This window comes from Chlorocebus sabaeus, chromosome 3 (assembly GCF_047675955.1).
Source record: "Chlorocebus sabaeus isolate Y175 chromosome 3, mChlSab1.0.hap1, whole genome shotgun sequence".
In the NCBI taxonomy this organism is placed as follows: domain Eukaryota; kingdom Metazoa; phylum Chordata; class Mammalia; order Primates; family Cercopithecidae; genus Chlorocebus; species Chlorocebus sabaeus.
The window spans coordinates 24,049,457-24,193,635 of NC_132906.1; the positions used below are offsets into that span (position 1 = coordinate 24,049,457).

The 144,179-nt window shown below is 43.8% G+C and overlaps 1 protein-coding gene across 1 annotated transcript; it reads right to left on the reverse strand.

The window, feature by feature from the left end:
* Positions 1–42,518: 42,518 nt before the first annotated feature.
* On the reverse strand, positions 42,519–116,128 carry SIAH3 (siah E3 ubiquitin protein ligase family member 3). Its single transcript, XM_007960335.3, has 2 exons — positions 115,856–116,128; positions 42,519–49,323 (listed from the first exon to the last, which is right to left on the reverse strand). The coding sequence occupies exons 1-2, from the start codon at positions 115,988–115,990 to the stop codon at positions 48,649–48,651; spliced, it is 810 nt and encodes a 269-aa protein (XP_007958526.2). The 5' UTR covers positions 115,991–116,128; the 3' UTR covers positions 42,519–48,648.
* Between the last annotated feature and the right edge of the window lie 28,051 nt (positions 116,129–144,179).

Consider the following 144,179-nt stretch of genomic DNA (forward strand, 5'->3'; position numbering starts at 1 on the left):
TGAGATCCCAGTTATGTACATTGCTTGCTCTCCACAGGGCATGGATTTGATCTCTCCATTATACTTAACTATAGCTGCCTGGAATAAGCCACTCTGTAATGAATACATGAACGTAAGAATGAATACATAATTTAGATCAGCTTTCCCTTTAAGGATTTTATGTATTTGCCCAATCTTCAAGGTTAAATAAATATAGCCCTAAGGAATAGAAGTCTCATTTTAAGCACCCTTTTGTTTCTATTTGTAAATGGGAACACCAGGTCTACGAATAGGACAGCCCATGCTGTTTGCTCTGTGAGGTTCCGTGCAGCATAGCAGGTAAGCGCTTTGTGTTCTGGAGCCAGACAAACCAGATTCAAATCCTGGTTGTTCCATTTAATTAGCTCAGGGACTTTGGGCTAATTACTTAACTTCTCTAGAACTCAGTTTTCTCATCAGTAAAAAGGGCAGGTGAGGGAAAGCAATGATAGTTGCTATCTCTTAAGGCTGGAGGGAGGATTAAACAAAGCAAATTTAAAAAGCTTGAATTTTTAGGTAGTGTTTATTATTATTTCTCTTAGAAGAAATACTGTTCACTGGTGAGTTGGTCAGGATCAGATGGGTTAGAAGGATAAAAGGTGTTTGATCAATGCACTACCCTATACGCTGAGGTAGGGATAAAATGTAACAGTTTTTTTTTTTTTTTTTACTTTAAAGAGATAGGATCTTGCTATGTTGTCCAGGCTGGAGTGCAGTAGCTATTCACAGGCCACATCTCACTACTGGTCATCACAGGAGTTTTGACCTGCTCCGGTTCACCCCTCCTTAGGCAATCTGGTAGTCTCCCACTCCTGGGAGGTCACCATATTGATGCTGAACACTCAGTTAGTGGGAACACCTAATTGGCATAGCACACTGTGAACCAGAATCCATAGGCTCAAGTGATACTCCCACCTCAATGTTTAAAAAAATTATTTTTATTTTTATTTTTATTTTGAGACAGAGACTCACTCTGTACTCAGGCTGGAGTACAATGGCATGATCTCGGCTCACTGCAACCTCCGCCTCCCGAGTTCAAGCAATTCTCCTGCCTCAGTCCCCCAAGTAGCTGGGATTACAGGCACCCACCACCGCACCTGGCTAATGGTTGTATTTTTAGTAGAGATGGGATTTTGTCATGTTGGCCAGGCTGGTTTTGAACTCCTGACTCAGGTGATCCGTCCGCCTTGGCCTCCTAAAGTCCTGGGAATATAGGCGTAAGCCACCGTGCCCGGCCCACCTCAGACTTTTGAGTATCTGGGATTACAAGTGGCTGTCACCACACCTGGCAAGGTTACAGTTTTTAAAATTAAGGATCCAGTTTTCGTAACTCGGTTCCACTTAGCCCCCACCCCAGCCTTTACTCCATCTACCCCTCCAGGCTCTACATTCATCTTACCTATGACCTGCTCTACTTGCAGACCAGCTTTATGTATTACATAGGTATGATGAAATTCATCATTAGAAAGGTTTCATCCAGGCTCACGAAGCACACTGTGGGGCACATTGGTAATTATGTGTGTTGTTTGGAGTACGAGGCGTTAAAAAAATAGAAATGCCATGCATTTTATGAAGCGAGGGTGAGTGTGGAGATTATCCAAGACTGTGATGGTTTCCAAATGCAAATTGAACATCTTTCTTTTGATCCCAAACTGTGGCAAGAAACTAACATGAATCTTTGATCCTATACCAGTGTCTAGAGAAATTATGAGGTCTCCAGAATGGGATAATAGATCCTCATCGAGACTTCCAGTTTTAGGAAATTGTTTAATCTCCATTCTCAGTGGCTACTGCTTTGAGGCAGCTGTGACAGAAAGGTCCCAAGTGCTATTGAAAACAGCTCATCAGTTCAGAACAAAGCTGATTATGTAAATTGTGCATTAAGATGCAGCTCCAATTTAATTTTACTAAGTAAATAAATACCCCATTAACATCCATCTGTTGAAAGTCAGGTAAGGCATTCTCTAAGACTAGAGCCCTAATGAATGTACCTGACAGGGGAAGGATTAGGACACCCAAATTCACTATGTAGAACTTTATTTTTTTTTTTTCTTTAAATGGCAAGTCAGCTATAAAATCAATTTAGAGCAAAAAGAAGCTATGATTGGCCGAGAAAGACACTGCATCTATTTGTGGCCCTGCTTGTTGTAGGGTACGTGAAAGCTTTCTCTGATTGCTGTCACAGAGATCGATAATAATTACAGCTCGCCAATTCCCTCCAAAAATAAAAACATTTCAGCTGATGAGAAGTGAACACTAAATTAGCACCAGCTCTTTTTGCTGCAGGGCAATTTACCCAGCCAGAAATGCCACTTGTGAGAGCAGTCTTTGCCTAACGGGCACAGCTTCCCTCTCCAGAGTTGGCAGTGGTGGAAAATTTCACCCAGCCTCTGGACTGGCAGAGGCCGGAAGTGAGACAGGCTGCCTCCAGCGCTACCCTCTCTCAGTTTCAGGCCCATAACTACCAATGGCCCTTGAGCTCTAGGAAAGCTCTTGATACTTCTAGAGTAGCCTATTAATATGAGGTGCATCCACGAACATCTGCTTTGTCATTATCTGCCCGGTTTTTGGTAGGGGTGAATTGTCAGTCAGCCGCAGTAGGATCGCTAAGAACCTGTTGTGTTTCTGGATGGCACAGCTGCTGGTGTGAGGAAGTGAGGAAGAGATGAGGAATGGGATTAGCATGGGGCTGGGGACAGGCTGAGGATGACCCATCCTGGACTGTGCGTTCTAACCCTTAAGGCACTGTTTTCCAAACTGTTGATCACTCACATGATAAAAGTGACCATTACAACTGACTACAGACATCCCTGGAAGGGTATGAAGCAGAGGCCATTCAGCCAAGGCTATTAGACCAGATGCCACTAGCACAAGCTTTTATTAGTGCTTTTATTGCAAAAGGGAGAACCCCTGGGCAGAAAAACCTCAAAAAATGCCTCTTTTTCTCAAGTGATGAAGCCCTGAGTCAAGGCCCATGGATTTAGGAGAAGAAGGTACATCTCTCCTCTGCCCTATCCCCCTTTCTCCAAACTATGCCCCCTCCCCAAGTGTGAGGTCAGAAGCTTGCTCCTCCTTTTCTCCTCTTCTTCCTGTGTTGAAGTTGGGTAATGCCTGGAGCTAAAGCAGCCATTTCACAACCATGAGACAACACAGCAACCTGCTTAGGAGGGTAAGAGGAATGATGAGTGGGGCTTGGGTCCTTCATGATATTGCTGAATTACTACACTAGCCCTGGGTTGACTATCTCTAAACCTCTTATGCAAGAAAGAGAAATCTCTATTTGAAACCAATGTAAAGAATTACAGCCAAAAGACCTCTAATCAAAACAGAGAATAAAAGAAGTAGCAGAGCTGTGATAGGCAAAGGGTAGAGAAGGCTAGATTTCTGATTCTTGGCAAACTCACCTTCAGAGACACCACTCACACTTCTTTCACAGGTGGACTTTAGGATCTCCCTTCCTTGATATTTGTTGAAGACCAAATGACTAAGTCCATCCCTGCATTGTGCCCTTTTACAGAATTTCCTTCAGCTGTTCACTTCCAGGATTGCCTTTTTCTGCACTGTCACCATGAGTCCTGAGTGAATCAAGGATGTAGGTTGAATGAGGCATCACTGTGACTGTCAGCCCTAAAACTAAAATATCAGAAATGGCTTCATGGGCAGGAATGAAATGAAAACATGGCAGCATGTGCAGGAACGACATAGCCAAGCTAAAACCCCCAGTATCAACTATCCCTGTAAGCCAAGTTCTCTATGAGACCTGTGCCACCTCATCTAACACTGGTGGTCTGAGGTGTCACTGGAGTGAAAAAGAGCATTTCAGGTTCTATCTCTTCCTCTCTAGGACACAAACAGGGTATGTGTGTATGTACACTCGTGTGCATGTGTGTGCAGGAATGATCATAGGCAGGATCATGATACAGGTAATGTCTACTCCTCTGTGTCCTTTTCCCATTGTATGTCTTACCCGGCTCCCCCCAAGACTGGCTCGTTGTGTCTTCATTCTTGTATCAGGTTAGCTTGGGTCATGCTGTGGTAATGAACCAAACCAACTCTCATTTGCTTAGACAAATCAAAGGTGTTTTGTGCTTGTGCTGCATGTCCTTTGAGGATAGCTGAGGGTCTCTCTCCACATCATTGTCATCCTCACCCCAGGACTCTGGCTGTCAGAAGTGACCTTATCTGGCACATTCCCAGTTGTTACAGCAGAGGGAAAAAATACTGTAGGGCAGCTCTGTGTGATAGAAATGTAATGTGAGCCACAAATGTAAGTTCAAGTTTTCTAGTAGCCACATTAAAAAGGTAAAATTAATTTTAATAAAGTATTTTATTTAACCTAATATTATGGTTTTAACATATAATCAATCTAAAAATTTGAATTTGTCTCTACATGCACACACACACACACACAAATGCAAACCACATATGTGCACACACATTTTTTAGCACTAAGTTTCTGTGATCCAGTATGAGTATTTTGTGCTTACAGTGCATCTTGATTTGCATCAGCCACATGTGGACTGCCATATTGGATAGTGCATCTCTAGGGTTTCACTTCAACAATTATGTGTTCAATCTAGCAATGGCCAACACATACGTCTTCTGCTTACAACTCATTGGATAAAATTGATCACATAGCTCCACCCAACCCCAGCAAGGGCAATTCTTCCTTGTGCCTTAACATGGAGAGGCAGGAACAGTTGGTGTACAGCAGTCATGACCCCTAAACCCTACTCAGCCGATACTGCCCTTCACTGGGACATCCCATTTCATGCCAGAGAGGGTGGTCCCTCCTCTGGTATGAAAACCTCCTGGACTAGCAGTCAGTGTTGGCTTGACTTCATTCTTGCTTGGCCATGAGGAGGGGAAGACAAATATGCCAAATCTTGTAGTCAATGACCCAGAAGATGCTAGTGCCACATTCTTTTTTAAAAAGTAAGAAATCCCTGGAATTGTGAGGTAAATACTAACAAATGGAGGTAACTGGGTGGCCCAAAGGCTGGAGGTTCAGGCTGCAAGGGGAGGAATACCTTCTGCTTGGAATACCAAGCAGAAGGATTTTCCATTAATCATTTACATTTGCTGACACGTTTAGCTTCCTTTTTGGCTGCCTTATTGCTGAGTCTTTTGAGCTCTTCTCCCCCACTGCTTGTGACATCATCACTGGGAAGCAAGTAGCACAATAACTGCCCACCACTCTCTATAGACCATAAGGTGATGCACAGGTACTTTTTTTTTTGTAGTAGTAGAAGCTCTTAGAGGTCTTGATCATGACTTCTTCTTCTTTGAATACCTGTGAACCAGATAGGTACTACCTGGTACATGGTAGATAGCTCAGTAGCCATCTAAAGGAATGAATTCACATTAACTTTCACAAAACTATTCCTAAGTTGTTTATATTTTTAGTGATGCTGTGACTGAGAGTCAGAATTGGCCCATGCGTCTGCTGTTATTGAAGAAAATGAGGATAGTCACTGATGTGCCTCTTGATGAGAGTCCTCCAAGTAGCTAGTTGGACTTGTACATTGTAAAATGTGCATAATATGTGAATGTGCATTGTTTTAGAATGTAGATTTTATTATTCAAGTATGGTGAAGCCAACAGATCAGGAGATGAACAAACTGATAAGGAGACAGTTTGTTGCTCACAGTTCCCAAGAGGAGGGGGCATGTCATACCACACCAGGCCACCTTGGGAGGCACCAGGGTCCAACAGGAGGCAGAGAAGTGGGAAAGCATGGCCATGAGCTTTCATTGTGGTTTCTGCGGGGAGGAACAGGTGAGGCAGGGTAAGCAGGCTTAGGATTGGCTATTTTGAATAATTTCATAGCAGGCTCTGTGGTATAAGGTATTATCTGGTACCTGGCTCTGGGGTCATTAGGGCAGAGCGATAGTGGCTCAGAGTGTGAAAGTCCTGTTTAAGCCCAATAGAGGAGGTGGTGAAGATGTAGGCTTTGGATTGGTTAGTTTGCATATGAAAGGTACACTTGCAGCTGTTCTTTGTAATCTCTAGAAATTGCTATCTCTATAGCTGTCTCTCCAGGGTCAGCAAGGCCCCAGATGTCAAAGCATCAGAAAGACAGTAAATTAAAAGGCATGATTAATCCATATATAAATGACTCCACTGAGTTGAAAGGTGCCATTTCAGTCTCTTAGGGCCTAGAAAACTGGGGCTTATGTGCCCTTTACTGATAAGTGTTCAAAGTGGTTTTTGTCACTTGTCATTGGGGTATTAAATAGTGAGAATGCAAGTCTAGAAGTCAGAGGCCTGAGCTGCCTTTTTGGTCCTAAGCAGATTCCCTGGTGTCCCCACATGGACCCCATGAGAAGAAGTTCCTGAATCTTTGGATTAAAAAAACAACACAGCCATAATAACTATGTGCTTTGTGAAAGCTTACTATGCCTAAGACAGATATTGCACTATAGAAATTTCAGCTCAGTAAATTGAACTTAAAAATAAGTAACAGAGCTGTCCCAAACTTTCTAAGGATGAAATAAAGGTTAATTTGTTCTCTTCCCTTTTCCCTGGAGCAGACTCACACTTGGGTGAGAGACCAAAGCTGGGGGCAGCCGAGTGGGACCAGGGATGCAGGGATGACTGACTGCCAAAGCTTCCTAGCACGGCTCAGACTGTCAGTGCTCCATGTTTTAAGTGCCATGCGACAGGTCTCTAGCACATTGGAGAGCAGCTGGAGGGCCAGCAAGAGACGCTTGATGTTCTCGATGCATGCTGGTGTCTGGTGTCTATGAATTCACTGAACTCCAGGAGTCCCTCCAGAGTGTATTATATACTTTAGCAACAGACACTTGGAAAGTCAAGTGGGACCCGGGGTTACGTAAAAAATGTTGACGCACCATTTGGTTGCCCCCTGAGCTTCCCTACAAGTCTTAAACTTATGGTTCATTCAACAAAATGGAGCAGAGTTCAACAAGGAGTTAAAAATCAAGTATCTGTCTCAGAAGGTCTGCAAGTCTCAATACATCCTATAGACCTGGGGATCTGTGGGTATTGTGCAGCAGGGAGACCTCTTAAAATTCTGGCATCTAGAGCCAAGAACAATGGCCATTTTATTGCTTCCTGAATCACAGAGCACCAGGGCTCAATGCACATGTGCCATGGGTAGCAGCAGCATGGTGCTCTACAGGGAGGTCTGCCAAGGGATTGTCATCTGAATATTAGCAGCAGAATGGCCACCAAATTTCTTTGGACTGGAAAAAATATATCCAAACTTCACATTTTCACTTGAAAATATTTTTTATGGTTTAGAAAAAAAAATGTATATGCATACTCAGATTTACCAATCTAATTGAAAAAAGATACTCACTGATGAAGGAAAAGTGAACTAATGATAATATTACCAAAAAGTAATGATAGCTGATACTTACATGGTACTTTCTATGTGCCAGGCATTGGTCCAAGCTCTTTATTTAACAACTTGTTTAATCCTTACAACAATCCAATGAGGTAGGTAGTAGTACTATTTCCTCTTCACTGATGGAAGCAATGGAGACTAAGCAATTTGCCCATAGAGCGTGCAGCTAGTAAATAATGGAGCTGGGATTTGAACCTAATCAGTCTAGCTCCAGAATGCATGTTCATAATCCCAAACCATGTTAAAGGAGGGAGCACAGTTGGAAGGGCAGCATTATCTCTGCTCCAGTTTGCTTTTCAGTCTGCATTGATGTCTATTGAGTATCTCTGCAGGGAGTCGTGGCATTTGTCAGGTCCTGAAAGTCATACCCTTCAGAACTGTGAGATGACCCTTAAAGTCAAAAGGGCTTTAGTGGGGCTTTAGGATCTTCATATTGCAGTTCTCCAGAAATGGTGGTCCTCAGGAAACACCCAGAGTCTTAGGGTTTCCGTAATTCCTTAAAGGTGATGGTTGGCAAAGGCTCCTTGCAATCTCAAATCTCCCACTTTCCTTACTTAACAACTTGTTTAATCCTTACAACAATCCAATGAGGCAGGTAGTAGTACTATTTCCTCTTTACTGATGGAAGCAACGGAGACTAAGCAATTTGCCCATAGAGCGTGCAGCTAGTAAATAATGGAGCTGGGATTAAGCTTGTTTGCGGAATCAGTTAGGATAGGCTGGAGTATGTTGCAGTAACACAAACTGCCAAATCTTAGCGGCTTAAAACAACAAAGGTTTATTTGTCATGCATGTTACATGCCCACAGCTTGTGAGTGTGTAGACAGACAGTGACATATTACAGGCCTATTCCAAGTTGCCAAGGGGTCTCAACTTATAGCAATCATTCAAAGGCCCAGGATGACAGAACAGCCTTCAAGCTATCATCTTGAAGTGGGCAGCTGCCATGCCAGAGGAAAAGTGCTCTGGAAATTCTTGCATCTGCAATTAAAGGTACACCCTAAAGTAGCACAAAATCCATAGGTCCAAACTGGTGACCCAGTTTGCCCACTCAACCACAGGAGAACAGAAAGTATAATTCTAACATGTGCCCAAAGAGAGCAAAAGCAAGTAATCGCTGGTAAACCATAAGCATCAATCTTTACCTTGCCCAGTCTGAACAACTGTGAGAAAGAGGATTTCAGACAGCACCCAAGGCCGATGCGATGGCTTTCATGCCTATAATCCCAGCACTTTGGGAGGCCGAGGCAGATGGATCAGCAGTTTGAGACCAGCCTGGCCAACATGGTGAAACCCTGTCTCTACTAAAAATACAAAAATTATCCGGGCATAGTGGCAGGCACCTGTAATCCCAGCTACTTGAGAGGCTAAGGCAGGAGAATCGCTTGAACCTGGGAGGTGGACGTTGCAGTGAGCAGAGATTGCGCCAGTGCACTCCAGCTTGGATAACAGAGAGAGAGTCTATCTCAAAAACAAAAACAAAAACAAAAAAAGAAAAGAAAAGCAAGAAAGCACTCTGCTAATCTGAATCTGCTGAGATCCTGGTAGCACAGTGAATAGGGATCAGTGTCAAGCTTTACTGAGTCTGACTTAAATGCATTAGATTAGAAAATCCTCAATTTAGCTGGTTGTTTTCCTGATTTCAGTGACTGCTCCATCCATTTCTCTCTGCTTGCCTCCTTCCCTTATCCCCCATCCACTTGTCAGGTCCTGGGATTGTAATGCTATTATGTTGGCATGAGGCAATTTTTATTTGTAGTAATTTAAAGGGTTGAATGAAGCCGTGATTGCAAAGGGTGAAGAACAAGAATATATTTGTAAACATTTTATGTACCATCTCCTGACTCTGCTTTTACAGAAGGGAGCTCTGTGGGACTCCTTTCCTCCCTGTTATGCAATAGAATCACTTGGTTTTGTCTGTACTACTTTTGGTGTGTACAAGATGCAGTTCTTCACCAAACAGGGACTTCCCATCAAATTAGATTCTGGATGACCTAGGGAAGAGGAGGCAAGAGACCTGTCAATACTTCTTGGTCTGACTGATTGTGGGGAAAAGGCTGAATTGAAAACATGGTTGATCGTGGTCTGCTCTCTACAAGGAAAAAGAGGAAAGGGAGTTGATTCTGGAGTCACACAGACCTGGGTTCAAATTCTGGAGGCACCACTTATTAGCCCGTGATCTTGGGTAGATCCATTTCTTCACCCTTTGTAAACTCACTGTCAACAAGTGCTCAAGAGGTTGGTCTCTTTAAACAGACATCAAATAAGGAAAGCAGTAGTCTTTGATTCTGACGTGCCAGAGACTGTACAAAGGTTTCGATAGCGATGAACTCATTTCAGTGGCAATGAGCTCTGCTTAGGTTCAATCATGGAGTCCGCATGCATACATAGATTTGTCATCTCAGTCTTCAGAGAACCATAATTAACATATTTCTACATGTGGTTCATATCTAGGGGGACCAATAAATACGTGGAGATCACCAAGGAAAAGGATGTCAAAATAGTCCGTGATGGAGACAGACATTGTCATCTTATGTGTAGTAAGCAGCCTGATTTTTAAAATGACAACATCCAAAGGCATCAAAAGCAGGAAGGGAAGGGAGTCTGACCCAGGTGGTTACATTTATTTCTTCATTATTGAAGAGAAACACGCCTCAGTGCTGGGTGAGTACACTCCATTGCGTTTTCCAGAAAATGGATGTAAGCCATATTTCTTGTTTTCTATTTCATTCGAGTGAAAGCAAGATAATGATATGTGGTTGAAATAGAGGCCCATGAGTTCTGAGAAAATCAACACCAAGAATAAGATTGCTACCAAAGCAAAGGCCTCTTAAATTCTGTTGACTGCCGTCTCCCTAACTCTAATCCTCAGGGACCTGGCAGCCTCCTGCTTATTCCCATTTGTGGCTGCAGTGACTTATTATTAGGGTAACACCTCCCTGGAGGGTGTTTACTCTCAACAGAGACTGGATTCTAGTCTATCAGGCTTTTTTATTAACCACCATAGGAATGCTGACCATAATGCCTAGAGAAAGGTTTCTCAAAAATCACTTAATTAAGAAGATTCCTGGAGATGTGGTTTAAGAGCCTGAATTTTTACAAGGTCTAAAACACTGATGTTTGAAAACCAGTGACTTACTGTCCATGTATGAAATGATTCCTAAAATCCATTATCAGCAAAGAGGAGCATCACATCTTTTTTTTTTTTTTGAGACAGAGTCTCGCTTTGTCACCCAGGCTGCAGTGCAGTGGTGCTCACTACAACCTCCGCCTCCTGGGTTTAAGTTCAAGCAATTCTCCTGCCTCAGTCTCCCGAGTAGCTGGAACTGCAGGTGCACACCACCGTGCCGGGTTAATTTTAGTACTTTTGGTAGAGATGGGGTTTCACCATGTTGGCCAGTCTGGTTTCAAACTCCTGACCTCAGGTGATCCGCCTGCCTCAGTCTCCCAAAGTGCTGGGATCACAGGTGCAAGCCACTGCGCCTGGCCTGAGCATTACATCTTGGAAGGCTTACAAAAACCAGAGATGGATGGTTCTGGAGCTGGACCACGGACAGAGAGCATCCTAAAATCCAAAGAATTACCCATTTCTGAGATTTTATACTCACATCCCCAATAAGCATCCTCAACAAGTCATTTGCCTGGGATTTTCTCACTTTTATATTACCTTAGTTCTTTGCCTTTCGAGTGATTTTTCATGGATTTCTCCTTACATTTTTATAAGTCTCTGTCTTTCCCCTCTAACTATAGACGACTCCTGGCTGTCTTGGCACTTCTTTGCATTTCCTCTATAGCCCAGCGCATAGGTTGTACTGTAAGGATATCTATGAATGTGTTGATATGTGTACAGCTCAAGGGTCAGTTCAGCCAGGAATTTAAAGATATCTTGAAGGAGATGTGCCTGCCTGAGTCTCCTGCTTCATCCCTTGTGTGTTTGGAACTGTGATGCCACATGTAGGTGCCCAGAAAACACTTGCTCATTGATTGCTGATCTTTGACTCCCTATCTCATTTTGATGAATGTCCTTATATCCTTAGGGAAAGCTGCTCCTACTGGCAGTTACCAGACATGACTCCAGAATGGCTGCATCTTAGATGGTTTCTGCAATAGATAATGCCCACTGCCTAACTGCCTCCCAGATGTCTAGTGGAAGTCTCCAACTCAACATGCCCTGAACAAAACTTCTCATCCTCCCCCTCCTTTCTGATCTGCCCACCACCTTCTCTATCTTGGGAAGTGACACTTCCAGGCTTCCAGGTGCTTAGGTTCAAAAGTTTGGAGCAGCCTATTATGCCACTCTTCCTCTTGCACCCCATATCCAATCTGCAGCAAATTCTGCTCAATCCATCTTAAATATAGATTCAGAATCTGACTGCATGTCAACCCCTGCGCTGATACCACCTTGGTCTTGGCCACCATTATTCCACTTCTGCAGTTCTGAAATGGCCTTGTAAGTGGTCTCCTTGACTTCACCCTTGCCTCACTCTAGTCTATTCTCGATACAGCAGCCCAGGGAATCCTTTGAATCAAGTTAGATCATGTCACTCTGTTGCTAAACATGCTAGAATCCTTCTCCACCCCTCTATCCCTCAATTTCTCCCAGAATGAAAGCTGAAATCCATAATCAGACCCTTCCGTATCTCTGTGACCTCATCCACTATTCCTCTTGCTTACTCTGCCCCAGAGACATTTGCCTCCTGACTATTCAATGGTCATAGCAGGCACTCCCTTCCCAGGATGTCTGTTCTCTGTATTTTTCTTAAAGAGTCCAGTGAATAACTCCTTTGATTCCTTCTCATCTTTGCTCAAATGCCATCTTCATAGCAATTGCATCCCTCACCACTAAGTTTAAAACTTCACCGTTTCACCAGTGCTTGTAATCTTCTTACCCAGTCCTCATTTTCCCTCAGTTTTTTACCACGTTTTAGCATATTGTGTACATTTCTTGTTTATTATGCTTATTGGTCTTGTTTTTTCACAACCGGAATGAAAGTGGGGTTGGGATTTTTTTTGTCTGTTTTGTTTATTATTTCTCTAGTACCTAAACTACTAAGTCAATGTTGGGAAGGAAGGCAGGGAGGAAAGAAAGAAGGAGGGAAGGGAATCCATTTTTAGGAAGTCCTAAATATTGGAATAGAGGTTGTTAAACTGAAATTAACATTAATTCATGCTGAGTAGAGGAAAGAGAACCAAATTTTTGAGAACTGGTACAGGAAGCATTTCTCACACACTGATTGTTTCTGATTGAAATCTATATGAGTGGTCTGCAGCACCTGCACAGATTGATTAAATGGCTTCCTGCCTAATCAGCTCTCCATCAGTTATTATCTGTGTTCTCACTTGTCAGCCATATTGAATGGGGGATGGCTTCCTCCAGCTCTGTTCAGGCTTTCAGAGCTATGGGGTATGTGACATGAAGTTTCGGGGTGAGGCAGAAGGAAATTCTAACCTAAATACAGGTTGAGAGAGCCTTTTTATTGGAGACTAACTGTCCTTACTGAAGGCGTCCCCTAGAAAGCAGGCCTTCCTGGGGGTAGTGGCTTGTGTGAGCCTGATGTGGAAGCTTTCATTCCATTCTTCCTGATCCCGTGGCCTGGAGATGGATCCAAGAAAGATGTAGATAGGTCAGAAGCTATTTCTGCTCATCAGCAATATCTTCTTATTAGCATTGCCAGCAGGGCTGGGTATTAATGGGGGAGACCTGGGTCAGTGCTGGTTCCGTGATTCGCTGTAAACACAGTTCTTGCAGCTCTCCCCAAGGGCGGGTTAGAGGGGAGCTCACTCTGTTGATATCTTTCAGCCGCTCAGTAACTCACTCTCTTGGATGGGGTCCAAGTAGACCCATGTTGGACTGTGGATGTCCTCTGACTGTTATTAAAAGGGCTGAATTATTGAAAGGCTTCCATGTGGTTCTAAGAGGCAGGAACTACATATTAGGTTGGTTCTTGTGAAAGTGACGTGGTGGTTTTAAAATGTGGTCACAAGTTCCTTGGCACATCTCTTATCAAGAGATGGGGGCTGCATTCTGCCCTTGCACCTGGTATGCTCTGTGACCAGTGAATGGACCACAGAGAAAAGCACAGTAATGTTACATGACTTCCAAGGGTGGAATGCATCTTCCATCTTCTTTATTGGAAAACTCACTCTAGGAGCCCTGAGCCACCATGAGAAGAGCCTGACTTTCCTGAGACTGCTTTGCTGCAGAGGCCACATGGAAGCACTCCAAGTGACAATTCCAGGTGAATACACATATCCCTAAGCCTTCCCAACCCAGGTACCAGACGGTGAGTAAGCAAGCCTCCTTGGAAGTGGATTCTCCAGCCTCACCTGTCTCTCTCTACCTTCTGCCCACCTTTGAGTCACCCCAGCTGAGGCCCCAGATATCTTGGAGCAGAAAATCTTCCCAGTTTCCACACCTCACTAACTCTCTAGAAACTAGTACTACAAGCAAGAGAGTCTTAGAGCAAATTCTGGGAAAACATCAGGAAATCAGTGGATCCTGCATTAGGGGTCCTTGGGTTCCTGTGCTGTCATTCTGCTGAATACCTGATCTACAGAATCTTTGCATATAATGAAACAGATGTTATAGACCACTTAGTTTTGGGATAGTTTTGCAGTAATAGATTATTAGAACAGTGATGTATTTGGAAAATACCAGCTTTGGAGTCAGTTAGACATCAATTCAAATGCCAACTCCCACTTGGCTATCTCTGTGATCTTGGAGAGTGTCTGATACACCTTTATAAAGGGGCGCTAATATAACCTGTATTTCAGGTTGATGTGAGGGTTAAATGAGGTAATATGTCCAAAGCCTATTATGTAAGAGTTTTAAAAAAATCTTAACTTTCCTTTTCTTCTCTTTCCTTCCACTTAAGGAAGAATAAAACAATAGCCTAGTTATGACCATGTTGGAAATGCAAGTATATCTGATGCATTTTGTGACTCCCATGTGGGTCAGCCTGCGTTAGAGCTGTTGGTTTACTTCTCCCTCCACCCTGCCTGTTTCCCCTGACCTGTGAGCTCCATTTGGCACAGGTCTGCTCTTTATAAACTTAGAGTTTAGCCCAGGGCTGGTTCGAAGTAGTCGCATGATCAACATTGTTAAAGAAATGTGTGAAGAAATGCCTACGAGTAGAAAGCTGGGCCTGCATGGATGACTTCACGGTGGGATAGGGGAGTATGAGAAATTGTATCTGTAAGAATTAAATCTGATGTTTTAAAAGTCAGCCATCAAAGAGACCCAGACTTTGGCACTCACTGCCTGGGGTCAAATCCTAGTTCTGTTCCTTATTGGCTATGTGACCTTAGGTGAGTTACATAACCTCTCCATGTCTATCTTTTTCCATCCACAAAAGGGGAGAAAAATAATGGTACTTACCTAAGAAGTGTATTGTGATGAGTAAATACTATACAAAAGCCCTCATAACAGTGCCTGGCTCATGGTAATGCTATGTAACACTGCTCCTCCTCGTTCATGGACCAGGAGCATCTACAACACCTACGAACTAGTGAGAAATGCAGGAATCTCAGGCTCCAACACAGAGTGACCAAAACAATCAGCATTTTAATAAGATCCTCAGATGATTCATATGCCTATTAAGACTGGAGAAAGCCTGCTTTTCTAGTAAGCCTTAACTAGTATGACGATGTGGAAGAACATTGTCATACATTTGGAAAACATGTTCCTAAAAAATTGGTGCAGTCCCAACATGCAGGGTTTTTAAAATGTCATGGACTTAGGAGTTAGGCCAAGTGAAGGACAATGCCGGGGGCCACGCCACTGTACACTTGTCCAGCAACATCCTCTTCTCTTCCCTTTGCATTATACTCCATCCTTTAGCACTTCCTCTCTTGTGACTTGCAGGCAAACACCCACATGTTACCACATGGCTCCTGGTTTATTCCTGGGCCTGAATGCTCTCTGCAGTTAAGTGTTGTTCATCGCCCAGTGCTTAGTCCAGGTAAAGGGAAATGGTATTATCTGCAGTATTCTGGAAAGTTGCTTTGCATTTGTCAGAGGCATTCTCCTTTGTTTTTGTTTTTGTTTTTGTTTTGGAGATAGAGTCTCGCTTCGTCATCCAGGCTGGAGTGCAGTGGCACGATCTTGGCTCACTGCAGCCTCTGCCTCCCAGGTTCAAATGATTCTCCTGCCTCAGCCTCCCATGTAGCTGGAATTATAGGTGCCCACCACCATGCCCGTATTTTTTTTTTTTTTTTTTTTTGTATTTTTAGTGGAGACGGGGTTTCACCATGTTGGCCAGGCTGGTCTCGAACTCCTGACCTCAAGTGACCCACCTCAACCTCCCAAAGTGCTGGGATTACAGGCATAAGCCACTGTGCCCCGGCCCATTCTCCTTTGTTAACACCTGTAAAATCCACCTGCAATTTTATCCCAAACTAGGAACCCATTTAAAAAATGCATTCCTTTGTGTAAAGCCTTAGACAGATTCACCAGTTAACACTTCTGCTACTCTTAAGCAGAAATAACCATTGTGGTCTATTTGTGGACTGGTTTTCTTAGTAATGCATACTTTTGTTAACTACATGCATCAATGTGGTGACAGTTAATCAGACGGTTTTTGGAATTAAGATAATCATTACTTGTAAAATTACAGCAAGCTGACTTCTCATTAAAATTTCATTAATGTCTTCTCTGAGTGTTTTAAATTTGATACTTTAGAAAGCATATCACTCTATTAAGCTTCCTTTCATGTTGTCCCTTGTTTTAATAGCTTCAGAATGTTTTAATATCTTTTTGCAATTAATGCGAGAAAAAGCAATGTAGAATGGTTGAACTAAAGTAAACATTCTGATGCAGTGTTTTACATACCCTGTCCCATTCCCACACCTTGCTAACTCTCTAGAAACCAGTACTACAAGCAAGAGAGCTTTAGAGCAAGTTCTGGGAAAACATCAGGAAATCAATGGATCCTGCATTAGGGGTCCTTGGATTCCTGTGCTGTCATTCTGCTGAGAAGGACCCCCCAGAACTGGGACTGTACAGTATCTCTTTCCTTTCCTGCAAGAATTGCCTGAATGGCAATTTCCTCAGTGGCTTGTAGTGGGTGGTGGCTGGGTCTTCCCCAGGTGCAGTAGGCAGACTAAGGCTACAGAGCTCTCTGGACCTTGTGACCACGGGGACAGGGAGGCAGTGCCTGGGTGGTGGTAGTCAGGCTCCACATCATCTATTCTGCGGAAGCGCTCCAATCTCTCCCACCCCCAGGTACTCTGCCTCCTCTGCCCCACACAGACATAGCTTCCTAAGACATTGCAGACTCCAGATGTAAAATGGTTTGGAACAAAAGGGAGGAAGAAGTGACAGCCTCACCAAGGCACCTGTGTTCGTGCTGCCTCCTTCTCCTGCTGTGGTTTAGTAATTCAGTTGTGGGCAAAGAAAGCTGGATGGCTTTATGTCCCCAAAGGGAGTCATTCAAATTTGCAAAGCCTCTGTCCCAACCCGTGGGAGTCTAAAGGTTTTCTGGAACCAAATGATCTCCCTCAATTCAGATGTCATTGTTTTAATATAATGAAAAATGCAGTGACATCAGCAGCTTACAATAGCCCCCATCATTCATCCTTTCAAGCTATGCAAATATATTTAGTAATCAGGGAGCACAAGGCAGGCTGCTCTTTATCCAGGTTATTACAGAAACGGCAATGTTTGCTTTCTTATTACAATTTTCCAATTAGTGGGAGAGCAATGGCGATAGGCCAGCTTGGGATCTCCAGGGAGATGCCTGAAATTTTACACGCAACTTAAAGAGATAGGAGTTATCAGGGCTTCGACTCGTGCTAATCTCCCCTTTTCACCAAGGGATTAGGTGGAGAGATGCGGATTTGTGGTTTTTAATCAGAGGAGCTGCTGGAACTTTCATCGCAGCCTTTGAATTGTACCCGTGGCTCCTTCCATCCTCTGATGGAACAGGTCACTGGATCCTTCTCATAGGATTTGAGATTACCAGGGCTTTCTGGAATTGGCAGTTGTGTGGTCGGCTGTTTCCCGCTTTGAGCCCAATGAAACTTTCCTCCACTCCTGCACCCCTGTGTCCCCTTGGCCCCCCCACTCTGCCTGTGCTCATCACCTTCTCTGGAAAGCTCTCCTTACCTCCCTCTTCAGCTACCACACTTGGCCAGCTCTTCCACTTCAAGGACAGCATCCTACACTAACCTCCTTCCTCTCAGGACTCTAGAGCATAAGCAGTCTATAAATAGGAACTTGCTTCTTAAAAAAAATTGTATGTTAAGATTTGATCAGAAGAGCAATTCATTTGAGAAAATATTAATACAAAATATAATATATACTACTAGGTAATCATTTTTAGCCCTTTAGTGACAGTTTTCATAGATACATATTAAGTTACTTTCCTCACTTGGCAGTGTGCCATGAGCTTTTTCTCACATCATTAACAATTTTTCTACAGCATAATTTTAAATGGCAGAATAATATTTTATTATATGGATATCTTGTTATTCTTTTTAAAACTATTCTTTATTATTGGCCGTTTAGGGGGCTTTTAATATCTCATATAAACTGTGCAATCTTTTTACATATCTGTTATTATTTCCTTAAGTAACATTCTGGAAGTGGAATTGCTGAGTTAAAAAGCATTTGTGTAGTGTCAGGATGGTCAAGTGGTCTAAAAACCATTTGTGTTATAGGAGAGAAAAAGTACTATCTTTTCCTTACTCATTGCAAGGTTCATGGCTAACACCTATAGGACCAAAAGGGAAAAGCTTCCCCTCCACCCTCTGAAGGTTCACTGAAAATAAACTTACAATAGGCAGACTAACAAGAGAAAAAGACATATGAAATGTATTTATGTGCATGGCCCAGAGGAATCACAGGAGAGTGATTACCCATTAGGGTCCTGATGCTTATGTAACCTTCTTCAGAGGGGAATGGTAGTTGGGGATGTAGGAATAAATAATTTTAGGAGGGAAAAACGAATTCAGGAGGCAGACATTTGTTTGTGAATGATTCTCTTTGGAAATAGAAGGGACCCAAGAACAAACAATCATTTGGGACAAAGTGCAAAGTTCCTCTGAGTTCTAGGTGTGGTGTTTCATTTGTAGTCACTTTCTCTGTGGTTTGAGTTTTAATCTCCTCTGGTTAGTAAAACTGAAGGGAAAGAATTAAAGGAAGTCTAATGGTATTAAACTAGGGGGTCTGGTTTCTAGGTAGATAAGGGCACTCAGAGAACAGCTCCATCCTGTGCTTGGGGAGAGACAGAGGATTGAGAGACAGGCGGCAGGGGTGGGAGAGTCTGAGAGACCTTGAAGCTGCTTCTCTACTTTAGCTGTCAAGTCACCATGTATTGCGGGATCATTTTCTGAGCCCTAACACACCCCTATAAGAAAAGGCAGATTAACAAGAGAAAAGCATAACATGTTTATTTAACCAAAGTTTTATGTGATGCAGGAGGTCTTCAGAAATGAAAACCCAAAGACCCAGGATACGCTGCGTATTTTTATTTTAAGTCTGATAAAAGAAGTAGAGTCGTGGAGATACATGATTGGACAAAAAGGGGTACGATCTAATGGTATTAAACTAGGGGGAAGTCAGCAAAGCCTGCTTGTTCAGGGTCTTCTTGGCTTTCAGGTGTAGAGCAGGACAATGTTATATGAGGGTCTTAGCACCTACTTTCAGGGGAGGAAAATCAGACAGTTCCTCTAGGGCCATGTTTCAGGGGAGAAAGGTGAAAGAAAGTCAGAGAGTGGACTTCTTTTTCTACAGTTCCCTCCATTTCCTTCAGCTTAAAATACTGAGTATGCCAAGGTGCCATATTTTGGGATATTATATTCAGAGCTCTGACAATATTCTGAGAGGTTTTGACCAATACTACCATTTTAACCTCCTTAAATATTGCTCCAACCTCCTTAGGCCTGGCAAGCAATTATATTCTTATAGCTCCTCCCTAGCTTCACCTGGGTAAACCTGTGAGTTCCTGAAGGGCGGGACCCGCATGCCGTCTTTTTGTCCCTACACTGCATATCAGGGACTAGGTCTCCTGTCCATGTGCAGCTAATCAAGGTTGGGACAAGAAGTGAATGAGAAACTCACTGTCAAGATTATGCAAAGTACAGGATCAGGTTTATTCTTATTTACAATTTCGATACCTTTTCATCATGGATTTTTTAGGGATCAATTTTGATTTTTTAAAAAATACTGTGTCTTCATCCAGTCAGGCTCTGATAACAAAATATTGTAGACTGGTGACTTATAGACAATAAAGGTGTATTTGTTAGAGTTCTGGAGGCTGAGAAGTGCAAGAGCAAGGCGCTTGTGGATTCGGTATCTGGCGGGGGCCTGCTTCCTCACAGGTCACTGTTTTATCACTGTATCCTCACATAGCAGAGTGGGCAAAGAAACTCTTTTGGTCTCTTTTACAAGGACACTAATCCCATTCATGAGGGCTCTGCCTCCTAACCACCTCTCCATTTCCTCTGATCCTTGGGGGTTAGGATTTCAACACACACGTTTGGGAAGGGGGAATATAAACATTCATCCATTGCATATTCCATTGAAATATTATTTATCTCAATTTATCTTGATGACAAGTCTTTGACATCCCCTTAAATTTTGTGCCTGAAGCAAGTGACTCACTTTTCTTATAGTATTCCTGGCCCTATGCCAGCTTGCAAGGCTTTCTCTAGTTCACTGCCACCTGAAATCCATTATTTTGCCTGTTTTGTCCTGCATGAGCTGAGCAGTTGGCCACTGAGACCACTGAGCAGTTGGCCATGTGTATCTGGTCTTCTTCTGGAGGCCACTGAGCAGTTGGCCATGTGTCTCTGGTCCTCTTTCAGTAAATGTGTCCCAACCCTCATAGATGCATGTCACGAAAATGATGACTCTGAGGTTGAGCTCAACTTTTACCCCACATGTCACTCCCCTACTGAGTGTCTGATGCCTCTGGGAAGGGAATGACTGATTTAGGGCAAATAGTTGGGACAACACTTCTTGGTTTAGGGCTTTGTGTGAACAGGGTTAAATTTGAACTGGAGATTCAGTAGCATCCCAGCAACCATCTCTTCTTCCTCCTCCTTTTTTCTTTTTTTAATTTAATTTAATTTTATTTTTGAGATGGAGTCTTGCTCTGTCGCCCAGCCTGAAGTGCAGTGGTATGGTCTCTGCTCACTGCAAGCTCTGCCTCTCGGGTTCTCACCATTCTCCTGCCTCAGCCTCCTGAGTAGCTGGAACTATAGGCGCCCGCCACCACGCCCGGCTAATTTTTGTATTTTTAGTAGGGTTTCACCGTGTTAGCCAGGATGGTCTCGATCTCCTGACCTCGTGATCCCCCCGCCTTGGCCTCCCAAAGTGCTGGGATTACAGGCGTGAGCCACCACACCTGGCTTTTCCTCCTCCTCCTTTCTAAATCCCACAGGCAACCTCCCTCATGGTCTCAATAACTTTGAAGCTTTCATTTCATTATTATTTCATTTAACAATAATCACCGCTGTTACTGAGCACTTAACATATGCTCAAAAGAACACAACCAGGAAGGGATGAAATCTACATTTAAGCTCAAGACACCTGGCCATGGCAAAATGATTACAAACCCTGACCCACAGTTCAGCCTACTGCATTCAGACTGCATTCAAAATCTAATTTGGCCATTTTCAAACTAGGTGACTTTGGGGAAATTGCTTAAGCCTCCCTAAGTCTCACTTCCTGTATTACTCCAATTTCATACTTCTATAAAGAACTGTCTGAAACTGGGTAGTTTATACAGGAAAGAGGTTTAATTGACCCAGTTCTGCATGGCTGGGGAGTCCTCAGGAAACTTACAATCATGGAAGAAGGCAAAAAGGAAGCAAGGCACCTTCTTCACAAGATGGCAGGAAGGAGTAAGTGCCAATCAAAGGGGGAAGAGCCCCTTATAAAATCACCAGATCTTGTGGAAACTCACTATCACAAGAACAGCATGGGGAAAACCACTCCCAAGATTCAATTATCTCCATCTGGTCTCTCCTTTAACATGAGGAGAATATAAGGATTATGGGAATTACAATTCAAGATGAGATTAGGGTGGGGACACAAAGCCTAACCCTCTCTCTCCCCCCTCCCCTCCCCTCCCCCTCCCTCCCCCTCCCTCCCTCCCTCCCCTCCCTCCCTCTCTCTCTCCCTCCCTCTCTTTCTCTCTCTCCCTCCCTCTCTTTCTCTCTCTCTCTTTCTTTCTTTCTTTCTCTTTCTTTCTTTCTTTCTTTCTTTCTTTCTTTCTTTCTTTCTTTCTTTCTTTCTTTCTTTTCTTTCTTTCTAGACAGGGTCTATATTAGTCAGGGTTTTCTACAGGGACAGAACTAATGGGATATCTAGATATATATCTATATAGCTATATTTGAGTTTATTAAGTATTAACTCACATTATCACAAGGTCCCATAATAGGCCGTCTGCAGGCTGAGGAGCAAGAAGAGCCAGCCTGAGTTTGAAAACTGAAGGACTTGGAGTCCGATGTTCAAGGGCAGGAAGCATCCAGCGCAGGAGAAAGATGTAGGCTGGGAGGCTAGGCCAGCTTCTCTCTTTTTTCATTTTTCTGCCTGCTTATATTCTAGCCATGCTGGCAGCTGATTAGATTGTGCCCACCCAGATTAAAGGTGGGTCTGCCTTTCCCAGCCCACTGACTCAAATGTTAATCTCCTTTGGCAACACCCTCACAAACCCACCCAGGGAATACTTTGTATCCTTCAATCCAATCAAGTTGACACTCTGTATTAACCATCACAAGTCCACCCCTTGTCAACTTGAACCCATACACATCTTCTGAGATCATACATAATCTTCAAATAAAGACAATAATAAGGTCATAATTACACCTAACATAATACAACTATCCTTTGTACAACCAGAAACACACCAATCCCCAAACCAAATCCTATTGCATAAAGTCAACAATACTTAAATGCTGATGTGAAGTCAATAAATCTATGTCACTTGATAAAGGAGAAAGGAAATAAAATGAAGATATTTTCTTAGTACAAGTGTATACATGTACAAACATGTTTTTAACAAAAGAAGGAGGAAATACTCATATGACAACTACAGTTCTCATTTCTGCAGCTGGTTGCGTGGTTGTAGCTGCTGTTGATGACTACCTTCTTCTACTACCCATTCTGTATTCCCTTTGCCTTCAGCAAGCACCTCAGCAGGTCATGGTTTTTTTCCAGGTGGAGTGACCCAAACCTTCATTCCTGAAGGGTCTGGGTCATTTGTAGTCCTGCCTGGATTGGGCTGTTGTAGTTTCCCATTGACCTTAATCACAGGGCATAGTAATACTAAGAGATGCCCTAATGGATCTCCTGTATTCCAAGCGTACTGTTCCTTACCTCTGCTGTGGAGTGGTAGACTGATTTCATCTTGACAGTCTGGGTCGATCACCCCAGTCAACACTGTAACTCCCTTCTTAGCCTGTTGACTTAAAGGTAGGAGGAGCCCAAAGTGTCCATGTGGCAATCTTAACTTCCAGTTTAATGGAATTGTTGTCGTGTGTGTCTCCTGATGGCAGTGTTCCTGCCTCTGGAACTAAGAGCTCTAGGCCAGTAGAATGAAATGTTGTGGGAACAGGAAGCAAAAATTTTGCTAGTGGGTCTCTAGGAGTGATAGTGAGTGGTGCCATCTTTACTTCCACTCCTTGATTCCTAGAACCATGAATCCTGGCTATGGGAGAAACAGTACCATATATTGGACACTGATTCAGAGCATATATGGCCTTCTGGAGGACTTTGCCCCAGCCCTGCCAAGTATTGTCACCTAGTTGGCATTGTAATTGTGACTTCAATAGGCCATTCCACTGTTCTAACAATCCAGCTGCTTCAGGATGATGGGGAACATGGTAAGACAAGTGAATTCCATAAGCACGAGCCCACTGATGCACTTCTTTAAATGTGAAGTAAGTGCCTTGGTCAGAGGCAACGCTGTGTGGAATACCATGACAGTGGATAAAGCATTCCGTGAGTCCGTGGGTGGTAGTCTTGGCAGAAGCATTATATGCAGCATAGGCAAACACATAACCAGAGTAAGCATCTATTCCAGTGAGGACAAACTCTGCCCTTTCCATGATGGAAGAGGTCCAATATAATCGACCTACCACCAGGTAGCTAGCTGATCACTCCAAGGAATGGTGCCATATCGAGGGCTCAGTGTTAGTCTCTGCTGCTGGCAAACTGGGCACTCAGCAGTGGCTCTAGCCAGGTCAGCCTTGATAAGTGGAAGTCCATGTTGCTGAGCCCATGCATAACCTCCATCCCTGCCACCATGGCCACTTTGTTCACAGGACCATTGAGCAATGACAGGGGTGGCTGGGGAAAGAGGCTGACTGGTGTCCACAGAATGGGTCGTCCTATCCACTTGATTATTAAAATCCTCCTCTGCTGAGGTCACCTGTTGGTGGGCACTCACATGGGATGCAAATATCTTTACAGTTTTTGACTACTCAGAGAGGTCCATCCACATACCTCTTCCCCAAATTCCTTTGTCACCGATTTTCCAATCATGCTTCTTCCAAGTCCCTGACCATCCAGCCAAACTATTGGCTACAGCTCATGAATCAGTATATAATCGTGCATCTGGTCATTTCTCGTTCCATGCAAAGTGCACAACCAGGTGCACTGCTCGAAGTTCTGCCCACTGGGAAGATGTCACATCACCGCTGTCCTTTAGAAATGTCCTAGAAAGGGACTGTAGTGCTGCAGCTGTCCACTTTTGGGTGGTGCCTGCATAATGTGCAGAAACATCTGTGAACTAGGCCCTAGTCTTCTCTTCCTCTGTCAACTAATCATAGGGAACTCCCCATGAGGCCATAGGTGCAGGCTGGGGGAGAGAAGGCAGGGTGGCAGGAGTGAAGACCATGGACATTTGAGCCACTTCCTCATGTAACTCACTTGTGCCTTCAGGACTTGCTCAAGCCCGATCACATATATACCACTTCCATTTGATGATGGAATGCTGCTGTGCGCAACCCACTTTGTGGCTAGATGGGTCAGAAAGCACCCAGTTCATGACGGGCAGTTCAGGTCGCCTGGTGACTTGATGATCCATAGTCAAACATTCAGTTTCCACCAAAGCCCAGTAACAGGACAAGAGCTATCTCTCAAAAGGAGAGTAGTTATCTGCAGAAGATGGCAGGGCCTTGCTCCAAAATCCTAGAGGCTTCTGCGTGATTCACCTATGAGGGCCTGCCAAAGGCTCCAAACAGCATCCCTATCTGCCACTGACACTCAAGCACCATTGGATCTGCTGGGTCATATGCCCTAAGTGGCAAAGCAGCTTGCACAGCAGCCTGGACTTCTAGAGCCTTCTCCTGTTCTGGAACCCACTTAAAACTGGTAGCCTTTCAGGTTACTTGATAAATGGGGCAGAGTAGGTGACCCTTCAGAGAATCAGACTCAACCCCAGAACAGAAAGGGCCTTAAAGATCATTTCATTCTTTATTATACAGTGTGTGATCTGAGGCCCAAAAGCATGAATATTACCTGGGAGCTTGTCAGATATGCAGAATCTGAGACTCTACCCAGCCCTATAGAATCAGAATCTGCATTTTAGCAAGATTCCAGTCGGTCAAAGTGGCTCATGCCTATAATTTCAGCACTTTGGGAGGCCGAGCAGGAGGATCACTTGAGGCCAGGAGTTCAAGACCAGCCTGGGCAACATAGAGAGGTCCTCTCTCTCTCTCTCTCCACCCCCCCATATATATAAATAAAATTAGCTGGGCCTAGTGTTGCACACCTGTAGCCCTACCTAGTTGGGAGGCTAAGGTGAGAGGTTCGCTTGAGACTAGCAGTTCAAGCCACAGTGAGTTATGATTGCGCCACTGTACTCCAGCCTGGATGACAGTGGGAGATCCTATCTCTAAAAATAAATCAATAAAATAAAACAAACAAGCTCTCCAGGTGGTTTGGGGCACCCTTACAGCATAGAAGCACTGATCTGGTCTGATTCTCTCCTTGTCTCCCCTCCCAAGTTCAACACCTCCCTCGCCTCTGTTGTTGCGCTGCTCCTTCCCTTGGTGCCACCATCTTGCCTCTCTCATTGTGCTGCCCCTTCCCTTGGTGCCACCATCTCGCCTCTCTCATTGCGCTGCTCCTTCCCTTGGTGCCACCATCTTGCCTCTCTCATTGCGCTGCTCCTTCCCTTGGTGCCACCATCTTGCCTCTCTCATTGTGCTGCCCCTTCCCTTGGTGCCACCATCTCGCCTCTCTTTTCGCACTGCCCCTTCCCTTCGATGCCACCAGCTAGCACTCTTTTTCCTCTCACTCTCCCTCTGACACCCTCATGGGACAGAGGGATGGGACAATTCAATGCCACCCTTTTGAAAAGTTACTCACCCTCCAATCCAGGCTCTCAAGACACTCCTGCCTCGCCTCACATTCTGGATGTCCCCAGTCCATTGGGCTTGGCCCTGACTTGGACGGAGACAGTGAGAACTTTTGTGGAACTGTATTTGCCAACTTCCACATGAGTAGGGGCCTGTTCCTGCTGAGCCCCAGAGGAAGCTGTTATTGACATAGGTGATGGGTAGTCTGGGGCTAGGCATAGAGAGGAAGCTCGGTGAACCAAACTGCTGGGATAGCTGAGTGACAACAGAACAGGGCCTTTGACCAATGTCACATCAGCCAATCCCCAAATCTGTCAACAGGGACCCAGTGGATACTATCAGAAAGACCAAGAGGTGAATCATGTAGAATGGTTATTTCAGAGTTTGCAAAACTCAAGTTGCTGTTTGCTCTATTTCTCTGTACATAAGTTAAAGTTCAACTTCATTGAAAGTAGTGAATGTTTTTTGAGCTCCTACTGCATGCTGGGCTGTGTGCAGGGTTGAAGAAGTGATGGTCCCTGCCTTCTTGTTCACAAATGGAGAGGGAGACATTTGCCAATAACTGAAACTGAAGAGGGCCTGAACTGGAGCTGTGGAGTAGACACAGAGATGGTGGGAGTGATGGATCCAGCATGAGGGAGGGTGGCAGATGCCCCGGCTGTCAACCCAAAAGCCATGGGTCTTGCTTCTTTCTCATTAACATTCTAATTTTGTCCAGGTATTGGGTTATCATGGGTTTCAAGGGAGTTGGAGCTTATGTAATTTTGGCAAGCTTAACAGGTCAATGTAGAAGGGGAGGATTTTAACTTTTTTCAAAACATATCACTACTGGACGTAATTATATTCTTTTGTCATCTCTTTATGTCTTTTTAAAATCTGTCTCCTCCCATTGGAACAGAAGACCCTTGACAGCAGGAATTCTGCCTGCTTTGTTCAGGGCTGTTCCCCTAACACTTGGGGAACAACTTCTGGCATGTGGTCTGACATTCACATGAAATATGCAGACCAACCCAGTCAGGCAACTCATTTCAATTCAGCAAATAGTTATTGATTTTCTTTTGTGTGCCAGACCTTGTGTTGGGCCATGGGGACCTGGTGAACAGATACAGATATGAGAAAGCAAATGTAAAACTAGCAAAAATGCAAAGGTAAACAGAAAGTAAAGTAAAGTAAACAAAGTAAAATTTCTGGCCTTTCTGCTATAGAGTGAAGAAAAATGACTAAAATCAAGTAAAACCAACCCATATGATTTGACTGACAATAAAATGTTTACCATCACATGGTGCAGCTGTTCTTTTCAGGAACATAATGTCACTCATTCATATGAGTGACACATGCCGTGGAAATGTGTTACCTCTACCTAGTGGATCACAATTGCCTGTAGTCTGTTTGTTTTGTAATAATTGTAGCCAAGTCAATCCCCAATTAAGTTATGGTAGGTTCAAACAAACAAACAAAACAAACAAACAAAACACAAGCTTCTATAAGAGTGATGAGTGTTACAGGGTGACAGGATTCAGGGAGCTCAAACCAGAAGGATTTAACCCAGTGCACACTTTAGACTTCAAGGTGTCAGGAAAGATCTCCTTGAGGCATGAAGAAGGAGTAGAAGTTATCCAGAAAAACGGAGGTGGAATTGGCAGGAGGAAGAGCATTGCAAGCAGAGGAGACAACATGCAGACACCGAAGAAAGAGGACACAGAGTAAATTCCAGGGCACGAGAGATGGTCAGAGGTGCAGGAGAACAGAGAGTGAGGGAAGGTGGGTGAAATGAGAATGATGTAGAAAGTAGAGTCAAAGTGGGTCACATGGGTAGAGCTGGCAGAGACAGAAGGGAAAGTAGACTGGGGGCATGAACTGGGCAGAGTCCAAACAGGGTCAGATGACTATGGAGGCTGCAAAGAGGTGAAGGGCAGTGCTGAGTGCTGGGCACTGCAGTCCCTTGTGCATGACCAGTACCTGCAGGGATGATGACCCCCATGGGCGTCCTGGCCCCAGACCCACTGCTGAATGAGTGGTGTGAATCCACTCTAAGCGAAAGAACATTGGCAGTAGCATCTCACTGACCCCAGTAGTACCACTGGCAGGAAGCTCTGGGGCTGAACTCATGGTGGTGGGCAGAGAAGAGGTACTTTGAAGCAGAGCTCTAGGAACTGAGTCAGCATCACTGTGTGGCATTAAAAAAAAGTGCTGCATTTATTTCTCATTGTTTTATTGATGTGTGCTCTTAATTTTAATTAAAATACTAAGAGGGAAATGTCTGAGACCTTTCCTGGGGGAGCCCTGAATTTAGCTCCATTGATAGGGCTATGGAGACAGCAACTCTGTCTTCCTTTCCTCAGTCTCACCAGACCCATATTTCTCCAGAAATACTTTGAGCTTGTCAACTTAAATAACAAACGCAGAGAGGCTTTCTAAAAGAAAATGATATTTATTTTGGAATACAGCATTGCGATGGGAATATGCATGCACAATTAACTATATGCGTATTCAGGGAGGTAAAGGAAAACAAGGGTTTTTAAAGGAATAAATAAGGAGGATTCCATAATTGTTTTGAAATAATTATCCTTGGCTACAAAGATCAATAACAAGGATGATGCCAGCTCAAGGTTGGACAGGCAGTTGCTGGGCAGATGTCCTTGTAGAAGTATTTTTTTGTGTGTGTAAGGTTGAGATGGCCTTCGTGCAAGGTTGTGGTTCTTGTAGTCTCTTTTGTCATCAGGCATATAAGCATGAGAACCTGCTCTTCACGGCCTTCCTGGAGTCTATATGTCAAGGTTTTCTTAACATTGGTGACTCCATTTTGATTCTGACAACTTTAACTCTAGCAGGATTTGCCATTTTAACTCAACTCAGTAAATATTTCTTGAGGCCCCACTATGTCAAAGTGCTAGATACTGAGGGGATTATGAAGATGAATGAGACCGTCTTGGCTCAAGAGACTGGCACCTTAGTTAGGGAGAAGTATGGAAACAACAAATCTGGTACAGGGAGGAATAAGTGGATGCTCTCTCTCATGGAGTTCAAATGAAGTGTCCAGGATAAATGGGGGAAATAGAAACTGGGGCAGGAAAAGTTTCACTGAGGGGTGACCCTTGTACTGAGCTTTGCAGGCTCATGTTGTCATGATAGGAGGGAAAGAGAGTTCCAGCAGAGGGAACAGTTTACACAAGGGTCTAGAGGAGTAAACCCCAGTTACTGAAGCGTGGGGGATGGAAAATAATTTTTTCTTCAGCTGTCTCAAGTTATTAGTTGGAATGGAAAGTGTAACAACAGACAGATCAGTAAGAGAAAAAAAGGAGCTTATTAACATACATATCCCATATATATGGGAGACATAGAGATGAGCAATTCTCAAAAAGGTGAGAATCCCAGCTTATATAACATCTTCAACCAAGAATAGTACATTTTTAGAGAAGTGACAAGATGAAGGAAAAGAAATTTGAGTCTCTGGGGGCAGTAAATTGTGGCAAGGCAAATAAATGTGGGAAAAACTAGTTGGGAAAGCTTGCGAATGTAAATTTCTCTGGTACCATCTCTGGGCTGATAAGGGTCTGTGATACTGTGAAATATATATTTGGTCTTGCCCTGTCATACAACTTCTAAAACCCTTGGAATCTCCAAAGTACGCTAATGAGCTGACTGTTGGCTAGTCACTGGAAAGACAAAGGGAGGATGAGACGGTTGGAATCTTCAGCCCCACTCTCAACCTCTAAGGAGGGAACAAGGGCTGAAGGTTAAGTTGACTACCAATGGCCAATGATGCAATCAATCAATCATGCCTACATAATGAAGCTCCTGTCAAAACCCAAAAAGACTGGGTTCAGTGAACTTCCAGAGGTTCCCGAATGGTGGCATGCCTGGAGCTTCCCCCATACCTCATCTTACACATCCATCTCTTCATCTGAGTCCTTTTTCTATGATCAACCAGTAAATGTAACTCTTCCCTTGATTTCTGTGAGCTGCTCTAGCAAATTCATCATACCCAAGGTGGGGGTCTTAGGATCCCCAATTTATAGCTGGTTGCTCAAAAGCACAGTCAAAACAACCTGGTGCTTGCAGTCAGCACTGGAAGTGGGCAGATGTCTTGTGGTACTGAGTCCTCAACCAGTGTGATGTGATGCTATCTCTAGGTAGATAGTGTCAGAGTTGAAGTGAATTAAAGGATACCCAGCTGCAGCTTGCTGCAGAATTGATTGTTTACTTGGTATGTGAGTAGAAATCCCCACTTATCTAGTGTCAGAAGTCACTCATCTAGTGAAAATAAAGTGGGAGAAACAAAGCTTGTTTTTTCTACTCAGGGTCCAAAGTTGTCTTTAGTGGTTAATGTTTATTCTCCCTGGTGGGGTTGCGGGGGAGTTAGCTTTTGTCTTCAAAAATCTATGTTCTGCTTTTAGGCAAATAGAGGAAGGGTAGAGAGCTTTCCTACATTTTCTTCTTAATTGCCTTCAGCTCAACAATCCTTCATATTTTGGGATGGCATATTCCAGTCTCCCATAGAAGCATAGGATATGGAGTGGACACTTGGGGGGATGCAGCTTGAGAAGTAGCAGAGGCCCCATGGCAATGGCTTTACATGCCAGCCTCAAGAGTTAAAATCCCCTCAGGAAGCACTAGGGATCCATGGTGGACTTCGTAGGAGGAGAGTGACATGGTCTGATATGTGCTACATAATGATAATCTTTCCGGCAGTGCAAAGGGAGAATTGCAGAGGCAAGAATTTGGAAATGTAAGGATTAGGGTGGGGGCTGGCAAATAATAATTTTGGAATCTAGGCAAGACTTTAGAAAGGAGGAGTGGGTCTGGAAAAGAAAGATTAGCACAAGGTGTAAAAGAGAGCAGTATTATCAACCCATCTGAAATAAATTTTACAAATAGTGTAATGAAACTACTCTTATAATTTCAGAAATTGTAAGTGTAATATTCAGAAATTATAAGTGTAATATACAGAAGAAGAAAGAAAGCTATTTACAATAACAAAGTATGCATTTCAATGTGAAGTAGTCAGATATTTTCACCCACACTAAAATCATCATAAGGGTGACAACTGCAAATACAACGTGATATAATTAGGATATTTTATGTGGCATTTTGAATACCTTGAGAGACATCACCATGTACGATGTGGTTTTTCTGAAATGTTGACAAGTCTGAAATGTGGAGAAGCAAAGATGGAGAGAATGAAGGGGACACCAGGTGCCCTGAAGGCGAGGTGAGAAAGCAGGAGGGGTTTAAGATGCAGAGAGGAAAGCGTGGCCTCCCCAGAGCAGGGAACTCGAGAGTGGAGGGTTAGGTGGGGAGGCCCTAATGCCAGTGAGAGCATGCAGGTAAACGTTGGTTCAGGTTATTGGGTTCAAGCTGCCCAGTGGGTCTCTCTGTGTAGCGCTCAGGAACTTCCTGGAAACCCATGAGCTCCCACAGCATCCAATGTGGCAGAGAGCTTGAGGAAAACGAAGACTGAGATGAGGCCACTGACATTTAACAACAAAGAAATATGGTAGCTCAGGACTTTGAAAAAGCTGAGAAAGCGGAGTTGTGAGGAATGAAGCTAGAACACACAAAAAGAAAACCTTACATTAATGAAGTACAAGCAGCAGGTTTTTACAACCAGGATTGCAGTAACAGACTTTCTCCTTGACCTAACCTGTGTTAGGCTCTCTAAGGTCTTGTCTCAACAAGGCTTCAACTGCAGGCTTCAGTGACTGTCCTTGTGGGGCCTGCATCACCCAGTTTTAGCAAGAATCCTCCTAAGTCAGTTTAGGGAGAACTCTTCACCCTTGATATCTGATCACCTCAATATCTGGTCAAATTCCTCATCCCCTAGGGATGCACCTGATCCACCTGGCCTGCCTTGAGCAAGAATCCTGTTAGGTAAGTTTATTTATCTTTTGAGACAAGATCTTGCTCTGTCACCCAGGCTGGAATACAGTGGTCCAATCACTGCTCACTGCAGCCTCCACCTCCCAGGCTCAAATGATCCTTCCTCTCACATCAGCCTCCCAAGCAGCTAGGACTACAGGCACACACCACCACAACTGGCTAAGTTGTGAATTTTTGTAGAGACATGGTTTTGCCATGTTGCCCAGGCTGGTCTCAAATTCCTGGTCCCAAATGATCCACCTGCCTTGACCTCCCAAAGTGCTGGGATTACAGGAGCGAGCCACCGCGCCTGGCCCCTGTTAGGTCAGTTTGGCAAGAATTCCCCTGCCTTGCTGTCTCCTCTTAGTAATTTTCTATCTACCACCCCCCTCCCCACTCTGCTCCTTGGCTGTAAATTCCCACGTGCCATGGCTGTATTCAGAATTGAGACCAGTTCTATACTGAGGTCTTTTTTCTTCTACTGTAATTGTTCTTCAGTAAAATCTATTTTCACTGCTTTAACTACCATCAGGCTCTGGATTTCCTTAGCAGTTATAAGGACTGGAGAGTAGAAAATGAGTGGGTACTGTGTGCGTGTGGTAGGGGCGGGAGGAGGGAGACTAATGGGGATATACAGTAGGGTAGATGAGGATAAATTACAATGCATTTGACATGAGTTCTAGTTACAAAATCTGTTGAATTAGTAGAAAACCATATCAAGGTTTTGTTGTTGTTTTCTTAGGAAGTTTAAGAGGCACCTAGCCAAGCGCTCCTGGATCACGCCACAGGCACTTTGTCACTTGTCAGTTGAATCCAGGCGTTGGGTTGGCCTTTCAGTAAAACAAGAGGTAACTTACTTAGAGAACGTGTTGGAAATGTGATTATTGTTTTTCATTGACCAGGCCAAAGGATCACCTGTGGTCATTGCGAAAGCTAGGACTAGCTGGATTTCCTAGGCCGACTAAGAATCCCTAAGCCTAGCTGGGAAGGTGACCACTTCCACCTTTAAACATGGAGTTTGCAACTTAGCTCATACCCGCCAATCAGATAGTAAAGAGAGCTCACTGAAATGCTAATTAGTGAAAAACAGCAGATAAAGAAATAGCCAATTATCTATTGCCTGAGAGCACAGCGGGAGGGACAATGATTGGGATTTACACCCAGGCACTCGATCAGGATATAAACCCAAAGTGCCGGCAACCCCTTTGGGTCCCCTCCCTTTGTATGGGAGCTCTGTTTTCACTCTATTTCACTCTACTAAATCTTGCAACTGCACTCTTCTGGTCCATGCTTGTTATGGCTGGAACTGAGCTTTCACTTGCGGTCCACCACTGCTGTATGCGGCAGTTGCAGACCTGCCTCTGACTTCCATCCCTCCAGATCCGGCAGGGTGTCTGCTGTGCTCCTGATCCAGTGAGGCGCCCATTGCCACTCCCGATCGGGGTAAAGGCTTGCCATTGTTCCTGCACGGCTAAGTGCCTGGGTTCATCCTAATCGAGCTGAACACTGGTCACTGGGTTCCATGGTTCTTTTCTGTGACCCACGACTTCTAATAGAGCTGTAACACTCACTGCATGGCCCAAGATTCCATTCCTTGGAATATGTGAGGCCAAGAACCCCAAGTCAGAGAACACGAGGCTTGCCACCATCTTGGAAGCGGCAGCCGCCATCTTGGGAGCTCTGGGAGCAAGGACCCTCTGGTAACAATTGGAGTTTTCTGTTGGGCTAAATCTCCTTGAGGAGGCGAGGGACAAATCACAGGTTGCCATTTCTCCATTTAGACATGGGAAAAGGACAATGTGATTTTTAAAAAAGATTACTCATGGGCACCAGACAGCAATGCATGTAGGTTTTAGTTGTGAAATTAGAATATTTAGAGCCTGATCCCCAGACTTCACTCAGGCGGCACAGCCCCTCTGCCCCTTTTTCCCAGCCCGCAGCAGAAAAATTCACCTAATTCCATTTTACCTCCCTGACTTGCTGTGCTTATTATGTTACCTTTCTCCTATTCACCAAATTGTTTAGCACAACTGAATCAGGCTGACATTTTGATAATAAACTCCAGGACTAGTGGAGTTTTCAAATTTGGTGTCTCTTTCCCTAATACGGTTTTCATTGATCCCGAGAGTTGCTGGAGCAGTCGAGGCTTTTTTATAATTCCCAGGCAGAGACTCAGACATTCTTCTGAGTGGGTGTGCAAGATCACTCTCTTTGTGCAAAGATGGCTTAGATTTATTCACAGCTTCCTCTCCTGCAATAGCTCAGGAAGCATAAATGGGTTGGGGGTTGGGGCGTGTGTTGAATGAAAATGTTTTGTAATTTCAAAGCAACCAAACAGAATAGATCCTTCAGAATGGTTTTATTTTCTGTGGCAACATAGTTGTGGGCATGAAATCTCTTTCTCTTCCTTAACCTGCATTTGTAGCCTTTTGCATTACCTCGTCACTAGCAGAAAATAGGATTTTTCACCTGCAGATGGTGAAGAGAGAAGAGGCTAGCCTAAACGTTAGGTAGAAATTACTTGTCAAGTTTGATCACTTCACAGAAAATCCAAATCCCCTTTGAAAAGGCACAGTTGATACTCAGAGATTAGCGGGGATGTCCTTATAGATCCATTGTTTGGCTAAATTGTCTGCATATGCAGCATGTTTGCTAAATGAGTGATACATTTGCATCTAAATGGTCCATAAATAATTTGATTCTGCTCCAGACAGTGCAATAAACAAGCCCCCTCCTCCTGTTGGGCTTGTGAGATGTGCGAGTGTGGACTCTGCTATGACTTTGACTGTGCTGTTATTTGACGACGAACTGGGGAAGGAGTACATGAATCTATTAACGAGAACCAACTTCCATTATGAGCTGAGATTTGAGTGAGCAGGCAGAGAAATCTTTCATAATGTGCTGCTTTGGCCTCCAGCTCTCTGGGCAAAAAAAAAAAAAAAATTTAAGGTAATAAATAAGAGCAAAAGCTTGGCCATGAAGCCCAACACCCCTCTCTGTGCTGCTGCCACTGTAACAATTTCCATGTTGGGGAAGGAAGGTGTGAGGTGTTAATTACCATCTGCCTGCTGCTTTTTATAAGTGCATTGATTACCCATTCCTCCCAACCAGTGGCACCATGGTGAGTATTTATAGTACACATGTGAATGTGGGGCCCACGATCTACATTTGAGTTGATCCTTTGAGGGCTTTAGCTAATCTGCAGGCATGGCCAAGTATGAGGATCACGCAGCTCTCTCCTTCTATGTCCAAACAGATGAGTTCCAGCTCTTAATTTGGAAGGCTGGAAATTGAACAATGGCATCGACAGTTGTCAGTTTCCATGTGCAGTTATGTGATACCTGTTATGTCAAAACTGTGAGTTTATAGCCTCCTTTCATGAGATTTGTGATGTTCTGTTCTTTTAAAAGGCTCCAGTGGGACAGTATACCTTGATTTAAGAAAGTTCAATATATTAAATCCAGTTTCACAGGAAAGAAATATAGGAGAATGGTTATTCACTTTGCCAAAGAATTCACAATAGGATTCTTAAAGTGATAAATATTATATGTGGCACTTAGCATGTGATTTAGTTCATTGTTTTGGGAATGTGTCTATGGGCAAAAGGCTGTCTACTTACGGAGTTCAGGTGCTTCTTACTTCAGGTGCTTCAGCCTTTGTTCCCCAGCTCATGCTGGCATGGGGACAGTCAAGTACTCAGGTAAAACTCCCAGTGGTAGTTGCCTCTAATCCCCAGTTTTATTCCTGAAACTCCAAGTTTCTAATATTTCACTGTGGCAGATAGCATAAATTGGCTCACTTAACCCAGGTTCCAGTGCCCTTTTAATTTGCCTGCCTGAGCTAGAGTGCCTAAAGGCTGACATCCATATTCCCCAGTTTCCCTGGCATTTAGAAATCCTCATATGATTTAGAGACTTAATCTTCTGGCAGGCGTAGCTGGTTCTTCTGGGGCAGCTGGGGTAGAGTTTCAGCCCCTAGAGTTCAGTCTCTCGCCTCAAGGTGCCAAGCAGCAGAAAGCAGCAGCAGTGGCATTTCTGCTAGAATAGCTCTGTGCTATAGCTGGGTGTTTCCTCTGGCTGCTTTGCCCCTGGCTGTCACTCTCTAGCCTTTCTGTGGTCACAGCAAAGGGAACTTTCTCTCCACCCTCTGAAGGTTGGATAATTGAGTCTGTTGACATAAACTGACAATAGGCAGATTAACAGGAGAAAAGTCATACAAATTTATTAATATGCAAACACATGGGAGTCACACAAAATATGAAACTCAAAGAAGGGCCAGATTAAAGCTTACATGCCTGCTTCCTAGGGGAGAGGGAAGTGGGGAGCGTAGGCAATTTTAGAGGAAGAGTGAATAGTCTCCAGGGGATAAAATAGGCCTGAAAAACAAATAACAGCCTGGGACAAAGTTCTTCTGGGCTAGTGGGGAAGTGGTGACAAGTTGTGGGAAGGTGAGGGGCAGAACCGCACTGGGAACAAAGGTTGTCTTACAATGAAGATAAAATCAGGTACTATCCCTCACAAGAATAGATTAAAAGTCTGTCTGGGCAGGGGTGTGGTGATGACCTTTGTTTTCATCTTTGGAGATTAATTCTCCCTGGTTAATAAGATTTCAGGCAGGGATTAAAGACAATTGTATTTCTTTTGGAAAAACTTCCATCAGTCAAATAACAAAACTTCAGAGAAAGACAGACAGAGAGAGAGAGAGATCCCTTCCCTACCCTTAGGGAAAAAACAAGATAAGAGACTAATTCAGAAGCAGCTTCTAAGACCTTCCAATTTTCTTTAATTCAGAGTGCTTTAGTCAGAGCACCATATATTGGGGTACTGTTTTCTGAGCCCCAATGCTATAAATGACCTAATATTTTCTGATTGAACTAGCTAAAGTAGATTTTGTTGTTTGTAACTAAAAACCTTGACTGATATAACCTCCCTTTCTTGTGTGTCCTGGGCACTCAGACTCAGGACTACTGTACACAGTTGTGCAGATAGTGCACTGTACAATCCAGAGGCACCATTCACATATGCTTACCAACATTGCCTTATGAACTGCTGTCCTCTTGAAAGGCTGCTTTCTTTCTTTAAGTTCTTTTTTTGCTCCTACTACCTTAGTTTGGGCCTCTATTTCCACCTGAGTGTGAAGGAAGAGATTTCTACAAAGGTCACAATTCTTTCAACCCACAAGACCTCCAAGAGATTAAGCTCTTTTGGGATATTGCTTCTTTTGTTCACATTCTTAGAACAAAATTTTTGAGGGGTTGGATATATTAATCATTTATTTTATTTTCCATATTTTATGAGGCTTTGACATCTTGGGGCCTTGTAGACCTAGGGAGCATACTGCCCATCCCAGGGTTAGCTGATTGCTAGAGTGAGCAAACAGTTTACCTGAGAGCATGTGTTTAGTATGCAAACCAACCAATTCTGAGTTCACACCCTCACCATCTTTACTTTATCTGCTCCTGCAGGCTGTCCCCCTGCCCTAAATCGCCTCAGGGCCAGGAACCAGAAAAATAGAGCTCACCCCATAGCTTAGAGCCTGCCAAAGTTATTGAAACTATCCAATCCTCAGCCTACTCGGCTGCTAACTCTGTTTCACCCATGCCTTCTGTGAAAACAACAGTAAAGGTTTCACCCATGCTTTTTCCTCATCCTTCTGCTTCCTGATTGGCCTCGTTCTTCCCTGTGTGGCCCCACATGGTGTGACATGCCCCTTCCTCTGGGAAACTGTAAGTCATAAACTTTTCTTTTAAAAGAGGACATCTCCATGCCTGTCATCTCACCACATAGTATCATATTCCAAAGTGTTTATCTCTTATCATGAATTGGATTTCCTGAGACAGAGCCCTGACATTTTGACTGTCTTCTGTCTCAGGAAATTTACTTGCAGGATTCCCCAGCAATGCCTTCCTCCTCATTGCTATGATGCCTTCCTCCTCGTTGCTATGATAACTTCATCTGGATGTTAGGGACAGGTCCTGGGCCATCAGACCCAAAGCCTCTTTCATCATTGATTTCAGGGAACCTACATGCTACCATATGAGCAAGATTCTGTAGCCTGCTCTGCTCTTGTAGAATCTTGAATACAAATATATAGGTTAAGTTTCCACAGTACTCTGACTTTATTCTTATATTTGGGAAAAAGCCCAGAATGCCTTTATAGTTTGTAGTTACTTCACCCAATCCTTAAACCTTTAGGGAATTTCAGAGTGAAAAAGAACCCTAGGAATAACCTCATGAAGGTATTTTCTCTATTACTTATTTTGTTATTCAGTGCTTTTCTATCCAATCTTCCCCTTGAATAAATTCCTTCTACCATTTCCTACAATTGATTATCCTGTTGCATCTGTTTGAACATTAATTGCTGTAAGTTCTAATGTACAGTTGACAAACCATAGCCCATGGGACAAATCCAGACTATGCCTGTTTTTGTAAATAAAGTTTTATTGGAACATAGCCACCTTCATTCATTTACATATTGTCTATGACTGCTTTCACACTATAATAGCGGAGTTGAATAGTTGTGATAGAGGCTATATAGTCTGCAAAACCTAAAATATTTATTATCTGGCCCTTTACAGAAAACAGTTGCTGACCCCTGTTTTAGTGGATAAAATAGGCTGGTAATATTGGACATTATTTACAAGGTCTTCAGGGACAACCTCAAGTTCTTCCTTGATAAAGCATTCTTTAACTGTAATAGCTGCCATCAAGCTCCTTCTCAAACCACATCAGTTAGAATCTTAATCATTTCATTAACTCTTCGTTATATAAGGCTGTGTGTTGCTGTTGGGAGACAATTGTCCATGAATCTCGTGTTTCTACGTGTCTAGACGTGAGCAATCAATTGCACCAGAGCTATCTTTTCAGGAATGTTTGTATAAGCACGGAAACAGTGATTCACTGAGGAGCAAATTTATTTATCTGAGAATAGTAAAGATAGAAATATTCCCTCCTCAGAGAGATTTGCTTATATTCCAGGGTAATAAAAATAGTTTCTTTCTGCACAGGATAAGATGCAGGCTTGCTTGCAGCCCCATATAAGATCAGGGTTTCTTTCGTGGTCTCAGGATTTTTGTGCTGTCTGTAATGCCCATCCACTGCACGTGCAGGCAGCACCCAGTCCTTGTTGTGTTGTCTTGTTGGAACTGGAGCTCTGGGAACCTGCACCAAAATGTTTCTGTTGCTAAATCAATAAGCTGTTTAAATACATTTGTGCTCATTTTCTGCTTACTGGCCTAATCTATGGAAGTGTGCAAACCAGCCCAACTATTGCTACTCGGCTGCTGCTCAGGAACTGATGGACCACTTGATAGTTGCTTGATGCAGGTATAAATGTGTTTTGTCTCCTCAAGTGCACTGAGAAGCTCCTTTAGGGAAGGGACCAATCTTCTCTTTTCTTTGGATCCTCCAGCAAGCCCAACATCCAGTAGGCGTTCAGTAATGTTTTGTTGCTCAAGGATACATCCTGTCCTGAAATTCTCTTCTTAATGGTGCACAAAGACTTGGAACTACTTTCTAAATTTCCATGGCTTCCCTCTGCACAAGTGTCCGTGTTATCCGAAATTCTGGGATCTAAAGCTATCCTGGCCTTGTTAAGATTCAGAGTCAAGTTCCACCTCACCAGTGATCACACAGAAAACAGGCTTATAGCATTTCAGTCTTGTGGCTAGAGGTAATTGGCCACACACTTAGCTCCCCAGGTTAGGGGCAGAGTTGGCAAGCAGGGGGAACTCTCCCTTTTGCTGCTTGCTTCAGATAGCGACTTGTGCCCACAATGAAACCAATGCATTTTGTGGACATTTTTCTCCTAGGTTGGCCACATTCCACAAATAAAAATAGAGGACGTCCAGTTAAATTTGAATTTCAGATAAATATTGAATGCTTTTTTAATATAAATATGTCCCAAATATTTAATGGGCTGTATTTATACTAAGTTTTGTTATCATTGTTTATCTAAAATTTAATTTTAACTAGGTGTCCTTTATTTTACCATGGAAGCTTATTCTCTGCCCTCTTTCCTCTAGAGCTCATTCCTCAACTGTGCCTCATCCTCAGATCTGGCCACTTCTCTAAACTCTCTCCTGTGATCATGGGTTTTTTGTTTGTTTTGAGATGGAGTCTCGCCCTGTCACCCAGGCTGGAGTGCAGTGGCGCGATCTTGGCTGACAGCAACGTCTGCCTCCAAGGGTCAAGCGATTCTCCTGCCTTAGCCTCCATGCCCAGCTAATTTTTGTATTTTTAGTAGAGACGGGGTTTCACCATATTGGCCAGGCTGGTCTTGAACTCCTGACCTCAGGTTATCTGTCTGCTTCGGCTTCCCAAAGGGCTGAGATTACAGGTGTGAGCCACCGCGCCTGGCCATGGTCATGGGTTTTTTATTCTTTTTTTTCAATAGAGCACCTTTCCTGGTTGGTGAAGGTGCAGAGCTGGATGTTTAGGAAATACGCACAGCCTTTCAGGAGAGCTTTCTTGAGTTTTGCTGATTGGCCTAGATTTTGTCACTGTTTGTAGGACCGTGAGGTGGATGGTGAGCTCACCTTGGAATGGCCTGGAAGCATTTCAGTGTTTTGGGGTGATTGCTTTTCTGTTTGTGTTTCATTTTTTAAATCTGTAATTCCCAGAGTTGTTTGCAAAGTCAGATCTAAAAATCAAGAAATGTCTACCTCCTGTGTACTAATGGAAGTTGATTTGGAATCAAGGAAGAGGCAGAGAGAATGGAAGATTCAATTACTTCCTAAATGGGTGGTAATCAAAGCCCCCAACTTTGATACTTAATATACGCTTTTCCCATTGGCCCCCTTGCAGAGCGTGCACAGAGTGTATCTTGTCTACCTCTAGGCTAATAAGGAACTAGTTCAGGGATTTCCTTCTCCCTCACCCTGTAGGCAAGGCTTACGTGGGGCTTAGCTCTGAGCTGCCAGAGAAAGAGGTCTGAAAATTCCCACTCCCCTCGGAGGGCCCTGAAATGGTAGCCCCCTGCTCAGGCGGCCTGGGGAGATTTGCAGGATGAATAAATGCCTCCCCAGGGATTTGCTAGGTAACTCCCTGTCAAGGCTGGGGGCAGAGATTTAAATATGAATTACCATCCCAACCAGGCAGGGATTTATCGAATGAGCCCCTTTTGTGCTCACAGGAAGATTTACACAGCCACTTCATCAGCACCAAGCTGTGGGGACTGTGACTGTGTGACACTCAGCAGTGGGACTGCACCACATTGGCCTCACAGCCAGCTCCAGTCCATCTGTCACGCTGGTGAGGTCCTGTGTCTGGATCTGCCAGGACGACCTCCCCTTGCTCCTCTGTCCCTTCCGACTTCCCCTCCTATGTCCAAATGACAGAAGTCTAGTGTTCCTTCTAGCACTGGGTGACAGGGACCTCCTACCTAATACTACTATGCTATCTTCTCTGGACTCTATTTAAGATTTACTTGCTTCGGCTGGGCACGGTGGCTCACGCCTGTAATCCCAGCACTTTGGGAAGCTGAGGCGGGCGAATCACGAGGTCAGGAGATCTAGATCATCCTGGCTGACACGGTGAAACCCCGTCTCTACTAAAAATACAAAAAATTAGTAGGGCAAGGTGGCGGGCACCTGTAATCCCAGCTACTCGGAGGCTGAGGCAGGAGAATGGCGGGAACCTGGGAGGCGGAGCTTGCAGTGAGCCAAGATCATGCCACTGCACTCCAGCCTGGGCGACTGAGCAAGACTCTGTCTCAAAAAAAAAAAAAAAAAAAAAGATTTACTTGCTTCTCCATTAGAATGCAACTGTGGCCATTTCCAGTCAGTTTCCTGCCTTCCTGTCTCTTGCAGAAGCACCAGCTCTCTTCTTCAGGTGACTTTACCTACTTCTTTGATCCTTGTGGACACTTGTCTCACCAGACGCCTGGCTCTAAATTTAAGAACCTAACGTTCATCCAAATACCCCCAGCAGAATCTCTCAAGAGAGGCTATTAAAAATCAGAATGCTGGCCTCCGCTTGAACCTCCTGAATCAGAATCTCTAGTTCTGGGGCTTAGAAATCAAGTTCTCCAAGTAATTCTCAAGCACACTGACATTTGAGAACCAAAACCCTGGATCCCAGGGTTGCAGTTGGGCTGAGTTTCTCTTCCCCTGCTTAGTTTCAGGAGGGCCACTTTCTCCCTTCTTTCAGGGAAATCTCTCTCTCCAGCACTCAGCAATCATGATGCAGGTCTTTGAGGGTATTTTGAGGGAAGAGGTAAATATCTAAGACACTATAGGGGTGCAGAATGGCCCCAAGAAAGGACTTGGCCTGAATAGTATGCTGCCTCATGAATATTCATGCTGGCCATGCGGTCAGTTTTGATCACTCAGATCAATTCAAGGCATTTGCTATAAGCCTTTGTGAGAGCAGGAAACAGGTCTTGGGAGTAAGGAGGCAGGGAAGAAGATTGAGGTTAAAGTGAATTGACAGGCAATAGGATTAGAACTCTGCTCAATCCTGATCTTGCCAGTAACTAACAGTGGCCTGAAATTAAAGAATTAAACCATGAAGGCTGCCTTGACAACTGATCTGATAGGCCCAGAAGTAAATTTCAGGGGCAGCGTTGTCAGGCAGAGGCAGGGAAGAGCAAAGATAAGGGACCCTGGGGTGCTTGGAGAGGGAAGCCCTGTCTCTTTCTTTACAATCCAGCAAGAGGCTTTGGTGTCTCCACTCAGGGCAGTGCCATATGCTGGAATAGTTCCGGGGGCAGGTTAGTTGCCAGGGCTTCAATTCACCTCTGGTAGCACTTTCTTCCTTACATTCAATTATGACTTTAAAATGGAGGCAGAAAAGAACAGGGGAGGAAGATAATGAAGCACAAGTCAAATGTGGCAGCTGGCAACTTCCTGATAATTGCACTTTCCTTCGTAGCATTTCATTTCTATTCCTTCATGCTGCACAGTAGCTTGTGGAAGGAAAAGAAACCGTCACAGAAACAACTCCAAAGGGTCAAAGGAAACAATATCAAATGCAATTTAATGACATTTTCTATGAGAGACAGGGCAGAGATGAAGTAGCAGTTTGAGTTTGTTCAAATTATTGTCTTTAACATTATAAGAAAGCCTAGAAAATTATATCTACACTAATTCAGGGCAAGTAAAATGCTTCTCAATTTCCTTTCTCTTTCTTATCTCAATACCCTAAGAGAAAAGATTGAAAAAGAGGAGTATTTATAGTATAGCAGCCAAGGTGAAATACTTTCAGAAAATATTGGAAAAGACTAATTCTAACCCAGGTGGGTAGTTCATGTGATGACCTGATTTGGGGGGAATTAATGTTTGCCTACATTCGATCTCTTGGATCTCCTTTCAGTGAAGGTTTTCTTCAGCTGACTATTTTCCAGGTGAACACAATGGGGAACTCACAAACTCTTGAGGAAAATCTTATGAACAAAAAAAAAAACTCTGAAAGTTAACAATCTGACTAGGAGACGCCACTCATGATGCTATTTGCAGCTGAACTCAATCAAAATCTAACTCTTTGGGGTCCCACCCAGGATCCCTTCCCCTTTCCCTTAGAAATGCATCCAAGTAGGAACTTAGCAGCCCTCACTTCTCCATCCCTTCCACTGAAACCACTGGGATCAGAGTAACCGATGCACTATTGACCTTGAAGATTCTGCCTGCTTCAAGGGACTTAGCTGGGAGTTTCCAGTGACTCTTGTCCTGGTGGAAACTGTGCCCTGGATTTAGAAAGAGTATTGGTCTGGGTAGGCTATGGATTGTGAACAGGGTCCTCACTGGATTGCAATAAAGTGAAGTAGCCAAGTAGGAAAGTAAGGCCCTGGGCCCTGTTCTTCATGTGACGTTCCTTGGCTCGTTACGTTTTCTGTCCCTCAGCGTCATGCTTTACGGGGTTCCCACTTTTGTGGTAATGCATCTTATGTGGTGTTTGACATCACTGCTTACTATGTCTCTTGAATGGTGGATTTTTCCAATTTCTAATTTCAAAGTAAAACGTTTCTTTAGATTAGGTTTTGGCCAGCATGTAAGAAAGAGGTAGGGAGGCTGACCTGTAAGAACAAGTAACAAGAAATTTGAGCTTTATAGGGCTGGTTTTCCTTTTTGGATTGGGATAGCCAATAGGCTGAGTTTGCAGAGCCCAATTTTTCCATGAAAGCCACCAAATAGAACTTTCCACACTAACAGCAATAGGGAAGTGTCCGGCGGGAGAGCAGAGAATGCTCTTGAAGCTGCTTAAGCCTCAGTCTCTTCTCCAGAAGATCTTGTTCATGTTTTCCCAACAATTTGCTGTTCCGCTGACTTGGCTATCATTTATGCCCTTGTCAGTATGGCCTTCCAGGGCGTTGCTTCTCTTTCCAAAGTCCCCTCTCCCACCCGGCTGTGCTCATCAGTAATGTCTAGGCAGTGGTATTAAGTCAACCCTCTGTATCCACAGGTTCCACACCTGTGGATTCCACCAACTGTGAATCAAAAATGTTCAGGAAAATAAAAAGAAATAATACAACAATAAGAAATAATGCAGTATGAAAACTATTGACATAGTGTTTACATTGTATTAGGTATTGTAAGTACTCTAGAGGTGATTTAAAGTATATGGGAGGATTGCGTAGGTTATATGCAAATACTATGCTGTTTTATATAAGGGACTTGAGCATCTTCAGATTTTGGTGTCCACGAGATTCCTGGAACCAATTCCCCAAGGATACTGAGGGATGATTGTACTGTTCAGTGCTTAACAACTGGGTTTCTAGGGAGAAAAATCCCTATCTAGTTGCATTTGCTAATTTCCATGGTGTGAATACTTCCACCATGGCTAATTTCAAGCAATCACCATGACGTCACTCAATGTGGAGCTGGAAGATGCAGTGCAGCATATTATTATATCGTATGTTCATCATACAGATGTGATAGATGTAAATAACTCCCGGAGCATAGAGGATAAGAAGAGTAGTGAAATAATTAGGAAGTGATCAGTTTTAAGTACTTTCAACTTTTGCTTTAAATATAATTTATTTAATTGTAAATGTATATCATTTTAAATACTGACTGTACTTAAATAACAATCAGCTTACAAAATTCCTGAAAGATTAACAACCAGAATACAAGCCAACTCTAGTACTCCACTAGGTCTTGGGCTGAAAAAAGAGGGCGAAAAAGGAGAGCTGAAAGGCCATATCGAGTATGAAAGCACTAAAAGGCCTCTATGCCATTCACACTTTATGACTCGGTCCTTCTGAGCCTTGGGTCCATATGTTCATAGAAATGACATGGTTGCTGTTGGTCAGAAGCCATATGTGCCCAGTCCCAGGCCCAGCTCTGCCATTTGCTAGCTGGGTGACCTTAAGCAAGTTGGCTAAATTCTCTTAGCTTACGTTTCCCACCCGTAACATGAGTACATAAAGAGCACCTGCTTGCTAAGGTTGTTATGGGGATTACACGAGCTACTATATTCAAAGTACGTAGCCTACTGGATCATATAGAAAAGCCTCAATAAGTGGTAGCCATGAGTACTATTATGATTACTATGCTGATCTATTCCTAAAATGTCCAGAGTAGCCACAGCTAGTGATGGGGTACACCAGGTACAGATTCATGCAGATACTGATTGTTAAAGACAATCTTCATGTGGCCTGACCTCCATTTCGGCATCAACCATGTATGTAGGTTCAGCCTCAAGGGGAGGAATGCTCCTCTCTCCACACCTCCTCAAAAAACCTCTGGCAGATGCCTGAAGTTCAGATACTGGTAACTGTTAAGTGCTGCTGTCTCTCTAGGCCTTCTTTTAAAAGGCAATTACTCCTTAGAGAGTGAGTCATTAACTCTAGCACCTTGGTGTGAATGAGGCAACCAGATCCCAGGGTCCTGGGCAGGGACTCCTGGGACTCTAAGATGAGAAACCTGGGTGTGGGCAAAGGGATTCAGAAAGGGCTTGGCACACTGAAGCCTCCATATGCAGCCCACCCACTTCCTGGGCCCCCTGCTTCCAGGTGGACTAGTGCTTTTTTTTTTTCTAAAGAGATAGGGTCTCACTCTATTGCCCAGGCTGGAGTTACAAGTGGTGCAGTCACAGCTCAGTGTGTCCTCAACCTCCTGGGCTCAAGCCATCCCCCTGCCTTGGCCTCCAGAGTAGTTAAGACTACAGGCTTGTGTCACCATGCCCAGCTGATTTTTTTATTTTTTGTAGAAATGAAGACTTGCTATATTGCCCAGGCTGGTCTCAAACTCCTGAGCTCAAACAATCCTCCTGCCTTGGCCTCCCAAAGTACTGGGATTATGGATGTGAGCCACCATGCCTGGCCTAGTTCTTAAAGCAGAGATGCTTCTAAAAGCAAATCCACTCCAGTCTTTCTCTCCCTGCTCCCTCAACCATCCCAGGACCAAGACTCAGTTGATTCTCAGGTCCTCAGTCCACTGGTGAGCTGGCAAGATTGCTGAGCATTTCGGGTCAGTCTTGAAGTAAGCTTTAAGAACACCAAGTTTGCAGTCAGTTGATCTGGGTTTTGGTTGTGGTCTAACCACTTGATGTGTGAGCTTGAAAAGATCACTTCATGTCTTAGAACCTCTATTCTGTTACTATATTGAGGATGCTAATGAGGGTTAACCCGAGACTCAGATGAAAGAGCCGTTCAGGAACTATGAAGCTCAAATACAAACTGCTGTTACCATTTTCTATTCCCGATTCTTGGTTGCTAGTTTGCTCCTTCTTCTCCAATTCTTCACATATGGACATGGAAAGGCCTTTGGGGGAGCACCGTAGCTGGAAGAGAATAATACATTTCCCATGCTTTGTCCTAAAGGTTTCTAGGAACCAACATAAAAGTTCCCATCTGGGATCACTTATTCATAATACAGTTTTGTGTGCAGTGAAAATAACCTGAAGTCATTCCCAGTGTGGCTCAGGTAACTTGGCACAACCAGAAGGCAAAGGTGATGTCTGCCGGAGCCCTAAGGCCCTGTGAATGTTAGTTATATGCTTAGTGAGGTTTTGTTTGTTGATCTGGAGCACCTGTGATGCTACACAAATGCTTTCAAAGTGGTTGAGTCTCAAAACCCAGGAGAGGACCAGTGGCTTCTAAAGGCATCAGACTTACAGCCAAGGGGGTCTTAGGTTCTGGGAAGGGGATTGGGGATGCAGTGAGAAGGAAGATAGCCAGTCTCTCCACGCGCAGACGGACCAGCCGCAGGTGTTCTTGAGCATCTGTGTGATTGGAGGGGAGTGGCTGGTGCCCTGGCAGGGCATCTGAGAGCTCAAAGAACGAGCAGGCCCCAATCCTTTCCTTGTGACTGCAGCATCTGACATGTGCCTCCATCTGTGGTGTTTTTTACCCCTCTCAGGGCTCTGAGGGAATGCAGTCTCGGCCCCAGGGGCCCAGCGATTACTGCATGACCAGAGCAGCCTCTGTTATTAAATCTCCTATTGACTGGCACCTCCCTTCTGGGGCGTGGGGTGTAAGTTGGCAGCAAAAGTGGCTGCCGTTAACCCAGTTGTTGGGGGAAGGGTGTTCTGTTTCAGGATCAATTATTTTTGGTGGAGAAAAGATTGTAGATGGCCAGCCAGGGCAATCTGCCTGAAACTTAAGAAGTCACTTGGAGGCCCGCCAGGACCCAGCTGAGGGGCTGAGGTGCAGGAACAGGGCATGGAGAGTAATGTCTGGTTGGCCAGAGCCCCATTGGGCGGTCATGAGGATGTGCTGGGGATGGGTGCCTGGCTTCTGCAGTGTCTGGAGAGCAGCCAGAGGGAGGGACAAATGCGATAAAAAGGAGCTAGAAGAGGTCCTACTGGGAAGGCTTAAAGGTGTCCAACTTAGAAAAGACAAAGTTGACTAAATATGCTGACTTTCTTCAAATACACGAGAGACTTCTACAAGAAGATGTTGATGACTTGTTCTGACAACCAAATAAGAGAAAGCAGCCTGCGCAGAGGCAATATGGATTTCCGACACTGTGTCATTCACACTGCGACAGGTGCTGAACACAGACTTGAGCCGTGGTCACATCTATGTGCTGAATGGGACGGTAGGAGCATTTTAGAAAGTGAGGAAAGGGAAGAGAGCCTCTCAGGTTTGTAAGTGATGGCCAGCCTGCCAGGTCAGAGATCCTGGGTGCCGCCCTCTGAGTTCTTTGCATTTGAGGCTGAGTCCTGGTTCTGCTTTTTGCATGATATGAAAGAACTGCACCCTAGGGAGGAACTGATGGATTTTATAACGTGATAATAAAACCCTCTGAGGAGGGAGGGCCCTCTCAGAGATGGGAGATTAATTTTATATTCTCTTTTTCCTGTTACTTTTCCTCCCCACCCCCTCTTGCCTATTCTTTTCTACTACTTGCTCAACAGAGGGCAAAGGGGTTTTTAAGAAAGCACCAAAAATCTGAGGACTTTGATTCCAGAGCAGGAGAAGATGGCACAGCCTGGGAACAAGGTGACAAGAGCCCGTCACAGGAAGGTGGGCCTCTGACCACTCTTCGGAACCCCAGCATCAACCTGAGCACTCAGCACACAATGACACCTCTAACCCAGTCTCCAGCCCTGCGGTGGAGACACGATCTCCTCATGCCCAGGTAGCTCAGCTTTGACCTTGAGATTCCTGGGAAGGTGTCAGAGTCATGTCTGGTTGGTCTGAAATGTGATCCATCTCTGAGCTGGGCCCATTCCCCAACCTGCTGAATGCACAGGTTCAGATTTAGCTTGCTCTGAAATAGACTGAAAAGAGAAACAAGAAATGATTCTCACACTAAGCCTCCTTTCAACCCCAACAGTCTGCTTGATGGTGTTTTGATCCTTTTGAATGCAGCGGAGAAAGGAATTGGAGGTGACAGGAAAAAACTATTCTGATTAAATCTTACAAACGTTCCATAAAACAACACCAACAAGACAGGACAAACGTCACACCAAGATCTTAAATTACAGGATGTTTACATAATATAATGCCCATAGCAGACAAAAACTAAATCCCACAAAGTACCTGAGACAAAATAAAATAAAATAAAATAAAATAAAAATAAAATAAAATAAAAATAGAAAAGAAAGGAAGGAGAAGAATAAGAAGGAGTCTGGAGTCCTGGCATTGGGAGGTCCGAGTGTTTCCTAGGCAGGCTGTGTGGGGAGCATCCGTGGCTCCTGGCCTCACATTTCAGCTTCTGAGGGTCGGACCTCTGTCGCGGTGATGGCAATCCCAATGGCAAGGCTGCCATTGTCAGAGAAGAGCTGTGCCAGCGAGGTGTTGAGGACGAGGCAGTCCCCGTCCGTAATCACTGAGTCCACGCACTCAAGGACAGACCGGGGGGTGGCCTCCCACTTGAGGCGCCGATGGTTTCTGTTGAGCTCCAGGCGATAGGTGAAGCAGTCGGCCTGGGTGGGGGTTCCAATCAGCATCATGGTGGCAAAGAACTGGGGGTGACCTTCATGCCTCTCCTGTTTCCTCAGCACTAACAGAAAGTGGTGGCCGAGGCAGGAGTGCATGATTATCCAATCAGCCGGCGCGGGGAGGTGCATGTCCGTGGCCAGGAAGACGATCTCAGCTCCCTGGAGGATGTCAACACTATGGATCTGCCGCAGGTGGGGCACCACCACCTCCAGGTGGCCTTCCCACTGGCAGGAGAACAAGGGACACATGCACAGGCAGGGCGTCACCGGGGCGGCGTGCAGCCCCACCTCCTGGTGGTGAAGGTGGTGGGGGTGGGCGTGGTGGCGGAGGTGGTGGTGGTGGCGGTGGTGGCAGTGGTGGTGGGAGAGATGGTGAGGGTGGAAGCTACCTTGCTCTGGAACGTTCTGAGTGACGGCGCGCCGACTGGACACATACTGTAAGGAAAGAGAAGAACGTCAGTGCGGGGGTGAGGCCCATTTCTCCCTGGCCGCCACTCCCCTGATGTTCAAAGTGTTAAAAGCAGATCCTCCAGTGCAGGCTGAGAAAGATTCAGTTCTTAAACAAACAAACAAACAAAAAAAAAACAAAGGCAGAGTGGGCACCTTGGGGTTGGGGGGTGTTGAGATTCTGAAAACTCAGTCCAAGAAAATGCAGTATTTATGCCTTTCTGGTTCTTTAATAAGATACACAAGCAAATGGGCAATTTCCTCCTCAAGTAACATGCGGTAGGATGGTCATCAATCATAAAGAACAAAGACAGCTTTTTTTTTTTTTTCCTTTTTTGATATTGTTGATATTTTTGTGCAGGCAATGGAGGTCAATATATTTTTTTCTATTTTGTCATAGTTATTAATTTTAGAACAAAATTTACATAATGCCCATTTGTCCTTCTAGCGTAGCCAGGGATTGATCTGTCTTGGGCGCCCTTCTCCTGCGTCCTGAGGCATCTGGTGGGATGCAGAGCTGACTGTGTGCAATGGGACTGCCGTCCCTAAGGAGAGAGTCCCCGCTGTGACTCCTGAGACTGCCGCACCAGGCACACATCTACCCTATTTCCAGCTCTCTGCCCCGGAGCAGCTTCCCAGAGCCTCATCACCAGGCAGCCTCCACCTGGAGAATCCCCCCACCTTCTGTTCCTCATGGCGGTGTGCCCACAAGTGCCCCCCAAAACACCAAGAGCTGTGAGGACACCTTCTGATCAGGTGTCTGTGAACATTTATTGAGCATCTGCTGTGGCCAGGCCCTTGCAGAGATATAGCTATGAGCACAATAGATACTGTGTCTCTTGGTGTGGGTGGCACAGACATTATCACACTTATAATTAATTACAGTTTTGACAGAGGTCCTCCATGTGACATGAAGACCGTGATTCGTATTTTTCAGTTGAAGAAACCGGCTTCAGTAATAAGGTGACAGAGCCTGCAAAACTGGTAAGTGAAAGACTGGGATTCATTTTCACGCCCCCTGACTCTGAGCACAGGAGCACACCCCCATCCAGTGAGGCCTGCCTTCAGCTCCCTCCTCCGTTTCCCGAGTCCTTCTTTTCTGTAATTAACCTGCATGATCTAGGTCGCACAGGGGAGGTGGCAGCTCTGCAGTGTGCTCCAGGCACGAGTCGCTCACCTTGCAGCTGTTTCCTAGGCTGTCCTCAGCTCTCCAAATGCTTTCTGGACTTCAGATGCCTTTGGGCATTTGCTTCCTCACCCTGCTTCAGTTCATTCCCGAAGAACAGAGGACCGGGGTGAAGGTTCCCAGCCACTGCTGCCGCCAGAGTTTCTGTCTCCGCTGACTCCCTGTGGCTCATAGTGAGCCAGCTAGCTTCCTTTCTTTAGGGCATTTAGGACACACATACACGTACATACATGCACAGTCATGCACGAAATACACATGCATGCATGCACACACATGCTCAGGACACATGTGCACACACACACCACACGGTGCACCGGGATTGTCACCCTAGTGATGGAGGTGACCTGGAGGAGGCGGGGGCAAGATCAGCTGTCCTCTTCGGTTGTTAGTTCCATCTGCTGGCTTCTGCATTTTTCCCCCAGAAGTGTGTTCTACAGGGGCTCTTCCGGTAGCGCCTGTCCTGCCCTGGATGGGAGCTGCTGGGCAGTCTGCTGTCCTCCATCCTGCGACTCTACCTGGTTCCCCTTCCCCAAGGGGAACAGTGTGTCTTCAGCTATGAAGGAACAAGCTGTGTTCCAAAATCCTGCTAGCGATGAGTCTGGCTTAGCCCTCAGTGTTAAGTATGGGAAAGGAAACTAACTAGCATGTAGCATCTCTAAGTGTCAGCTGCTATGGAAAGGAGGTATTTTTAAAATAATTATTTCATTTACTTTTTCACAGATCAATTTCCTTATTAAAAAATAAAAATCTGGCTTTGTCCCCACCTGCCTGCTGGTGGCATGGACCATTTAGTGACTGGGTTGGGGGAGTTTCTCCCCTCTCCTGGGATCATGCAGGAAGTCCAGGACCCAGACCTCCCATCAGCCAGGATCAGGACCCTCCCATGGACCTTCCCACGGTCTGCAGGCCCAGTAGGCAGGCAACTTCTCCTGTACTCAAGAGGACCTGGTCTTGGGCTCTCATGAAAAACCCAGATGGTGTCCCTCTTCCAGTCTCCGAGAAGGCCCCTCTCTCCCAGTCTTTACAACAATCAAGAGAGAAACATTTTATGTGTGTCTTACAGATGAACAAACAGAGACACAGAAAGACTGAGTCACTGGCCCAAGTCACACAGCTCATAAGGGCTGCAGCTTGGAATGGGGCCCAGATCAGTTAACGGTGACAGATCATAGACTGGGAAGATCACAGGCTGGAGGTCAAAAGACTAATCTGTTTCACTGTTTACGTGGCCAGCAGCCTTCAGTCAGTTCTCTTATTGGCAAAATATTTATCTCAAGGGCATGTTAGAAGATCAAATGAGAGCATTCCTGTAAAACAGCGTTACAACTTTATCAAGTGTTACCTCGAGAGGGCATTTCCATTTAGATGTGGTTTTGGGTGAAGACTTGACAGCCTTCCACTGCAGTCTGTGCCTGCCTGTCTCCATTCTGATCAACTCACTTTCACACATGAGCAGCAATCTGGGCTGAGCACAGGCCACCATAAAACCTGGAGAACCCGGTCTCACACTTGGCCTGGCACCGCCAGTCCCAGCCCTGACCTGTGAGGACAGATAGAATGTCCCGAAATCCCCATTTACAAATAACCTCTGGGCTTTCCCCTAATCTTTCCCATTTCTCCATATTCTTCCTCAGATCTATTTTCCATCTTCTCTGTCCTGACCTGGTCAGCTAATGTCAGAGATGGGAGGTCAAAGTAGTAGGGAGGGAGTGGGAAGAAATACCTGGATTTTCCTCTCTCCCCCTGCCAGTGCCTTCCACTGGTGAAACCCAAGCAGAAACCTACCAGCAAAGGGAGTCCAGCAGGTGCAAAGGTTGGCTCCCTTTGAAAGTGGTACTGGGTCAGGCAGATGGGTGAAGATGGGTGAATGGAGATATTTGCACTTGCAATATCTTGCAGCATCTTATGTGATGCTGCTGGTTTGAACAGGCTGGGGCTCCTGGGCTGAGTTCTGATGGGGCTTATGGCAGGGGGAGAGACAGAGATGTCTTATAATTCATTAAGCCATTCAGCATACACGTACGCACCACCCATCATGTGCAAGGGGCTGAGAATACTGAACAGAATAAGCTCCTTGTTCTTGCCTCACTAGCTCACTGTGATTGTGTGAAAGCAATGCAAAAATGCCGGGTACGCCAGGGGCTCTGAGAGCACCAAGTCGGGGAGGCAGCTGTTCTAGCCAGTGTGAGGTGACATTTAAACTAATTGAAGCGTGAAGGGTGAATTCTCTAGCAGAATAGGCAAAGGGCTCGCCGACAGGGAAAACAGCAGGTTTGAAGGAGCTGGGTATGAAAGAACATGGATGTTCAAGAAGTGACAAGAAGTCCCAAGTGGCTGATAGGGAATCCGGTGGAGATGGAGAGGAGATGTTGGGTCATCATACCCAGGCCTTGTAAGCCAAGCTGAGGCTCTGAGATGGCACCCAGTGCACGGTGGATATTAGCAGGGATATCCAAGAGACCCAGCTATGTGCATTAGGGAGCTCCTGTGGGTAGCACGATGCCCCCTACGCCCAGCAGCAGAGCCTGCTCTAAGCTGCTGCTCAGAATGGGGCCAGCAGCAAGACCCAACCCTTGTCTAACCAGCAGACCCCAGCAACAGTCATTCCCCTGGACTCTCCCAATGCTTCCTTATGGCTTCATCTTCCACTAGCTTTTTGTTTTTTAATTGCTGCCATGTTACAAAGCAGCCAAGGGTATAATCCAAAGAGTCTGAAGTGAATAACTATGCAAATAGAGTGGAACGTGATACACTTACTGAGACCCGTGTACTTGCTGTGCTCTGGGAAGGCGCTTAGAATAAACACAGCCTTAATTTTTTGTTTCTTCCTGCTCCATCTTCTGATACAAAATATGTTTCATTTAAACGATCCTTGGGTGAGTGAGGTCACAGGGCTGCTGGCAGGGAGAAGGGATTCTTTTAATTGGCAAAATGCTAATTGTTTCAGAAAATGAATTCCAGTCTTCCCATCTAATACAGTGGATGTGTGAGTAATTACTTTCCTTCACTAAACTGTTAATGCAACATTAGTGATTACACTAATTAAAACTAATGAACTGTTACAGACTGATAAACCCCTCAGTCAGTCAGTGGATGCCTTTCTTCCATTGGCTGTGTTTAACTTCCCATTTGGAAGAGAGATCTTGAATTAACCTTTAGAATAATGCGCAAAATTGGGTTTAGCAATGTTAGGCTTTATAGGCTGGGGATAATACTTTCTGTATGCATTAGTGAGGCCATTTCCACTGAGGGTGTAATTGAATTTAAAAACACATTCCTTAATTTGATCAGCCACACTCCCATGGTTGGTAATGGCTCTCCAAATCCTGGCTTCTGAAGGCGAAAACTGCCTCTGGAATACCCCATGACCCTTTCTCTGGCCTCTGCTCCCTGGGGTCAGCAAACTCACTTAGAGGATTGCTTTTCCTTTCCACTTGCTTCCAGAAACACTGCCATGCATTTTAGCTGAAAGAGACTTTTGCCCCCAATTCTATGTGGCAGGCACTTGCTTCGAGTTTGCTCATGCCCTTATTTGTGAATATTAATTAAGTGAAGTTTTTAGTCCTGGGTGAAGTGGGGAAGGCAGCAATGCTATCGATGCATTTCACACAAAGGGAGAATGAGCAGGTTGGGGTGGAGGGTAGGCATCAGGGTACTGAGGTAAAGTCCACGTCTGAGCCAAGTTGGGGAGTCAGGTCTGCTAGGAAGGGAGAAGAACTGACTGCTCCAGGACTGTGCCCTGCACGCACAACTCAGGAGGACTCTAGATGCTTCCAAACAGGTAAGAAATAAGTTAAGCCAAGAGAGAAAACAACAGTAAGACTTTTACCACATGGGACAGGAACATCTTAATTAGAAAATGTATCTTATACTCCTTCTCCTCCATACCAGATTCAGCTCTTGCTATGTAGATGGAGGAGATCTTCATGTGGACAGTATGAGCATCTCTGCAATTTCCTTTAAAATACTTTAGTATAGAGAATGTGATATAAATCTTCCTTCCTTCCTTCCTTCCTTCCTTCCCTCCTTCCCTCCTTCCTTCCCTCCTTCCCTCCTTCCTTCCTTCCCTCCCTCCCTTCTTTCTTTCTCTCTTTCCTTCCTTCCTTCCCCTTCCTTCCTTCCCCCCTTCCCCCCTTCCCCCCTTCCTTCCTTCCTTCCTTCCTTCCTTCCTTCCTCCCTCCCTCCCTCCCTCCCTCCCTCCCTCCCTCTTTCTTTTTCTTTCTTTCTATATTTTGAGAAAGAGTCTCACTCTGTCACCCAGGCTGGAATGCAGCGACGTGATCTCGGGTCACTGTAACCTCCACCTCCTAGGTTCAAGTGATTCTCCTGCCCCAGTTTCCTGAGTAGCTGGGGTTACAGGTGCCTGCCACCATACCTGGCTAATTTTTGTATTTTTAGTAGAGATGGGGTTTCACCATGTTGGCCAGGCTGCTCTCGAAGTCTTGACTTCAAGTGATCTGCCTGTCTCAACTTCACAAAGTGTTGGGATTACAGGCATAAGCCACCACACCCGGCCTAAATGTATGCATTTTTAAACTATACTCTAGGGCCTGTCAATTCCTGAATCGGGAATTCAAACATCAAGGTAATCACCTAACATTGTATTGAAAAAGTCCATATCTGAGATAATGACTGCAATGGCCTCAATTAGTATCCATATTTCAGATTCACATCAGATGCTGCTAGTTAACACTTCCACAAATGTTTTGGTTGGTGAAATTAGTAGTTTGTTAATCAGCATAATAGATGCTAGAAATGGGCTCTAGTTGAGGAAATTGGTGGTTTTCGAGCTGTAAAGATTAGTTAAAATAGTGCAGAGAGATTTCTCACTTTATGAATGGGTCTTGAAAGCTGGTTCCCTAAATATCCTGTGTCCAGCTGCTGAGTCAGGACTTCTGGTGCTCTGATGCCACTTCTTAACTGTATTGGAATCTTGCCTCTGAAATACCACTGCACACAAATTTTCATTACTGGTGATCAAAATTATGTAACTTGAGTGTGGAGACATTGCTTAATACACACAGAAGCCTTGAGTCTTGACCTATCTATGCCATTGTTTAGCTGGAAAAGAGGCTAATAGGCTGTGGCTTTGAAAAGATGACAACTTTGTGAACAAAATTATTTAAAACCAAGACCTATGGGTCCATGCAGATGAAAAGGGTCCATACAGATGTCTTCATAGACACCGGTCCTATGATCTCAAAAGCCTCCTGACCAAGCTGGTCTTCTTATAAACACATTTGCCAGTCACATGGGAAGGAATAAGTGGATGACACTGGAAAAAAAAAAATACATCTCTGAGATCCCAGGGCCCTTTAGTTTCCAGATCCTTAACCTTGGCTGGCAAGCATTAGCTGATTTATCCATGAATATTTTCCTGCTTGCTGAGTGCCTTCAGGACAGGGACTAATTGTTTGTGTGTCCTTACTGCTAGTACAGTGCCCGACATGCGATGTATGCTTGCCACATATTCATAGCACAGATCAATGCATTAGTAACAGCTTCCAATATGAAGATCACACTGGTTCTGTCCTTTATATTATTCAGGTGTGCCAGCCACTGTCCCACCTGGCATTGTCTGAGACAATCAGGTGCCGTAAGACAGGAATGCTGCCTCCCTACCTGACTTGTGAAGTAGTTAAGTAGCAGTTAAGATCTGTCCACACAACTCACTACTTATTTCAACTTGCATTGAAAATCACTAGTTGTGGCCAGGCGCAGAGGCTCATGTCTGTAGTCCCAGCACTTTGGGAGGCTGAGATGGGTGGATCACTTGAGCCCAGGAATTTGAGATCAGCCTGAGCAACATGACCTCGTCTCTACAAAAAATACAAACATTAGCCAGGCAGCTGTGGTCCCAGCTACTCAGAGACTGAGGTGGGAGGATCAGGTTAGCCCAGAAGGTTGAGGCTGCAGTGAGCTGAGATCATGCTACTGCGCTCCAGCCTGAGCATGGAGTGAGACCCTGTCTCAAAAAAAAAAAAACAAAAACAAAAACAAAAAAAGAAAATCACTAATTGGTAGCCTTTTCTCCTCAACTAGATTGGAAGTCATTGAGGGCAGAGGTTGTATTAAGTCTGCCCAGTGTTTAGTACAGTGATGGACTTGCATTGTCTGACATGTAGTAGACTCTCAATAAATGTTAGTGCAAAAGTAATTGCGGTCTTTGCTATTACTTTTAATACATGCTGCTTGAATGAATGAATGATTCATAAACAGATCCCTGTTTTGGACCATATCAGTGGAAAGGCTGTTTGTCTTCAGTCAGAGGCTCTGTCCCCTACCCTTCCATTTCAGGTGCTATAGAAATACAGTGTGTGTGTGTCTGTGTGGCCAAGTGTCCATGACTGTGAGCTCCTCAGGAAGGTGCCCTGGCAGCTCCTCACCCAGAATCCAACAGTGATGGGACACAGAAGCTGCATTTGACCCTAACCAAGAGGAGGGTACTGACATGTGCCCAGCTGCCAGTGTGAGAAGTATGATAAAAACTTTGAAGAAGAAATTTCTCCTGCCAGAGAGGTACTTGCTTTGCTTTTACTTTTTACTGAGATTACTTGATGCTTCAGGCATTCTCTTTTTCAGTAATGAATTGCTTCTCCCGGACAGATTGCTGGGTTAACTCAGCAAATCAATCTGGCCACCTCCCAGATTGCTCTAGGCCCATGTTCCCCTCCTGCCCCTCGGCAGGACCCCTGAGCTAAAAAGGCTGGATGCCTTCTCACTTCCTTATCCATTTTCTGTTAATAATCACCAGGAGGTAACTTTAACCCAACCAAAGATTACCGTAGCTCCTCCAGCTGTCCCTACCCATGAGATGAGGAGCTAATGGGTTGTACCCACACAGAACCCCAGAGCCCACCATTTAGACCACACTCCACATAAGTGGGATGCTGGAATTCCCTACCCAGTGTCTCTAAGTCAGCTGCCTGCAGCCCGTGTTCTTTCTGGGATCCATCTTCTGGAAGGCAGACCATTAGATGTGAGAGATATGGCCAATGGGTGATGATTTCGGGGGTGGGGGTATAAGCAGAGCTTGAATGTGTGGGCTGGGGTGTTTACTTGCCTTTGTAAGAGACTCATCAAAACCCAGGATGAAGCCAGGTTAGGAAGAAAGTGAGACAGGTTGCTACCTGGGAGCTGCCACCATGCGACTCATTGTGAAGGTATAATTTTTTTTTTTTTTTTTTTTGAGATGGAGTTTCGCTCTTGTCACCCAGGCTGGAGTGCAATGGCATCATCTTGGCTCCTTGCAACCTTCGCCTCCTAGGTTCATGCAATTCTCCTGCCTCAGCCTCCCAAGTAGCTGGGATTACAGACAGGTGCCACCATGCCCGGCTAAGTTTTGTATTTTTAGTAGAGACGGGTTTTCACCATGTTAGCCAGGCTGGTCTCGAACTACTGGCCTCAAGTGATCCTCCTGCCTCAGCCTCCCAAAGCACTATGATTATAGGCATGAGCCACCATGCCTGGCCATGAAGGTATAATTATTAAGGTAGGAGGACAGAATGTATTTTGAGAGTCTCATACCTTGTTTTTTTCTTTTTGAGTATTTATATAGACAGTATGTGGACCACCATGTGTACTTTTGCCTCCCGTCTTGCAAATCTTGGGGGCAGGCTTACAGTCAAACCACAAAGAGGAATGTTGCCCTGTCTCTATTCTTTGGCTCTGCTTTTCATCTGTGGGGTTTTGAGTATGCTAATGAATCTAATCAATCTTGTAGATAAAAGACTTTTTCGTCAAAGCAACTTTTTGTGTAGTTAGACTTTCATATCCGTAATTGGCAAGTGAAACCTGGGGCCTGCGTGAGCAGTTTAAAGGTTAACCTTTTTATTACCCAAAGCCACATTAACTATGAGCCTTTCTTTAGGATGACTTTAGAACTACAGCGGTGACTGGACACCATGTCCAGAGATTGTCCCGCCAATCTGGATACCCTCAGATTGTGGGCAAGACTGTTGCTCACACTGTTGTGGCTGGAGTCAGTGCCGTGACCTTTGAGAGGAGGCAGGTTGCTGCACATGGTTACACATGCAAACGTAAACTGCAGAAGCAGATGTGTTAGCAAGTTACAAGTGGGCAGAGGTGTGTCCTGGGTGGCCCGAAACAATCTGATACCTCCAGGCCACATGCCATCCTTGTTTCTCTGAGTTCTACAAAAATGTCATGACCAGGAACTCCACAGTTTCAGCTCTCTCTGCCAGAACTCTCTGTCCTCTGTGTTCCCTATCCCCAGATTAAGTTGTGTTCATCCTTCAGGGATTCCTTATTCTGACTAGGACAGGTCTGTATGTTGCATGCTCCCTTAAAACATGCAACAAACTTGTTCAACATCTAGTCTTCCTGCTGGACCACAACAAGGGCTCCAGGTGGGTGAGTACTGTATTTCTTCCCCACTGTATCTGAAGTATCAGCACAGTGATTGGAACATGGTAGGTACCCAGTATGTGGGGAGAGCATGAATAAATGACTCCTCCTCGTTGACCTGTTACCCTAACACAATTCAACCACTTCTCACCATCTGACAGCACTCACCCTCATTGCTTCTCTGGGCTACACAATAGCCTTCTAACTAGTTATGATAGGTTAGAAGACTGCCCTCAAAAGATGTGTTCACATCCTAATCCCCAGAACCTGTGAATGTGACCTTATTTGCAAAAATTGTCTTTATAGATGGAACTAAGTTAAAGACTTTGAGATGAGATCATTGTGGATTGTTCAGCTGGGCCCTAAATCCAAGGACAGTGTTCTTAGAAAAGACAGAAGAGAAGAAGACACAGACGAAGAGGAGAAGGCCATGTGAAGACGGAGGTAGAGATTGGAGTGATGTGGCTGCAAGCCAAGAAACACCTGGACCCACCGGAACTGGAAGAAGCAAGGAGGAATTCTTCCCTAGCACCTTCAGAAGCTGTGTGGCCCTCCTGACACTTTTTTTTTCTGAGATACAGTCTACTCTGTCGCCCAGGCTGGAGTGCAGTGGTGTGACCTCGGCTCACTGCATCCTCCACCTCCTGGGTTCAAGTGATTCTCCCTGCCTTAGCCTCCCGAGTAGCTGGGACTACAGGCACTGTAGACTGGGAATGGCCTTGCTATCAGGAAATACTGAGTCTACACACAAATGGATGTAGCCTATAGGTCCTTCCAAGGATGATTATCAACTCTATACCCATGTGCTAATACCAGAGATACAAAGGACATTGTACAGTGCTTAGTCCAGAGCAAGAAGGCATAAGCAGTAGATGTTATTATCATTGTCATTGTCGTCATTATTGCACAGTGATGTGGTTTGGCTGTGTCCCCACCCCACCCCCGCCGCCAAATCTCATCTTGAATTGTAGCTCCCATAATCCCCACATGTTGTGAGACGGACCTGGTGGGAGGTAATTGAATCATGGGAATGGGTTTTTACCATGCTATTCTTGTGATAGCGAATAAGTCTCATGAGATCTGATAGTTTTATAAAGGGCAGTTCCCCTCCACACACTCTCTTGCCTGCCACCATGTAAGACGTGCCTCTGCTCCTCCTTCACCTACTGCCTTGATTGTGAGGCCTCCCCAGTCATGTGAAACTGAGTCCATTAAACCTCTTTTTCTTTATAAATTACCCAGTGTCAGGTGTGTCTTTATTAGCAGTGAGAGAATGAACTAATATACACATCTAGCTGATTGAGGTGTAAGCTAAAGAAATGCACTCTCCATAATTTCTAGGATCGTGTATGAATAAGATTAAATCATAAAAACACTAATGTCCTTCCATGTCTCCCTTAAGGCTTTCTAGCAATTCTCACCAGCACCATGTTTATTTTTGTTTTTTGGTTTTTAAAAAATCTTGCTAAGCAAGTTTCTAAGATTAGTCATTATAGGTCACTGTGTCTCTCCTTTTTAAAAAAATGTTATTTGATCTTTCCATAGATAACCAGTAGTTGTTTAGAATGAGAGCTCGTCTTAAAAAATCTTCCTTTTGAATATAGCTAATTTATTTATTCCAAACATGACTCAAACGAATAAGCCTTTCATGGAGAGACCCAGAGGTCATTTTCCTGTTGAAAACACTATGGCATTCCCAGAGTGGGTACAGAAGATGTGAGCCCCATGATCCAAGAAGCTCACTCCCAGAGATACACAAAGAAACCCAGAGACCCTTGTTGCCACAAGCATTTAAAGATGATGTTTATGGGAACAGCATCTCAGTCACCCACATTCCTCATGGCACCATGTGGGATGCCTCCAGTCACAGACCTGCTAATGTGTGACACCAAGCAGGTGATACTAGTATGAGAGTTTCCTGGCACTCAGCAGGCAACAGAGGTTGAGATAACAAATGCCTCTGTATAGACTGGGGCCTGTTTATTAAGATAAACTCCCCTGACAGCTTGGCATAGTCACATAAAGAGTATACTGCTTGTACATTTGTGCCTTGAGTTCCTAGCCTGTCAGGGCTAGCTGCTTGGCACAAGCTGACACTTTGTACCCCTTCATCTCTGATGCAGGAGTCTCATATCTTCTACCAGCATCCATGAAACTGTGGCAGGTCACCTTGTGAGCTTGCAAGTAGGGGGGTAAGATCTGAGCCCCCTCACAGTTGTAATCAATACCTGATAGATATGAGCATTATGTGATCAGAAAATATGCACACGAATGTTTACAGCAGCACTAATTCATAATAACCAAAATCTAACAGTCACCTAAATGTTCTTCTGATGGGTAAATTGTGATATATCTACACAATGGAATATCATGCTACTATAAAAAAAGAATGAGCTACTGCTATACCCAACAACATGGATCTCAAAAACATGTTGAATTTTTTAAAAAGCTAGACACAGAAGAGTACATGTTTAAGAATTTTGTTCGAAGTTCAAAAATGTAAAACTGATCTATAGTGACAGAGCTTGAACAGTGGTTATCTTTGTGCGTGGACATATTGACTTGGTGGGACCTGAGGGAGCCCCTGAGGGCTGCATATATTATAACTTGTGGTGTGGGTGGGTGATGGCTCTGTGGATATGTATATATATATTTATATATATATGTGTAAAAATCCATCGAGGAATACACTTAAGATCTGTGTACTTCACTGCATGCTATACATCGAAAAACAGAATGAAAGAAAGAGAACGGATGTATGTGGCCATTGTCTTCAGGTCAGTGTTAAATGGACATATTTCATGGGACTCAAGAACCCTAGGGGGTCTTTTCTTTCATTATTTCACTTGTTCATTTGGCCTGTTTGTAGGTCTGGTTGCATCAGGTTGCCTGTGATACCAGTAGCTAGGGGGATTGGAGGATGGGGATGAGAGTCAGATCAGGGACGGACCCAGGGAGCATGAGCTCCCTGGCTTAGAAAGGCAGGGTCATGGCTGACACTCCCAGGGAGACACAGGACCTGGAAACCAGATGATAAGGTGCTGAAGGTGTTCACGCCATGCCTGGAGTGGCACAGGCCTTGCCCTTTGGTCCTAGAGGCAGAAAGCTCCTCTCTTAGACTCGGGGGCTATGGACCGACACTAGTGCCATGGCCTGGTTGTAGTGTCACAGGAGGTGCACGCTGACTTTGTGTAAATGCCTCGCTGAATGAATGGGTCCTCCTCTCTGCAATGTGGCTCTCCTCACCCCAAACTGAGGGACAGAGCAGCCACAAAAAGCTGCTGACAAGCTCCAAGTAAATCCCCTTAAGCGAGGTGGGGGCAGGTGTTTTATTGATTCTCAATCTTTGCCAGTAGCTGGGTACATATTTAATAAAAATCTTAGGCTTGGGGGGCAGGGATGGGAAGGCAGAAGGGAGAATTCCTGCCCCCAGGGCTTGGGAGGCTGGCAGGCTGGCCAGTCCCTAATAATTCATTCATCCAATATTCATCTTTGGGTTATTATAGTCACTGAGTATCTCTAAGGAACAAGTTTATTAGTGTCTGCTAAGATAATTAGCCTAATCTACTTCAAGGCAATTCTAATAGTCTCCATGTAGGATTTTTTTTTTTTTTTTTTTTAACACAATTCACCATGACTACATTTCAACATTGGTTCTATTTTGTTCATATTTCCCCCATTGGAGGTATTCAGTTGCTACAAGAGTGTCATGCTCTCCAATTAGCCCAAGGGGAAGGAGATTAAGTCCCCAGGCTCTAGCTCAGCCTTCTCCCAGACCAGGTTTGCTCCAGCCTGCATAATGCCTGCAGCTTGGGTGACCTCTAGGATCATCCTGAAGGCTGGACTTTCTTCCTCTCTGTCTGCACTTCCCCATCCTCTAAGGGGATGTTGTAGAAGGGAAGGTACATGCACAGCTTCGACGGATCCAAAGCACTTGATTTTCTGTTCTGCACTTGGAGAAATCTCTCATAACTTCCCTTGCACCTACACAGGCCACGAAACTCTCCATTCATGAGTCTGCGGAGAGGGTTAGACCAACAATTCTCAAACGCCGTGCAGGGTGCACACAAATCACCTGGGCATCCTGTTAAAATGCACACTCTGATGCAGCAGGTCTGGCATGGGGTTGAGATTCTGCATTTCTAACCAGCCCTCAAGGATGTCAGAGCTGCTGGGTCACAGACCTCACTGTGAAGGGCAAGCAGCTAGACCCACTCGTCCTTGCCCACTGCCATTATGCCGGGCATCCTTCTTCCTTCACAAAAGTCCTAACATCCCTTTAGGAATCCAATAGCATATTCTTAATAACCTCAGACATCTCTTTCTAACACTGATCCCTTAACAACAAGTCCCTGCAGGGTCCATAGTTACTTTCATGATGGCGGTAATAGGGCTGCCCTATTCCGGGGAGGGAACACCTTGATTTGTTAGTCATGCAGTGTCACCTTGCAGACAGCTTGGTAACACAGGACTTCACTGGGGGCAGAGGGGAAGCAGAGGGGAAGCAGAGCTGCGAGGAAATTCTTAAGCAGAAAATATTTGTTAAGACAGAGCTTCACTTTAATTAATAAATTCTCCATTTTTATGGCTACTCGTAATTCCCTACGATTTAGTTTAATTGGGTTTTCATGTTCAGAATTTAGAAGCAGCTTCCTCTTTTTAGTTTTAAATAGTAATACATAAACAAATAAATATCACGCTTTTCAGCAGGGCCCATTGATTTCCATCTCATTCTGCTGTTACACAGTAAATCCATTCATTCAATCAATCACACAACAAATACAAATTCATCACTCACTATGTGCAATGGGAGATGATGGGTATAAAATGGTGAACAGAGCACATGGTGAGTGATGAATTTGTATTTGTTGTGTGATTTGTTGCGTCCCTATCCTCAGAGAGCTTCCTTTTCTAGGAGGGGGAGGAATTGCTTCCGGGAGTCAGGACAGGCTTTGTAGGGGAACGTTCAGGATGGTATCCTGTCCAGTATCTTGGAGAGGTCTTTTAATGTAATCAAATGTGAGGTAATTTAGACCACCAATCACATGGAGCCAACTGGTATTTAGTTAAATTGTCTTGAACTTCCCACTGGAACTGTCCAGATGAGGCAATGCTCTAACTGTAACCAGTCTAATCATGGCTTTGCTCACTTCGGCACTGGCCCTATGGAAGCTCTCCCTGCAGTCACTTCCAGCAGAGCCCTGAACCACTTCTGGTTTGGAGCTTCCTGATTCAGGAATTGCTGTGCGCACAAATACATTTTGGAAAATTATGATGTACCAAAGTTTATCTTTTAACTGGTCCAAGTGCAAATTGTCCTATCTTCTTCCATGATTCTAATATTGGTGACTAATTCTTCTGGAAGACAAATTGGTGATGGCACTAAAGCCTTCCTCTGTAAACACGGAAATGACAAGTCCTCCATCCCAGATCTACCAATGTACCAGCCTCACGACAAGCAGTCAGAATGAACCAGGGCCTCTTCAGTTCCTCCCCACTGCCAGAACTCTGAGTTTCCACAGCACTAGATCCTGGCCAAGCACTTAAGAGTAATTCCCTGGGTAATCTTCACAAGTCTTTATAGACAGGCCTCAGGATGAAACTTTAATTTCCCTGCATTGACTAAGACAGCGAATTGAGGCATAAAGAGACAGATGGGGTTGGGGCAGGGGCACGTGGCATGAAGGTGCATGACAAATGGAGATATGGGTCCAGGTCTTCCACTCCTTACATGACCAAGGATAGTTCCTTTCACTTTTTTCAGACCTTAATTTCCATGTCGATAGAATAAGAATGACGATATCTGCCTCCCTCCTGGATAATAGGAGGAATGCGTTAAAATGTGTTTTAAATGGTGAGATCCATTTGGAAGAAAGTATCATATGGATGCAAATCATGGAAGAGCATGCTTGAAATACGGAATGGTTCTGACAGACACCTGCTGAGTGTCTGTTCTAAGCACATCACATGCCTCATCTCACTTAATCCTCACGTGACCTCCAGGAGGTGGGCATCATTATCACAAGCAGTATATACCCAGGGACACTGGAGTGCAGGATGGAGGAAGGTCTTTCCCAAGGCCTGGGGGTTGGTGGTAGGGGAGGTGGGCTTTGATTCTCCAGATTCTGGCTGCAGAGTGTGGGCGCTGTGCCCCAGGCTTCCCGCTCCTTTCCCTGCAAGCAGCGAGCACTCAATTATCCCCATGTGGATTATCTGCAGCTCATATTTCATTTCATTCCAAGCTGACTTTTCCCTGCCAACCAGCTCAGCTCATTTAGTTGGCAGGGGAGCTCAGGGAGTTAGAACTAATCCTAATATTAAGTAAAGAGCAAAGCATAATTAGGAAGATAAATCTTCTAGGGGGAAAATGTATGTAACATATTCCAAAGTCAAGCATGGGTGATTTTTTCCATCTTCTAGATGATCCACATCACTGTTCTCTTTTTCTCTTTCTAGCACAGATAACTATGGGTTGATGATATATTGTTTTTAAACTTAATTTTTTCTGATTAGGCGATCATGTATTCTCACAAAATATTTAGAATATTCTGCATAGTATAAAGAAGAGAATAGAAAACTCTCAGAATAGCACCATCCTGATAGTACCACTGTTAACATTTTGGCGTGTTCTTTTTTCAATGCTATTTTTGACATAAATGACTAAATATTGCACTTGTAGTCTTGTAAACTGTTTTTTTTTTTTTTTTTTTTTTTTCTACTTGATATCTTGTGGAACAATACGCATCAAGAGATGTAGCTGAACACCATTATTTTTAGTGGCTCCATTGGCCTTGGAGAACTCATATGAATGTAGCATAATTGGTTTTATTCAAACCTAGCTAAGAGAGACACAAGTGCTTCATGCATCCAATTATTTATTTGTTCATTGATTCAGCAAACCTGCCAGATATTGTGGATGAAAAGAAAAATAAAATGTAGTTCAGAGCCTCAAAGAATTTGCTGTCTTTTCTCAGAGTCACTACATCAATTTCTTTTGGGCCCAATCTTTTGACCTCTGCTGCCCGCCCCCGACCTTCCTTGTTCGCATGGCCCAAAAAGCAGCTTGCTTTGTTGTTAGAAGCAGCCAGGCCTTATTCGCTGACCCTCCCCCACTTCCAATCCCTTCCTTTTTTGCCTCTGGGTTTAACAGTGGCATAAAACTAATTTATAGCTCTTGCTAGGAAGAGGACAAATTTTCATCCCAGCCCATCATGAGAAAAGCACTAGTACAAATGAATAATTGTTGACCCATGCTACCTATTAGAGATTGTGCTTGGGCCACCTCGTTTGTTGTTTTAACACAAGAAATTAAGGGCCCTGGCAAGGGCTTCCATGGGAACTGAATTGGTAATGAGATAGAACATCGTCTTTGTGGGTGACCTCTCCTAGCGCCATGTTCACAAGAGAGACAGGGATGAAACCTCACTTCCACAATGATCCCATGAGAAGGGTAGACTCTGCCTGTGTCCACCTTTGATTTTAGGCTCAGGGTCATGTTCTACCAGGATCCTTATCCATCAGCATATGTCTGTGAAGCAACTAGAATATACTGGACACTGTGTGAAGTGATGGGGGGTGCATGGCTGTAGACGTTGCTATTTTGGCCTCCGGGAGCTCGCCAGCGCCTGACATCTGTGAAGCCATATGCTTTTGCAATATACGCGTGCATGGAGTGATGCAGCGTACGTTCTCCCTCTGTACCAAATGGTTTGAGTTGCAGGGAAAGGTTTGGGTTGGGAGTGACACTTGAAATGGGTCAGAAACAATGGAGGAACTCTGGATAGTGGAGGGTTGAGAGGCAAGCACTCCTGGAAGAAGGAGGACATCCCCAAATGCAGGGAGGACCTGTGCTTTCCATGGACTGATGAGGCCTTGACAGAACAAGGAGAAATGAGGCTAAGTAAGGAAGGTGCAATCAGATCACAGAGAGCTTTGAAAGCAAGATGAGAGTAAGAAGGACAGAAGGTGTTTCACAACACTTGATTGGTTCCATGTCCTGGATATGTGACCATGACTTGCAGGCTGTATTGAATATGATATGTTTTACAATATTAGGGACTAAAAATTACAGTGAAAATGTGTGTGTATACAGCCTTTCACACAGCTGGGTGTCAACATATATTTAATAACATGTTGCATTATTCCTATGCCATCTCTCTGGTCAAGAACTATTACCTTGAACCATCATTTCAGCATTTTACAAAGTGTTTTCATACCTAGTACCTCATGTAAATTTGAATATAGGTAAGGTCAAGAGCTTTGGTTACCTGGGCAATAACATCTGCTGGCTGATATTCTGCTTGCTCCAGGCATTGGTCTAGGCAAGCGGATGAAGTGATCAAGGGGCAGCAGGGCTGGGTTTTGATGGAAATCCTGCCTGTCCACACTTATTCACTGGAGGACATGGGTAGCAGGAAGGGAAAATGCCCTTTCTGGAAACCGTGATATTACACAGGAGAATCAACTGGAAGACTGTTACAGAGTAAGAAAGTTGGGGGCCGGGCATGGTGGCTCACTCCTGTGAAATCCCAGCACTTTGGGAGGCCAAGGCAGCGGATCACTCGAGGTCAGGATTTTGAGACCAGCCTGGCCAACATGGTGAAACCCCATCTCTACTAAAAATACAAAAATTAGCTGGGCATGGTTGCGGGTGCCTATAATCCCAGCTAGTCAGGAAGTTGAGGCAGGAGAATTGCTTGAACCTGGGAGAAGGAGGTTGCGGTGAGCCGAGATCACGCCATTGCACTCCAGCTTGGGTGACAAGAGCAAAACTCTGTCTCAAAAAAAAAAAAAAAAAAGCAACTGCAGGCTTGAAAGCCTGCTTGTCAGGGTGTGGGCAGGAGTGCCTTAATCTTTTCAGCAGTTTGAAAGGGAGTCCTGCATTTTGTATAGCTCTGTCTTAGGTCACAGGTGCATGCACAGCAAGTGATCAGGTAGTCCCTATTCAAATGCCTAAAGCTGGAGTATATGGATTTAGTTTTATTCATTCATTCATTCATTCATTCATTCATTCATTCATTCATTTGTCAAACTTTATCAGCCCTCTTTCATGTGCCAGATCCTGGTGACAAAATGATAAATAATACCCAGTGTCTGTCCCCAAAAGAAAGTACAGTCTAATGGGGGTTGGCTGGAAAATAGACAACTACAAGAAATGTGTGATAAATGCTATGATAGAAATAAGCCCAGGGAGCTGTGGGACCACAGAGGAAAGACAATGAGAAAACTCTGGCCAAGGAAGGTCTCACGGAGGAGGTGGTAAGTGAGCTGGGTTTTGAAGGATGAATGGGAATTATCTTGGGAAACGACCATTTATAGGGAAAAGGAAGGAACATTCAGGTAGACAAAAAGCAAGGACATGTACAATTCAGCAGCCCTGAAAGCTACAAATAGTTCGGTAATCCTGGAAGGTCAAAGTAGTTGAGGTCTAGGTAGGTGGGAATGATGAGAAATTACACAGAAGAGGCCCCTGAGCTGTGTATAAGGAGTTTGAGTCCTGTTATCAAGGCCGCTAAGGAGTTTGAGTCTTGTCATCAAAGCTTTGGTGAGCCACTCAAGGATTCTGAGGGGGATATGGACAAGAAAACCCCTAATAAAAAATTCCAGGTAGGTGGGCTAAGATGTAAAAAATGATATAAGGATAGTAGCAGTTACAAAATCCATATTCTGGGCTGGGCGCGATGGCTCAAGCCTGTAATCCCAGCACTTTGGGAGGCCGAGACGGGTGGATCACGAGGTCAGGAGATCGAGACCATCCTAGCTAACACGGTGAAACCCTGTGTCTACTAAAAAATACAAAAAAACTAGCTGGGCGAGGTGGCAGGCGCCTGTCCCAGCTACTTGGGAGGCTGAGGCAGGAGAATGACGTGAACCCGGGAGGCGGAGCTTGCAGTGAGCTGAGATCTGGCCACTGCACTCCAGCCTGGGCAACAGAGCGAGACTCCGTCTCAAAAAGAAAAAAACCAAAATTCATATTTTTATCCAATTACCTACAATCAATTTGTAGAGATACATACAATTGTACACTGAAAGCACATTGATTTCTAAAAAGTAAACTGTGATTGGAATTTTTTAAAAAATAATTATTTTACATATTATATTTTTAAAAATAAAAGCTATAAATTATTTAGGCAAGTTTGTTGTTACTGTTAATTCTGTCAATATATTTCATATTAACATATTGTTATTACTACATGCTACAACATAGATAAACCTTGAGAACATTACGTTAAGTCAAAGGAGTTAGTGGCGAAAGACCACATATTTTATAATTCTATTTATATGAAATGCACAGAATAGGGAAATCCATAGATACAGAAAGAAGATGGGTTGCCAAGGGTTGGAGGGAGGGGAGAGTGGGAGTGGTTGCTAACAAATATGGGATTTCTTTTGGGGTGATGAAAATATTCTAAAATTAGATAGTGGTAATGGTAGTGCAACTCCATGAATATACTAAAATCAATTGAATTATATCCTTTAAAAGGTATGTGATACCTCAAAATATTAAAAGCCATCTATGACAAACCCACAGCCAACATTATACTGAAGGGGCAAAAGCTGGAATCATTCTCCTTAAGAACTGAAACACGACAAGGATGGCCACTCTCACTATTCCTATTCGACATAGTATTGGAAGTCCAAGCCAGAGCAACCAGGCAAGAGAAGGAAATAAAAGGTATCCAAACAGGAAAACAATTAGTCCAATTATCTCCCTTCATTGATGACATAATTCTATACCTAGAAAACCCTAAAGGCTCCACCAAAAGGATCCTAGAGATGATAAATGACTTCAGTAAAGTTTTAGGATACAAAATCAATGTACAAAAATTGGTAGCATTTCACACACCAATAATGTTCAAGCTGGGTCAAGTCAAGAACTCAATCCCATTTATAATACACAAACACATGCACACACACACACACACACACACACACACACACACACACAATGCTTTGGAATACATCTAACCAAGTAAGTGAAAGATCTCTACAAGGAGTACTACAAAACACTGCTGAAAGAAATCATAGATGATACAAAACAAAAAGAAAAGCTTCCTATGCCCAATATTGTTAAAATGGCCATACTGCCCAAAGCCATTTACAGATTCAATGCTATTTCTATCAAACTATCAACATTATCTTTCACAGAATTAGAAAAAACTATTCTAAAATTTATATGGAACCAAAAAAGAGTGCAAATAGCAGAAACAATATTAAGCAAAAAGAAGAAAGTTAGAGGCATCACACTACCTAACTTCAAACTACACTACAAGGCTACAGTAACCAAAATAGCATGATAGTGGTATAAAAACAGACCATAGACCAATGCAACAGGATAGAGAACCCAAAAATAAAGCTGCACAATTACAATCATCTGATCTTTGAAAAAGTTGACAATAATAAGCAATGGGAAAAGGACTCCCTATTCAATAAATTGTGCCGGGATAATTCAGTCAGATACATGCAGAAGAATGAAAATGGACCTCTACTTTTCGCCATATATAAAAATTAACTCAAGATGATTAAAAACTGAAATGTAAGACTTCAAGCTATAAAAATCTTAGAAGAAAACTAGGACATACCATTCTGGACATTGGCCTTGGCAAAGAATTTATGACTAAGTCCCTAAAAGCAATTGCAACAAAAACAGAAATTGACAAGTAGGACATAATTAAACTAAAGAACTTCTGCACAGCAAAAGAAACTATCAACAGGCTAAACAAACAGTTTGCAGAATGGGAGAAAGTATTTGCAAACTATGCATCTGACAACGGTCTAATGTCCAGAATCTATAGGAAACCTAATTCAACAAACAAACCAAATAACCCCATTAAAAAATGGGCAAAGGACATGAGAGACACTTCTCAAAAGAAGATATACATGTGACATACAAATATATGAAAAAATCATCAACATCATTAATCATCAGAGATGCAAATTAAAACCACAATGAGATGCCATTCGCCCCCATCAGAATGGCTATTAAAAAGACAAAAAATAATATGTTGATGAGGTTGTGAAGAAAAGGAACACTTACATACTGTTGGTGGAAATGTAAATTAGTTCAGTCACTGTGGAAAGCAGTTTGGAGATTTCTCAAAGAATTTAAAACAGAACTACCATTCAACCCAGCAGTTCCATTATGGAGCATATATGCAAAGGAAAAGACATTATTCTACCAAAAAGATACACACACTCATATTTTCATCACAGCACTCCTCCCAATAGCAAAGACATAGAATCAACCCAGGTGCCCACCAGTGGTGGATTGGATAAAGAAAATGTGGTACATATACACCATGGAATACTACACAGCCATAAAGAAGAATGAAATTATATCCTTTGCAGCAACATGGATGGAGCTGGAGGCCATGATACTAAGCGAACTAATGCAGGAACAGAAAACCAAATACCACATGTTATCACTTAAAACTGGGAGCTAAACATTGAGTACACATGGATATAAAGATGGGACCAATAGACACTGGGGACTATGAGAATGGGGAGGGTGGAAGGAGGACAAGGGTTGAAAAAGTATCTATTGAGTACTATACTTACTACCTGGATGACAGAATTATTCATATTCCAAACCTTAGTAACATGCAATTTACCCATGTAACAAACCTGCACATCTACCCCCTAAACTTAAAAGTTGAAGAAAATAAATAAAAATTTAAAGGTATGTGAATTTTATTTCAATAAAACTGTTATAAGAATAGTAAAAGACAGAAACTTCCTTAACAAGTAGACTGACATTTTTAATGGGTACACTCTGGAAGCATCACTGAAATCAGAAACAAACCATGAATGCTCACTATATTACTGTTATTTAACATTCCACAGGAAGTAGCCAATGCAATTTGATGGGAAAAAAGAAATAAAAGATATAAAAATTTGGAAATGAGAGAACCAACTGGAAAAAATCATAAAATTTGAAGAATTCAGTAAAGCGCAAATTTAGTAAATACAAATCCATAATTATCATACATTCAAATAAGAAGTAGCTGTTCATATTAAAAATAATACCTTGGAATAAATTGTATGGGAAAGAGTCATAGGCTATAAGGAAAAAACGCAAAATGCTAATGAAGAACACTAAGAAAGAATTGAATAAATAAAAGTATCATCTATTCAATAGGATGGTTCACTGTTACAAATATGTTGACATTCCCTAAAATTAACAAGATTGTAACAAATACACCAGAATACTAAAAAAACTCAAGTAATTTAAAAAGTTTATATGAAAAAATAAGTGTGCAATTATAGTCAGGTTGCTGAAAAATAGTTATGAAGGAGACTATTCGATAAAGTTGTAAAACATAGAATAAAGCTACAGTATTAAAACATGGTGATTCAAGTGCATGAGAAAACAAAGCAGATTGATAGAACAGCACAGAGACCCAAATACATATAGTTCTGTTTATTAGATTTAGTAGAACAAGATGTTTAGCACTGTATATTATTAAAGGAAAAAAATCCCCCCACCCTCCTACTAAGTTTTAAAATCTGCATCCCCATTTGTCTAGAGGGGCATGGAAGCAAGAGAGAACTTTGGGACCCAGAGAAGACTCAGTGTGTGAAAAAGTCAGGACGCAGCAGCAATTTGCTGTGACCCATGACCGGACACCAGATGGCAGCAAGGACTCTCAGTGGGTGTCAGTACGGCTAGATGACAACAGCTAGAAAGAATGCCCTCCAAATCCAATCATTGACATTACATATGCCCAGTAGTGTATTAGCTCACAAGAGCTAATTGTTGAAGTTTTAGAAATTTTGTGAGCTGATTGTTAAACACAGCCATTGTCAAAATTAAACAAACAGAATTAAATACCTTATATTAACAACCCAGGTAGTAAATATTCAAAGCTCATTACTTCCTAAATATTTTATTATATTTTGCTATGAAATACGTTCTTGAGGTTGCTTACATATCTGCAAATCTGTATTGTATCTATATGGTGGAAATACTAAAAACCTCTTTCCAACTTCATGTACAGTGATGTTGTGTTTGTAGCTTAAAATTAGCCATGGTGGGAATATTTACACCATGGAAATTGGCAAATGCTATAAATCAGGGCTTGATTTTCTATTTTGTTGATTTTCTAGGGTAGACTGAAGAAAGTGATGAAGAAAATGTTAATAAGGGCAAACTAAACCTAAAAGTGTCCTGGTATATAGGTGTTACTTTGTGTTAAATAGCACAAAAAATTATGGAAATAGTCTTTGAGTATCCTAAAACTACTATCCAACTCAGCAAAGAAATAGTTCATGTCACTGAGCAGTTAGTGATAATCTGACATTTATCTTTGTTGTTTCACTTTTATCTTGTTAATATAAAAGAAAACATCAACCAACATTCATATTTAAGTCACAAACATTCATCAGTGACATGGTGACTTTTTCCATGAACTGGATAGCCAAGATAGTCTAATTTTGTCAAACGATGGCTGAATTGTAACTGTAGATTAGCTACAGGTACAAGAGTTCAACAAAACCAATAAACACATTCTGTGTGGTTATATGAAACTTAAAATAAAGAATATTGTGTATTTTTTTATAAATTGTATTGCACATACTTTATATCAGTAAAATATATAATAAACTTAAGTCCTTATGTGCATGCGTACTTTTCTTATCTACCAGAACACTACTTCATAGGCCCCTCAAAACTTAAACTCAACACTGGGCAGAGTAGGGAATCTCCATCCTGGTTAAAATTAAGATTCCATTCTTGATGGAATGGGAACCCAGAATATATATTAAATTCAGTTATAGAGAAAAGAATGTTATATTTATTGCACATCTCAAATTATGAATATGTTTAAGACTTGTACCCATTTCGCATCTGATAAGGCAAAGCAAACCTAACAGTAAACCTAAAAGCTAAACAAGGAGGCTCTGAGGCCTCCGTTTTCACCTCCGGCAGTGCGTCCCCCACAGTGAATGAGTGGGCTTCCAACCCTATTGTAACAATATTGATGATCTCCGCCTGGTCCTGACTCATAAAAGAAGTTGATGTGGGTCAATGACTCCTGAAGAGGACATAAATCCTGAGGCTGCCCTGCATAACCTCTGAACTGTGCAGTGGCTGCTGCCTTAGGGTAACTGGCTGAGCCTCTAGGACTTAAGGTGGGGAGAATGTGTGTGTTGGGGGCTTTGCAGAACTGAAATCTTTAAAATGGACTCTCTAATTTTTTTCCACCCTTAAGGCTACACCAGAAATGTATAGACTGTGGTTTGGAAATCATTACACGTGCTAGACATGTTTTTTGTGTCCACAAATCTGCAGAATCAGAATCTCTGGACATTATAACAGACGCCCCAGATAAATCGCATATGTCGATGAGAGACTGAGAGGCCGGGCCTCATGGAGGAATTGCCAGGGCAGAGTGGTCTGCTTTGCGACCATAAGGAAAGTTTCTGTTGAGAATATCAATAATTTGGGCCCTCTTTCCCTAGCCTGACTAAGACTGAAATCAGAAATTACTGGGCTGGGAAGTCCCCAAACTGCTTCCCCAAGAAGTCCCTACCTTCATTCTGACACTGTAAAATGTTTACAACATATAGCTTTTTAAAAAAGCAAAGTAAAACTTACATGCATAATATGATTTAATGCTCTTATAAACATACAATCAAATGTATTGCACTTAAAAAATTACTGAAAGCAAAAGAGCCAGATAATGGTGGTTGTCTTTGGGTGGAATTATAGGCAGTTTTTTTCTTAGTGGTTTTCCATATTTTACAAATGCCTGTACAGAATAAATACTACTTTTATAACTTAAAAACTAAATGTTATTTTAAGAATAATGTAGTCAAGGGGGAGACATAAAACGAACAAAGCAAAAGCAATACCAAACCAAAAAATCTGCTTCTGTTTAGAACCACTTTCAGCAGCCCAGGCAGAAGACCGTCAGGTTGCCGTGGGCTCCCTGGTCGAGCTAGTCCTGAGTCACAGCTCCCAAAGTTCCTAAAGCAGCCCAGAGTCCTGGGGCAGCGACCTGAAGGCACAGTCCAACAAAGGTGGCTTAGACAACAGGGCCCGCAGCCAACATTTTGGACCCTGAACTCTCCATCCTCCTGCAGGAGACACCAGCCTCCTTAGGATGCTCGATCCCACCTTGACTACCCAAAGGAGATCGAAGACGAGTGGCCCAGTCCTATCCGTCATGCACTGGGACACTCCATCATGGCTAGTCAGCTGAACAGAGGGATGAAGTCCCGTTCAGCACCAGTGCCTGGGTGAGGAATGGTCTGCACCAGAAGCTCACATATATCTTGACTCTTGTGTGTGTGGTTGTCAGGCTGCTATTGTGCTGCTGCAAACCACTCTGGATACTTAAAATCCAGGAGGTATTTTGCAAACTCTGCTACCAGCAGCTGGTGTTTGGTGGCTTATATATGGGGGCATGGATGTGTTCTGGAATTGGAGCCAATCACCCTCTGGAAATAGAAAAATGCGGTGACAGGGACTCACGTAGACTGGAATTTTGTCCCAGTGCATTTGCCCGGGGCTGGTTGGTTTCTCCTCTCCTGAGCTTAGAGTCAGAGACAAAGACATTGAGGAACAATGCACTGCAGTATGAGTGTGACTGATGGGGGTCTAGAATTCATACTCTTAAGAATGTTTCGTTTGAACACATTCTACTGCTAAAATTTGGCTCTGCATTGTCGCTACTGGTCAGGTATGGATGACTCTAGAGATAGGAAGAGGCAAACATCTCCTGCTTTTCTGGTTCATTGTTTCCATGGATCTTTTAGTGAGAAGGAGCCTCTGCATGCCTGGGGCCTGGAAATGCCTGGGGTGAACTTCGCAGAAAGCAGGAACAGAGCGAGAAGGAAAGAGAATGTACTGCTTGCACACCCATATCTGTTGGTTGGCTTCCATGGACATATGGTTGAAGGAGTGTTCTGGTATGACTGAGAGAGGCAAAATAGGACAGAGATGAGGAGAATGAGCTTTGGAACCCTAAGGCTGAGTCCTGGTTCAGCTGTTCATTTGCTGTGCAACCTGGGCAAAGTTACTTAACCTCTTAGTGTCATTTGTAAAATCAGAACAGTAATAGGGTGATTTCAAGAATTAAAAAGAATTCCATTTAAAACTTTGGCACATTGCCTGGGACACAGTAGTTGGTAACCAGTGTTGGTGTTGGTGGTGGTGATGGTAATGATGGTGATGATTCTTCTCCTTTGAGCTTAGTGAGGCAGTACTAGTTGGAGAGGGTGAGAGGTGGTGATGTTGGTACTCTGGCCATGGTGAGGGCAATGAACATTTCCTAACAGAAATGAACGTTTTTAGGCTAACTAGACTTTCAGAACTCTGTAATTAATCTTTGTTGATATGTAATAGAACATTTTGAAAGGGTATTTTTTTTGAGACACGGTCTTGTTCTGTTGCCTGAAAGAGTACTTTTTTTTTTGAGACATGGTCTTGCTCTGTTCCCTAGGCTGGAATGCAGTGGTATGATCAAGGCTCACTGCATCCTTGACCTCCTGGGCTAAAGCAATCCTCCATCCTCAGCCTCCCAAGTAGCTGGGACTACAGGGATATGCCACCACACCCAGCTAATTTTTGTATTTGGTAAAGCGCTTCTCATGAAACTCATGGATGATATTTTCTTTACATCTCAGGAAACCACTTCAGAATCCTAGTGTTCTGAAGTCAGAGTTCAGGGCAGGAGATAGTCATGTTCATGGTCACTCACTTTATCTTTCCAAGTATGCCTCAGCCAGGCTTCTTCATTTTTGCCTCTTGGGTGCATTCACCTCTACTGACCTAGGGACTGCCGGTCATTTTAGAGAAAGAGTCTACCAAAGGGAAGGCAATTCTGTCTCTGAAGAACCAGACAACTTTCAGCCTGGTTCAGTTATGAGAAGGGTTCTGGTCTGGGCATGCCCTGCTACTGGAATCCCATGGGAAGGCTCCCTCTGAACTTTCAGAGACTCCGGTCACACTCTCCCCGATGCACACCTGTTAGTCCAATGCCATTCACCAAAAGGATGCCTCCCAGCACCAGTGGAGATGGAGCAGAAACAAGTGAGTCATGTTTGGAGTGGACCCGGGGAATTCTGCAGAAGAACTTCCAGAGGATGCCCACGCTGCCTGATGCAGACGTGGCCTGAGGGCTGATGATGTAGGTCCAAGTGTGCTCCTATGTCCCACGCTTTCCAGTTTTCAAGGACATTCACTGATGCCCTCTGGTTTCATCCTCACCCAAACCCCAGAAAAGGAGACAGACAAGCCCTGTGAGTCCATTTTATAGACAAGGAGACAGAATCAGAAGGGTTACGTGACTGGCCCAAGGTCTCAGGCTAGGACACAGCCAGCAGAGGCTGAGATGTGCTCCAATTGCCAGGTCATCCTTTTTTTCTTTTCATTCGAAAGAGGTTAAAAAATAGTGCCTGCTAAAGAGCTTTCCCTATGGACTCAAGGAACATTATTAATAGCATCCCATTAATCCTCATATTCATTCAGGAGCAGCAGGTGGCTAAGATTATAATGATTATAATGATTGCTATCATGACACAGAATTACTAGGACCTTGGGGTACTGCTTCCTTAATGCCATGCTTTCCTGTGATACATATGGGTGCATAAATATATAACGTACACACACACACACACACACACACTCTCACACTCCAAATAGCAACCAGGTAAGGAAGCTTTTGCTAAGTGTTGAGAATGAAGCCTGATATCCCAGCATGACTAAACAGGAATTTCTTAGGATTTTTTGTTGCACTAGTGACATAAAAGGCTTTGCAGATAAAACACAAGGGAAGTTAAGACAATTGGAGAAAGTTTTGCATATCTTCACATGCTCAAATGCAGGAAGCAAATAAAGGTGCTAGTCTCCTCCTGGGCTGGAAATGTGAGGCCGTGTCTTCCCAGGAGAAGGAAGCCAGTGTATTGAAGCCCATCCAGGCCTTCTGGGCTCCCATCTGGATGGCAGGGAAGTGAGGGGGTGTCCTGTCCTGGCTGTCTGCACTGTTCACACTTAGAAGGCGATTGCCTGGACCCAGCGGGAACATGGTGAGCCTATGTCAGTACTGAGTCTCGGACCCAGTGGGAACATGGCGAGCCTGTGTCAGTACTGAGTCCTGGCACCAGCTGCACTCAGCTCTTTCAGTCTGTGATGCTGTTATGCAGTTGAAATAAGGAGAGAGAGAGGATGGGAAAGAGGCTCTTTGGCCTCCCCAGAGCAAAGATAGCAAAAGGAAAAGCCCAAGACTTGGTGAGAGGGAGCCTGGAGAATGTTGTCCCTAGGGCTCTGCCCCCTTGGCCAGCTTGGTGACCACAAGCGCTTTTGCCCAGCATTACAGAGTCATTCATTCTTTCATTTATCATCCCTCTTAGTCAGTTTGGGCTACTGTCACAGAATATAGGCTCAGGGGCTTAAACAACAGACACTCATTAGGTCATTGCAAAAGTAATTGCAGTTTCTGCCATTTAAAAGTATGTTAAAATACTCAATTGCTTTTGCACCAACCTAATATTTCACAGTTCTGGAGGCGAGGAAGTCCATCACCAAGGCTCTGGGAGATTTGGTGTCTGGTGAGGGCTGTTTCCGAGTTTGCAGACAGCTGCCTTTTTGTTGTATCCTCACATGGCAGAGAGAGGGAGGAAGAGAAAGATCTAGGTTCTTTCTCTTCTTATAAGGACACTAATATCATCATAAGGGTTCTACCCTCATGACCTCATCTAAACCTAACTACCTCCCAAAGCCCCACTTCTTAAAAACATTCCACTGGGGGTTAGGATTTCAATATATGAATCTTGGGGTGATACAAAAATACAGTCCATGACACTCATGCATCTATTCAAGAAGTGTTTTTGAAGTATAGTCCCCAGGGAACAGACAGTTCAATGGGAGAAACTGACAAGCAAGTTGGCAATTACATTACTCAGGAAAAGTGCCACGGCGTGGTGTAGGCACTGGGTATCAGGAGATATTTAGCAGGAAAACCAACGCCATCTTAGGGAATCATGGAAGGCTTCTTAGAAGTGACCTCTGGGAGGATGAGCAAGAGCTGGGCAGGCAAAGAGGAACAAGGGGAGCAGGCTTGCAGCCAAAGAGACAGCGCATGTGAGGTGCTGCCGCCCTAAGTAAGCTTCATTCTCTCACACCAGTCTAGCTTCTCAGCCCCTCCCCACAACTCCACACTGCTCAGGTCTTTCTGGGCTGCTGGGGAAGTCATGAGTTTATTTGCCCCCAGAGTTCTAGTATTAGGTTAGTGCAAAAGTAATTGTGGGTTTTGCCATTACTTTTTTTTTTTTTTTTTTTTTTTTTTTGAGACAGAGTCTCGCTCTGTTGCCCAGGCTGGAGTGCAGTGGCGCTATCTCGCACTTCCAGGTTCAAGCACTTCTCCAGCCTCAGCCTCCAGAGTAGCTGGGATTACAGGTGTGTGCCACCATGCCCAGCTAATTTTTAAATTTTTAGTAGAAATGAGGTTTCACCACATTGACCTGGCTGGTCTTAAACTCTTGACCTCAAGTGATCTGCCTGCCTTGGCCTCCCAAAGTGCTGGGATTACAGGTGTGAGCCACCACGCCCAGCCTACCATTACTTTTAAATGACAGAAACTGCAATTGCTTTTGCACCAACCTAACAGACCTTCATTTTTTTTTTTTTAAATCAACCATTTCAAACAATTCCAGCTCTTGCTAGAGAGGGGTATTTCATCTTTCTGGAAGTGAAGGTTAATTTTCTGTGTCAACTTGGCTGGGCCATGGTACCCAGATAATTGGTCAAGTGCTAGGTTAAATGTTGCCGTGACGGTGCTTTTTAGATGAGGTGAACATTTAAGTCAGTAAGACTCTGAGTAAGGCAGATGGCCCTTCATAAAGTGGGCCGGCCTCATCCAAGCAGTTGAAGGCTGAAGAGAAAACAGACTGAGGTCTCCCGAGGAAAGAGGAATTCTGCCTACAGACTGCCTTCAGGCTCCGACTGTAGCATTAGCTCTTCCCTGGGTGTCCAGTCTGCCTGCCTGTCCTGTGGACTTTGAACTTACCAGCCTCACATGAGCCAATTTCTTAAAATAAATCTCTCTCTCTATATGTGTGTGTGCATAGGTATGTATGTGTGTATATAGACATCCTATTCATTCTGGTCTCTGGAGAACCATGACACTGCATAAACCCAGGTCCCTTTAGGTTGCTGGACTCATCTGAAAGCATTACATCTCATCCACTAGGAAAGACCATGCTTCCCGATCTTCCTGATGATACAGTTGTTCACTCCATAATGTGAGAGGGCCGGGTAGGAAAACACAAAACAAAATTTCATTCCTACCCCAGCCTGAAATAAGACTCCAGTCTAGATACGTGGATTAACTTCCTAGAATTCAGTTTCCTTATCTGCCACACAGCCGACAGAGGCTGGTAAGGTGACATAGCAGTATGGAGCATCCTCACAACAAAAATCACAGCAAATTGTATTATAATGTATTTCAGGAGCCAAGGCCCACATGAAGCACGTGCTGTGTCTATCTCATTTAATGCTTATAGCGAAGCCATGAGTTACAGAACATCATCACCCATTCTACAGGTGAGGAAACCGAGGCACAGAGAAATGTAGCTGCCATGCTCAGGTGCACACGGGCAGATGGAGGTACAATTGGAGCCCCAGGCAGCTGGCCTGGGCCCCTCTGCTTCACTGCTCTGCAAGGCCTGATTGAGACCTGAAGGAGCTGACATCAAAGCTGCATCCTTGCTGATGTGTCTGTTTTGTGCCACTGTGCTGTGCAACTCCAGGAGCCCTTGCCTCTGTTCACAAGGACTGCAAGGAATGGTGCCCTGCAGAGAACGGTACCCTCAAGGCCCTGTTTCCGCGGCCTTTTCATCTTAGGATCCTGACGACTGAACTGGAATAAAGACATGAAGTGAGGTTTATCCAGAAAAACACAGCAATATCCTAGCCAAAGAAGACAGGGTGTTTATAGCCACTCATTTCCACTAACATACGGACTGGAAAATAACATGCATCTATTTTTAAAAGCCTTGTTATAAATTACAACAGCTGAGTTATGAACCCTGAGGAATGGCATTCATTCAAATGTCAATGTCAACATAGCGCTCACACCTTCAGCCCCTCGGGCGTGCCCCGCAACCACACTTCCTCCAGATAGAGGCTCACTGCGCTGTGCGCCTTGGCCGCCTTGCTGCTGCGCTCAGGCTGCCCTCTGACATCACCCACATTCAGCAAGGGTCTCTTCTCTTCACTCTGGGCAGCATTTAACTGCCCCTCACCTGCTCCAAGACAGCCAATCCAGTGTGACAGCTCAGAGTACGATGGCCGTGGGGAGAGAGGGCCCACAGTAACTACACCTGCCTACAGGTAGTAGCAATGAACAGTAGTAATGACAATAATATGCAGAGTGATTATTGCCAACCAGGTGATTATTTCACTGAACCGGGTACTATCATTTCATTGACAAAAGGCTGTACTAGATAATGATTAGAAATTTGCACTAGGCAATGGGATGCATCCTGCAGCCTGTTTCCTCTCCTTACTAGCTAATGCCTCAATTTCCACCTGGGTAAAATAGCAATAATACTATCACTGGCCTTTTGGTATTACTGTGAGGATTAAATGAGTTAATTTGTTAAAAGCACTTAAAAGAGTGCCTGGATAATTGTAAACATACACAGACACAGAGCCATGCACTGCATAACAGTGTTTAGTCCATAAACAATGGTGGTTCCATAAGATGATAATACTGCATTTTTACTGTATCTTTTCTATGTTTAGATATTTTTAGATACACAAATACCACTGTTACAATTGCCTACAGTATTCAATATAGTCACATGCCGTGCAGGTTTGTAACCCGGGAGGAACAGGCTATACCATATAGCCTAGGTGTGGAGTAGGCTAGACCATCTAGGTCTGTGTGAGTGCAATCTGTGATGTTCACACAAGGACAAAAGTGCCTACTGATGCATTTCTCAGAACGTATTTCTGTAAACAACGCAGAATTTTAGATGGGCAAAGTCTTTGCAGATGTGATTAAATTAAGGATTTTGAGATGTGGAGATATCCTGGATTCTATCCGGGTGGGCCCCACATGCCATCACAAGTGTCCTTATATGAGGGAGGCAGAAGGACCTTTCAAGAGGGACCTACAGAAGAGAAAGCAATGTGAAGACAGAGCAGAGAAAGATGTGAGGATGCTGGCCTCAAAGACTGGAGTGATGCAACCACAAGGCAAGGAATGCCAGCAGCCACCCAAAGCTGGAAGACAAAAAGGATGAATCTCTCTTAGAGCTTATACAGAGAGAGAATATATATACATGTATTTTACTCTTCCCAGCAATCCCATGAGGCAGGCAACATTGCTATTCCCACTTTAGAGATGAAAATCTGATCTGAGGTCTGTCAGAGCCCTGAACCTATCCTCTTACTCGCTGTGCCCTTTTGCTGTCTATTGTATGTGTGAGGAGAGACCACCTGCCTGTTATCCACATTGCAGAAGGTACAGTAGGAGCCCAGCCTGCATTCCTTTTGTATTCAGCGATGCTTTCCTACTGCAAGTTCCTGCAGCTCTGTACCCTAGAGGCAGCTATTGACAAATGATGAGGAGAAATTGGAAGAAAATACCCAGATGCTTCCTCTTGAGTAGGACGACTCTGAGGTATCCTACATCACCTCCCAGGGTCCCCAGGGAGACTGCAGCCCACCTGCCCGCCGTGGTAACTTGCTTGAGCGTGCACCTTGCATGACTTCCTTTCTATCTGTATCTCATGTTCTCATTCCCCTACTGGTGTTTCTTCAGGTCACCTTCCAAATAAACTACTTGTGTTCATGTCCTTGTTTCAGGGTCTCTTCCTCGAAGAACTCAAACCAAGACACCTACACATAGATATGTATATTTGTTATTTTCTTGCATCTAGTTAGGTTAAATAATGACTTCTAAAGAGATCATTGTTTCTCCCTATGGCTGCTGTAGTAAATTACTGCAAACTGGGTGGTGTAAAACAACAGAAATGTATGCTCTCAGAGTTTTGAAGGCCAGAAGTCTGAAATCATTATCACTGGGCCAAAATCAAGGCATCAGCAGAACTGTGCTCCCTCCAGAGGCTCTAGCGGAGAATCACTTCTCTTCCAGCTTCTGGTGGCAGCTGGCATTCTTTGGCTTGTGGCTGCATTACTGCAATTTCAAGGCCAGCATCTTCAAATCTTTCTCTGTTCTGCTTTCACATCACCTTCTCTTCTGTGTGCCTGTGTCAGATCTCCCTCTTGTAAGAGCAGTTGTGATGTCATTTAGGGCCCACCCAGATCATCCAAGATATTCTCACCATATCTAGATGTTTAACTTAGTCATATCTACAAACACTTTGCCACACAAGGTCACATTCACAAGTTGCTGGGATTAGGAGGTGGACAGCGGTGGGGCCCATCAAGAGTTTACCATGATGAGATAGTCATTCATGCAAAACAATTTCACTCTTAATCCTTTTCATGTGCTAGGGTGTTAGGGGTATGGAGATGAATAAAAGGCAGTCCTTGTCCCTTAGGTGCTCGTATTCTAATGGAGAGATGGACAAGGAAACCCACCTTTACAGGGTGCTGGCTAAATGCTGACCCAGAGCCATGAAGAGGGCTCTGGCTGCAGTGTGCATGTGATGGCTCAGAGCACCAGGACCAGCTTCTGACCATGCACAACGCAGAGAAAGGAAGAGAGGCCAGTGCAGAAAGTCGAAAGAGCCTGATCCCAGATGGCCCTGTGCTGTCCCCAAACCATCAGTGACCACTTGCCTCCAGATTGCTTTAATATAGCAACACAATGAATTTTACATGAGTCATTGTTTTTGATTGTTTTGTTGGGTTGTTATTTGCTGCTAGACTTTACTTCTAACAGACACAGGATGGGAAGAGCACTTAAGGAAAAAAGGAAGAACAGTGTGCACTCATTCACAGGGCCAGGAGGCAGCCATGGCCTTGGGCTGCACAGTGTTGGGCATGGCTGGGTGGATGGACAGGAAGGAGTGGTGGTTGCTGAGGGAGAGTCAGATCATTATGGCCTCTACAAGAAACCAACAACTGCAAATTAAGAAAAAAATAGCAAAGAGGAAATCAGACTTTGGAAAATTAGAAAAAGGAGGTTGTGGTGGAAATCGGTATTCAGGAAGAACATAATTATTGGGTGGCCACACAATGTGGCTTTAGAAATAGCTTCTGGTTGCTCTGTGCTTATAGGTAAAATGAGCCCTGCATGTCGGAGGGCTGGCTCTGGCTGCCTTGGCTGTGCCCACCTCAGGGGCAGGGTCTCCAGGGCTGTGACTTAGATGGACATCACTCCGGGACCCGGTCTCTTTCCTCAAAGCCCCAAACCCACTTCCAGGGCCTGCAGGGCCTCTGCCCTCCTGTCTGGGTCTATTTGTGCTTCTGTAACAGAATGCCAGAAGCTGGGTCATTTACAGAGAACAGAAAGGGGTTCCTCACAGTTCTGGAAGCTGGGAAGTCGGCAGGTTCAGTAGTGTGGTGAGGGCTGTAGTCTGCCTCCGAGATGGCGCCTCACTGCTGCATCCTCCGAGGAAAGGATCACTGTGTCCTCACATAACAGGAGGAAGAAGGGCAAGAGGGCCGAATGCTGTGTGAGCCTCCTTTATAAGGGCCTTAATCCCATTCAGGAGGGAGGAATCCGCATGACCTCTGTGTCTCTTAAAGGCCCCACCTCTTAATACCATTACACTAGCCACTAAGTGTCAACCCCTGAATTTAGGAGGGGACACATTCAAACCACAGCACCTCCCCAGATGGTTCACAGCACCACGAGCGAACCCCTAAGCCAACAGGTGGTCAAGAAGCTCTGTTGGCCAGGAGATACATGAAGCTTTGATGAGTGGGCCAGGGTACCATGCAGGTGAACCTCCTGTGGTGGGGATGGAGCCAGAGATGGGACGAGAAGGGACTGGGCTGCAGGCCAGGGGCTGCGTCTCCTGACACCACTACATTCTGGTGAAGAGCTCCTCAGAATCTACGGATTGTAATTGGAACCTGGTCTTCCCGATTGTTTAAGGCCTATGTTTGTAAAGGTAGAAGGGGAGAACATATTTTGTTTAAGAGTTTGTTCACTTGATTTCTACTTCTGAAGTGTGCAGACATATGGTACGGTGTGGGTGGAAGAGCTAGGCACTTTCGGAGGACTATTGAGCAGCAGCAATCCCTCCAGCCCTCCTCCCACCACCCCAGCCCTCCTTTTCCACCAGCCTCCGAAATCCCCTCCCGGAGCAAACAGACTCTGCCTGGATGCTTCTGCAAGTTTTTGGGTTACCTGAGGCTTCTCCTTCCCCTCCTCTCCCAGGTTCTGGGGCCCTTAGAACTTACTGGCCTTACCAGGGAACCACGCAGCTCCCGGGGCTTGCTTCCTGCTGTGTTACTGTCTTTCCAGTTTCCGGGAGGCTGATGCGTGCCCTCCGGCCCTCTGCATGTAATATTTTCTCTTCCAGGAATTTCCCCACCTCCCTCCTCCACAGACTCTGTCCTGCCAAGGTCTGTTGTTTCCTTCTCTGTGTTCCCCTCTGTCCTTTCTGCATATATATGAGTACCATTATGGGTTGAATAGTCTCCCAAAAAGATGTTCAGGCTCTCAACCCCAGTACCTGTGAACCTGTGAATGTGACCTTATTTGAAGATAGGGTCTTTACAGATGATCAAATGAAGATGAGGTCATTAGGGTGGGTCCTAATCTAATACAACTGGTGTCTTTGTAAGAAGTGGAATTTGGAGGCAGAGACAGACATCAACACATAGGAAAGATGATGTGGACACAAGGAGAATGCTGCCTACAAGCCACAGAATGCCCAAGGCTGCCAGAAGGCAGGAGAAAGGCCTGGGACAAAATCTCCCTCACAGCCTAGAAGGAACCAGCCCTGCCGACACCTGGATCGTGAGACAATCAATTCCTGTTATTCAAGCCACCTAATTCATGGTACTTTGTTGTAGCAGCTCTAGGACTCAAAAACAGGTACTAGTCACCCAATCACACTGTCACATGAATTTGATTTCTTGTCTCCCCAGGAAAGCCATCGGTTCTTAAGGGCCTGAATCTATTGCCCCATGGCCCAATAGAGTACCTGACACATAGTAGGCCATCAAAAAATTTGCTGTCATAAAAATAATTAGACTTCAAGGTGGAAAATCACCATAGAGAATTTTAACCATTGTCCTAATTAACTATAACAAAGATGCTAATTATGAGCAAGTGTTATGCAAATGACTCTCTGGCCCTCTTAATTATATCATTACCTAGATATGGCCCCTAGGAAATAACTGTGCTCAATTCTTGGGTTGAAAATCAATGAGAGTGGGGCCAAAAGTCAGGCAAGAGACAGTTTGTTGCTCAGCAAGTTGGGTAGGAAGAGAGAACAAGAGCAAATGTTCACTGTGAAATATCTGGAGGTTCTTTTTCACGTGCCCAGTTGATTTCTGCTTCTTGTCTTTCAGCACCACCCTCCACAGAGCAGGGGTAGGGGCCTGAGTACCAGCCAGGAGTGATTTATGAGGGTTATCAGTGGCCGTTGTAGGGAATGCTTCACACCTGTGTGTCCCCAGCAGGACTACACACCTTTGCTCTTGTGATATGTGTCCCCTGCTGCAAGTGACACATGGACCCAGGGTGTCTCGGAGAAATCTGACTCCTTGGCGTTCCCAGTCCAAACTCCCCAGCATCATCCCTGAGACTTGCTTAGCTGGTGTAACACGGGGATTTTCTGAAGACACTGGGGTCTCAATGCGGACCTATATGGTGTCCCACTGCCATGATTTGGGAACAGAGAACGGAAAAATTGCTGTCTTTCTGGAATGTGATTTGGGAACTTGTTCTTCAGCTCCAATATAATTTTCTTAGAGGTGAACATATTTTCTTAGCAATCATTCATTACTTTTTCCAAGTATAGTAAGACAGTATATTGGACCATTTGAAAATAGACTGAGCTGAAAGGACTTTTAAAATAATTAAACTGCATTTGAATTTGAGTCTTTTCTGATCTAAGCTCCAGTTACAAATTTACTAACTTGAGTGATCAATGCTGTGAAAAAGTGAGCTAGCATTTTCATTATCAAATATATATATATGACTAGGGAACAGGCAAAAATGGTATTAATAATGATTGCCTCTGGACGGTAGGATTATAGGTGATTTTATTTTCTTATGTTTTTGATTTCCTAATTTTGAAAATGAACACTTATATTTTATATCATCAGAAAAATGTTACTTGTAAAGGACTTGAAATCCTCAGCATAGGTGACACATATTTGCTGTTTGGGAGCTGGGTGTGCCACAGGCCTGGGAGACAGAAACTCATCCTTGTCCTGAAACGGAGCTGGTTTTGAAGTGCCGTGTTCTTGCACTTCACCGCCTGCCCCAGGGCCTCCCTCCCCAGCCTAAAAAGTGATCCCCATGAGGCTCTTTTTATTTTCTTTCTTAATGAGGAAATGAAGAACAAAGGCCATGAAGTTGTCCCAAGGTCTGTCCTTGTGTCACCCTGGAGAGAGGCAAGCACTTTAGGAGTTCTTTGAATCCCTCCCTCTCCAGACAGAAAGCTTCTCCTTAGATCTAACCTGTCCCTTCTGCTCCAGATTAAAGCTGTTAGCTCTTATTTGAACCTTAGTAGAAGGGGGGCATCCTATTCCATAATAGTCCTGGGTCTGCTTGAATAATAAAATAATTACAACTCGTATTCTCATGACACGTTAGAGTGGTGGTTTCTTAACTGTAATGGCACAATCGAACTGTCTGGGGAGCGTTTACCGAAGACCACTGCCTGGCCCAACCCTAGAGTGCTGACTTAATCGGTCTGGGGTGGGCGCCTACAGCTGGAGTTTTGTAAAAGCTCCCCAGGCAATTCTAATATGCAGCCAGAGCTGAGAACTGCTGCTTCCGAGTTTTTAAAGCACGTGTGCACTATTTCAGCTGATCCTCAGAACCGCTATAGGCAAGGCGAGTCTGCCCTATTTTCCCAGGCAGGTCTTTTTATAGCATTACTTCAGAAACCTTAAATCTTAGTCTACTTCTGGAGTTTTTCCAATTTTCTTTTTCTTTGTGAAAGCTACCGTTGATATGCCTTTCAGCTTTAAAACTCTCCAGTTATCTGAATGTAAACTCTCAGCCCTAGAGAACTCTGTGTATTCTGTGATTCTCCAAGCACTTGAAAGATTTTGGTCTCAAAACTGCTATCCAAAGACACCAGGAAGCCCGTCCTGCTTCTCATCACCCAGCACTCTCCTACCCTCTCTTTAAGACAGGGTCAAAAGATACAAAGGCCTTCAGGGCCAGCAGGCACTGTGCAAGTGTTAATCTGGTGGTTTAGTCCTATAGGGCTGACAGTATAGGGAGTGGTGCTGACGGTGTCTGTCAAAGATCCGGGCTGTAACCTGGTGTGACTTTGGGCAAATTACTTACTGGCTCTGAGCCTCAGCTCTCTCCTCTGTAGTAACATTGGGACTATATTTTTTACAAATATTATTTTTAGATTCAAGGGTACATGTGTAGGCTTATTACATGGGTGTATTGAGTGACGTTAAGGTTTGGGTTTCTAGTAAACCCATCACCCAAACAGTGAACATAGCACCCAATAGTCTACACTGTAGGCCTTACAAAGGTCAAATACCCATTCTCATCTGTTTCATCTTCACCACTCTATAATTAGGACAATTTTTACATCCCATTTTACATACTAGGCAAATCTGACTTAGGGTTTAAGCGAACTTCAGTTTAAGTTAAAAAATTATACAAGTAAAAACTGGCAGAACTTGGTTCTGAAGTCAATTCCTTTTCGTGCCAAACCCTTTATTTGTACAACAATGCTATATCGAATTCCCTAAGGGTGTCAGTAACGTTAGCTGCCTCAAAGGGTTATAACTCAGATTGAATGTAGTCAGGCCAACAGCAGGCACAGGACCTGCCCCTTGCTGCTATCAATAAAGCGTTGCTATTAACAAAAGCAATAACAGAATACCCAAAGTGGTCTGGGGTAGCCTCCATACCCCTCACCTGTCACTGGCCATTTTCTTCCCTTTGTAGCTGGAAGGCTCTGGGCCTGAGCTCATCTAATGCAGGCAGAGTATCTGGGGTTGAGACCCAAGTTTCAGCCCTTCACCTTGGTTTAAAGCTCCCTAGATGATTCTAACATGCAGGTGGAGTTGAAAACCACTGCTGGAAAAGAGACCAGTGCTAAATGTCTTTGGACCGCCAGACACAGCCTGGCACAGAAAGAATGTGTTGTGGTATACTTTGTTAAAGCAGCACATCAGAATTGGAAAATCCAGGTTTAAATCTCTATCGCTTATCAGAGAAGGGGACTTATTTGCTCTGAGCCTTATTCCTCATTTATTAAAAAACAAAACCCAGAAAAGAAGGCATCCTCTACTCTGCAGGGCTGTGCTGAGAAGTGACAGAGAACCAACGCATGTGCTGATATGTTCACTGCTGTGAGTGCAAAAGCGGTTTGCAAACGTACGGCAGCATGACGGTATCCTAGGTGCTTAATACATATTTATCGATTTCCACGAGATCTTACTTACCCATCTTTTCTTCACCCTTAAACATGAAGCTGGGGGAAATAAATAAGAAATATAATTGCACCTCACACTTCAGGACTCCCTAGGCATCTTGCATTAATAGGTCTCTTCAGCTTTCCTCTAAGTGCTAATAATTCCTGGGCGTTTTGATGGGAGCACTTTCTCCCAAAGATAAATTGACCCCAGCTAAGAGCCAAGCTCCTGGCCAAATCTCATTACAATCAGCCTTGATGGCAGACAGGATTCAGAATGTAACAAAATTAGAGCTTTTAAATCATTATCTCGACTCTGGGAGCATTCCGTTAACAGATGGGAATGTGGGTGATGGAGAAAAGGCCTCACACCATATTCTTCCCTGGAAAATGGATTTCCCCCAAGCCAGGAGCGCAGCCCCCAGCCCTGCCTGGGGCGTGTGCTCAGCGTCACCTTGGAGGGAGTGACATCTGAACTGACCTTTTCACACCTTTGTGAAGTAGTCCTCCTGAGGATCCACTTTTCCCAGCTCACTTTTCTGCAGAAGGTAACCATAGGGAAAAATGTAAAACGCTGGGTCTCTTAGGAAACAACTTGGTGAGCAAGAAGTTCCTTGGGACAATACTTTCTGTTGCTACTTTCCTGAGCTCTGAGCAGCTTCCTCATCTGTTCATTCATTCAACAGCATCATTGCACACCTACAGTAGGTAAGGTACCTGCCAATGCAGGCTGGGTCACACTTCTGCTTCCCACTTATCTCCCAGATCAGCTCTGTGCTTCCCACCTGCTAGCCTTTTCTGTGGTGAGTCCTCTTGATTTCTTTTCTGGATTTTGCCACAGCCTTTAACAGGTCTCCAGCCACCTCTCCCCTAGGTGGTCCTTGAGCTTAACACCCTGATGATGCCTTTCCTGTTCACTCTCCTCCCGGAGGGTTTCTGAGGATCTAGGGCAGGGTCCCTTCTCAAAGACTCCCTGTGTCTGGGCCCTCATATCACACATGCTCTGGCTACATCCTCTGTGCCTGCGACATTTCTCCATCTTGTAGGATGGCCCTTACCCAGCTCCCTCGCTTCCTAGGCCTTGCTCTCTGAGTTACAGCTTTCCTCCAAAGACTCCCTCCCCTGACCATGAAGACCAAAACCCAAGTCTCTCAGCGTTCGAAGATCTCTGCCTTCCTCCCCCGGCCCTCAACACCCCAGCCCTGTGTCTTTGTTTCCTGGTTTCTCCTTAGCCTCTTTCTGGAAGGCATTTTCCCTTGAGCCTCGTATGGCTGGTTCCGTGCATGTTCTTTTCATTCAGATGTGAGTTCATGTGACTTTCTGTAAAGAAAGCTTTCTTAGATGACTCAGTCCATAGAAGCTTGGTTTAATTCTCTGTAAAGCATTTAACATTACTTGATGTATTTATTTACTTACTATTATTTTCTTCTTCTCTGGACTGGATTGTAAACCCTGTGAGATCAGACCTGTTTATGTCATTCACTAATACATCTTCAGAGTCTAGGATGATGCTTGGCATATAGCAGGTGCTAAATAAACATTTAAATGGACGGATGGATGGATGGATGAGTGGATGGGTAGGTGGATGGATGGATGCTTGGATGGATGGATGGGTGAGTGGGTGGATGGATGGATGGATGAGTGGGTGGGTGGGTGGATAGATGGATGGACCAATCAGTAGCCTTCTCTGCAAGTGCTCCTTGCACTCTCGGGGCTTTATTATTTATTACACTCTATGCTTTATCTTATCACTTGCCTCCTGTCATGTTGCAGCCTTTATCACGTTAATAGCTCAATCATAGCTCCTAGCATAGTAGACATGTTAAACATATTTCTTCAAATTGAACATGAAAATCTCTAGGAGTTTAGCGTCCAGGAGGGAAGGTAGGGCATGTTCAGAAAGATCTAAACTCTACGTGTGAGTTGTGGGTGCCCTAAAATAAAGAGATAATGTGAGGGCTGAGGGCTGTGGGTTGCAGAGGCTGGCAACCCTCCAACATTCTGGGGTGACAAACATCTCCAGATTGACGCCCAGACCAACCCTGACCTGGGGATCGCCTAGGACTGTCTCTGGGAGATGCACACATTAACTGTGATGAACTCAGAGGTCTAGATTAGTCTCTCGCGTAAACCATGGTTTTAATGGCCTGCCCACCACCAGTTCCTTTTTTCTTCATGGTGAACAGCTCTTTAGTTTCATTCATGGCAGCTAAGTGGCCACTCTTAGGTCTGAGCCAATCACTATTCTTTGTTTCCCTGGCCCTTCTTGACAGTTCTGGTGCCTGTGTGACTGACCCAGCTCTGGTCTGTGAAACTTAAGAGTTGTCTTTTGGAGGACAGGATCCTGAGAAAGCTTTTGCTTCTCTAATAAAATGAAACAGTGTCACTCTTTCCCCTTCCATTTGTCTTGAATGCAGTCGAGACTCTGGAGCTGCAGCCAGTGTCTCGCAAATACGAGGCGGCGAATGCGAAGGAAAGGGCAAGAGAAGAGCAGACAGGCCAATCCTGACATTCTGAGCACCTGGACTCATGCTAGACACCATCTACCCCCAGGCTGTGATTTGTAAGAAAAGCAAACCACTACTTGTTCAAGCCACAGTTATTTGACCATTCTGCTATTTATAACTGATTTTATTTCTGACTAATATGGAACTCTACAGACATGTCCAGTCCAGGCCTGGAGCCAGTCCAGGAGGTCACAGAGTTCTCCGAGGGGGTTGGGAAATTTCCAAACAGCCACAAATGAACCCTAGAGCTGGATTCCTTTCCTCCCTCAGTGTAGGTGGTTTGCTCCCAGGACAGACTTGTGAGTCCCATAGGCTTCAGGAGATACTTCATTCAACTCCCCGCTACATCAGGCTCTGATTAATTCAGTCAAAGCAGTCAGCAGGGTAGCCTTGTGTCCAGACTACATGATACCAAAGCCACATTCCCCTTCCAGGCCCCTGCCACCTCTACCGATAAAGCTTTTAATTTTATCTTTCCAGCCAACCTCGGTTCTTCCTTCCTCTCTGCTTCCATAATTCTTTGTAGCATCTCCACTCAAGACTGGCTTCATGGACATCCAATCTGTGCAGTTCCAACAGTGCCCCAATTTAATGCACTACTGTCACTGCTGTGAAATTCTTACATTTTAGCAAGGAGGCCCACTTTTCACTTTTCACTGGGCCCCACAAATTAGGTAGCCCGTCCCACGTCCGCTAATGGACTTTGCAACTTACGGCCATGTCTTAGCTCCTCTGAACCTCAGTTTTCTCATCTGTGAAATGAGAATAATAACTGCTTTGCTGGGTTGTTGGGAGGACTAAATGAGATATCATAAGCAAAGCATCCCCCCATGACTGGCCTATGGGAGTGCTCTGTGCAGGTTTCTTCTCCTGCCCTTCTCCTCTTGAGTATTTAACCCTGACTGGTTCATACACTTCCATGGCTGAAGTTCATGGTCCTGATGCCTCATTTAGAGATGAACTAGCTAAACTCTGAGGGGCGTGGTGATCTTTATTTCAATGATCTTCACCCCGATGGTGCCTGTCCTTAGCAGGCACCAAGTAAAGGTTTGACAAATGAACGAATGCTACTCTGAAAGCTGCTAGGATTCTGTGTCGTAGCCCACTTCTTCTTTTGAAGTTGCATTTTGGGAACAGCAAAATTTAACCACAGTATAATAAGGAAGGCATAATTCACTATTTTGTGAAACTCAAAAACTGCTATCCCAGCTCATCTAATGAAAGATAGTCTAAATTTCCTCTCAATCCAGGCTGAGCTTCCATGTGGAATTAGATGAGAGCCAGGACATTTCCATAAGAAATCAAATGGAGCCAGATGAAGCCTCTTTTGGGGGGCCCGAGGTGAAGTCCATGACAATAAAGGTCTCTTTCAATAAGTCATTTTCAACAGTGTGCTCTGGTTTCCTCTAGGATTGAATTCCGGTCTCATTGTCATGCCTGATGGTGAAGGGGAAACCTGCTTACCGTGCAGAAAAGTCAGCATCTAGACCCATATGTGGTTTAAAAGGAATCAGTCAGTGAAAACAAGTGGTACTGACAGAATAGTTAGAAGGGAGGAGAGTTTTGAACAGAATTAACTCTGTTTTTCTTTTCTTTTTTTTTTTGCAGAAAAACTGCATTTAAAAAAATCCACCCTTTTCAAAGTTTCAAAGCATTTTAATAAGCAATACCTTACATAACTAATTTAATAATAGTTAATCTAGAATGACCTCTGATTGAGCACCAAGACCTTTCATCAGCACCACAGTGCTGTGAGGTAGATGTGTTGATTTTACTCACTTTGCATAGAGTAAATTGAGGTTTCAAAGGATCAGTAACTTGGCTCAAGGGCAGAGCTAGCAAAAGTCAGCAAGCTGACTGACTCCAAAAACTGCTTGTGTGTAAAATGCATTAATCTCACCTGTGCAGCTTGGTGAATTTTAACATATGCATGACCCAGTAATCACCACCCAGATCAAGATATAGAACGTGGCTGGGTGCAGTGGCTCATGCCTATAATCCCAGCACTTTGGGAGGCGGGGGTGGGAGGATTGCTTGAGCCCAGGAGTTCGAGACCAGCCTGGGCAACATAGCAAGACCTCGTCTCTGCAAATAATAATAATAAAAAATTATCCGGGCATGCTGGTGTCAACCTTTAGTCCCAGCTACTTGGAGGCTACAGTTGGAGGATTGCTTGAGCTCAAAATGTCAAGGCTGCAGTGAGCCATGATCACACCACTGCACTCCAGCCTGGACAACAGAGCAAGACCCTGTCTCAAAAGATACAGAACACTTGCTACATCCTAGAAGGTTTTCTCATGCCGCTTCCCAGGCAGACCCACACTCCCACCTCCAGAGATAACCCTTGGTCTGACATCTATCTCCATCAATTAGTTTGAGGCAAAACAGTCTTGCTTGTTTCCCTTTCTGTATTTTTTTCCCTCTGAGAAGACCAAGCATTGCTTCTAATTTCTAATAAAATCTCACTCCTATTTAACGCAGCAATTATCTTGTTTTTAGAGGCACTTGGGTTCGAGGCCATGATGAACCACACCCCAGGAGCCTTCTGTCCCGGGGTGCAGTTTTCCTGTCTGGCTGCGGTGCAGGCCTGCCTCTAACATTTGCGAGACCCTGGGCAAGGGTCACAGAAAGAAGCATGAACCATTTGTCTAAATGTTTCAGAGTTACACACTAAGCCAATAGGCTGTTAAATACAGTCCATTTTTCTTCCTATCTTGATAAATGAACATCTTCATAACACGAGAAAGCCAGGTTAGAATGAGAGGGCTCGGGACTCCTTAGAGTTCTGGAATATGTCCCTTGGACAGAGTCAGCTGTAGCTCCAGGGGCAGGCACCTGCTTCTCTTCCCATCCCTGGCTCCATCCCACACCTGATGTATGTGGCCACCTGAGCCTGTACATCTAAGTTCTGTCTAAAGTCTCCATAAAAAGTGAGCCTGGACACCTGTCAGGGGCATGCATGCTGGTGGCACTGTGCACTCCTAGGAGGAGGACAGACCTACAGAAGACAAGCAAGCCCTGGGCACCCAGAGAGAGGCCTAGCAAGGGAAGTGTGAGCTACAAGTGGGGACCTTCAGGGGGGACTGCACATTCCTCAAGGCGTGGGGTGGAGGCACAGCCCGAGGCAGGCCAGGTGGGTCCTGCAGAGCTTAGGGTGCACACCTGCCTGGCCTAAGGGTGGTTTTACAACACTGAGGTCATTTATCTCAGTCAAGAGGCAACTTGCTTCATTTCCAAATTCACTCTGAAGAGCTGGGGTTGGTTAAAGCCCTCTTCACTGGTGCTGACCATCTGCCGGGTATTGAGGCATGGAGATGAACTAAACTTGCTCCCAGCTCTTCAGGGCCTAAGTCTAATGGGAGAACTCAGCTGGGTAGCAGTTTTACACCATGTTAGAGACAGACATAGGAGGTTTGAGGAAGGGCTTCCAGCAGGAGAGGACCTCTGAGTGGCCCTGGAAGGTAAGAAAGTACTAACCAAAAAGGCAGAGGAGGGTGTTTTGGGAAGAGAGCACAGAATGAGTTAAGAATGGTCTATGTTGGCGGGGCATGGTAGCTCACACCTATAATCCCAGAACTTTGGGAGGCCGAGGCAGGTGGATCACCTGAGGCTAGGAGCTTGAGACCAGCCTGGCCAACATGGCGAAACCCCGTCTCTACTAAAAATACAAAAATTGGCCGGGCATGGTGGTGCATGCCTGTAGTTCCAGCTACTTGGGAGGCTGAGGCAAGAGAATCGTTTGAACCCAGGAGGTGGAGGTTGCAGTGAGCCAAGATCGGGCCACTGCATTACAGCCTGGGAGACAGAGCGAGACTCTGCCTCAAAAACAAAACAAAACAAAACAATGGTCTCTGTAATGAGCTCTGAGCCTTCCGGCGGTGAGAAGGTCTGATTAGTGACGAGGGGCTGCCAGCAGAGGCCAGTGTATGCACCGACAGGAACACAGATTTTATTACCTCCAGGAACTGGGGGAGGCACTGAGGCTTTCAGCAGAAGGGGGTCATGTGCAAATCGATATTTGTAGACCACAACTCTGGCACTGATATGGAGTAGAAAATAATCCGGGAAGGAGTTAATGAAGGTCTGCTATGCATTCATTCAGTAGATATTTGTTGAGCCCCTCCAATATGCCAGGCACTGTTCTAGACTGGGGAAGCTACGGTGGGCAAGGCAGAAATAGTCCCTCCTCTCAAGCAGTTTATACTCTAATCAGAAGGCAGGGACACCATAGAAACATAAAGCAACAAAGACATCACACTGTTTCAGACAGCCGTGAGTGCTGTGGGTAATGGATAATGGGGTAAAGAGGAAGGAGGGGACATGAGAGAGAAGACGGAACAGCTCATTCCTTCATGTGTCTCTTTACCCAACATGTATGTATTTATTGAGGGCCTACTATGGGCAGTGTCTCCATAGCGGACAGATGAAACCAAAACTGTTTTCACAGCATTCATGTTTCATGGAGGAGTCAGACACCATTCAGGTATCCCACTGCTAAGCTGCATATTCTGGAGCGAAGGAGCATGGGTCCTTGAGAGCATACAGCCAAGGAACCCCACCTTGGTTGGGTGGCCTGAGAAGACGGACTTTGGGAAGGTAGGAGAGCATTTCCAACCCAGTGGTGGGAGGGCCAGAGGAGCGCTAGGGAGAGCCAGCTGGAAGTGCCTAGGGAGGAGGGAAGAGAGGTGTGGGGTGCGGCCACCCAGGTGGGCAAGGGTCCTGCCATGCCCAACTCTGCCTGGGGACTTGGCCTTTTTCTTTTGTTTGTTTTGATTTAAGCAAAGTATATATATATTTTTATTGTGGTAAAACATATCTAAAATAAAATCTTCCATTTTAGCCATGTGGAAGTGTACAATTCAGTGGCATTCATTATATTCACAATGTGTGTGACCATTGCCACTATCTATTTTCAGAACTTTTCCTCACCCCAGGGAGACACTGTGGCCGTGAAGCAGGAACTCCTTGTTTCCAATTCCCCCATCCCTGGTAGCCGCTAATCTACTTTCTGTCTCTATGGACTTGCGTACTTGAGAAATGTCATGTAAATGGAATCATCTAATATTTGTCCTTTTGGGTCTGGCTTATTTCGTTGAACATAATGTTTTCAGGGTTTACTCATGTGGGATGTCAGAATGTCATTCCTTTTTGTGGCTGAATAATATCCCACATTTGTTTATTGATTCCTTTGTTGATGGACACTTGCGCTGTTTCCACCTCTTGGCTATTGTGAATAATGCTGCAATAAACATCCATTTGACTTTTTATTTTCAATTCTTTTGGGTATATGCCCCGAAGTATAATTCTAGGTCATATGGTAATTCTATGTTAAATTTTTTCGAGGAAGCTTCATACTGTTTTTTTTATAGCAGCTGCACCATTTTACATTCTTACCAGCAATGCACAAGGGTTCTAATTCCCCCACATCTTGCTATTTTTCTGTTGACTTTGATTTATCCTAAAAGCATCAGGTCTAAATCCTCTCTCAGAACATACTCTGATCATCCAAGTCCTGTTGGCAATCTGAAGACTCTTTATTTTATGGTGGGACTTTGATGCATGTGCCTTCTGGGTAGTTGAAAGAATTCAGGGAAATTCTGTTCAGCATCCCTATTGCCAATGACAGCCAGAAAGCAGAGACAGAGGTGGGGGGAACTGGATAGGAACTGGGAAACAGGTGACAAATTTGGGACCTCGCCCATGAGGTATCCATTATGGTGGGCATCTTCTAAGGATTCTTTTCTTCTCTCCATTACAGCACCACTCTCCACAGTAGGTGTCAATAAATATATGCTCGTAGTAGGTGCTCAATAAATAAACACTTGAATGAAAAAGCTACTCCCGCTTCTTTTCCTCATTTCTCCTCCATCATCCATGATCCAGGTCTGACAAGGGCATCGCTGAAGGTCAGACATCTTAGACCCTCTTAGAGTGAATCAACTCCCTCCCAGGGCCCTCAGGCTATTGTGTAGCTGGACCCAGTCAACCACCCTGAGTCCTTTTTGGTACTGACCAACTGCTTGCCATGACAGTTATTCTATATGGCGCTCATAGTGTAACAAATTACACATACACACACGCGCGTGCACACAAACACACACAGACACACACACACACGGCAGTCCTTTTTAGAACAAGGCAGGGCTAAGCACACAAATAAAAGGAACAGAAAGAGGGTGGTTCATCCAAATGATGCTGTCTATCCACACTGTGATTTAAAGATTGCAGAGCACTTTGTCAGGTATTTTCTCATTTGATCCTCGCAATAAACCATTGCAATTGGCAGGGTAAGTGCTGCTATCCATTCCGGTTTTGCAACAGGGGGACAGACTCAGAAAGGGGACATGACCTGCGGAAGGTCAGAGCTGGTAAGCGGCAGGGACAGGTCTGATTCCATGCCCAGAGCTGGCTCCCTCTCCCTACCATGGCGATGACTCACCCTGGCCTGCTTGCCCCCAGCCTGCTCAGGGCCTCCAGGAAGAGCTCAGCCAGGCTTTTAACAATCAATCAAGAGTTTTCCCGAGGCGTCTGCACAGACTTTTGGCTAGTCTTCTCAGAAGCTGTCCTTGCAAAATGCTTTCTTATTTTTTGCCCAACCAATACTGAGGTCAAAAAGGAAAAATAACAACAACAACAACAACAAAGGGAAAAAAAAGCTCTTCCATTCTGTACCGTTCAGCCTGGCAAAGCCTATCTCATTCCCGGAATTCTAATTGGAAACTGCCTTCTGTTCTCATTAGTTTGGGTTGTAGCAGTCATTACATTCCAAATAATTAATCCCTGAATGCCAATTTCTTACTAGAATTAGCCTGGACTCAACAACTGGTTTTCTTAGCAGCAAAGCTGAAGCAATTATTCCTAGCTTTTGTAACTAAACATGCTGTGCTTGACACTTTACAATGTTTTTATCATCATTGAGTTATCAACATTTATCTCTATCGGGGGAAAGAAGAGGCTGTCCAATTGTGAAGGCCCAGCAATCACACAGAGCTGCTTACTGACATGGATGGGTTCCCTGGGGCTTTCTCTTTTTGCTTGGAAAAAAGGGAGAGTATCCCCTGGGCCTCAAATTTCACTGAAATTCAGAAGTGAGCACCTTCTGAGACTAAGGAATAGGAAACCAACGGGAAGATGCAGCAGAAAGGCCTCAGGTTCCAGGGCAGTGCTCCCTGGGAGCTCAGGGTCCATGGCTGGTGGGCAGCATCCCGATCCTCTTGGAGGCTGTCCCGTTGGGCTTCCAGCTCAGTGTCTGTGGGACATGACACCTCCTCTCCAAAGCTGGGCCACCCAGAGTCAGGCCCGCAAACCGACCTACTCTGGGCCAGAAGAGGTGTGCTGACCGTCTTGTGCCGGTACCTAATCTTACGCCTTCTGGAGGTGATGCAGGAGAAACTCCTGAGTTCACAATCCTGACTCCACCACTTGCTGCTGTGTGGCTTTGGACTCATTGCTAAGCCTCTCTGGACCTCAGATCCCTCATCTATATAATCATAGCTCTATTTCACAGGGTTATTTGAGGATCAAATAAGTTAATATTAGTAAGTAGAACAGTGTATGCCTAACACATAGTAAGTGCTTTATAAGTGTGTGTTTAAAGACAAGTAAATAGAAACTTTTCTTTAATTATTAAAGGGCCTTTTCCTGTTCTTTTGTTCCCTTCAGCAGGTGTGAGAGGCCACAAGATAGACTAGAAAGGCAGAAAGAGGAAGATTAATTCTCTCCCACCGCCTCCCAAACCACAAAGCTCCCTGATTTATTTGAATATACTCACAAACAAATCTCAAACCCATTGTTCAAAAAAGTCAACCTTTGGTATTATTGTGATAGTGACTATTTCCCAGGCTCTCCAAAAATGAAACTTTAAGTATTTCTCAATAGCATGTAGAGAACTAGTCTTCAGATTATCAACTACTAATCAGCCAAAGTTAGAGCAGCTACAATCCAGTAAATGGAAGCCGGACACACTAGATTCTTTTCTTTCCTTTCACTGCATCAGCATCAGGACCTATGGACTAAGGGTTCCCTCCTCACATCTAGTAATGATAATAATAACAACAACAATAGTAATAATAGCAGCTAACATCTGTATAGCATTTATTCTGTGCCAAGCACTTTATTATATTAACTCATTTAACTCATTTAGTCCTCAGAACAACCAGAGGAGGCGGGCAGTTATTATTACCCCATTTTACAGATGAGAAAACTGAGGTCCCCAAAAAGCTAAAACTCAAGTCCAAAGTCATATGGCTGGCAGCTGTAGAGGCAGTAGCTGAACCCAGGTAGTGTGACTCCAGAGACCAGCACTTAGCATTAAGCTAAACCTTCTATATCTTCGACCCCAGCTGTGAGCTCAGACCCAGTCTGGCTCAGAAACTTAACACTCTCCACAGGCTGGAGGGATCTGCGGGGCTTGGGACCAAGTCTCACTGCTCCTCAGGCTCTGCTCTTGTACATGACAGCTCTCTGAATATCGTGTTTCTGCCTTAGAGCATGCTTTGGGAGACGCCTGATTCTTTCCCTGTTCTTCAGCCTCTGTATTGATAACATGCTTAGTTTTCCCACTTCCTTGCCTTGTTCTTGCAGTTCTTAGCCTTTATTTATTAATTAGACCTACATCTACTATGCACCCACTATACAAACCAGTCATTTATACCAGGCCTGGGGATACAGAGCCCTTGGGGAACTCACCATCTGATAGGGACACGGATATGCAAGTAAATGCCTAGAGCGGAGAGTCTGAGCTTTGTGCTTAAAATCAGTGAGAACCAGTGGGGCAGATAGAGGGGGTCAAGGGTTATCAGGAAAGGCTTCACAGAGGAGAAGGCGAGACTAGGTCTTGAAAAGTCCTGCCAGGTTATTTTATTATAAAGACACATGCACGCATATGTTCACTGCAGCACTATTTACAATAGCAAAGACATGGAATCCATCTAAATGCCCATTAGTGATAGACTGGGTAAAGAACATGTAGTGCATATACACCATGGAATACAATGCAGCTATAAAAAGGAACAAGATCATGTCCTTTGCAGGGACATAGATACGGTTGGAAGCCATTATCCTCAGCAAACTAATGCAGGAATAGAAAACCAAATACAGCGTGTTTTCACTTATAAGTGGGAGCTGATTATTGATGAGAACACATGGACACATGGCAGGGGAGAACAACACACACGGGGCACCTGTGAGAGGATGGGGGGAGGGAGAGCTTCAGGAAGAACAGCTAATGGATGCTGAGCTTACTACCTGGGTGACGAGATGATCTGTGCAGTAAACCAACATGGGACACGTGTCCCTATGAAATAAACCTTCACACCCTGCACGTGTACCCCAAACTTAAAAGTTGAAATAAAGAGATCCTGCCTCAGTCAATAACCTTGTGGCTGTGACCCTGCTTCCTGTTCCTGGACGTTCCTGGATGTCCCCAGTTGCCTGTAATATTTGCCAGTGGTCACTTTTTACACACCACATCCTGCCTGCTTGGGCATACCCACGTGACCTCAGAGAGTAAAAGAGAATTGCATTTGTCATTTTTATTTTATAATTGGTTAGTGGTAAATGTGTAGACATCTGCCGCCCTAGTGCCAGCCCCATGTTTCCCACTGAAGCTTCATGTCTATCTAGATTTGTGTCCCCTAGGGACACCATAACAGTGGCCCTCGTCTTCTCAGCTTCACGTGGAGAAAACATCTTCCCAGCTCTCCCTTTTCTACTCCCAAATCTTTTGGAGAGATCCAGGGGGCAAAGGAGGAAACCAAACTTATTAATTCTACACTCCAGTAATAAAATAAGACTCAGAGAATTTAAGAGACTCATCTGGTGACTTTGGATTCGTTCATAGAGTCATCACTCATTTTGAAAATGTGTCCCTTTTCTGCATGTCAAGGCTCACTTCCTTTCCTAATTTCAAACTGTTTCTCATTCCCAGAGGTTCTTCTCTAACTCACTCATCAAATAATGTGAGGAGCTTTTTGGGGACTTCCTTATTTAAATTTGAAAAAGAATGAAAAAAAGGAAGGAAAGGAGGAAGGAGAGACAAAGAGAGGGAAAGAAAAATAAAGAAAGAAAAATAGAGAAAGGAAGAAAGAGAAAGACAGGAAGGAAGGAAGGAAGGAAGGAAGGAAGGAAGGAAGGAAGGAAGGGAGGGAGGGAGGGAGGGAGGGAGGGAGGGAGGGAGGGAGGGAGGGAGGGAGGAAGAGAAGAAGGAATGCATACAGGCCAAAAGAAATCAATGTTTATGAAAGCACTACTGTGTGCCAGGCTCTGGTCTAGGTGCTTTTGCTTATATTTACCATATTAATTCTTCTTTAGCCTCACATAGTATGTATTATTATAGGCAAGGTAAACAAAGCTCAAGGTGATGAAGGAACTTGCCAAGGATCTCATAGATATGAATATTAGAACTAAATTTGAAGCCACATCCTAGTCCAAAGCCCGTGATGTTTCCAACACATTGATAAGTGTTTAAAATACCTCTGTGGACTTTTCTTTTCTATTAAATTTCTGCCACCCACGATAAATGGGTTAAACTCATAAAATTAACCTGTTTGCATTCTCCATTTTATGTCTATTGTATTCACCACATCACCCCACATTTTGGTGTAAATTGCCTCAAACTTTTTTGAAAAGAGGCAGCCTGTAAATCAGTTCAATTGTAAAGACTCATCTTTGCACACCAAGGTCACTTTGGAGGGAGGTAAAGGGCAAGTGTCATCTTCTCATCTGACAGATTAAGTAGCCAAGGTTAAGCGACTTGCTCAAGACCACACAAGGAAGCAAGCCAGAACTGCAAATGAAAGCTTAGCCTCTTGATTCTGAGTAAACCTCCTTGGCCAAGTCTTTTCAAGGAGTGGGTGGCAAGTGCCTGGGAGCTCGCCTCTCTGTTTCTAATTTCTCTCCAATTCTTGGAGAGCAGCGCGTTTCTGGCACTTGCTTCAGTAAGCACACTGAGAAGGGTCCAACTGGCATTTATTTAATTACCATAAACAGATGTAGCACTTTGGCTTCAATGAGGCAGCTTCTTGATGTGCTCATCAGCCCTCCTGCTTACAGGGAGGTTCGCACAGGGCATGGGGGTGGCAGAGAATAGTCAGGTTCCTGCAGTGCCAGCGCCTGCCCCAGTGCCCCCAGGCCACCACCCTGGGGGACACTGTGACAAGCAGACATCATGGAGGACAGGGAATTGTGACGATGGCACATGTCTGAGGCCTTTCCTCAGGTTTCCTTTTCATTCCTTCCATTCCAGTCTGTCCTGTGAGCCTTCTGCACCCCTTGGTGACTTTTCCCAGATATCAGTGCTGTTTAATGAGGTGGCTCTGAGACCTCCTTTGGTGATTTTCCCTCCTTGGCCCCTGCCTGAGTGTTTTCCTCCCGCTTTCTAGGATCAATGTGGACACAGTGCCTCCTTTCTCTGGCTTTCGACCTGGACACACGGCTTGTAGGCATCATCCCGCTTTCCTTCCAGACACCCACCTCCCACCCTGACGCCTCCTTCACTCGGTTCTTCTCACTGCAGTATTTGAAAAAGAAAATGTTGGAAGGGCATAAGGGGAAGCATTTACCAGAAACCAAGGTAGAAGCTGAGTTAAATTAGGTAGGAAATGGTCATTAAAATTTCGTTCCTCTTTGATTTTAGGAAAAAAAAATTTAGTTATAGAGTATGACTGCTAACGAGAAAGGAAATTTCGAAAGGCCTGTGGATCTCTTAGAGAACAGGTGTTACATGCTAAAAGCCACGTTCTCTTAAAGGCCATTTTTGCTTTGTATAAATAGACTTCTTTCTTTTTTTTTTTTAAGAGAAAAAGCAGCCTGTTTCATAGTATGTGGATGCTTAGAGAGCATTTGCATTTCCAATGTGGTCAACCAGCTTCCACTGTTAGATAATGACAAGACAATCATATGGCCTAGATTTGGAGACCAGTCCCAGTTTCAGACATTTTTGTCCACCTGTTACACCAGATAACTCATTTCTTAAAAACACATGGTCATAGAGCACAAACTTCCTTTCCTACAGGATAATTTTGAATTGGGCATTTACATAAAGTTGTGGCAAAGATTTTCCAGAAACATTGTATACAAATCATAATTTTTAGGCTGGGTGCGGTGGCTCACGCCTGTAATCCCAGCACTTTGGGAGGCCAAGACATGCAGATCATGAGGTCAGGAGATTGAGACCATCCTGGCTAACATGGTGGAACTCCGTCTCTACTAAAAATACAAAAAATTAGCCCGGTGTGGTGGCACCCACCTGTAATCCCAGCTACTCGGGAGGCTGAGGGAGGAGAATCAGTTGAACCCAGGAGGTAGAGGTTGCAGTGAGCCGAGATCACGCCACTGCACCCAGTCTGGGCAACAGGGCGAGACTCCGTCTCAAAAAACAAACAAACAAACAAAAATCATAATTTTTACCAAGCCTGAATTTGGAGGACTTAGCTCTTTGTAGAAGCTTCCAGACAACCAATTCTATGATCAGGAAGGAGCGCTAGCTCAACATCAAGGTTAAAAGCAAGAGCTAGGCCGGGTGCTGTGGCTGACGCCTGTAATCCCAGCACTTTGGGAGGCTGAGGTGGGTGGATCCCCTGAGGGAAGGAGTTCAAGACCAGCCTTGCCAACATGGTAAAATCCCATCTCTGCCAAAAATACAAAAATTAGCCGGAAGTGGTAGTGTGCACCTGTAATCCCAGCTACTTGGGAGGCTGAGGCGTGAGAATCACTTGAACCCAGGAGGCGGAGGTTGCAGTGAGTGGAGATCGCACCACTCCCCTCCAGCCTGGGTGGCAGAGGGAAACTCTGGCTCAAAAACAAACAAACAAACAAACAAAACAAAGAGCTGAATTCTGCTGCTCATGGAATGGGTTCTGGAGAGGTTACTTCATCTCTCTGTGCCTCAGCTTCCTCATGTGTAAACTGGAAATAGACTAATGAATTATCCTGAGGATTTTTTTAAAGGCAATTCAGGTAAATCACTTAGTACAGTGCTTGGCACTTAGTAAGTGCTCAATAAATGTTAGGCAGTTAAAAAATATACACATAGTCTTAATTTGGGTTCCCCAAAAACAGAGCCCGAGATAAGAATTTGGATGCAGTGGTAAATTTGGGAGGTTATTCCAGCAAGCAGGAGAAAGGGAACAAGTGACTGCTGCAGGCCACAGCAACTCCATCCCACCAGGCAGCATAGAGAAGCACAGAGGATGCTACCAGGATGGCCCACCCAGAGCCGGAGCATCTCTGTGTGCGTTTATACACACAGAATGAATAAGACAGGGTCCCGGCTCAGCGTTTTAAAGTGAAATATACTCAATATTAATCCTAAGGCCAAGCATGTCAGCTCAGTTGTTTGTCGTGAAAAGTAACTCTGAGGGATGACATATCAAGACATGCTTTAAAGCACAGAATTTTAATTTTAAAAAAGGTTCTGCCACAAAGAGCTGGGTGACATTGAGTAAGCTTTTCAACCTTTTTCTGTTTTGATATTCTGTATAACGGAGAATGATAATAATATACTACTTCCCAGTGATGATTAAATGTAATAGCACTTAACATAGTTCCTTGGTGTAGCATTTTGTGGTTAGCATTATTGTTTTTATTGTGTGCATAACTAATACAGTAGAAAACTATTGTCAGGGTTTCAGGATGTGTAGCCGCCTTGGCCTAGTATAAGTCATCATACATCCCTAAAGTACACAGCGGGAACCCAAAGTTCCAAGTGGCCACTTGCCCTGGACTCCCTGGCACATCTTGGCAGAGTCGTAGCAGTTAGATCCGAGGGGCCATGAAGTCTGGTTATGAAGCTGGCAGGTGGCAAGGCTTGCTGACCAGTCTCTTGTAAAATCTGTGTTGCTCATCTGCATTTGGTTTCATCTCTATGGGGCCTTCCTAATGCCAAGCTAACCCTGCCCTCCGTCTCCAAGCATGGGTTGCAGTGGCCCATCTCTTCTGCAGAAGATCATGTCCTTTTCATCCTGGGGAGCCACGGCCTACCGTTTCCTTTCTCAGGCTACGCTCTCCTTGCTGGAGTGCTGGTGCCACAGCTGAAAACAGCTCTGCAATGTGCAGTTCCCTTCTTTCCATGGATTTATTCTTGATTAAAAATACATTAAAGGACCAAGAAATGATTACAAGATATAGCATCTTGCAAGTAAAACTGACATTTCCAGTTAGACCACAATTCTAAATTATCCACAAAGACCCTGTTCTTCTGGTAAAAACATTATGTTTGTTTCTGACCTGTTTTCTGATGGTGCCATAGTCAAGATGAATAGGTAGTCTTTGGATCCGTCCTGCTGTTTGAAGGTCTGGGATGATGGCTGCAAGGGTTTGATGACTTCACGTGGAGCCTCATCCCTGTCTCTCACTATATATTTGTGCCAGCACTCGAGACACGAGGAACATTTGCCTTTTTAATGCCCCGCTGTTGTCCAGCTGGTTTATACCTTGGCAAGGTCCTGAGAACAAGACCCCTCTGGGAAGAGGTCCAGCACTGTCATGGGGACATATTACAGAGTCAATGTCCTTAACCAAAGTGCCCAGCTCTGTTGGAGCCTCATCCGTGGGAACCTGGGGCAAGTCACTTCATCCCCTTGAACCACATTTGTTAGACTGGGTCCTTGAACCAGAACATTATTCTGGCTCTCAGCTTAAATACTGTGTGCTTCAAAAGCATGGTCCTCAACAGGTGTGTCATTTTACTGCTGTACCTTCCCCCTTCCCTCCAACATACAGTTGGAGTAAAAGTTTGGTCACCCAAACTTGGGCAAAGGAACTTGGGTCACATTTCGTGCATCAGGTAACATCTCTGCGGGACTCATCTACTAGTAATGATGATAACTACTGTTAATGGAGTAATTATAACATGCCAGGTGCTGTGCTGAACACTTTATGTAAATCGTATGTATATTTTTTGAGACAGTGTCTTGCACCGCTACCCAGGCTGGAGGGCAGTGGTGCAATCATGGCTCACCACAGCCTGGACCTCCTGGGCTCAACCGATCATCCCACCTCAGTCCCTCCACGCTGAATAGCTGACACTACAGGTGTGGGCCATCATGCTCTGCTAATATTTATATTTTTGGAGACATGAGGTCTCACTATGTTGCCCAGGCTGGTCTCGAATCCCTGGGCTTAAGAATCCTTCTGCCTCAGTCTCCCAAAGTGCTGGGATTATAGGCATGAACCACCGTGCCTGGACTGTACATCATATTATTTAATCTTTACAACAACAACCATTTTATAGGGGAGGACATGCAGACTCTGGGAGGCCAAAGATATTATCTAAGGAATGCAACATTGGATTCAAACCCAGATCTAACTCCAAAACTCATACTTTAGGTCCTCAACTAAAACATTTCTCTTCTTTCCCAACACCACTTTCTCCACTTACCTCTTTCCTGAGGCTGGTTGGTTACAGACTGGGTGGGGAAGAAGGGTCTTGTTTATCTCTACTTGTTCTTCCACTGTGCTGGGGGCCAGTTTTCCCCACCCACTGGGCTTTGCATTCTGTGATCTTACACTTCTATTCAGAGACCACTCAGGGCCCACACAGGGGAGCATCTCAGAATTGCCATTATTTCTCTCTCTGTGTGTGTGTGTGTGTGTGTGTGTGTGTGTTTGTAGAAACTCAAGTTGGAGTGTAGGGAACTCAGGCCTAGGGCTTAGCTCATTAATGTTTAATTTTCTGATGACAGTGGGATCTAGGAGTTCTGTCTTGCCCTTCCTTAATTCCAGAGGCTGCAGCCTGGACTAAGCATCATCCCCCTTGTCATCCATGCCCCGCTCAGAGGGAAGCTATGTCCTCAAGGTGCAGCGAACTGCAGGGCAGAGAGAAAATGTACAACCTCACAGGGACATGCAATTTCTGCCTCCATCTGTCTCTCTACCCTGCTGAATCTCAGAGTGGTGTCACTGAGCCTACAGATATATACCCTTCAAATCAGACACCCCTCACAGAGCCACCTACCCACATGCTTACTCGAGCCTCTGCTAATGAAAAGAAGGAATGCATAAGTCATGAGGGGCACGTTTTCAGGATGAGCAGAGAAGGGGATTTATCTGCATGGCTCCTGGCTCTGTGAATGACAGGCCCCAGCTCGTTCAGCTCCTGTCCCACTGCAGGCATGAGTGTCTTCCTGAGACCCAGCCTGTCTTCCAGGCTCAGAGCCCAACGGGGTTCCATGCTTTCTTTGAAGCTAAACATTAAGGACAAATCTGACTTTCACATGAGGCAAAAAATTGTTCTATTCACAATTCTCTTCAAGACCAAAGATAACTCACAAAATACCAAGAAACAGCAAGCAGCAAAGTTTGCAGAGAGGAAGGGAAGGTGGAGAAAGACAGCCAGGTGGGGCGTATGGGGAGTCAAAGCCAGCTTTGAGTAGCTGCTTTCATCATAATGACAATGCTAACAGTTGGTGCTGGTCATAATCCCAAAAGATGCAATCACAAACATCATAATCCTGAAAGTTGAAATCCCCAAAGATCAAAATCCCTAAAGTCCAAAATCCTGAAAAATCTCATTCCCAAAAGATTAAACTCCCAAATGTTAAAATTCTGAAAGTCAAAATCTGGAGAAAGGATTTGTACATTTAGGTTGTGTGCAGGATAACTGCACCATGTTAGTTGTATCATGTTAGGCAGAACTATTACCTTGTTATTGTCTTATGCGGAAATTAAGTATGATTTAAGGAGATGCGTACGGGGGCTAAGTTGTGAACTTGTGAACTAAATTTTAGGTGTCAAGTTGACTGAATTTAAAAATACCTAGAAATCTAGTAAAGCATTATGTTGGGTGTTTCTGTGAGGGTGTTTCCAGGGGAGGTTAGTATGTGAGTATGAGTGGGTTATCTGGGGAAGAGCTGCTCTCAGTGTTGGTGGGCACCGTCTCATTGGCTGATGGCTGGGAGAAACAAATACAGAAAACAAATCGATCTCTCTCTGAGAGCCGGGACAGACTTTTCTTCTGCTGCCTTGGACATCAGAACCCCAGGCTCACCAGCCTTTGGACTCCAGGACTTATACCAGCAACCACATTTAAATGAGAGTTAACCATTGGCTTCCCTGGTTCTAAGGCCTTCGGACTTGGAGCAAGCCATGCTACCGGCATCCCAGGGTCTCCAGCTTGCAGATGGGCCTGTCGTGGGACTACTAAGCAGTCATAATCGTGTGAGCCAATTTCCCTAATAAATCCCCTCTCATATATCCATATACATACATATCTTACTGGTTCTAGCTCTCTGAAGAACCCTGACTAATACAGATTTGGTACTGGGGAAGCCGAATATCATTCATTCTTATACATTCCTTACAACACAGTGGAAGAGATCTGTGAAATTGACCCCTCACAAAAATGCTATGATAAGTGTATGAAGCCATTTAATGGTGAAAGGTAAAAGTTTAAAAGCTAATTACATTGGTGCTATGATAGCAGAAAATCACTTAATTGCAATGGTCCAGCAATAACCAAACTTTCAAGTGGACAGCATACACTTATAAAATTTGTAGACCACAACCACCCTCCAAATACAAGTGCGGCGACTATTTTGAAGATTCTAGAAGAAGTGAAAATGCAGGTGAAAGATACAAAAAAACTCCCCTGCCAAATTATTTAATCATGTACTACTTCTGCCCTTTCACACATAGTGCCAATACACTATGCTATGTATTTAATCTTCCTATTGTCTCCAATAATAGATGTATACATTGTGTAAAGACTTTGAGAGAGTTCTCTTTTGTTTTGTGGATTTTTTTTCCTGCATATTTGACTCCAGGAAAGTGCCTTATCACAATGTTGACCTTGTGTGTCGGCATTGTGTGTGTGTGTAAAAACGCTGAAACTTCCTCAGTGAATAAACAGCTGTCCTTTCTGTACATCTGCATTTGTGAAAGATACCATTTCTTGAGATCTCGGCGGTTTGGGTGACTGCACATGCAATGGTGACTTGCTGGTTTTTGAGCCATCCATCAAAAGATTTACGTTGTCCATAACAGTGTTTCAGATGGCCACAGTTATAAAGCTGGGTGCACACAATTACCAACCATAGTAATATGCATTTATACATTTCCCTTTTGATCTAGTTCTTTATGAATATAGTTTGTTTATAACTTATCCCCATGCTACAGTTGTTAGTATATCTGAGTGTTTATGCTTGCAAAAATATGTATGTTACTATTGCCTCTTTTATGGTGTTAAGTGGCCTATAAAACACTCTGTTGTATTTTGTATGTTTCTCTTAAAAATGTAAATAAGGGTCTTAAAATTTAAAGGATTTTTTTTCCATAGTTATATTTTTGGGACTTTCATCTTTCCCAATTTCAACATTCAGATTGTATCTTTCAAAATTATGGCCTAAACTCATAGAAAGGGTGAGGGATTAAGGAAGAATGATGACTTAGAAGCTCTAATTCGTGAAGAAAATGTGGCTGTGGTAAAGGGGAGATGGGAAGGTGTGTGGTGCAGCCCAGGGTGTCATGCTGCTGGCCCCGGGAAGGGAGATAGGGTACAGGAAGGGGACTCTTGCAAGTTTTCGCTCTCACACCATGCACCTGGAGGAAGGGACTTTTAGCTTAAAATTTGAAGGCAACCTGGGGCAGTGTAGGAATATAGATCTGATGTTAGATGACCTAACTTTTTTTTTTTTTTTTCTTTTTGAGATGGAGTTTCGCTCTTGTTGCCCACGCTGGAGTACAGTGGCACAATCTTGGCTCACCGCAACCTCCACGTCCCGGGTTCAAGTGATTCTCCTGCCTCAGCCTCCCAAGTAGCTGGGACTACAGGTGCCCGCCACTACGCCCAGTTAATTTTTATATTTTTAGTAGAGACCGGGTTTTACCATGTTGGCCAGGTTGATCTCAAACTCCTGACCTAAAGTGATCCACCTGCCTCGGCCTCCCAAGTGCTGGGATTATCGGTGTGAGCCACCGCACCTGACCTAGAAGACTTAACTTCTAGTCTCAATTTTGTCAGTAAGGTCTCCATTCTTTGGGTTGATTCCTTCCACTGGACATTTCGTGTCTAACCAGGTCACTGTTTCCCTTTGGAGGAACAGAGCTAGTGGATGAAGATGACTTTGCTAAGGGTAAGATATCTCCACAGACAGTTAATTTTTTTTCTTGTTGTTAATTGCTAGGAAAATAATCCATCTTACCCCAGGGAAGCCATCCAAATGACTCAGACCTCTCTGCGGATTTCAAAGAAAGCTTTCAGTATCTATTTTCTAATTTTCCCAAACAGTCCCTGCAGGTTGAGGGATCACGGTGAAGAGAATTCCACCAAATTTGCTTCGAGGCTGCTGGATAAATGTAGTACAGAGGTAATTGGCTCACCTCATCACAGCCGCCAGCTTCAGCCTCCCCTACAACTCAATCACTGGCACACGGCTAACCAAATTACTGCTCCGGGCTCTGCGCCTCCCCGTTATGTGACTCAGGAGCCTCATTTGCAATCACTGTTAACCAGAAAAGCCACACGACTGCTCTGAGCCCACAGAGTGGAGTGTCATACAATATTCACAGAAACCCATGGGCCGGAAGAGGCTGCAAAGCCTTTAGAATAACGCTCGTACAGTGACCCCCACCAGCTTGGGGTCACCTTCCTTACCCTTTCTCCAGCCCCTCTGGCAAAGTGACTCCAGACTGGACAGAGAAAGAAGACTGTGAAATGCCCAGAGCTCTGGGAATGGGACCATCAGAGGTGACTGTGTGGAGAGGAACTGAGTAACCCACATACCAGCTATTAAATAATCTCGTAGGAAGCCTTTAACTGCTTTAAAGTAGGTATTCATGCAGAACACTCCAAAGGCCACCTCTAAATCTCTAAAGACAATGCTCAGGTCTTTACCTCTCATTCAGCCGCCTGCTGTGCTGTGTGAAACAGAGTTAGCAAAGCCCGGTGCAGCACGGGATTTCCAAAGATTATCCCATAAATGGCAAAGGCGGGCACACATCTCACATCTCTCCTTTCCTGGTCCTGCCTCCTCCTCTTCCTTACAGCTCCCACCCTCCCCACTGCCACTCAATACACATTTATCCACACAGGTTGGTCTTAGAATGAAAGGCACGTGGATGCATCAACAAATGGTACTGAAGTGCCCTAGCTTTAGATTTCATATCTGTCAGGCACTTAAAGCCACGATTGTCCCATATGCCCCTCCCATTCCATGTGTTCGTGTGTGTGTTTCTGTTGTAACCCAAGGTTAATGGGGTTGTCTGGGGTGGTGCAGGCACGGTGTGGAGGTATCAGAGAGGGCCTCATGGAAGTTTGCCAGAAAGCATTTTGCTATTCTTCTTTCAGAAACTTGTTTATCAAAGGCTGTGGTTAAGAGGAGGAAGCCACTCAGCCAGCCTCAGCCTAGCTACTGCCTGCTTGGGAAGTGCTCGTGACCGACGCCAGAAGGGCTCCGGCTAGCACTACAGAGCCTTCTCTGGAAAAACCTGGGCACAGGGACTGACCGATCCTCCCCTCAAAGGGCACCTCTGCAGATGGTGCAAAACAAGGCAGGGCTGCCCAGGGCAGGACACTGTAGAAGCAGCTAGTGCCAGTGGAGTGGAGCCAGGAGAGCAAGGCTTTCTTCATTTAGAAACAAGCAAAGGACAGGAGGGAGAGAGGAGTGCTGAATCAGGACCCAGAGCAGGTGTCCTCATGAGCGCCAGCCTGAAGCCTGCTCGCCACATTTCAATAACCACTGTGAATGAGGAAGCAGAGGGCAGCCGGCCAAGAGAGCTGGCTCCTTGACGGTCACTTTTCACAGGGTGGAAAGAAGTGTGGGCACTGTTTGGAACCCTAATCTGTGCAAGTGGTCCTCAGAGACAGAGACTGAGACTGAGGGAAAAGGTCTTGTTTGCACTCTACTGCCTGGCACTCACTGAAAGCTGAGGTCTCTTATGTTCAAGGCTGGCTACTCTAAATGCCCCTTTTAATTAGGGTGAGCTTCAGGGGTGTAATGGCTTTAACCAGAGGATCTGATGTCCCTGGGAAGGCTCTGCCTTCCATTTAGAAGGAAAGGCATCAGCTTGCTTGAAGGAATCCCAGGTTACTGAGTAATCACCATAATAAGATTGAGAATGAAGGTGACCTATAGAAGCATGGCAAATACACAATTTTCTTTGCTTTGTAAGTGAATTTTGATTATAACTCAGCACTTGCCTCAGGTTCTAAAATGCTGTTGGTTCGAATTCTCAGGAAAGCCCAGGAAAGGATAAAACACATAAATGCTTCCACAAAGAAAAACACAAGCTTCCCAGCCCTCTTTGTAGCTACACGCAACCCAGAAAATTGAAAGCAAGGTTGTAGTCTCTCTGTCCTTGGTCACCATTTCATGTACTGGCCTGTCATACAAAGTGTGGGGAAGCACGGCAGATCAATAGCTATTCTGGGTTAATATTGCCACAGAATTTTTGTTTTCTCTAAAAAAAGAAGGACATTCCTCCTCATTACATAGATCACAGCTTATTACATCCAAGGCATATTTCTGTGGTCTGTTTATGGAAATTAGTGTTTAGAAAGAGATTTTTTTTGAGGTTACATGTGCTTTTTAATACAAGCAGTGGGGCAGTGATGCTCCTATAGAGTTAGTCCTTTTAAAGCTCTGCAAATGACTATTAGCCCTTAGGTTTGAGAAGGGGGTACAACCTACCTGATGGGCCACCTGCACTCTCCAGGTCTCTCCCTACCTGGAGCCCTCTCCAAATCCTGCGTGCCTCATTCCACATCCTGGGGACATTAGCAGCACTCAACTTGCTTTATCTGGGGTGATGTTTCTCTGAGCAAAAATCCCTAAGTGTTTTTTTACGGGAAATGAAAAGCCAGATAAGCGTGTAAGTGAAAAAGTGAGCCCTGGCCTCTCAAAGCATGCCATCCATTTTTATGTTACTGATTATATGATTTCTAAATTGTCTGAATGTGTTAAGCGACAACTTTTGAATTTGCTATTGGAACTCTACAAATTATATATACAATAACATACATTATTTTTAGGGGAGAGTTATGAAACACCTCTGATACCTCTCTTCAGTCTCAAAAGCTGAGGCGGAGAAAGGGCAGATGTTCATAAGCCCATTTAAAAGGTGAGGAAGGGAAGGCTCAACGAGGTGCAGGAGGCGTTCAATTTCCCACAGCTGGCCAGAGCTGACTCAAGGCCTCCAACCCTAACTCTGAACTCCTGGGTCAGGGCGGCAAGACGATTTGTCAATATCCAGGCAGACATCATTGAGAAATACACACAAGTGGTTTCCTCTGGCTCCACACAGAGACCTTAACACCTGGCTATTCCCCATCATCAGCTGCAGTCAATGAACCATATAAATTCAAACTTCAGAAATGCCAAAGTCTCATAAGCAATTTTTAAAGGTATTAAAATACAAAACAGAAGTAAACAAAATTTCTTGCCCCAGGGAACTAACTAATGCAAAGTGACAAAATAATGGAAGTTTGAATGCGGTCTCAAAAGTGGCCATAAAATGGAATTCAGAATTATGCTTTAATGTGTATGCTATATACTTGCTTTGCCAAGGGTGACTGGTGTGAATTCTTATTTATAAAACTAAATTATCCAAGAAGAAGAGAAATAGTGGAATGAGAGGAAACAGCTCGCAAGCAAGAGCAGGTGTGAACAGTTGCATGCGATGGTATTGGTCACAGCTGGGGTACCAGAGCGAGTCAGATCCTAGGTCAGGGGCACCATAGGGGTCCCAGGACAGTCCATCGCTCCTCCACCAGGACTGGCCTTGGCATGTAGCCCCAGCAGCTCCAGGCAGCTGTCTTTCCGCGGAACTTCTAGGAGTGGGGGGACCCATCAGCGCTGACCTGCGGCGCTCCAGCTGAGGATAGTCTGGCCGTGGGAGTTTATAAAGTAATGGACAACAGGCAGTGCCCTTCCTCCCCAACAGCAGTGGTCAGAGGGACAGATCTATCCTCACAGAGACTGTAGGGCACGGGCGCTGCAGACATGGCCCCTCCCCCCCGGGCACTCAGTCCTGTCTGCCTTACACAGGACAGGAAAGGAACTTCCAACGAGTCCACCTTTTATGTTAGGAGAGAGGCAAGGTGCTGAGTTTCCCATCCGGGCAGTTCAGCTTCACCGTCTCCCCAGCCCCCACTCCCCTGACTTCTCCTCCTCCCTACCGCTAGCCAGTGGCCCAGCGTTCCTTTCCCGGTCAGTCTTGGCTGTGATGTTTAGCGGCTCTGCCGGACCCCATATTTTGTCTGGTCTCTAAAAGGGCACTGACCTGAGGGTGCAAATGCAGAGGCCGCGGGGCAGCTAGGCAGCCACGAGCAACCCAGCACCCAGCTGCCTAGGGAGCTCCAGGCAGCCGCGGCAGCAGCTCGGAGCTGATTACATTATTACACAATCCAGGCAAATCCTGCTCCAGCACAAGGAGCGCATCTAACCAGCAGGAAGGAAATAAGCCAAAATCCTCCCAACACCACACACACACACATACACACGAGTCTGAGGACAAGGACAAACACTTTGCAGAAAGAACCCTCCCCCAACCCCACCAATCTCCAGGTCCCTGTTTCAGGATTCCTCACCGCGCAGTAGCGTCTAAAATCCTCGTGTTTGACCACCTCTCCCAACACATGGGACAGAGAGCAATTTGGCTAACTTCAAATCCTGTCTCCAGAGCACTTGCCCACAAATACTAGGGGGAGCGATGGGGACGCCCCCCTGTTCCCTCCACCACCCTCACTTCTGCCCCCCACGCCACTCTCAGGTTGACAGCGTCGGGGAAAGACACCAGACCATCAATCCAATTTTTCCTGCCAGTTGGGGAAACAACACTCGGTCACTAACAGCACCCAGCCACCTAGAGAGCGAGAGTGAGCCGAGGCAAACACGCCGGCTTCCAGACACAGTCCCAGCCCCCGCGACCCGGCTTTGCAAAGGGCTGCACGCGCTCGCCGGAGGGTCACTGCCGCCTCCCAGAAAGGACTTGACCCTGAGCCGGGTGAAGATAAAATGACACAGAGACTCACCTTTAGGTTGTGAGTGGGGTTGACGACACAGACAAGTTGCCCGGCAGCGGAGAAAACCCGTTTAGCTTTGTAGTGCTGAAATCGGAGATGAATGAGATCTAATACAGCCCCAAAGCACTGGGTAAAGAAAAGCATCACAACTTTTGGGGGGTTGTTGGCCCGGGAAGGCAGCGGAGGAAGCTGTGAGTCCTTGGGCTCTGGAAGGAGCGCAGCCTCTGAGACACTCCGCGCCAGCCCGGCTTAGCGCGCCTTCATATTCATCATCAAAATAAGACGGTTAGAATCTTGCAGCAGTGAGGCGGCCAATCAAAAGGACAGAAATGTTATCCTTGAGGTGCAGAGACAGCCAATAACAAATGCCTTCCCTACCGAAACTCCCTGATGAATTGAGCCTGGCGGAGAATGTATTATTGAACATTACCATAGATCAGCACATTGCATTTATCTTGTGATTACAGCCAACCATACCTAATGCTGGGGAGATAGGCTGACAAAATTGATTGCTTAATGTGTCTCCATTTATTAATTGACTTAATTTAACATGAGAGCTTTTCTTAATGCCCTGGCAAGAACGTAAAGCGTTTAAGCCGCCAAATAGTACAACACCCCGCTCCAAAGTAGGCAGATGGATAACGCAGATCGTGGCTCGACTCACCAGAGCTGCTTGGGAGAAAATAAAATATTACTAGACTCTGATTCCAGATAAGGACTTGGCAGCAGCAAAAATGTGTATCTTTCAATCTTGCGTTCTGACTTTCTGCAATTTGGATTACAGCCCCTTGATAAATCTTACTCTCCACTCTTTATCAAAGAAAAGAATCCCTGACAAATGCATTTGGAGTTGAGGGGTGGAAGGAAGCATATACACACACACACACACACACACACACACACACACACACATATTCTTTTTTTCAAAATACTGTGATCACTGAAGTCTGAAAGTATTAAAGGATAAAAATGCACAGACTATGCTTCAAAAAATAATGAAATCCCTGATGCATGAATGCACACACACAGAAAAACCTACACTGAGAGGAAAGAGGCTTGTAAATCAGCAAAATAATTACAGATGCAGAGAACCTTTGCTTGTCATTCATTTGCATATTGGTGGGCAGCAAATTGCTAATTAACCACTAGATTGTTGGAGACATTAAAAGAGAGATTAAGGATGCACATACCACATCATTTACTTGTTTCTGCAAATGCTAGCAGCACATTTCTGTGCTGGCACGGGGAGAGAGGATTCCAGTTCTCAGACTGCAAACCTGTCCTTGCTCCCCAGAACAGGGCTGGTGGGGGGATGGGAAGCCGCTGGTTCTGGAAGAAAGATTCCTAAGCAGTACTTGAAGGGCTTTGGGTTTTTCGGGACTAGCTCTGATGGTTTAGTCTTTGCAGCTGAAGCAGGGGAGTTGCGTGTATTGTGTTTTCCCTCTTCACTGGCTGTTTCTCTGTTGAGAAGTCAGGCCAGATCCAGTGCTGCCTGGAGCAGGATCGGCCTCCGCTGTGAATTGTACCCTGTGAGTGTGAGCCCATTGGCCTCTCCCGCATGGCTCTTGTTCTGCTCTGGCTACAATGCTTGGGTTGTATTGTATGCAAAACATATGCACACGTGGAACACCTAGGTCTGTGACTTGGTCAGGCAATTAAACTAACAACAGAATAACATACGGGATAAAAATAATGCACAAGTTTGTTGATGCCAGGACAGAGCCCAGGTTGTTCATTTTAACTTGCATTTAACTTAAAACCAAACCAATGTTTTAAGAGACAAACTGAACACCAATTAAAAATGGAAACTTTGCACTTTTAAAATAACTACACTGGCACCAAACTAGAAGATGACAACATTTGAACTGATTAGAACCTCATCAATGTGATATTTTTATAGGACATGAGTCCCTGGAGCCACCTGTTACATGGCACCTAATAAGGGCTGCTGATCCACAAAACCAGAACCTGCTTTCTAAAGTTTGAATTGTCCAGAAAATAAGCTTTCAGCAGTTCACTGGGAAAACATTTAATATCCTTTCATTGGCTTACTTGTTTTAAAAACTAAAAGTGTGCAGGTACTCTTATAGATTCGTTAAAGATATATTCATAATTCAGAAAGGTTCAAATTATTTTTACATCTTTGGCTGTAGTGGAACAATTGTGTTGATTTTTTGTTTTGTTTTGTTTTTCTTTACTTTTTAAAAATGTATTGTTTCTGTCATCCATCCTGCTAGAAGTAAGTTCCATGAGAATGGGAATTTCTGATTTTTTTTTAAAGGTATTTTTTTAAATGTAATCTTCGTATTTCTTTTTTTTATTATTATTATAAGTTCTAGGGTACATGTGCACAACATGCAGGTTTGTTACATATGTATACATGTGCCATGTTGGTGTGCTGCACCCATTAACTCGTCATTTATGTTAGGTATATCTCCTAATGCTATTTCTCTCCCCTCCCCCCACCCCATGACAGGCCCTGGTGTGTGATGTTCCCCTTCCTGTGTCCAAGTGATCTCATTGTTCAATTTCCACCTATGAGTGAGAACATGTGGTGTTTGGTTTTCTGTCCCTGCAATAGTTTGCTCAGAAGGATTTTCAGCTTCATCCCTGTCCCTACAAAGGACATGAACTCATCCTTTTTTATGGCTGCATAGTATTCCATGGTGTATATGTGTCACATTTTCTTAATCCAGTCTATCACTGATGGACATTTTGGTTGGTTCCAAGTCTTTGCTATTGTGAATAGTGCTGCAATAAACATACGTGTGCATGTGTCTTTATAGCAGCATGATTTATAATCTTTTGGGTATATACCCAGTAATGGGATGGCTGGGTCAAATGGTATTTCTAGTTCTAGATCGTTGAGGAGTCGCCATACTGTCTTCCACAATGGCTGAACCAGTTTATAGTCCCACCAAAGGTATAAAAAGTGTTCCTATTTCTCCACATCCTCTCCAGCACCTGTTGTTTCCTGACTTTTTAATGATTGCCATTCTAACTGGCATGAGATGGTATCTCATTGTAGTTTTGATTTGCATTTCTCTGATAGCCAGTGATGATGTTTTCTTTTGAGAAGTGTCTGTTCATATCCATTGCCCAATTTTTTGATGAGGTTGTTTTTTTCTTGTAAATTTGAGTTCTTTGTAGATTCTGGATATTAGCCCTTTGTAGATGAGTAGATTGCAAAACTTTTCTCCCATTCTGTAGGTTGCCTGTTCACTCTGATGGTAGTTTTTCTGTTTTTTTTGTTTGTTTGTTTGTTTTTTTTGCTGTGCAGAAGCTCTTTAGTTTAATTAGATCCCATTTATCAATTTTGGCTTTTGTTGCCATTGTTTTGGTGTTTTAGATATGAAGTCCTTGCCCATGCCTATATCCTGAATGGTATTGCCTAGATTTTCTTCTAGGGTTTTTATGGTTTTAGGTCTAACATTTAAGTCTTTAATCCATCTTGAATTAATTTTTGTATAAGATATAAGGAAGGGATCCAGTTTCAGCTTTCTACATATGGCTAGCCAGTTTTCCCAGTACCATTTATTGAATAGGGAATCCTTTTCCCATTTCTTTTTTTTTGTCAGGTTGATCAAAGATCAGATGGTTGTAGATGTGTGGTATTACTTCTGAGGGATCTATTCTGTTCCATTGGTCTACATCTCTGTTTTGGTACCAGTACCATGCTGTTTTGGTTACTGTAGCCTTGCAGTATAGTTTGAAGTCAGGTAGCGTGATGCCTCCAGCTTTGTTCTTTTGGCTTAGGATTGTCTTCGCAATGAGGGTTCTTTTTTGGTTCCATACGAACTTTAAATTAGTTTTTTCCAATTCTGTGAAGAAAGTCATTGGTAGCTTGATGGGGATGGCATTAAATCTGTAAATTACCTTGGGCAGTATGGCCATTTTCATGATATCAATTCTTCCTATCCATGAGCATGGAATGTTCTTCCATTTATTTGTGTCCTCTTTTATTTCATTGAGCAGTGGTTTGTAGTTCTTCTTGAAGAGGTCCTTCACATCCCTTGTAAGTTGGATTCCTAGGTATTTTATTCTCTTTGAAGCAATTGTGAATGGGAGTTCACTCATGATTTGGCTCTCTGTCTGTTATTGATGTATAAGAATGCTTGTGATTTTTACACATTGATTTTGTATCCTGAGACTTTGCTGAAGTTGCTTATCAACTTAAGGAGATTTTGGGCTGAGACAATGGGGTTTTCTGAATATACAGTCATGTCATCTGCAAACAGGGACAATTTGACTTCCTTTTTTCCTAATCGAATACCCTTTATTTCTTTCTCCTGCCTGATTGTCCTGGCGAGAACTTCCAACACTACGAATGGTGAGAGAGGGCATCCCTGTCTTGTGCCAGTTTTCAAAGGGAATGCTTCCAGTTTTTGCCCATTCAGTATGATACTGGCTGTGGGTTTGTCATAAGTAGCTCTTGTTATTCTGAGATACGTCCTATCAATACCTAATTTGTTGAGAGTTTTTAGCATGAAAGGCTGTCGAATTTTGTCAAAGGCTTTGAAAAGGTATTTTTAAAATAAAACGATTGTACACAAAATGAGGATGCCATCCAATAGGTCAAAGATCTAAAACTTTGTGTTGATAATCTCATGCTTGTGCTTAAGATATAAAAATCAATACTCCTTTAATTTTATCTTGATTTTCAAGAAATTAAAGACCTAATGTTTTTAGAGTAGTTTTAGGTTCACAGCAAAATTGAGAGAAAAGTACAGAAATACCTCATTTCTCCCCACCCCCACACCTGCACCGCCTCCCCTATTATCAACACCCCCCACTACAGGAGTGTATTTGTTACAATTAATGAACCTACACTGACGCATCACCACCATCCAGAGTTCATAGCTTATACTAGGGTTCACTTTTGGTGTTGTACATTCTACGGGTTTGAACAAATGCAAAATGACCCAAATCCATTGTTAGAGTATCACACAGAGTATTTTCACTGCTCTAAATATCCTCTGTGCTTTGTTTATTTATCCCTTCCCACCCACCTCCTCCAGCTCTTGGCAACCACTGATCTTTATGCTGTCTATGCCATAGTTTTTCCTTTTTCAAAATGTCATGTAATTGGAACCATATAGTATGTAGTCTTTTTGAACTGGCTTCTTTCACTTAGTAACATGCATTTAATATCCATGTCTATTCATGACTTGATAACTCATATGTTTTTAACACTGAGTAATGTCCCATTGGGTGACCACAGTTTGTTTATCTGTTCATCTACTGAAGGATATCTTGGTTACATTCAAGTTTTAAGTTAATTTTTGTGAATTGTGTAAGATCTGTGTCTAGATTCCTTTTTTAAATCTGCATACAGATGTCCAGTTTCAGCACCATTTGTTGAAAAATTGTTAGATTTACAACTATGTCTTCTTGGGTGCTAATGTAAATAGTATTGTGTTTTTAATTTCAATTTCTACTTGGTCATTGTTTACTTATAGGAAATAAATTGACTTTTATGTATTAATCTTGTATTCTATACCTTTGTTATGATCATTTATTAGTTTGAAGTTTTTTGTTTATTCTTTTGAGTTTTCTACATAAATAATCATGTCATCTGTAAAGAAAGGTAGTTTTATTTCTTTTTTCTCAATCTGTATACCTTTTATTTCCTCTTCTTGTCTTATTGCATTAGCTAGAACTTCCAGTACAATATTGAAAAGAGATGGTGAGAGAGGACATCCTTGCCTTGTTCTTGATCTTAGTGGGAAAGCTTCTATTTTCTCACCATTAAATATGATGTTGGCTGTAGGTTTATTGTAGCTATTATTTATCAAGTTGATGAAGTTTCCTTCTGCTCCTAGTTTACTGAGAGTTTTTATTATGAATGGGTGTTGGATTTTGTCAAATGCTTTTTCTACATCTATTAATATGATCATGTGATTTTAATTCTTTAGCCTGTTGATGTAATTAATTACATTAATTGACTTTTAAATGTTGAACCAGCCTTGTGTACCTGGAGCAAACCCATTATTATATTGCTTTCTTCCTTTATTATAACCTCAGCCAGTAATCTTAACCTCACCAAGGCTCAATTCCCACAACTATGACATGGGAATAACAGACATTTATTTCTTTTTCAGGGTCATTGTGAAGACTAAGATGATATATTTGGAAGTTCCAGCATACTGCCTGATTTGAAGCAGCCTCCCAATACTTGCTTCTACTGAGTATCTTTGGCAGATGGGTGATTATTTGGCAATATGGGATTTTTTTCCCTGTACCCTGAAATATTTTTCCCCACTGATATCTACCCTACTACCCAGAGTCAAGCAAGCAGAGGGCATGATAAAAGAGGGCATGATTAAAGCATTTTGTCAAATACTTTTTCTACATCTATTAATATGATCATGTGATTTTATTTCTTTAGCCTGTTGATGTAATTAATTACATTAATTGACTTTTAAATGTTGAACCGGCCTTGTGTACCTGGAGGAAACCCATATTATCCTGCCTTTTTCCTTTACTGTATCCTCACCCAGTTATCTTAACCTCACCAAGGCTCAATTCCCACAACTATGACATGGGAATAATAGACATTTATTTCTATTATAATAGAAATAAACCTTTTCTAAGTACAATATACTAAGGGCAAATGTTCCTGATATTACCCAGAGACCAGAACTGGGAAGGTGAAGCCTGAAGGGCTACAGAATGCCGATCCATATCAGTCATGAGACTAGCAGCACACACCTGCTACTACTGATTCTTTCCCTGGCTTCAGACTCGAGCCCTAGCTCTAACTCTATACCTCAAAACTGGCTTCTGTCACTCTATTTGAGAATATGAACTCCATCAATCTCTTCCTAGAGACAGTCTTAACAATAATCATTCATTGGGCAATGTTTAGAACTTACCCTAATAATAAATGTTCATGATTAATGTCCCAAAATAGGGTGGCACAAACTAGCCTTGAGGTGGAGATTTGGAGCTATGTTCACTTCTTATTACCAAGCTGGCTCCTTTGCAAGAGACACACCAATCCCCTCATGCTACCCATGAAGGGCTAGAACGTCCCCTTCTTTTTTATGGCAACCAAATTTACATTTTATCTGTACTAGAAAGTGTCTGGGATTAACAATCAGACAAATTTGGATTCAAACCCTGAATTGTTACTTACTGTTACTTCGGGCAAATTAGTTAACCTCATTTATGCTTAGTTTTGTTGTCTGTAAAACAAAGCTATTAGTTTCATTAAAGTGTAATTTAAAAGATAAAATGAGTAACTAGAGAAAAAATGACCAGCCAAATGCCTAGTTTTTATGATAAAAGTAGCAATGAGCAGCTATCATCATCATCATCATCACCTTCTTTTTATCAAAAACATATTTGTGTAAATAACACAAAGTACCAGTGAGGTTGTGGAACACCAAAACTCTCATATATTGTTAGAAGCCACTTTGGAAAACCATTAGGTATCATCTACTAACATTAAACATATATATATATTCTATGACCCAGAAATTTTACTCTCCATACACAAACAACAGAGATGTGAGCATGTCCTCACCAAAAGATATGCACTAGGATTTTCATAGCAACATATTCATAAGAGTTAAAAACTAGAAATAACCTGAATGTCTATCAGCAATAACATGAATACATTATATTATTTTTCCTCTGTTAAATACTACGTAGAAATGAAAAAGAATGAACTATTGCTGCACGCAACAATGTAATAACACAAATGGATCTCACAGAAATAAGTTTCAGGTAGAAATGTCAGACACAAAAGAATATGTATACGTGATTCCATCTATGGGAAGTTCAAGGACAAGGTGACCTATAGTGTGAGAAATCAGGAGAGTGGTAACTTAGGCAAGGAGGGACAGCTGAAGGGCATATGAGGGGGGCTTGTAGAAAGCTGGTACTATTCTGTCTTGATCTATGTCCTAGTTTCATGAATGTTATGAATTGTATTGTTTCTCCCCAAAAATTCATGCTGAAGCCCTAACCCCCAGTACCTCGGAATGTGACTTTATTGGGAAATAGGGTCTTTACAGAGATAATCAAATTGAGATGAGGTCATTAGGGTGGGACATAATCCAATATGACTGGTGTCTTTATATAAAGGAAAAATGTGGGCAGAGGCATGCATATAAGAGAGCACGGCCTGTGAACATGAAGGCACAGAGTGGGGCAACACATCCACAAGCCAAAGAGGGCCAGTGATGACCAGCAAACTACTAGCAGGTGGGAGAGAGGCATGAAAAGGACCCTGTAACCCTCAGAAGAAACTAACCCTCCTGATGCCTTGATCTTGGACTTCTGGCCTCCAGAACTGGGAAACAATAAATTTCTGTTACCCAAGCCATACAGTTTGTGGCACTTTGTTATGGAAGCCTTAGCAAACAGATACAATAAGTATGTCCATTTCATGGAAATTCATCAGGCTGTGAACGAATGATCAGTGCACTTTTCTGTACATAACATCAATGGCCTCGATAACACTAAAATAACCAGTGAATGAGCAAATAATTTAATATTGAAATAGTGAATTATTTCATAAAGGTTTTAAAAAATCTATTGAAGTAATCACAATGGGAAATACTTGATTACATAAAATATTAAACTCTGTATGTCAAAATAATGTCTAACAAATAAAATGGAAAAGTAAAATATTGAGGATATAGGTGCAACAAGTATGAGAAAAGATTTACATTTCTAATGAAGAACTCTTGTACATGCATAGACAAAGAATATAAACAGAGTAGAGATTGGGAGGCCGAGACGGGCAGATCACGAGGTCAGGAGATCGAGACCATCCTGGCTAACCCGGTGAAACCCCGTCTCTGCTGAAAAATACAAAAAAACTAGCCAGGCGAGGTGGCGGGCGCCTGTAGTCCTAGCTACTCGGGAGGCTGAGGCAGGAGAATGGTGTAAACCCGGCAGGCGGAGCTTGCAGTGAGCTGAGATACGGCCACTGCACTCCAGCCTGGGCGACAGAGCGAGACTCTGTCTCAAAATAAATAAATGAATGAATGAATGAATGAATGAATGAATGAATAAATAAATAAACAAACAAACAGAGTACAGAGAAGAAGTAATAAAAAGATGAGTAAGTAGGGAGTGATGAGGTCAACAAGATGGTAAAATAGGAGGTCCCCGCCCTCCATCCACCTCCAACTGAACCACCATCCACAGATAAAAATAGCTATAGGAGAGCTCCAGAATCCAGCTGTACATGTTAAATATGTACAGACTTTTGTATGTCAATCATACCTCAATAAAGTGGCCTTAAAAATAAAAATTAATCCAGAATCCAGCTGTACACTTTAAATATGTACAGATTTTTGTATCTCAATCATATCTCAATAAAGTGGTCTTAGAAATAAAAATTAATATGAAAATTAAAAAGTTCACTAGAACAAGAAATCAAAGAAATGAAAATTAAAACAAGACAACTTTCTACCTTTTAAGTCAGCACTTTACATTTTTACTATTATTAAATATATGAAAACATATTTTAATATTAAAATTATTAAAATGATATAATTATTTAAAATATTATATTATATATAATATATATGTGGTATATATTATGTTATATATCCAAGGGCGGGTCTATAGCGGTTATCCTATGATCATGCTACCATTGTATTAAGTGTATGTTGGAGGAGCATGTATATATCCAGTGCTGATGAATCTGCTATGAGGCTGACATTCTCTTCTGCTAGTGGCAAGAATAATAAAAACAAACATTTAAATACTTGTCATATGTCAAGAGCTATACTAAATACTTAGCCTATGTATTCAAGTACATATGTAGTCAAATATCTTATTTTTTTGTTTACACAAAACCATAAGTAACATTTGTCTCATTTCCAGACGAGGAAGTTATGGCTCAGGAAAATTAAGTAACTCGCCCAGGGTCACTCAACTAGTAATTTGTAAAGGTAGGATTTGAGCCCAGACCTTGCTGATGACAGATACCGAGTTGTACTACCTCTGAGAATATAAACTTATTGCACCTTTTCCTTGAAAACAATTTGACAATATGCATAAACAGCCTAAAATGGTTCCTAATTTTTTTTTTTTTTGAGACAGAGTCTCACTCTGTCGCCCAGGCTAGGGTGCAGCAGCATGATCTTGGCTCACTGCAGCTTCTGCCTCCCGGGTTCAAGTGATTCTCCTGCCTCAGCCTCCTGAGTAGCTGGGACTATAGGTGTGTGCCACCATGGCCGGCTAAATTTTGTATTTTTTTGAGAGATGGGATTTTACCATGTTGGTCAGGTTTGTTTAAAATTCCTGACCTCAAGTTATCTGCCCACCTCAGCCTCCCAAAGTGCTGGGATTACAGACTTGAGTCACTGTGCCTGACTAGTTCATAAACTTTGACCTACTAACTAAATTTCTAGAAATCTGTTCTTATGATATAATCAGAAATTTCAACAAAGATTTAAGTACAAGGGTGTTTGCTGTTGTATCATTTATACTACTGGGGAAAAAAAAACAGAAAGAGACTATATGTCCACAATAGAAGCAGACTTAAAGTATTTAAGGTGTATGTATCCACAATACAGAAAAAATTACAGCTACAAAAATATGTTTCTGTAAAAAATGTAGAAAGACATATACATTACACTAGTCACTGAAACACTATTTATAATGATAAAAGACTAGGAACCTCCAGAATATCCCTCCATAGGGGACTGGTTGAATAACTATATACATCTCCACAATGGTGACCATTAGCCATAGAAGAAACAATGATCTCCAAATACTGCTATGGAATGAATTCAGGTTATACTGGTAGATAAAGAAAGAAATATGAAGAGTAGTGTGGATAATATACAAATGTTTATCTTCGAATGAGGGATACATGTTTATTTGAATAGCTATTTATATATTTAGAAAAGAAGAATAAATGAAAAACTGGAAACAAAGTTAATATACAGGAGGGAAAGGAAGAGGGCAGAGGGCAGAGGGTGCAGAAATGAAGCCAGACTTCTCTGAACATAGTTTGTTCTATACTTTGGCTTTGAAACCTTGAAATTATTTTACAAAATTTCAAAACAAGAAATTCCTCAAAATTGCTCTTGACAAAACCTCGTCAAAAGCAAAATAAATCAACTGTTTTTCAGGTCGGTGGCATAGGCACATAAAACAATTTTAACTGAATTTAGACATAGCAATTTGACTAGAAGTCCTTAGTAAGATACTGTCTAGGGACAAAAACAAATGCAAAAATTTTAACTACTTTCAGTATTTATATTGTTGGTAGTAGTGTTTGGGTAGTTTAAAAATATATCTTCACCTTCAAAAGGTAAAACCAAATTCCCCTTTCCTTGAAACTGAGCCAGACATAGGGACTTCCTTCTAATAAAAAGTATGAAAATGATGTTGGACTTCTGAGGTTAGATTGTCAAAGGAATTGCAGTTTCCCTCTTGTTCTCCAGGATGGCTTACTCTGAGACTGGCCCTCGTGCCATGAGGACATTCCATTAACCCTCTGGAGAGGCCTATTTGGAAAGGAACTAATATCTCCCTACCAACAGCCAGTACCAACTTGCCAGCCACGTAATGAGACACCTTGGAAACAGACCCCAAAGTCTTGGTCAAGCCTCACACAACTGTAGTCCTGGCTAAATCTTTTAGTGCAACTTTATGAGAGCTGCCCAGCTGAGCTGCTCTCAAATTTCTAACCTACAGAAACTGTGACAGAATAAATGTTTAGTGTTGCTTTAAACCACTAAGTTTCAGACTAACTTTTCTCCAAGGGTAATTTATCATGCATCAATAGATAACTAATAAAGAGTTTGCACCAGAAATAGAGTGTTTCCATAACTAAACCTAAGATTTAGTAGTGGCTTTGGAATTGGGTAGTGGGTAGGAGTTGGGAATATTAATGAAAACATAAAGGACCTTGAAAAGGCTTTTAGTGGAAGCCCAAGGTTGAGAGGAGTTTATTCTGGAGAGGTTTGTTGTTGTGTTTAATCTGAGTAGGCTACAATAAGAATCACAGGAGATCTGCAGCCATAAAAAAGAATGAGTTCATGTCCTTGCAGGGACATGGATGAAGCTGGAAACTATCATTCTCAGCAAACTAACACAGGAACAAAAAACCCAACACCACATGTTCTCACTCATATTCTCACTCATAAGTGGGAGTCGAGCAATGAGTACACATGGACACAGAGAGAGGAACATCACACACTGGGGTCTGTCAAGGGGTAGGGGGCAAGGGGAGGGAGAGCATTAGAACAAATACCTAATGCATGTGTGGTTTAAAACCTAGATGACAGGTTGATAGGTGCAGCAAACCACCATGGCACATGTATACTTATGTAACAAACCTGCACATTCTGCACATGTATCCCAGAACTTAAAGTAAAATTAAAAAAAATTTTTTTAAAAAGAAAAATAAAGACTTCAAAAAAAAAAAAAAAAAAAAAGAATAACAGGAGATCCATGAAGTTTTTAAGAGAAGTAAATTGGCAGAAATATCAGGAGCTTGGACTGAAAGCTTGCATAATCCATATAAAATTGAAAGAGGCCTTTGAACCCTCAAGTTTCTACCGGCAAGAAGATCAGAAAACTATTCAGCAGAGAACATAGGCTACCTTTCATGGAAAAGAATGAATGACCTAATGGGCTCAGATATGGGAGCTGGGAGCTATGGAAACTCATTCTCAGGTCTTGTGTTCCAATCAAGGAACTTCCAACATTTGCCCTGATGGATTTCAGAATTGCTGTGGGTCAGGGACTCCTGCAGCCTCTGCCTCCTGGGTTCAAGTGATTCTCCTGCCTCCTGTGTCTCCTGGTCTCTCCTGTTTTGAAAGGGGTGAGTCTATAGCAGTTATCCTGTGTTTGTGCTACCATTGTATTAAGTGTATGTTGGAGAGCAGGTGGCAGATAACTTTTCTCTTTAGATCACAGGTCCTCAGATTGTGAGAAACTGTACTCAAGGAGCTGAATTCAAGGAAGTTGAGGAGTCTCTGCCATGCTTGGATCTGACTTAGATAACAAGATCCTAGACTGTGAGTTGGTGCTGTAAAGGAATAAGATTTTTGGGATCTTTGGAAGTGGTGTGTGTATTTTGCATGTGGGAGAAATGTAAGTAAGTTGCAGCCAGAGGGTAGGAAGAAATAGGTCTGCAAATTCTTTAACATTCCCCTTTCAACAGGAAGAGATGAATTCCTTCCCTTTGAAAGTAAGCCAGACATAATGATTCACTTATAACAACAGAAAGTGATAGACACAAAAATGTGTGATTTCTGAAGCTAGACAATCAAAGGCATTGCCACTTACATCTTGCTCCCTAGGATCACTCACTCTGGGGGAAGCCAGACATCATGCTATAAGGACCCTTTTGTAGCTGTGTAAGAGGCCATGTGAAGGGCAGCCGAAGTCTTCTGTCAATGCCAGCATCAACTCAGCATCAACTCACCAGCCATGTGAATATGCCCCGGTGGGAGCAGATCTCCCAGCACCAGTCAAGCTTTTGGATGACTGCGGCTCTGGCCAATATTTTATCTGCAGTTTTATGAGAGACCTTGTTCCAGAGTCATGCAGCCTTATGACTTAGGGATGTATGGAAACTGTAATATAATTAGTGTTTGTCCTTGTGGCAAGTCATCAAGTTTTGGAGTAATTTGAGGTGTGTGTACTGTTGATGAAGCAAATGAGGAATTACGTTGGTGTCATTGAAAGAAAGAAGTTACAGGTATAAGATGCATGAAGTGAGAGATACATATACTGTAGTCTTGAATTTGAATTGCAATGATTGCAGTGATGTATTTTATGTTAAGGAGGTGGAAGAGGTGGGGCAGAGGTAAAGGAGATGGAGGAGAAGGAGAAGAGAAAGAGGGAGGGAAAGGGGAAGGAAAAAGGGAAGGAGGAGAAGGAGAAGAAGATGTGTTACTTAGTTCTGTCTACTGAAAAGACTTTTAAAAATGAGTACTGTAGGGCCAGGCGTGGTGTCTCACACCTGTAATCTGGGAGGCTGAGGTGGGGTGGATCCCTGAGCTCAGGAGTTTGAGACCAGCCTGGGCAGCACGGCGAAACCCCATCTCTACCAAAAATAAAGAAAATTAGATGGACGTGGTGGTGTATGACTGTAGTCCCAGGTACTCAGGAGGCTGAGTTAGGAGGATCACTTGAACCTGGAAGGCGGAGGTTGTAGTGAGTGGAGACCGTGTCATTGTACACTGCACTCATACCTGGGTGACAGAGTGAGACCCTGTCTCAAAAAAAAAAAAAAGAACACAGATTGTGGTTTCCATGTAAATTTTCCCAACAACAAACAAACTAGTTATCTTTGAAGAAGTGGCTAGTTCTAGGTGTCTGGAGCAGAACATGTATTAGATGAGCCTGGAGCATCCCATCACCACAGAAAGTAAGGAAGCAATTTAAAAAGACAAGGAAAAAAATACTAGGGTCTTGTGAAAGACTCAGAAGTGATCATGAAGAGGTTCTTACTTGCTGAAGATGGGACAATTTTGGAGCATCATTAAAATGACAGCTGCAATGGATTAAAACACGTCAAACATGTTTAAGTCCTTGCATTCATAATGATACTTAAAACCTAGCTTGCTTTGGATTCTGTTTGGCACTTCATTCGTTCATTGTGTTGATAACTGGCAAACAAAGGGAATAAATTGAGCATTTATCCTGCCTTTCTTGTATGAACTGCTCCTTAGTATAATCAAATCATCAGTGAGAAGTTTTTTCTTGCAGCAGTATTCCAGTCAATAAATGAAGAAACAATGGTCAGATGAGAATATTACCTTTTTGAGATTCCTAATGAAATAATGGTTCTGGGCAGTGACCCTCAATGGCTGCTGACCCCACAGAGACAGACAACCAGGTACCGTGTCTCTCCCGGGAAGCTTATCATCCCACTTATGAAGTATGCTTGCCAAAGTACCAAATGTGAATCTGATCCAACCTTTAGATTTAGCTACCATTTTTTAGCAAGTATAGGGGACAGAGGAACATTAGCAATGACAGCATGAAAATCCAACTAGCAAAATCCAGATTGTAAGGAACCCTACGGGAAGACTGACCCACTTTTTGAACAAATAAGGAACACATTGCAAGGAAAGAGAGATGGGGAGGGAAGAGAAAGAGAAAGAAATCATGTTTACATGATCTTCATAATATGCAAAAAAGTCCAACATATATTAAGTTAGGAAAATTAGGATATAAAATTGTATTTATAAAAAAGTTCATCTTTTTTAAAAAAGAAGTATGCTGTACAGTATGAAAGAAAAAAATACGAATGTAGTAACAGTCATTGTCTTCAGGTAGCAGGATTATTGGCAATTTTAAAAAAAATTATTTTTAAAATCTGTTTTAAGAAGCAAATATTATTTTTGTAATCACTGTGTTATAACCCTTTTGGAATAAGGAGAAATAGATAACTCGGTTTTAAAAATCAGTAAGAATCATACAATTTTAAAACACTCTTTTTTTTACATGATGGCCCCATCTATGCTTTTATCCATTGAGATTCTATTTTCTACAGGAAAATTGACTAATCCCATTGGATTGTCATGTGTCGGTGGGTCCCGTCTCCCTGGTAACAGGCATGTATTTTACCAGGGGTCTTGTGGGAAAGATCTGAATCCGAGGGAATGAATCAGGGCTCACCTTCCGGCTCTGAGATGGGAATGAGAAGTTCAGTTAGCCCTCATAGAACTGTTCAGGACGGTCAGCAGCTGAACTAGGAAGTCTGATTTTTGGTGGATAACAAGCAAAGGAGGCAAACAGCCTCCACACAGCCCGGTTGGGTACAGATGGTCCACGAGCAACAAGTTTATTCTGTAACGTTGCCAAGGCAACAGCAGCTGCTTCTGGCAACAAGGAAGGCGGTGGGAGGGGGAAACTGTGGGAATAAAGAGGCAGATGATTCTGTAAATTTTTCCTAGGGAAATGGGAAAGAATATGATAAAACAGCAAACACTTTCTGGGTGAGCCTACTCCCCAGCACTTGATGTGTCAACAATGAAAGGCAAATGGTGTTTTTCATATTATAATTCTCCTAGAACCGAATGGGAGCCTAGGGGCTCTTGTCATGTTGTCATTTTCCCTTCCACGTCTCCAAACAGTGGTGGACAGGCTTCCTTACAGCTTTATCCCCTTGAGTGCTACAACACATTGATGTTTCCCTATGACAGTTGCCGCGGCATCTATTCACATGGTTGAAAGATGTTTATTATGCTTTTACTTTGCCTGGACTTGAGAGGGAAGAAGAGAGGAAAGAAATAGCATTGGTCTTCCTCCTCCTCCTCCTCCTCCTCCTCCTCCTCCTCCTCCTCCTCCTCCTTCTCTCCTCCCCCTCCTCCTTCTCTCCTCCCCTTGGCTCTTGCCTACAAATCTTTCTACCTGCAAAGGAAGAGGATGAAGTCAGAAGAATGCGGCAGCAAGGAGGGAGCGAGAGATTATGAGAGGGTGCTAAAGAAATTTCACCCAAAGGAGAGAGTGGCCAACAGGATCCCCTCCAGAAGGCAGCGCTGAGATGGCCACTGGGAACCTGTGAAGCTGGGTCAGGGGCTCTCTAGGCAGGGCAGAGGCCAGTTCTACCTGTAACAGGCCCTAGAGAAGGATCAGAGCTGGGCAAGAAGAGAGAGACATGGAAACAATCTGTGCGGAGAGGCTGAGCATCTAAATATTCCTACACTGGAGAAACAGAGTCCTAACACAGATATTGAGGTTGCCTGCAGCTTTTCACAATTAAAAGAATACCCTAATGAGAATCCTTGTATATGTATTTTGCTTTCTTGTCTGTAATTTTTTAAGATAAATTTCTTAGAGTAGAATTGCTAGGTACATACATATTTTTGAAGCACTTGCTATATATTTTCAAAGTCTATTCCAGGAATATTGTTCTGAGTCTCCCTCGGACCCTCACTTCATGTGTTCAGAACCTGAAAGAGTCTTTGGGTGGTTTTCACTCCCTCACAAGTAAGAGCATTTAGAGTACTGCTGGTGCCCAGTTGGGACTGAATATGTTTTCAAATGCCAAACCACTTTACAACAAGGCGGGATGGCATAGAGAACAAAACCTGAACTTGGGAATCAGGCAAGTCAAGGGAACCTGAATCTGAACCCTGAGCTCAGAGCTGTTCCTAGTCACACATGTGAGGCTAGAGGCAGGAGCCCACCCTCTGGGGTCTTTCCTCTTCTATAGACAGGGGAGCTGAGGCCATCCTCCTGGTGTTGGGCAGTGACTTAGGTGCAGTGTCTGGGACATTGCTAGGATTATCATTCTCACTGGAGCGGGGGAAGGAATGGAATTCACCTGTGCTTGCTTCCTGGACTTAAAAGTAAGTTTAGGTGAGGTAAAACCCTGACCAGGATGCTCCGTTACAAATTGGTACTGGACCTGTGTTAGGTATCTTCAGAGAAACAGATCCAACAGATAGATGGATAGAGAGGGGTTTGTGGGGAGAAAGAGAGAGTTAAGGAATTGGCTCATGCAATTGTGGAGGCTGGCAAGTGCAAAATCTGCAGATGGGGCTGGCAGGCTGGAAACCTAGGGAACAGCCAATTACGTGGTTCAAGTCCGAAGGCTGTCTACAGGCCGAATTCCCTCTTCTTCAAGGGAGATTAGTCTTTTTCTACTAGGGCCTTCAACCGACTGGATGAGGCCCATCCACATTAAAGAGGATAATCTGCTTTACTCAAAGTCTACTGATGTTAATCTCATAAAGAAAAATACTTTCACAGAAACATCTAGACTGGTGTTTGACCAAATATCTGGGTACTGGCCAGGTTGACACTTAAAAATAACCATCTCAGGGCCCCATAGAGCACTGTCTAAACATCAAAAATTCTCATCTCACATAAACCCTCTGTGAAGTCAGTAACCGTGACCCTAATAACTCACTCACACAATGAATAGGGTCCTATTGATGTCGTTAATGGCATAGAGTAGTTGGGACCAGACCTTAGATTTTCTTTATTTGTGCTTCCTTAGGAGGAAATAAAACAAAGGACAACAAAAGTTTGATACCGAGAATAATGTCAAAAAGGCAGCTTCTTCCACAGATTTGGGGGTTCATAGATATTCATGCCAATATCTTACATATTAAATGAAAAAGGAAAATATCTAAAGGGACCACTGGACTTGGGACCAGAGACTCTACTCTGCCATTAGGCCAGCCGTAGTGAAGTAGACCATCAGACCTACGCTGAATACAGTAGCAGGAAGATTTGCTTCAGTCATCTACATAAAAGTGCATGAGTTTTTATTGTACTTGAATCTGGAAAAGGATTGAAAGCCGAGACCTTGCTGGGGTGATTTGATTTTCTTAGAAGGGTGATACTCTGTAAACTCGAGGTATTGCTTCCTTTTAAGACAGAAAAAAAGGAAAGAGAACTGAGCTCTGTATCTCTGAGGATGACACCTTGCTCTTTTCTCTCTTTGTTTCTCTGGAGCAAAATTTCACCAGGTCCTGACAGCCCATCTCAGTTATTCCCCCAGTTTATGGCTGCTTGCCCATCTTTCTTTGTTTGGTGCACATGAGAGGTACAGAGCACTTTCTGTAACCTGCTGTCAGAAAAGCCACGTGTCCTGGTTGGAAGTCCAAGGGCAAAGATGACACCCAGCATTTTAAAAGGTGCCTCTCGTGTGTCTAGGGAAAGAGGTTCTCTTAGACTCTGTTGCTAAAAGTGTAAATGAGAACAATATTCCTGGAATACACTTTGAAAATATATAGCAAGTGCTTAAAAAATGTGTATGTACCTAGCAATTCTACTCTAAGAAATTTATCCTAGAAAAAATGATGGATAAGAAAGCAAAATATATATACAAGGATACTCATTAGAGTATTCTTTTAATTGTAAAAAGTTGCAAGCAACCTAAATGCCCAACAATATGCAGGATTGAATAAATGAATGACAATTCATCTTGAGAATAGAATATTATGTAACCGTTAAAAATGATAAAATGATGATATGCAAGTGTGTGTCTGCTTGCAGGCAGAATTCCTGCAGATAGGAATATAATGAATGTATGTATATATACATTAAATCAAGTTTAGCCTAAAGCTGCCTGCTTACATATTTTAAATTCAGCCTAAAGGTTTTTCTCTACATAGTGAACTATAACCTATATGGGGTTGCAAACAGACTGCAACTTACTTTTGTGTCAATCACCAAGTTTTAGCCAATCAAAAAAGGGGGCCAACTATTCAAACCATGTTCAAATAAGGCAAACACCAAGCCATAAGCAGTCTGGCTGTTTCTGTACATCACTTCAGTTTTCTGTCTGTCACTTTTCTTTTTCCATCCATAAATCTTCCACCGTGAGGCTGCACTGGAGTCTCCCTGAGCTCCCTCTGGCTCAGGAGGCTGCCCAATTCATGAATTGTTCTGTGCTCAGTTAAACTCTGTTGAATTTAATTTGGCTAAGGTTTTTCTGTTAACATTTATATGCAAAGGAAATTAGGTCATAAAATACTATACATAAAAATAATTTCATTAAAACCCACACACAGGTTTTGATTGATATATACCAAAATATTTAGAATGACTTTCTCTGGCTAGTAGAAATTTGGCTGGTTGTTTTTATCTTTTTACTTATCTGTATTTTTAATTTTTCTCCATTGAATTTATTCTTACATGTATGTTTAAAAAATAGGGGAAAGTGCTTTTCTTTTCTTTTTTTCTTTTTTTTTTTTTTTTGTTTTTCTGAGACAGAGTCTCACTCTGTCTCCCAGGCTAGAGTGCAGTGGCGTGATCTCGGCTCACTGCAACCTCCGCTTCCCGGGTTCAAGTGATTCTCCTGCCTCAGCCTCCTGAGTAGCTGGAATTACAGGTGCATGCCACCACACCAAGCTAATTTTTGTATTTTTAGTAGAGACGGGGTTTCACCATGTTGGTCAGGCTGGTCTCAAACTCCTGACCTCGCGATCCGGCCACCTCGGCCTCCCAAAGTGAAAGTGCTTTTCTTAAGTATTAATTGCTTGCTATCCTATGACCTCCTTTCTCTGGCTAGAAGGGCAGATGCTAGGTTTCCTTGAGGTCTATGAGGGCATCCAGGGAGGAAAATTGTTCTCAGCATTATCTGTTATTTTTCACCTCCTGCTGGCATTTTAGCATCAACATTGATGGTAACCTCTCAGATTGGTTTTCCTTGTCTTTTGTAAAAAAGAAAATGCTCACGGATACCAGTACCAGACAGCTCCTTGTAAAGAATCTGGATCACCTACTATAGTGAGTGAAGGCAGCTGGTTAATTCTAGGAGAGGCCCTGCCACCATGTTGTCATAAAAACAGCATCTCGTTGAGATTTGTTAACCTAAATTCATCAAGAAGGTTCTGGGGCTAATGACAAAAAAAAAAAAAAAGAAAAAAAGTCAGTAATATAAACAAAGGTAGTACTGAGAAACCGTGTGTGTGCGCGCGTGCATGCACACGCGGGCATGTGTGCATGTTTCAGTGAGGACAGTTGATTTCTTTTCCTCCTCTTTGCAGACCCTGAGACCTGATATTTTTAGTGTATGTAATGGCAGGGCTTGAAATGATGCTATTTCTTGATAATGCTGGGACATTTCACCTTGAGTGCCCATAGAATAGATAAGCTAGAAAACAGCCAGCACTTTTTCAGATTGGACACTGCAGAAATGTCAGCATATAATCGCGTTACCCTGTTCCTTTCTTGGACTGCTGACTTGTAATCAGAGATTTAGTCTCCTGACTGCACAAATGTTAAGAGTACTTGAAGTAGTCTCAGACTTTTAGAACCTGAGACACAAAGCAGAGGGCCAAAAGTCACTGTTTCTTAAAGAGTGAGTTCAGGTGGGGGCAGGAGGGGGTTGAGGTGGGGGGCAACACATTGGCCGTATACCTGCAGTGTCAGATCAACTTCAGGACCTGGTGGTCAGCATTCTCATGGGCCCCTTCCTTCTCCCATCCTCACACAACAATGGAGATGGCAGGTTTCTTCTCTCGCCACATCTCTATCACCTTGGAGCACCTGCTAGCTTTCCCATGCAACTCTCTCAGGGCATTGACCTTATCCTGCCTTATGCTGAAGTGATATATAAATTATTTTAAGATTCTTACTAGATTGAAAGTTCCCTGAGGACACCAACAATTTCTAAATTGGCTTGGCATGAATGATATACAGCACCTAGCAGATATCTAGTTAAACAGAGAATCATTGCACGAATGAATGAGCATTCATTCATTCATGAGTGCTCATTCATGAGCGGAATGAGCAAGCGCTCAAAATCCACTCACTTCCATCAACAGAGAGAACAAGAAGTTGGACCTCTTTAAGAGAAACCAAAGCTAACTTTTCACGCTCCTAATGATTCGGTGGTAGTGTGCGATTCTCCCTTGTTAAGGAAGGCGTTGCCTCTGACATCATAGCTTTGATGCTTTCTTACTCTTCCCCTCACAGCAGAAAAGGTGGACTTAGCAATGGAATCAAAAAAGCTCAGTATTCAAGGACCGGTTCTCCATCTGGGATCCTGCCTAATCAATTTCTCTTTGCACACCACTGCTAACAAGCTGCCTGGAGGTGGAGCAGCCTTAGTTTTTCCACTCTCATTTCCATTGAATAGATTCATAAAATCAGTTAATAGGTATTTATTATTCCATGATTATAGGCTCAACACCGAGAGGTAAAATACTAGTATTTATAGAATTTGGGATCAGCATGAAAGTAAAGTAGTTTGTCAGAGGGCTACAAGGAATAGTATAGATCATTTAAGTTACCCCTTTCTGCAGAAAAGTCTAAACCAACCATTCCAAGGCCTCATCACCAACCTCTCCTCCTCCCTGTGCTTCTCTCCCTCAGTTCTTCTTGATCCTTTTCTCCTTTTCTTTCTTCTTCCCTTTCTCCTCCTCCCTCCTCCCCCTCCTTTTCTCCCCCTCCCTTTCTCCTTCAATCATCAGCCACAACCTTTGCCACAGGCCCTGTGTACAGGGTACTATGCCAAGTGTGTAAAATGAATACAGAGAACGGCTAGATTAATTTATGTGTGACCTTGGAACTGTTTTACACTGTGGACTGAAATAGAGACCGTGTCTTCCATGTCTAAATGACACTCTAGTACCTTGTTGCTACTCTGAAGGTCATGCTAACAATAGTAATAGAACGCACCACAATTTACCGGCCCCAAGCCCGTTTTCCTCTCCCAGGACCCAAAGGAACATGGCCAAAGGCCAGCTCTGAGTGTTTCTATTAAAAGTGGCCATGGCATTCCTGGTAGAGGCTCCTGGGAGAGGGACTTGCAAGTCCTCACACACATCCACCGTTCCTCTACTCGCCGTTGCCCCAGAGTTCTTTCTGCAGAAAAGGAACTCCATCCTCCCTGCTTCAGATTTAAACGCAGCCTCACACATTGTACAAATCACTGGGCCAAACCCTCCAGGAGTCATAAGGAGGAAATAAAAGGCTTCAAAAAATGAGTTATACATGGCAACGGATTCATACGCTTTATGTAGCTCCTAGTTCCCTTCCGTTTTGTTAATTCTTCCAACTCAATAACCAAATTTCCTTCCCCACCCACCACACACATTTTCTTTTTTTCCTGGTGAAGAAGCTGATTAATGCTGAAGTCAGAATCCATCTAATTTTGCCATGATCTAAGTACTCAAGGCGATTGGCCTGAAGCTGCCAGGGACTATCTGAAGCCCACGTGAAAACCACCACCATGGTTTCAGCAGACTCTATCAGGGCTCCAAGGAGGCTGGTGGTTATGTTCTAGTTCCGTATTTAGGAGTTTTCTTGTGGCTGCACATCCTGGACAAATGCCAAGGTCAGGAAATCTATAATGGGTTATCCTGATATTTCCTCTTTGATCTGTCGCAACCTGCCTTTGCCCTGCCCCAGGGAGGTGCTGCCTCAGCCTGTTGGCATTACTCTCTCACAGTGTGTCCTGATTGCGTGCTTATTTATTATTCGATTATTAGAGTTATTGGATGTGCTCAGGGCTTATTACCCTCCAGGTACGTTTACAGGTAGGGCAGGAGAAAGCCACAGCAGCTTCATCTCCACGTTTATCAAGATGTGTGCTCCTATGGTGAAACATTGTCTTTGTTTAATAAAGCTTTGATGGTGTACTTCTCAGACTTGGCTTTTCCTTTTAGGGGGCTACCTAAAATGTATATTTGAGCCCTCTCTATCCAGTAGGTTAGAAACAGGCATTACTATTCAGGAGACTGGGCTAAGAGCCAATAGCTATGGCTGTTGGGGAGAAGGCCCTGAGAGCTAAAAGCCCCACCCTGAAAAGGAATAGCTGGTTCCTAATTATGCCAACATTTGTGTTTCCTTTAGTTTCTGGTCTTTCTCTCTGAAACTTGTTCTTTCTCTAATTTATGAAAAAACATGCGCACACACACACACACACACACACCCCTGCAATATTGCAGTCCTATCCACAACACAAAGCATTAAACAGTTTTCCTGGGTGAAGGGAATGCGTCTCGTGTCATTTCAGCAGATCCTCCTTTGTGAACACTTTTGGAGGACAGAATGCTCCTAATTTTCTGCATTACTTGTACCCTGATGCAAAACTAAGGCTCTGAGTATATTCAGGCCAACTGCCCCTGGCGACTGTCTTCTCCTCTACATAAAAGGTGACAAAAGATTTGTAGTTTTGACTTCGTTACCCCTGTAAGAATTTTTTTTTTTTTGCTTTAAAAAGATTTGTAGAGAGCCAATAATGTTGCAGAACGCCTCCTTCCTACTTAGGAAGAGAAATACTGCAGTGAAAGGAATTTGAGAACCCAGAGTTTATGACTCTGGCTAGAAATTTTCAGCCACTATGGAGAAAATAGGGGAGTGCGAGAGTGCTGTCATTTCTTCTTCCTCATTTTCTCCCATTGCTGCCCTTGTCCTACCAAAACCCACTCATACAATGAGGCCAGACTCTGGCAGCCCTGCCCTCGCTGCAGAGACCATCTGGAGCCCAGATGATCTCCTTGCCTCCTGGCAGCTCACACCAAAGGTTCTGACCCTCTCCACCAGCCGGGATTTGTCAGAATGACACGTGGTACTCTACCTCCTTCTGGTTGAGTGTGGGAACTGGGTAGCAGTTAACTCTGACCCTTCCCGGAGGGTAACACCTGGATGCTCCATCTGCTTAACTTCTCAAAGCTTCAGTAGAGTGCGTCCCAAAGTACTCAGAAGCAGCCAGAGCCTCCCCTCCTCCAGTCACACCCTGAAGAAGGGTTTGAGACCAACCCAGGGCAGAGGCCATCTGACATAGCCCGTATGGGGCTTTGCTAGATGAGCCAGGGGGCCTGGAAATAGCACCCCACAGGCTCTCGCCCTGGCCTAGCTGGGTTCTGGAGGCTGTGTGGAAGTCACCATTTGCCGAACTTGCCCCTTCACCCCAGAAGTTCATGCCTCTTTGGTTGTATTGTCCTATTGAATAGCACGTATATTCAGTTCTGAACTTGGGAGTGACCAGGAAAGCCAGAGGGCAGCAAGGCTTTTACTCCAGGGATCCTGAAAGGCATGAGACCATCCAAGCAGGTGCCTGGTCTTTCTGATGTGGCTGGCTTGTTCTACCTTGGATCATTCTCAACCTTAAAAGCAATGCTAGGCCAGGCTCAGTGGCTCATGCCTGTAATCCTAACACTTTGGGAGGCCGAGGCAGGAGAATCTCTTGAGGCTAAGAGTTCAAGACCAGCCTGGGCAACAAATTGAGATCCCATCACTGCCAAAAAAAAAAAAAAACAAGCCAATAAGCCAAGCATGGTGGTACATGCCTATAGTCCCAACTGCTTGGAAGGTTGGGGCAGGAAGATTCTTGATCCCAGGAGGTCAAGGCTGTTGTGAACCAAGATAAGGCCACTGCCCTCCAGCCTGGGCAACAGAGCGAGACATCGCTTTTAAAAAAATGCTAAAGCTGAATCACTGGAAAGGAACGTTCTGAGTAATCTAGGCACTGAAGGATTGTCTGTTGTTCGCCCGTTGTCTATTGATTGTTTCTATTGCCACCCTGTTATCTGGCCAGCGAGCAGCCCTTCCATCCACAAGCCGTACCTTGGACATACTTTGCCACCACAACAGGACAGCACTGAACAAAGTGCTCTTCACGGGATCCAGTCTCCCAGCTCCATTTTCATCTCAACATTCCTTGTCTTTTGGGTGCGCCTGCTACAGTTCTCACTCCTGCTGCCTCTGCAAATAGTTTCTGTCGCTTATTTCCTGATGATATACTTTGTCTCTTGGCAATACTGTTATTCCACCCCAGAAACACAGCACCTAAACCATTGCATAGGGTCTTTTTTTCTTCTTCTTCAACTGTTTGAAAAAGATGATAAGGGCATCTGAATCTGCAATACAATAACCCGCAGCCACTTAGTGGACGAGCTTCCCGGGGAAAAGCTCTGCTGTTGAAATGCAAATGCCGGATCAAAACAGGTGAATCCCTTCTGAGAATAAGGGCTGCCCGTGGTACACTGGGCTTCACCAAGTATTTCGAATTGCCTTTCTGAGCTAAGCAAGGAGGAATAGTGGTATTTATCATTAGTCTAAAGCAGTGTTCTTAAATTATACTTTGTAATTCATCAGTGGATTCTGAAATCAGCTTAGTAGTTTATAACTAGCATTTTAAAAGGGGAACAAATAGAATAGGATTAAAATATGAGTGTACTTCTTATAATAAAGGTACTTGTGAAATTTTCATTTTAGTGTATCCACATGCACACAGATATATGAATGTGTGTATTAGAGTAAGACATACTATGTATTTTTTTTTTTGAGACAGAACTTGTTCTGTCACCCAGGCTGGAGTGCAGTGGTGCAATCTCGGCTCCCTGCAACCTCCCACTCCTGGGTTCAAGTGATTCTAATGCCTCAGCCTCCTGAGTAGCTGGGATTACAGTAGTGCACCACCACACCCAGCTAATTTTTGAATTTTTAGTAGAGACAGTGTTTCACCTTATTGGCCAGGCTGGTCTCAAACTCTTGACCTTAAGTGATCCTCCCGCCTAAGCTTCCCAAAGTGCTGGGATTACAGGCATGAGCCACTGCACCCAGCCTAACCTTCATGTTTATTGTGAAATAAACATCCAGCAGCATATATACAATTTATCTATTTTAGAGTCTAAGGAAGCAGGAACCTGAATTCCTACTGCTATGACTGAGAACCAGAACAGAGCTGGTGCCTTAGAAGCCATCTCTGGACTCTCCTTCCGTCCCTTGCCTCCATCCCCTCAGAGGCAGCCATCATCCTAACTTTTATGATAATTCCCTGCTTTTCTTTATGATTTTACCACCCATGTATACATCAGGAAAAAGAAAGTTTTGTCTGGCCTGTCTTTGAGGTCTGTGTAACTCGTTCTTCTCAGATTTGCTTCCTCTGCTCATGGTAGTTTGTGAGATCTATCTGTTGATGTGTGCAGCTGGAGTTCATTCATTTTCACTGCGGTGCAGCATTCCTTCCCATAATTGCACCACGATGTATGTGTCACTCCATGGGTGATGGACATGGAGCGTGCTCCAGATTGGGGGTTTACAAACAGTGCTGCTCTGAACCTTCTCCCTCATTTCCTTGGCATGCCTTTGAAGGAGTTTCTCTGGTTACACATGAGACAGATGTTGGGTTTGTGGACATATACCATCCACACTTGTAACTCTCTGATTTGTCACTGGGTTGCTTAATTGCCACGTATTTATACACATACAAAGTTCCTCCTGTTATTGATTTCTAGTTTTATTCTAGTGTGGTCAGAAAAGATACTTGATATGATTTTTCGTTTTTTAAATTTATTAAGACTTGGTTTGTGGCCTCACCTATTACCTATTCTGGACACTGTTCTATGTGCTGTTGAGAAGAATGTGTATTCTGAAGCTATTGGATGGAATGTTCTGTCAACAAGGACAACAGACAACAACAAGTACTTATATCAGAAGAGAGAAATGTTTTGAGTCCTTATTTTTATGTATCTAACTTCTCTGAAAGATCTAAGGTGGCTACATGTAGCCAAGGTGCTATTTCCCTTCATTGAAAACAAAATCCAAGACGGAGTGGAAGCCCGTTGTTATAAAGTTTCAGTGCCACAAAAGAAATAGCACTCGAATATAAGACTTTTTTTAAATTCTCAGCAAGGCAAGTTACTTCTATAGAAGGGTGAGATGGAGCAATGGTGAGCGCACACCTGGACAAGGGAGGGAAAGTGGTTCTTATCCCTGATGCACGTGGGCCCTGCTGCGGTGTCCTTCCCCTACTGGCTAGGGTTAGACCGCACAGGCTAAACTAATTCCAATTGGCTAATTTAAAGAGAGTGACGGCGTGAGTGGTTTGGCGGGAAAGAAATGGTTCTGCAGGGTGGAGAATGAGTCAGGGGGGAGCAGGTAGCGGGTAATAGGAATCAGTCGGGATGGAGCAGGTGATCAGAATGAGTCAGGGTGGAGCAGGTAATCGAAAGAGGCTGCTTTATGAGGAAGTTAAGTTTAAAAGTAGAAGGCAAATAATTGAACATACTGACACTGATTCTTTGAAAAGAAATTTAGAACTCATATCTAACACAGTGAAATAACATTCATTTATTCATTCGTCAAACATTTAATGGTCACCTAACCTAATTCTAATTTTTTGAGTTCTTATTTCGATGTGTCTAACACAGAAAGAGGTTTCCTTTGGTGTGAGACATTCTCCTGGCCATGAAAAGAACAGTATTGGGGAAGATGTTTCTTTACCAAGGTATTCTTAAAATGGTCTTAGAGTGTTCTAAAAGCTTTAGCAGTTCATGCCATAATTAATATATTCAGACAGATTAGTCACTTGCCGGCATAACACTTGATTTCTTTAGCACTGCTGAGGCAAAAAATCCTCAGTGTTCAGCAGACTTAATTAGTAGCCTGGAGCCACAGTTGAGATCATTTATAAGGCCAATGGACAAGATCAAGTGGCAAGGAGCACTGACCACCAAAGCCTGAGAAAATGTGTTATCTAGTGAAATAAAATGAGTTTCCATTTTACCAAAAGGGGCTCACTTTCAAAAGGCCAGTCCCTATGGAATAAAATGTATATTCAGTGAGCTACTCTCACTGACATTCCCACCACTTTCTCTCCAACCTGGCTCCACTCACAGAGCATGCCCTGACTCCCCAGCTGTGGTGCCCGCAGCCCCTGGGCAGCACGACCTGCAGAGCCCCAGGCACGAGGCCGGAAGAGAGGTGTGCATGGCGCTGCCCTCTCTGGCTCTGTAACCTCTGAGAGTCACCAAGTCATTTTGACATACTGAACCTGTTTCCTCAACTGAAAATAAGGGGTAATACATTTCCCCTTCTTCCCTTACAGGGTTCTTCAAAGAGAAACTAAGATAATTGCCAAGTGTATCAGTCCGGGTTCTCCAGAGAAAATCCAGCTATATATGTTCAAGTATACAACTAATATGAT

What these genes read in the sequence shown, in the direction of transcription:
- SIAH3 (XM_007960335.3), bottom strand. Translation starts at nt 115,990, where the DNA reads ATGCTTTTCTTTACCCAGTGCTTTGGGGCTGTATTAGATCTCATTCAT. An exon ending in ACCCCACTCACAACCTAAAG is followed by an intron (nt 49,324 to 115,855) that starts GTGAGTCTCTGT and finishes CTTTCCTTACAG; the next exon opens with TATGTGTCCAGTCGGCGCGC.